The 123,194-nt window shown below is 36.9% G+C and overlaps 3 protein-coding genes across 8 annotated transcripts; all 3 read right to left on the bottom strand.

Annotated features, from left to right (window-relative positions):
• Positions 1-1,548: 1,548 nt before the first annotated feature.
• Positions 1,549-3,119, bottom strand: LOC131688829 (alpha-2A adrenergic receptor). Its single transcript, XM_058973379.1, has 3 exons — positions 2,877-3,119; positions 2,699-2,819; positions 1,549-2,641 (listed from the first exon to the last, which is right to left on the bottom strand). Exons 1-3 carry the CDS (start codon positions 3,110-3,112, stop codon positions 1,565-1,567), a joined length of 1,434 nt encoding a protein of 477 aa, XP_058829362.1. The 5' UTR covers positions 3,113-3,119; the 3' UTR covers positions 1,549-1,564.
• Positions 3,120-6,334: 3,215 nt separating this feature from the next.
• LOC131688824 (uncharacterized) lies at positions 6,335-74,514 on the bottom strand. 6 transcript variants are annotated; one of them, XM_058973367.1, is made up of 7 exons: positions 73,696-74,514; positions 60,875-61,019; positions 46,927-47,221; positions 21,942-22,051; positions 20,857-21,868; positions 7,897-8,040; positions 6,335-7,830 (listed from the first exon to the last, which is right to left on the bottom strand). In XM_058973367.1, exons 3-7 carry the CDS (start codon positions 47,196-47,198, stop codon positions 7,497-7,499), a joined length of 1,872 nt encoding a protein of 623 aa, XP_058829350.1. In that variant the 5' UTR covers positions 47,199-47,221; positions 60,875-61,019; positions 73,696-74,514; the 3' UTR covers positions 6,335-7,496. The 6 variants fall into 6 exon arrangements, with proteins under 6 accessions (XP_058829350.1, XP_058829352.1, XP_058829353.1 ...); XM_058973369.1 differs by having other exon boundaries at positions 60,875-61,320; positions 73,885-73,902; XM_058973370.1 differs by lacking the exon at positions 60,875-61,019.
• LOC131688823 (uncharacterized) lies at positions 22,416-24,745 on the bottom strand. The gene has a single exon (XM_058973366.1). The coding sequence runs from the start codon at positions 24,583-24,585 to the stop codon at positions 22,495-22,497; it is 2,091 nt and encodes a 696-aa protein (XP_058829349.1). The 5' UTR covers positions 24,586-24,745; the 3' UTR covers positions 22,416-22,494.
• Positions 74,515-123,194: the final 48,680 nt, after the last annotated feature.

Raw genomic sequence — 123,194 nt, 5'->3', positions numbered from 1 at the left:
TTTTCAAAATTTTAAAAGCTTTTAATGAATATAAACAACGCACACATTCTCGTGATTCATGATTGAGAAAGGCACAATTGCACCGCTAGGTGGATTAAAATAGGTTTGCCAATATGGAAACACTGTGCGCTGGTGGATCCTCCTGTGAATTTCAAATGTCCAAAACTATCGATTTTCAACTGCCAACAACCTGCTCTTCAACATAAAAAGTTCTCGAAAAGTTGAAAAAAAATCTATTTTGACGTACCGACGGGTCATTCAAAATGCCCAAAACTATTGATTTTCACCCATTTTGACACATTTCCATTTTGACACATCGTCGGACCCCCCATCCTGTGCATAGAAAATGTCCAAAACTATTGCCAACAACCATGTCCTTCAATAGATATTTATTTCTAAATAATAGAAAGTTAACCGCATCAACTTCAACTCCTATAAACGGGAAAGTAACGCAAAATGTATCGCGATAACCACCGATGAATTATCGACGATGACGATGAATCTGACGATACATTATCGTTAACGGAGTTTCCGATGATGTTGACGGGTGGTTAACGTTATCGACGATGACGATTAATTATCGATTAACAACCCTTGTCTGGATGCGCTGAAGGAGAAAAGGTCCTGGAAAAACCAAAATCCCGCTAGTTTCGTGCCGGCTCCAGTTTCCTATCGGTCTAATTGACGGGTTTACTGAGAAAGGGCTACTACGCCGAGCGTGTCGGTGCCGGAGCATCCCTCTAGTTCGCGGCCGTTATCGAATATCTCGCCACCGAAATATTAGATTTGGCAGGAAATGCAGCCGGTGGAAACAGAAAGACCAGGATTATCATCCGTCACCTGAACTTTTAATAGTGTCACCGCCGCGCAGTATCAAAATTGAAAATAATTCAAGTTGTCTGTAATCTGTAGCTAATTGAATGTCGGTAAAAAAGTAAAAAAGAAAATGTGACTACACATGAGCCAGAATACAAAAGGAAAAAAAAAAATTTCCATCAAAATAGTTTTTCATAATGTATTTTGCGTTGCGTGTAAGACGTCAAATTCCTACCAAAAACTAGCTTTACATTCAACAGTACGTCGAACAAAGTGGATCAGCGTAGGACATTTGTTGAACAAACTTTTCCGCGAGGGAGTACAAAATTGATGCAAAAATGTAAATTAAATGCATTTTTTCTAATCTGATGCAAATTTGTTATACATTCCTAGAGTAATCTGCCTCTTGGTGGCGCAGGTTTCCATTCTGAAATCATGATGATCAAGGTGGACGAAACTGCGAGAACAATTTAAGAACAAAATTACGAAAAAACTGTGGATTACTTAGATCTAAAACAAAACGAAATGATGATCACGTTGACGAAAAATATCCAGAGAATATTTTTTCTTTCGATCACCCCTACATAAAGCTCTCACAGTGCGTTGCCTATATGAGGGCGCGATCGTCGAGTGGTGAATTATCATTCTACACAGTAAAACACAATCGATTTGAAACACGTACACTTATTAAATGATATTTTTGAAACATTGTTGCAATAAAACCACTAATCACTATGTCTGGCAGAGATCAATCACCGAAGAAAATCCCATCCCGATGCGTCCGTTTCGTACTGACAGTACAGCTGTTCTTTTTCCCCTTCGGTTTACCATACTGCACATTGTTCAACTTTCGACAAGGTTCTACCCAGAGGCGACGGCAAATCGTTTTCAAAAATACAGTGAACTTGATCGTCTCGATTAGAAATGTGTAGATCAGCGGATTAAGCACGCAATTGATCATAGCTATAATTCCGAAGGAGTAATGCAGCAACCAGTAGACATTTGTGGCGGCAAGTCCGTGCATCTTTATCAAAAGGAAGATCCAGTGTGGCAATCGACAAACCAGGAAAACTGCCATGATAAACACGATGGCTTTGAACATGCGCAGCTGACGTTGTTTGCGAGATAGCGATGCCGGACTGCTGTTGATATTGGTTCTAGTGCTTTTGGCGTTTGTTGGTTTGACCAGAGGTGGTGGAGGTGCAGGAAATTTTGGTGGTACGTGAAGGTCGACACAGTTAGAACAGGTGCATTTAGGGGTAGAGAAAATAGCCTGTGATAAAGTGGTGATTGGTCGATCCATTGCGTTCGGTGAACTGGTGTTGGTTGTCGTAGTTTTACGATCGCTAGATGATTCCATTGATGCTCCTTTCTTTGGTTTTGCGTGCCGATCGACCGGGTGACGGCGAACCCAGATTTCCTTGGCGATAATTGAGTTTAGCCAGATGAATGACAACACAAGCGGCAGGAAGATTACGGTGAAGATTATACCAAAGTAGTACCCGTTCTTGCTTTTATCGGTCGCGCATATTTTGGCCATGAAGGTTCCCGTGATGATTTCTGGGTTTTCTGGGTCCATAATCAGAACTATTATGTCATAGATTTGGTACAGCGTCAACATGGGACTGGATACACCGGCAGAAAGACCCCAGATCAGGACCGCACAGGTTATGCAAAAAACTCTGCTCGGCTCATAGCTTCCTTTGGTAAGCTGCACCACGGCCATGTAACGATCCAATGCGATTGCCACCAGGGTTACACTATTTACCAAAATTGCCAGCGTTTGGATATAGGGCGCAAATGAACATGTCAGTTCTCCGAGAGTCTAAAATATAGAATATTTTAATTGTTCACTATGTGCTGATGCAACCTAATTACTTACCCATATAGAATTGTACTCGTTATTAAACTGAGATATGTATATAACAGAGGTTATTGTTACAAACAAAATATCACTCAAGGCCAGCGAAAGTAAACAAGCTCGAAACAGGTGACGTTGTTCCCTGATGGCAGAAAAAACAATCACTAAGCGTACATCAAGTGGGATTAGATTTCTTCACCTTTTAATATTTGTAATAATCGTTATTATGTTGCCGAAAATCGCCAATACCAACACCGTAATAACTATCACCGTGAAAGTTGTCCTTTGCTCCGTGGAGAGATTTTTCAGAGCACTTTCAACATAAGAAAGAACGGTATCATCTGGGACACTCACATTCAAATCCTTCAGTGTGATTGGCGTAAAGTTCGTGGATGTCAACCAGTTGAAGACGCTTTCACTGATGGCGAATGCCATGTCAGGGACCGTCTTTACGCGAGCACGAGTTTTGCAGAACTACGAAGGATGTGATTTAAAATACTTCATCTTGTACTGATTTTTCCAGCGTGGATAGTCTGACGTCTTTGTTGAAGTATGATGGAACGAGATTTACTACCGGATTTGGTTATTGCTTTTATGGCAATGCGTTTTCCACTGTGCATGTTTTTCATGAGCCCTTATCGTTCGATGGTGTGGAAAACTGGTGATAAGGATGAGGACACAAGTCTAATTTGTACACGGGAAAAATGAGCCTCTATGAAAACATCGTACCGGATAAATATATTCACGATTTTTTGTAAATAACTTTCTGTAACCTTTAACCATATTTTATCGTGCTTATCTACAACAAGAGATTGCTTTTCGATAGGACTGCTTGTTTTACTATCTACTAGCGATAAGCCGTGGATGATGGCTTGTTCGTTGGAGTTAGACTTATCAATAATCACTTATATACGAGCAAGAAACAAGGAAAGGTCGTGTAATCACTTCAACTTGTAACCGTCGTGACAAACACCGATTATTTTTACGTGTATTTTGGTAATTTTTAAACTCTTGCTATTCTGAATGTTTATATTGGTGGGATAGCTATTCAAATAAATGAATAAATGTAAATAGTAGGCAGGGCTGGCGGATACCGTGGGTAGCATGGGTAGTACTACCCACTCGAGAATGACAGAGAGGGGATACCCACTCGAAAGTTTGGAACAAACTAAAACCTGAAATTAACCGCATATTTGCCTTGCGCGCAAAATGAATGCGTCTGAAATTCTCGAGGCACAATAATTTCATTTTTTTTACTGAGATGCAAATTTCTATTGGCTTACAATTTTAATTTCTTGAAAATATGGTATAATATTTAGGATTTGTTGAAAATTTAAACTTATTTTTTTAGTAATATATTTTGATCTACATTTTAAAGCAAGGAATTCAGATCGATATGCAGAAAAAATATTAGTGTATTTTTATTCAAACTAAAGGATGCAGTTAGAAATATTTTCAAAGACTAGATATACAATGTTTTTTTTAGCACGAAGGAAGGCAAAAGATATACACGAGAGGAATTGATTTCAACATCAGAGTAGCAGAAACCGTATCAGGCAAAGTGAAGAGAGGGCGAATAACAAAGTTAGGGAAAAGAAGAAATTAAACTTGTAGCTTTTTGGAAAATTCCAGGTAGCTGTTAGCATATCAACCAAATGACAAGAGCACTAAATCTGTATAATTGCGACGGAGATCTAGCGCTAGGGCGCTAGGAGCACGACCAGACAACATGTTTAATGATGCGATAATCGTCACCATAAGCGCAGAGACCGCTCTCCACGACCCTACTACACCGGAGATGCTCATCTAACGTATAATGACTGGACATGACCCGAGATATCATCCGAATGAAGTCACGAGCCTTATCCATCCCCATGAACAAAGGTTTGTTTGCCTTTGGGATTCCTAAACTTCCATTTTTCCACGAAATTTGCCAATTTTCGAGCGTCCTCTGATAAGAAATACTGAAAAACTCGTTGAAGCTACGCGATCTTTAATGAACATCACCTTCTAATGGCTAACTGTTTGCCTTTTCTTATTACCAATCTAATCTAAGTGTCCGCCTTCTCATTACCCGGAATGGTGCAACGCAAAAGAATTCAAGCTAAGGTAATTTGATATGATTTTTCAGATAAAAAACTAAGGAACTCCCATGTTTTCCTCAGAAAATGCAAGGAGTGCTTCCAATTCTCTATCGAATCCTTGGAACTGTAACGATGTGGACATGGTAGTTGGTGGTTAAACATAAAACCATCAGTTTTGACGAGAGAATGTTTGGATGTAGATCTTTATGGAATGCTGTTGACGCCGATTCTTGGTTCCGTGTATTCCGATCAACGCTTTAGCAGAATACACAACGTAGAACCTATCCACCAGATGAAACATAATTTTTCTCGTTAATCCGTCAACAATCCGGTGACAATAACTGCGTTTTCAACATTCAGTAAGCTTTTTATTTGTGTTTCAAACGTTGCATATATTCGGAAAAAAATCGGGTGACCGGATATTCAATCTGACATTCATTCTGAGTGCTCTCTACCCACCACGAAGTGCGAGACCGTCCGTCCGTCTGCTGTTTGCGCCGGATCTCGCTTCATTTGACCTTTAATCGCTGTTTCGATAATCAAGCCAGTCAAAACTTTGTATGCTTCCACCGGGGGAATTTCTTGTTTTGATTCGATTGTTTCGGATATAGTAGACGCGTAGCTGTTCCAATCAATAGGTACATTAATTGAGGTCGAGTGCAATGAAAAATGCAATACGCTTGGCCGCGGTGGCGGATTTGTCATGATCATATTGAAATTGTCGCGAAAATCATGCAGTACGATAGATCGGTTATCAACGTGAAGACAACCCTATGGCATACCGTAGGAGTTGAAGTCTTCCTGAACCAGCTGAGGTGCGATGTATAGAGGAACAATGTCTACCTTTGATTCGGACTTGACAACCGACAACACTCAGGCCTTTATGAGGCAGCTTAGAAGAGGAAATGATTTTCTTTTTTTCGGTAATTTATAGGCGCATTAGAACATGTTCCTTCAATGGAATTGTCAGACTCTCGCTCTTTAGAGGAGAAGGGAGCGTAGAAATTAGTCGTTGTTTCTACGTTTCTACATTGGGTAGCTGTATGGTTCAATTGTTCGCAATAACGGCATACCCTGAGGTACAAAAAGGCGAACAGGTAGACGAGCTCCGTTCAAAAAAACAAAGTTTGGAAGAATAGATCCGGCAAAAGGGTCGTCATGGCACTGATTGAAAATAAGTTCTTATACTCATCGATTTATGCTGAACGCATTGCTTGCAAACCAGAATTTTCACTGACTGAAGCAAAGGTTTTTGGAAGGAGTCAACCCCATATTTCGCTATTAAGGCCCCTGTTGGAGACTACACCATTAATCTCTACTTCCCAGGCGGGTACGTAGACAAGATCCTTCTTCGTACACGGCCGAGTATTGTTTAGTTAGTTTACGCGATATATCAATGATGTTAAATGGGTTATATTCGCTCAGGAAATGCACAAATCCCCGACTATATACGGGGAAGTTGCCAGTTGAGCCAATATATTCTGATTCCTGATTCATGATTCCTGGATACACTGTAGTGGGCTTGTTTCTCCAAAGGAAATATAAGTATGCAAACATACAAGAACACTGCATTTATTTGTCGAAATTCTTACAATGAATCACAATATTTCCAAATATTGCTGAATAAATATTCTTCCGAAGAATAGAAGTATGGCAATGCTTATAAAACCAATATATAAGCATAATGCTGTCAAACTAAACGTCATACATTCAGGAATTTACTCCTAAATCTAAGTACACATTGCTCATGCTGTCTATCTTATACTATTTGTCATTTTAGTAAATGTGATCCTTAAGTTTACTATACAAAAAACTATACCGCTAAAGCTCTACAACAAAGAACAATTATTCGTCATCTATTATACTGCTACTTGTTGGCAAACACTTGAAAGCTACACTTATTCGTATGTGCGTTAAAGTAAGTATATGATTGAAATATCCTTTTGGCTGTAATAAATTTTATAACTTTTACGCTTCGAGCCCTCTCACTTGTCTCACTGCCCAATTTATTAAAGCAATACAATTTTATTTCACTTTTTCCGACAAACTTTGTCTCTATATGTATATGATCTACATATGTACCCTAGTACGGAACACCACACTTACAGGAGCTCCGCATGCTGTCGCATGAAAATAAATCGTTTTCTAGTAGTAACTTGACTGGTGCGTTTTTTTCTCTCGTGGATAAAACAAAAATTTAACTGCCAATAAACGCCTTTCCCCAAGTCGAGTATGTGTGGTAGGGTGGCACCGAGAGCCTGCCCGTGAATAGTTTGTTAAGGGGTTTCTAAACGAGCTTTTTATGCTAGATTGATGGTTTTGCTCGAACAAATCTTCGAAAAAGATGCCAATAGCTATACCAACAATTCTTTAAGATTCGTGCGATTTCTCTTATTCATCGACCTGGGTGGCTACTAGATAAGCGTTCAACTTGAATTTGGAACCACCATAACACGGCAAACATCAGATTCTGTGTGTGGCAATACAGGGATGAGCAAACCCTATAAATCAGAGCTCCATTTCCCATCGCTAGCGTCCCGTCTGATTTTACAGGAATTAGTCTGCCCGGCTTTGATCCTGTGCCAAATCAATTAGAGTGGATTTATCTTTGCGCACACTTGTCTTTGGTGGGGTGATTTTTTGCCTGTGAACTATTTGAACCGTTTCTGTTTTTTTTAAACCAAAAAAATATGTATATGGCTCAGAATGAAAGTAATGCGAAAATGTACCCCTTTCTATTTGTCATCCCTTCTAAGCCGGTTGTTTCTCCGGTCGTTCAACTGTTTCTGTTTGTAAGAGCCGCCCGATTTCAACATACTAACGCTGCTATTGCTTCGGAAGTGCTGCTGTTGCTGTGGCTTTTTTACCACCGGAACACCGCGAAACCTTTGCTGTTGATGACTGAGAGCGGGTTCGTTCTCGCGGCAGTACGGATGAGTCTTTATTCGCGCCGATCGGTACGGTATACTGCGCCCATTTCCCAGACTGGCCGTCACGAAGATCAGATAGTAGTGGGCCGGTGCCAGGTTACTGATGGACATCGATTTCGGCGAAATTTCGGTGTAGTTGCTGAAAGATTTATATTATATGAATTATTTGCGCGCGGTAAAATCGTCAGGATTAGTATTTTGTTACATTTGATCGGCGAAGATACAATGCATTTGCTGCAGCTGAGGGTGGTAGTAAATGTCTCGGCTCTCCAGCTCACAGTAGGATGGCATTTTGATATTGCTATAGTACTGATGTTTCGTGTGCTGCTTGAATATGTATGTGCAATATCTGGAAAAATACAATACTATTAGTCATCTCACATAGGGTTTCCAATCGTCCTTCTTTTAAAGGATATATCCTTATTTTCAAATATTTTTGAAGCGTTCTTTATTTTATTTCAAATGAGCTTCATTTTAGTCTTAAACCTACACATATTTTAAAATCGGATCTACCTAATTCCGAAAGGAAACAAAGTACGATCATCATCATCCAGTGCTTTTTGCTACAAAAGTTAAATGCATACTAGAATGACAATGATTTATATAAAAAATCTCGCAAGCTACACCCCCTAGCGTCGTTCCAAATCATGAAAAAATGACACTGTCCAAATTTGGGCGAAATTAGTTAACCCTAACCCCTCCTGTTAATTTATACTGGATTCCAGGGCATTGTGAAGTTGCAGGGAATGAAAAAGCCGATGAGCTAGCAAGAAGAGGGTCTTCCACTAATCTCATTGGCCCAGAACCATTCTGTTGTGTTTCATCGAGTGCTCTCAAAATGGAATTGAAAAAGTGGGAAATCACAGCTATAAAGTACAATTGGAGTACCACACCTGGACTACGACAATCAAAGAAATTTATCTCCCCCAATGAGAAAAAAAAGCCTTGAGTAGGTTACACTAAACAAAAAAGAGCTACGCATCATGACAGGACTACTTACTGGACACAGTCCGAGTAAATAAAACTAATATTTTAATTAATTATGCAAACATTTTCGGAAAAAATCGAAATAATTTTTTTTTTGCTCATTTTTGTATGGAAAAAGTAAAAAAACATGATAAAGTAAGCTTACCCTATTCTTAGGGTTCTGGAGTGCCACGGACCAAACCTTCGTACCTTTATTGTGCATAGTTTAGGCAGTGAAAAAAGTGCATGTTCGTGCATTTTGGTTTGCACCTTTCTTTCTTATATGTAGTTGAAGTTGGTGTTAAAAATGCAAAAATCTTTGATAACTTTGAAACGATTGAGTATTTCTACATACAGTCTTCGATAATATTATATAGTTTTGATGCCTTCAAATTTGTCATGATGATGTTTTCACGAAAAGTCACATTGAGAAAAGTTATATTAAAAATACTAGATACAAGGGGGTTGCCATAGAAAACGCCTTATAAAACGATAACCTTTAATCCTAAGCTAAAATTCTTCACTGTGAGCACTTCTAAAACTTTGTCGAAGACACCAACTTTCTACCTCGTCAGCATAAAAAGTTGATTTTTTTAGTTCGATCATAGTAAGCCATAGTAAATCTTAATTTTTATCATTTGTTGGGAATATTCAAACGAACAATTCTTCCAAAGACACAATGTTAATATATTCGATGGTTTGGCATCCAGTGAATTAAGTTCACGTTTTTGGCGTTTCCTACCACTGTGGGATGGTATCCCCAACGTGGCATTGAAGACTGCGATCCTGGCGTTTCCGGACATGTTCAGAAGCTGGTGTTGCTGCCAAAACCAGGGAAACCACCAGGAGTTCCAGCATCGTATCGGCCTATATGCCCGCTGGATACTCTTGGTAAGCTCTTGGGAAGGGTCATCCTCAACACTACGCTGAAAGTGAGAACGGACGGAGGCAGTTCGGGTTCCGGAAAGGGATATCGACGGTGGACGCCATCCGGACAGTCATCGCGAACGCGAAGAAAGAATTTAAGCAAAAGAGAAGGGGTAATCGCTACTGCGCCGTGGTAACGATAGATGTGAAGAACGCGTTCAACAGTGCTAGATGGGGGACTATCGCCGTAGCGCTGCAAAGAATGCGGATTCTGAACTATCTATGTAAGGTTTTGAAAAGTTACTTCCAGAACCGAGTACTGGTCTACGAAACGAACATGGGGCAGATTAGGGTCACGGCGGGAGTACCCCAGGGCTCCACATTCGGCCCAACGCTCTGGAATATAATGTACAACGGAGTGTTAACACTGGAACTGCCCAGGGGAGTTGAGATCGTCGGCTTTGCAGATAATATTGTCCTGACGATAATCGGCAAGACCCTTAGGATGTGGAGATGTTAACGGCAGAGACAATAGGCATCGTGGAAACCTGGATGGCTGACGTCAAGTTGCGGCTGGCTCACCACAAAACCAAGGTAGTGCTGGTCAGCAACCGTAAAAAGATCCAGTGTGTCGAGAATCGAGATCAGCGTCGGGGGACAATCCATTCAATCGATGCGTGCGCTGAAGCACCTGGGTGTGATGGTCGACGATCGGTTTAATTACAACAGCCATGTCGAGTATGTATGTGAGAAGGCTGCGAGGACAACTAACGCATTGACAAGGATCATGCCGAACATGGAAATATGGAGAGGTGAACTTCCATTTGACGCAGTTTTTGTCCGGGCACGGATGCTTCCGGAAGCACCTGCATTTGTTTGGACATGCTTCGTCACCCGTTTGCCCGGAGTGTGTGGACGTGCAAGAGACACCGGAACACGTGGCATTTGAATGCCCTAGGTTCGAAGAAGTTCATAGGAGTATGCCTGGTGTGAGAGTGGACAATATCGTCGAAGAGATGTGCCACGACGAGCATATCTGGGACGCTGTCAATAGAGTGGTTACGAGTATACTCTCCGAGCTGCAGAGGAAGTGGCGAAGGGACCAACAAAGTAGCGCCATTGGCTAGAACGCCGCCGGGAAACCACAAATCGGGACTTCGGGAGATATTCCGCCACCGGGGAACTCTACGATTGTGTAGACTAGGTCCATTGCCGGGGACCAGTTGAGTAGTACGCTACATAGTACTGGGCTTGGGTCGTAGGGCTGCCAGTGAACCGGACGTCAGGCTTTACCGGAATCGCCAGATCGACCTCGACACCCTACCGGGTAGCTCGTGAGTAAGCTAGATCCACCGCTGGGGATTTTACCGAGATCGAGATCGTGTCGAATAGCTAGCAGTGGGTCGTTGGGGCGTCAGTGAACCGGAAGCTACGCTCCACCCGGAATCGCTGCACGGACATCAGCACCTACTGGCTGGCCCGTTGAGTAGGCTAGGTCCACCGCCGGAGACTAGACTGAGTAGACGGAGCGGGGAGCTAAATGACTTATAAAAAGGTACACGACGAACTGAGTCGAATGGGATATGACACTCGGCGCTCCGGGCCGGGACTAGGTAAACGATTTTCAGAATGATTGCATAACCTTTCTTTGTGAGAAAGGCAAAAATGTGCCAAAATCCAAAAAAGTGAATTTTTGTCAAATTTTTCTTTCGAGTTTGCATCAAATCTCAACATTTTATGCACCTTAAAGGCATTTGGAACCAAAAATAAAAATTCTCTTTTTAATTTTTCCTATAGTTTATATGGGAAATTTCTGTGTGGCTGCATTCGTAAACCTGTAACTCAGGAACCGAAATCCCAATCGACACAAAATTCAATAGCAGTCTACGGGAAGGTTGTACCTTTCATTTGAGACCAATTTTGAGCGGTCCAGCCAACTCTGAGAAAAATTAGTGACATGTTTAACCCATACGCACATACATACACACACATACATACAAAGAGGGCAAAAGAAAAAAAATTTATACAAGTATTATGAAATCTCGACGATTCATGCATTTTAAAGATGTTTGGCATCAAAAAAAATTGAGTTCCGGCTTATATGGGAATTTCATATGTGGCCGTATGGTTCAGTCTATATTTCCGGAACCATCTACGAACAAAATACAAAATTTTATAGCCATATGTGGGGATATTATAGCTATCATTTGTGAAAATCGGCCCAGCCATTTTCGGGAAACTGATATGAGTTTTTTTAATTTTGAAGGATGGCCGCTTTTCCCGGGTACTTCTGGAGCCGTCTATGGTGGTCAATGTAGTAATACGAAAGTTCGATTGGCCGTTAGTGACTAATAACTGAGAATTTAAGTTGTTTGGGAGACATTTTAGCGAAATTTTTACTTTTTACATTTCTTATAAAAGAAATGTATAGAATTCGCTCAAACTTTCAAGATTTTTTCCGAGGCCCTGAGGGCAGAGTCTTATATACCAATCGACTCAGCTCGACGATTTGGGACAATGTCTGTGTGTGTCTGTGTGTGTCTGTGTGTGTGTCTGTGTGTGTGTGTGTCTGTGTGTGTGTATGTAACGGACAAATTCTCATTCGTGTTTCTCAGCAATGGCTGAACTGCCCTTTTATGCATTTCTGACGTTAGCGCCAATAGGAATATTTTTCAGGAAACCAATTTTTGTGTTTCGTGATGTTTTCAAAAGGACGAATAATGTTTCAACTATCTGTTCTGTACAAAATGTGTACAATCCATCGTAGATAATAGCCAATTGCTTAAATTTTCAATTTTTGGCAAAAACCTTGTAAATTTTAGCTAACGTCACTTTTGCAAAAAATAGCGATTTCATTTCACTGTTTTTATGCAATTCTGACGTACGTATACAAACCAAAAGTACCGGGTAAAACGTGTCGTATATTATCAACCGTTTCAATTGAATTATCTGCAAATGATTATTACTTCCTTCAAGTTTCCGAGGCTATATGTGGTGGTCTGGTCAGATGGTGGGTTTTGGATCTATACGGATGTTCCGTGGGTTATGTCCGAGGGCCATTCAGTACATTTTTATTAATTTTCCAAAGTTTAGCTGCAAGTCAGGCATTATTATAAAATGTATTGTATATTTTATCCTACATTTGAACACTGTAACTTCATTTTGGTATCATGTAGGCCTCTTTCAGGCAACGTGGAAGTAGTTCTGGGCTGGAAGTCCTAGTGAATATGAAATGCGCTACCCATGTTTGTGAAAAATTTATACTTGAAGATACCTGCCATGCGGCACATTAATGATGATCTGCAGACATGTAAAGTCATCCGGAAACACGGAGAAACTTTACAACCCATTCGATGATTCCGGATTCCTTTTCAATGGACACATTTTTAAGTGAATATTCCTGTCTCGCGGCACATCAAGGTGCACCAGCTCGGTTTTCTACGAACAGTGCTATCACATGTAAAGTCATCCGGGATGAAACGTTTTTGTTAAACATTTCTGTCATGCGACATATCAAATAATATCAACTCTATAATTTATGGACAATGCAAATTCAATGTTAAATAGGGACACTTTATTAACAATTCTGGAATATGGATGTTCCGACCAAACAATTCTAGTAATTATTTCTGTCATGCGGCACATCAAATTCTGTAATCTGTGAAAAATACAATCATATTTGAAGACATTTGGATACAGTGTTCCACTTAACGACTGATCCCGGTAATTCCGGTTTCCCGCTTCTTTGGTAATTTTTAGTGAATATTCCTGTTACACGGCACATCAAAATACATCATATAGGTTGTCTATAAATTATTCAAGCATATTTGAAGTCTTCCTAGTACACGCTTATTCTGGAGTTGATTGCATTTTTAGTGGATCAAGCGTGTCGAATAACAGGTGTATTCAGGTACAATCGTTTCACAGGTATGGGTTACTCATTTTGAATCCACAAAGTCTCTCAGATGGTTTCAAAATTAGTTTAGAGCCTTTATACAGGGTGTTTGGTTCATGGTTAAGAATCTCTCGAGGGGTGATAGACTGCCATATTTGGAGAAAAAAAATGTTCTACACATACCATCAAATCTCAACCGTTACAGAGTTATTGAACTTTTTGTGTAAAAAACTTATTTGTCTTAAAATACCTCTAACTTTAAAAGTATACTTTGTATTTTAAATATTTCAGTTCCATTCGAAAGGTGAGAAAATTTCCTATTGAATAGTGTTCTCATATCTTTTAAGTAATTAGTTTTAACTACCTTTTAGCTGTAAAGTAGTTAAAAATTAGTGGTTTTGAGGAGGTTTTTGCTAATTTTCTCGAAATAATGAAGTATGATTATAGCAATATCCATTATCCAAAAGTTGGATTTTAGGACGATTCATAATTTGTTCTTGGACGTCATATTTCTATCTCTTCTCATTTCTTTGTAATTTCATTACTATACTTTTCCTGTAACCGACTTGCAAGTGCTTAAAAGACTCTAATCTAAAAAATATGCTTTATATCGTTATTTACAAGATTTCATTGGAAAGCTGAGAAAATGTCCTATCAGAGTATGTACAAAGATCTTTTAGTTAAGTGTACTAAATGATTTTTTACTAAAGAAATAACTCAAAATTTGTGGTTTTTTGGAGAGTTTTTAATTATTCTAATTATTTATCAACAAAATTTATCGTTACTATTGTTCATTTGATGCCCCTTAATGTTCTCTATAACTTTTTATTTGACACTTTGTCTATATCTCTTTTCATTTTGTTGCTATTTAATAGTTAACACCATGACCTCGCCACAAATGTAGTGGGTTCGAAATCAATATTTTTGCATATGAAACGATGTGATAAAAACGATTTTGCGTCGAAACCAAAAGAGATAATTGAATGGAGTCAAAGAAGGAACTGTAGAACTTGCTGAGATGCATTATTTCCATGATAATAATGGTGATGTTTATTATTTACTATTTTAAGAAAATTAACGAAAATGCTGATAATAGCACTAACTTTAAACTAATTTACTTTTAAAAGAATACTAAATTCACTTAACTGAAAGGTATTAATACATTTTTCACTGTAAAATTTTCCTGGCTTTCGAATAAAAAGAACAATTTTTTTCTCCAAATATGGCAATTTATCACCCCCCGAGAGATTCTTAACCACGAACCAAACACCCTGTATATACAATTTATTAATGTTCATGTTATATTAATACCAGTTTTCAAGCTATACTTTGAAAAATTAATGAAACTGGATTAACATTACCTCTGACTCACTCCATGAAATTTTCGTATAAATTTGGAGCCGGATATGTGAACAGTTCAACTCACGGTTTATGAGACTTGAATAAATTCCATTTCATTTGCAGGTGTTTTGGTTGCAAATTGGTTTTGAAATTAATTGGTTGGGTACCAATTGCGCACTACAATGATGGAATATAGAACAACAGCGGTCAAGGTTTTGAACAAAAGTTTTCATCAAGATACATTCGTACATTATTGTGGTTTGAAAGATACAAGACAAGACAAGACTAAGCTTGTTGCTTTAAAAAAGCATTCGAACTTGCACAGGAGACTTCTTTATAAAATATAAATAGCTAAAAAAATTATCGTGTTAAAAGAACTAATTTGAATACCGCCCTAGCATAAATATAACACCACCCTAGCCATTTACATTACAAAATGGTGCTTATCTAGCTCCCAACATTACTTATGATACAATAGCTTAAGAATAAATTGTTTTCCCTTGTTAAATATACCTTCAATACTATATTGCATCTGTACGTCACTTTGGTAAAAAAATGGCGTCTACGTCACTTTGTTTTTCTCGTTTTAAAAGGCCATTTTGCATAATTTTTTAAAGATAATTACACTGAAAGACGTGGATTTTTGTGGAGAATTCAGAAATATGAAAAAATGAAATTTGACCAAAGTGGCGCTTACGTCACTTTTGCATACAAGGGCAGCATTGCACTATGGTCCCAAAGCTGTATTTAGGAAGACAAAACTGTTTGCGCCAAAACCGTTGGTTTTAGATATATAATATCTTCGGCAAACTTTGTTAGTACTTTCTTGCCAATTTTTTTATGTTAGTTGAATTAGGGTGGTCCTTGTGGTTAGGGTGTTCAAAGTATTAACTTCTTATATATGTAAAATTCAGCTACATAATGTTCTACAAAGTTATAAATCAATCAAATTGAAGCAACTTTTCTTAAGAAACTATGTGGCTATCTCTAATGGTTCATGTGCTATGATTTTTGCAATATTTAAGGTGGGGTGGCTCTTTAAAAATTGGTTTTCTATTAATATCTTTTTATGTGTTAATTTCTCGCTAATACTTTGTTCTAGAGGTTTTTAGAACTTTTGTAAATACACAGTTTTGCCGAAGCAATGAAGTTACTATCTCTTTTGTTTGCATAGTTACAGGCGATTTTCAAAGCAAAAATGGTTTTTTTCAAAGTTATATATCTTCCAACATTGCAAATGGATTTTCAATCTTTTAGTTTCATTTGAATGATTGAAACTTTTGTAGTTTTTGGTGAAAAAACTGCGAGAGCATTATTTCTGTAAAATAAATTATTAATTTTTGAAAATGGTGTATTGTTCAACAAAAATCGTTCATAACTTTTCAAATAGACGAGATAATAACTTTATTACTTCAGCAAAAATCTTCGCCATGCAAAGTTCTAAAAGTGCTGCAAACAAAGTATTTACGATAAATCAATGTATGAAGTGACAAATAAAAAATAGTGATTTTAAGAGGTCATGTTTTCATCGCTCAATCTCTTATGGTAAAATCAACTAAGAAATAGTCAATGTGTGTTATAATGAAAATCTATTGAATATGTGAAACTGTTTGAAAACACAACAATTTACCGTACAACTACATGTTAGCGTGAATTCACAATAGTGTTAATAGCGTACTATAGTAAACTCTAAATAAAAGTTATCTATTACGGGGCCAATAAAGCAAGTACGGTCATCATGCATTATATAGATGCTAGGGAATTATGCTTTATGAGTTATTTTACCAGTTCACGGTTAGCGATTTTCAGACCTCTTACTTTTATTTATTTTGAAGTAACAAAAAATTGAGAATCTTTCCTTATCTTACTCACAGCCGTCATTATAGTCGATAATTAATTTATACTTTCAAACATTGCATAAAAGTTGGAAAAGCATACAATAATTTCCGCTGCTATCAATAACAAACTCGTTTCAAGATTTTATTATAAGATAACAAGACGTGAACTAAAACATTTTCTTTCTAATACTCGTTTTGAGCACTAGTCCAAACCAAAAAGGATTTACTTAAGTGAGCATAGATAACTTTTGTTGGCCGATTTAGGATTAACGATAGTTTGCAGCTCTACTGTAAATCCACTGTACTATTTAGATGTACGGTAGATTGTTCTTTCAAAAACGTTTACAAATCCAATAGAATTGCCATGCAATTCGGTATTACCACACTAAATGACTATTTCTCAGTTGATTTTACCATAGGAGATTGAGCAATGAAAACGTGACCTCTTAAAATCACTATTTTTTATTTGAAACTTCGTACACTAATTTATCGTAAATACTTTGTTTGCAGCACTTTTAGAACTTTGCATAGCGAAGATTTTTGCTGAAGTAACAAAGTTATTACCTCGTCTCTTTGAAAAGTTATGAACGATTTGTGTTGAAAAATATACCATTTTCAAAAATTAATTATTTATTTTACAGAAATAACGCTCTCGCAGTTTTTTCACCAAAAACTACAAAAGTTTCGATCTTTCAAATGAAATTAAAAGATTGAAAATCCATTTGCAATATTGGGAGATATATAGCTTTGAAAAAAACCATTTTTGTTTTGAAAATCGCCTGTAACTATGCAAACAAAAGAGATAGAAACTTCATTGCGTCGGCAAAAATGTGTATTTACAAAAGTTCTAAAAACCTCTAGAACAAAGTATTAGCGAGAAATTAACACATAAAAAGATATTAATAGAAAACCAATTTTAAAAGAGCCACCCTACCTTAAATATTGCAAAAATCATAGCACATGAACCATTAGAGATAGCCACATAGTTTCTTAAGAAAAGTTACTTCAATTTGATTGATTTATAACTTTGTAGAACATTATGTAGCTGAATTTTACATATATAAGAAGTTAATACTTTGAACACCCTAACCACAAGGACCACCCTAATTCAACTAATATAAAAAAATCTGTAAGAAAGTTCTAAGAAAGTTTGCCGAAGATACTATATATCTAACACCAACGGTTTAGGCGCAAACAGTTTTGTCTTCCTAAATACAGCTTTGGGACCATAGTGCATTGCCAGAAATATGACCAAAAACATGTAATCTATTTTTAACGCCAAAACGGCTTATTTTAGGTCAATAGTATCTTCGGTGAACTTAATGGAGGCAATGTGCCCTTTCTTTTGGTATTGCGCTTTTGCTGATTAATCCCCCTATGAGTGAGATATTTTCACAAATTTTCTTGGAAGTGATTATATCGAAATGATGCCGTCAACAAATTTGTGGCTCTTACTTTTGCAAATAACTTTACTGAAGACTTCAAATATCTATTTTGAATACTTTAAAAGTTATGGCTTGTTGTTTGTGGATTACTCTTTGTCGCCTATTTATTGTTCAATAAAGTAATAATCCATTGAAATAAGCCAAACATTATTTCGATAAAACGAATTTTGTATTTCATTTTACTATCTACAACCGCTAGAAATAATCACCGAACACTTCCAAGTTGTCTGGAAGGAACTTGATAACTTATCAGTGCAAAAATGTTCATTTGTGCGAACCTTCTGACTGCAATTTTTCTAACTCATGCAAACGTTAAACAGCGCATCATTTGATAAAATAATTTGACGGTATATCGTCCAAGAAGTATTTATGGTGAATTTTCTCAGGTTAATATTCATGACTACAATAAAGTCTCAACACATTCGCTAAAAACACGAACTCTGTTACTATTTTCTGAAAAAATAATTCTGAATAATTTTAAAACTTCAAAAATTACGGTTTCGGAATTATGCCGTTTGGACAGTAACATCGATTTTCACCAAACCCCCACCAATTGTAAAATTGGTATTGTAAAAAAACGTAAGGGCGATACTTCAATGCTAATAGGTGGGACCGAAAAAGTAAACAATCGTCAAAGGGGCGATACTATCATTTTGTCAATTTCAATAGCAAACACAAATTTTAATTTAATGATTTCAAATACTTCATGAAGTTTTGGGTTTCGATCACTGAATCATGCAATCTAGGATGTAAAAAACACAATTGTTCTTAAGTAGGAAATAAAACCAAGTCTGGAAATATTCACTGTTGATTTTCTTTGAATGGTGTCACTGCTAGTATCGCCCTTTTCAAGAAAAATCGTTGATTTTTAGGTCTCACTCGCGTTGGAAATTTGAGTAAAGTATAAACTTCATTTCGATTCAAAAAAAATTCGAGTTTTTGGCTCAGTACAATATACATAACCCCTTTAGGAAAATTCAGTTTTCCCTCCACAATGCATTGATTGAGGAATTTAGATATTTTATTAACAGAGCATTAGCAATAATTCGTTTGTATGTCTATTTTATGGGCCATTTTTCGCTTTCCCATTGATTTGGTTTGAGGTTTCTAGCACTGATGTTGTCCTATGCTGATTTGAGCGATTCTCTGAGTCCTGCCACTATCCCATGTAGTATGTGTTATCAAAAACATCGCGAAGCATCAAGTTCTAAATGTTCTCAAACGATATAATATCCGAAGAGAGTGATAAGAGTTATAAGAAATGCCTCATCACACTGTTAGGTGGATTAAAAGCGTTTTTTGTTTTCGTCGGACTGTCGGTGTGAATCGGAATTTGCTTTGTGACCGCACACCACAACCCATAACTCCGGAACCGCAATTCGGATCGGGATGAAATTTAAAAGAAATTTACGGGGATAAGAGACCTTTCATTTGAAATTAAGTTTGGTCGAATCGGTCAAGCCATCTCTGAGAAATCGATGTGACTGTTATTCTGAATTTGGATACTTCCGCCGGTACTTCCAGAACCGATGATGGTGGCCAATGTGGCTAAGGAGACTTTGAATGGCGATTAATTAGTGTTAGTGACCTAGTACTACAAATCCAAGCAGATGTGGCCACATTTTGGAAAAAAAATTCACCTTTATGCATTTATTACAGAATTTGTTAAAATCGACATTTTCTGCGTAATCGTGCTTATCACTGTGTAATTCCGGAACCAAAAGTCGGATCTATTAGAAATTCAACAGCGAGAATATGGGAACGTTGTACCTTTCATTTGAGACTAAGTTTGTGAAACTCGGTTCAGCCACAGATAACAGACGTTTATGCTCGATTTGAATCGTGTGTAAATACCAGGTACTGAAATTCCGAATAAATAAGACTTCAGAAACACGTTTGGCAAACGTTTGTAGATGGCGCAGTGATCGATACAATGCAGTTAGAGTGCAGCTGTCAAACACGTCTAGCAAACAATTACGCAGATTGCAATAGTGAAACACGAATTTCCAACGTTTATCAATTTGAAAGTTTACACAGTTTTTTGAAGAAATTTTGTTCTAGCCTATCTGTGGTTCAGCCATCTCTGAGGAAAGTGAGTAAGATTGTGGTCACATCCATACACAGACGCACATACACACATACATTTGCCGAACTCGACAAACTGAATCGATTGGTATATTTTAAAAGTTGGTTATCAGAGCAATTGCAATACCTTTCTATTGAGAAAGGCAAAAATCAAATCAATTCGTTGATTAGTTATTGAGTTATCGTGTTCGCAAATTTGACAAAAGCCCCTGAAATTGCGGGAGACTATTCTAGAGGTTCAATACTAACAATTAAGCGGAGAAAAAGAAGTTTTTTTGCACGCTACACCAGACGCCTCCCCTTAAAACCTAACCACTTGTTGTTACATACCATTTTTGTTGAATTTGCAAAGTGCACTCCCATATCGATAACAAAGACGTAGTCGAACGTCAAGAAACCTTACCAAATCGACCAACGGGATTGACTCGAAAACATTCACCGCAAAGTATTTGAGATAGTTCGCCACTGTGTACATGAGGAGTGTTTCTAAAATACGAAATTCAATTTTCTAAATCGAGAATAAAATATATTCCACCAAGACGGTGCACCCTTTTTCCCTACACGGATCGAATCCGTATATGTTCGAGTGTCTCGTCCCAGTCAAAAACCAGTTGTTCTAAAACACCACAAAACGACATAATTTTCTGTCAGTAAATGCCCGGAGACAGTAGCGCTTTGCTCCCTCTAGAGGATATAGTTTCATTTCTGTGTTTATATGCCACTCTTACCTTATCTTCCTCTTATCCGGTGAGCTATACCAAGCGATAGTAGTTGCATGGCAGCTTCTTAGCTGCGTCAACTCAGCCACCGTTGTGTTGGCGGGCAGCTGTGGTAAGTTAGTGAACTCGTTCTTCGTTGTAACCGCAATCTGTATCCTGTTGGTGCGAAAATGTTCATCCGCTTCGGAGATCTGCATCAGATAACGTTCCCCCGGAATGGCAGGGCCTACGTTGATGACCCTAGGATAGTAGATGTCAACGATCGGTTTCAGCAATAGGCGCTTCTTGCGGTAAATTTCCAAGTTGACCGTGCCGCCGCACGGTGTTATTAAAAGCTTCAGTGTGCTGTTGACCGGTGACCGCTTTGGGACTTTGAAACTGAACAGGGTTAGTCCTCCGAGGGTGGAAAGTTTACCGATGAATAGTTTCCCTTCCAGAAGTTGAGTCGGGCGGGTTCGATTTACGTGGATCATTGTTGATCCAAGTAGGTAGGATAGATTGTTCTTCTGAGTGTGAATTGCGAACACATCTAGATAGTAGGTGGTATTGGACTTCATACCCTTGATTAGCTGCTTTGTGCGCACCCCAGTGCAAGCGATGGTAGCTTTCGCATCAAGTGGAACTTTTTTCTCTTCTTCGACGTTGATTCGTTGTAGAATTTCCATGTTTGATGCAGTACATTTCATTCCAAGTTGTGAATTTCCTAGCGCTTGGCACAGCGTTCGTTGTGGATTATCCCGACTGATTACCAAGCAGTAGTGCATTGCGTGAATATCAAATTTGCTCTTTTCCCACTTGACTAATAGCTGATGCTTTCGTGGATGTTGGTGAAATTTAATTGGAGAAAGTGCGGTGCGATTCAATAGTGGCCATAGGTCTACTAAGCTGCGAGTATTGTAGGAGATCTCCGCTGCGCAATAGTTGGTATCGGTGATATCGACCCAGACATGGTATAAACCACGTGGTGCACAGGATTGCTGGAATGTGGTTCGTTTCAATGCATTGTTACTTCTAAGGATAGCTGCGCATAAAATAGGAAAGAAATCGAATGGTATTGAATTAATAGAGTGGTTTCTAATTTCAGCATCACTTACTGGTTTCGTTGTAGACCACCGTCCACCGGATCTCCGCACCGGAGGTAGTCGTGCAGGATGGAGTGATGACGATGGAGAGAGGATGAGTTTCCGTAAGACGAATCACATATCTGCATTGTGAACGGGAAGTAAAGGGAGACAGAAAAAAAACAATCAGTACGACTGTTTATCTAATGTATACAGTTTTAATTACGGTGATTTGTCATTTTTATAGGTTGAGAAATTCTATTTCTTTCGAGCTATCCAGTTCGACTGCCAGGCATGCGGAAAAGTGCAGACGATTTATCATACGAAGCGCAATTGTCGTAAAGACGATTTTTTTTGTTTTTCTCTATCCTAACAAGAAAAATCATATACGAAAAGGAACCAAAGCTGTGGTTGATTGCTGGTCGAAAATAGGAAATTGAGCATCAGTCTGTGCACATTTCAATAAAAACCAACCTAGACCTTGAATTTCTGATAACATTATTGGCCTCGACTAAAAGGACAATGCATAAAATATTATTTATTTTCTACAACGCATAGCAAAATACAAACCGAGCTCGTGCATCTGTCAATAGAATATTTTTGTTCTTCGAACAGTTTTTGTGCGTAATCTTTTCCTAATCTTCATAGTTCTCGCCCGAGGCTCACGCAATTTAAGCCAAATCATGATATTATCAAACATATTTCCAACATAACCGGTAACTCGTTTAATTTGCTCTGTAATTGCTATCAGTTCAACCAGAAAAATAAATCCACTGATGCCGATTCCCAGTACGTAGGTGAAAAATGCACTTTGTAAATGTTCCAGTGTCAACACAATCTCACTCTCCACCTCCTCATAGTGATCCTCGTCCGGATGTAGCGTTTCCCGTATTCTATCCAAGAATGTTACATTATAAACAAAGTCCTCGAACAGCTTCCCGGTGATTCCCATATCGTTTAAATTCGATATGATCCGGTTGAACTTCGGCAGCAGTGGGAATCCCTTCTCCACGATCATCTCCACCTGGTTGGCGAACACATCCTTCGTCAGACCGTGTATATCGTTGCGATAGTGGCTATGCAGAACATACATTCGACTCATCAGAATCACCCGCTGTCCTTCGGCGACGGCCCGTAGATTGGCGGGGGACGGTTGAAACGGTTCCGAATTATCGTACCGGGCGGAAACGCGAAGATCTTCTTTGTCACCTTGCCTGAACCAGTCTTCGTACTCCATTCGACCCCCAAGCAGTACGTTACTATCCAGAATCTCCGACACGGTATCGATTTGATACGATCGGGGCGGTGAAGTAAATGCGTAAATGAGTTTTGATGTGTAGATAGTCGTAACGTTCATTCCGTAGATAGCGAGTGTGATGAAGAAAAAGCGAAGCGAATTGCGACAAGGCCGGTTGTTGGATGATATTCCCAAGAAAACGCACCAGGTATTCAGGAAACAGATAGCTAATTGCTTGTGAGCGTTAGCCTCTGGAAGGTTGTACCCGATGAAAAACCAGGCTACGGATGATACTAACAAAACAGCAGCTAACAGCTTCCAAGTAGCCAACTCGAAAATACTCAGCAATACTTTCCAATGGTTTGCGAGACCAGCTTTCCGAACGAACCACGTGTAATAATCGAGAAAATAGAGCGTCGTTCCAGCAAAATCCATGTGAACATCATAATCTGGATAGAATGATCCTGCAATGATATCACAGAAATCGTCTCGAACCATCCCCAGCAGATCAGACCAATGAATTCCGTCTTCCAGCAGTTCGCCGCGTTCCATAGTACTGCAAGAAACGTTCACTTTAAACTTCATCGATTCTTGCAACAGCTGCATAATTTCGATTTCTAGTCCTGATTGGCAACCATAATCGATAAACGGAGAGGCTACCCTTGTGCAGAACTGAAATGTGCAGTGTTCCATTTGCGGAGGAACTTTCGGCATCTGGATCATTGTTTCGGCTAGAACTTTGTTCTTATACGTTCCATTCACTATCGTTGCAACCTTCAGCGTTTTCATTTGACCGCAGTCGTTTTCCTCCCCGTGATAGGGATCTCCCGTGTACACGTTGTAGGTCATCAAATCAATGGCAAACGCCACCAATACATTAACTGAGTGATGGTTGATGAACATAAAATTCAGCACTTGCAAAGCATACTGATCATCCTGATCTCGCTCGTCCGGGTTATTGTGTAAGATCACATACTTTCCTCTCGGGTTGAATGAATACGAAGCACTCACGTATCGCATTGCTCGCTCCAGTTTGCCATACCCGTCGATCACAATCACATAAAAATCAATCAGTTTGTGATCAATAAACTGTATGTTACGAATTTTACTCAGTGGCTGTTTGTCGGACATCACCTTCAACTGAAACTGGTGATCTCCGCGGTGTCCTTTTTCGGTGTACTGGGCGTGGTGACTTTGCAGAAATCCTATCTCGATTTCCCGCGACGGTGAGCTTAGATGCTGCAGATGAAACACTACAATATTTTGAATTTGAACGGAATCCGTCGCGAAGAAGAACGTATTGGTCAGCAGTTCCAGACAGCTTAGACCGGCCTGTACTGCCGCCGGGCCTCGTTCATTTTTTATCCTCACATAAACGATCCCGGGAATCATACTGCCGAAATTGGCTAACATGAGGGTAGTCAGCGTTAGGCGATGCATTGTCCCTCCGGGTTGCAGGTGAACTGTGGGGGCTATCGGCTGGTGTAAGGCTATTTGTTTGCGAGCTAGCCTAATGTTGCGTGCTTTTTTACTGCGGGAAAATTTTCCTCTGCGTGTCCGTCGAAATTTGATGTTGTGATTGTTTACTGGAACTACGTGTTCAGATACGATACCTAAAGGAGCACAAAAGGTCAGGTCTGACATTTCCAAGACTGAACTCTAAATCTACAAACTCCGTCTTTAATAGGTTTTTTGAATGAAAGTAACAACGTATTTGCGTATTAAATTCTCCAAAAAAATTATAAGAGGTTGATTTTTTCCTGAAAGTATGAAGAATCTGCGATAGAAAGGAAATTAAACTCGTCTTTTCCGTTTGTTTGCTTTTAAGAAAGTAGATATTTTAACATGGACACGAAAAAGACGAATCCGTTTATTAAACTTTTTTTTTGTAAAGCATGTTTCCCCCTACATTATTATGGAAAAAGCGGTTTCACATACGGTATTATTGCTTTGTCAGCTAATCGTAAGTTGATCTGTTGTACCTGGACAATTTTGTTTAAATGTGCTTCAACGAATTACCGGAACATTTCCAACCGTTACTCACGGAAGAGGAAAGACCAGCAAGTAAGAAGTTTTAGAACGAAAAGCTGGCTTGCTTCGATTGATTTTCGCGGCTTTGGTGTTTCCCTACAAAGAAAAAATCCGTTTAAAAATTCATGAATAAAGAATCACGATTTCGTGAACTGAGTGATTTACGAAATTGTGACCAAGTTCCAGAAATTATGAGTAATAAACCTCATATTCATGAAACTATTTGTGTTTTGAAAAACTTAGTTCGCGCCAAAAATATACATGGTGTTACATTCCCATGTTTTGTTAGGTTACCGTGGTTGTTCCCTGGAGACGCTAAGTTTTTGTTATGATTCTTGCTTCTAATTTGGAAATACATTGATTTGTGTAAAGCATATCAACTAATAGAACTGACCTATAAACGAAGTTCATGATTGCAGGAGCTTTATCGCGATTTTCATAATTTTTTATAGCATTTGTCATTTGAGTTTATTATTGGATTTTTTGCAGAATATAGCGATTTATGTTCATGGTTTCAGAACATTAGTCAGTCACATCACATTGAGCCTTATCAAATGAATAACGATGTGCGTGGTTCCAATAGTTTTCTTATATCTGCTGCTTGCACCTAATACAAGTCGATATAATTATTTGATATTTCATGAAAACCCAAATATTGTGAAATAGTTGACGTGAAAATTTCATGACCATGTGAAGAGTTGCATGAAATTGAAAATGATTAGGAATATCTTCTAAATATCACAACATTCAAGATAGATCCTGAATCATGTACTAGGAATCATAAACCAGTTCACGAATCTATGAATAATATTTTATGATTTTGTGAACTATTTCACGAGCACAAATGGTCAGTCGTGAATAATATAATAGGAATCATGAGCCAGTTCACAAATACACGAGCTCTGAACTATTTCACGGGCACCCATGGTCAAATGTGACATGATCTGCTGCTCAGACGGCACATCACGTTTGACCAGTCGTTCGATTGAAACACAAAGTGTGTTTTAGTTTTGGGGATTTAGTCAAAAAGTTAGTGTCGGTTTCTGATGAGACGAAGTCGAAACGCACCCATGACTAATAACAGTTCATGTTTTCATGAATAAGATTGCATTATTTTGTGAACTATTTCATGAATGGTGAGTTGTGACTAATTCGCTAGAAATCATGAATAAGTTCAAGAATACATACATAATATTTTATGAGTTTGTGAATTATTTGATGAGCACGAATGGTCAGTCGTGACTAATTCGCAAGGAATCATGGATCAATTCACTTAAACATGAATAATATTTGCCTATTTTGCGAACTATTTCACGAACACGAATGGTCAGTCGTGACTATTATAATATGAGAATTATTGTCTTTTGCACGGTCAGTAGTGACTAATACACTAGGAATCATGAACCATTGACGATTTTGTGAATTATTTCACAAGCACGCATATCGTGACTAATATATTAGGAATCGCGAACTAGTTCACGATGTTAGAAAGAGTTCATGAATAATATTCCGAGTTTCGTGAATTGCTTCGCAAGAAAATATATGTTGATCTTGTGAACTATTGAACAAACACGTTCAAGGTGTAATAAATCGTGAATCAGTTCACATCGCATAGTCGAACTCTGAGTAATGTTCCTAAATATATTAATAAAATCACGAGTCCACCTTTGGTTTTATGAATAATGTTCATGATGTCGTGAACTAGTTCACGCACAGAAAATCGATTTGGTAATGACGTGGAAGAAACTGTGATTGAGTTTACCAAACAAAAACAAATACATTCCACTAATGGACGCGTTATGAAGCGTTGCTGAAGGGAAATTTTACACAATTATAAAACACATGATCTTTGTCGATGGTTCTGTTTGCAAAACGTAAAAACTGCATTGTTCTAGATATCATGAAACTATATTCACGATTTTAGGGACATTTTTTTCCGTGCATCTGCTGCTACTGCTGCTGTGTGAAGAGCAAACTGGTGTTAAGTACCACCATTATTTTACATTCCCATTTTTGTCTCTTCTATAATCCTGCACTGGGCTCAAGGCCCGCGCAAACAATGATTCGCCTTAAAGGTGAGATTGATTTCGAAATAAATCGACTCCCCGACTGAAACTACATTCGTTCTTCTTAATCAGGCCTTTGGGGTTCATTTTTCTAAACAAAGACAAAACATATTCGAATATATTATAGATTCCTGATGGAGCGATATTCAACCGTGACAGTAATATCGATAATTCGCCCTGATAATATTCGGGTGGTCGCTTGAAGAAGGCAAATGATATTGCTGGTTGCGGACCTTTTACGAAGAAGTATAAAGTATATGTACCAGCTAATCGGGTTGAATGTGACGGGGTCGTCTCCGGTTCGAGCTTGAATTGCGCGGAACTCCTGACACGTGGGTTTGGCTGTTGTAAAGATCCCATTCATCAGCCAGTGAAGATACTGGAGTGCAAACGTGCAACGTATTCAGCACTAGTCACAGCTGGCGGGAAGAGTACATATATCAACTCAAACTCTTGTCGGGTGACCTTCGTCAGATCTGCTGTACCTAACAACCTCCTCTTTGACAAGGCTGGCCAACAGGTATTTTTTGTACCGCACTAATTGCAAACAACTGGAACATACAGCCTCTCATTGTAGCAATAGGGCTCGTTGTGAGAAATGCGGCGGGAATGATGTGGATGATTCCTGTGAAAGAAAGTCGAAAAGTGTCTACTGTGGGGAAATCTCCATGACCTCCCGACATGTCCTGCTTACAAACAGCGCAAGGGTTCCCTTCAGGGACACTCTACAAATATCTATACTAACTTATCTACTGAAGAATGCGATTCTGATGAACTCCTGCGAACAACGCAAAGAAGGCCTTCGCATACAAAGAATTCCTGAACATAGAAACGCCTAAGATCTTCAGGAAGTACGCGGCGTTAGAAAAGGAAATGAAGAGCTTGAGTATCTGGTCGCGGTAAGCTGTCGAGAGATTCATCGATGAGCGCACTTTCAGGCACTACCCAACGTATGCGAACTAACTAACTAACAAACTATGCGAACTAACAGTACTAACGAAAACGTGGAATATTTAAACCGTTCTAAACTCAATTTCGTCAAGAATTGATTTGGAGAAATAGATGTGAGTTGGTATTTCATTCGTAGGATGTTTCGACTCATGTGCAATAGACCGTTTTGAAAAAGTGCTCGGACGAAGCCCAGGACCGTATTTTTTCTCTTATCCAACCTGTCGAAATTTGCAGGGCGGGCTCAGGCCAAGCGAAGTCAATCGCTGCAGCTGCCCTGGCCAATTCGTCAGCCCATTCATTTCCAGTAATACCAGAATGTCCGGGCACCCAGACAAGGTAGATAGTGTTGACGATGCTTAGTTCTTCGATTTCGGCACGAGATCACTAGCTTAGACCGTGATTTATCTGAGCTAAGGGCCTCGATTGCAGCCTGACTATTGGAGCAGAAGTTTATAACTTTGCCCGACAAACTCAGTTGAAGGGCCGATTGTACCCCGCACATAATCACAAAGTACAATATCTACCTAGCGAGTGAGATTTTTCCCAGCTCATTTCACGACAGTAGACCCCAGCCTGGTGCTCCATCAAAGAACCATCAGTGTAACAGACGACTTGTGTATGTTGTTGTCTTTCCATATAGCCAGACAACCACTCCTCTCGAGAGGGAATCTTCACATGGAATATCCTGTAACGAAAACTACATGTGAGTGTAATATCTGAGAGCAATAATATCTTCACCCCTTGTAACCATTTGTGACCACAATCGCGTATGACTGGTAGTAAGATCAACATGGTTACTGTTCTAAAGACCAATAACCTGCAGTCTGTATACACATGATACTGCTTCTTATTTAAGGTGTATGTGTAATTGCTTGTCATTTAGAAAGGCCACAAGGGCTGCAGTCGGAGTTGTGGTGAAATCACCAGTCAACGCCATGAGCGCCATTCTTTGCACATGGTTTAGTTTTATTTGGACCGTTATCACCTCTCCCCTCTGCCACCACACAAGGCATCCGTATGACAGTATTGGACGTACAACTGTCGTGTAAATCCAATAGATTATGTAGGTTTGAGACCATAGGTCTTTCTAAAATTTCGTTACTGTGAGCAAACCAATTCAGTTTGGAATCCAATATAACTCCAACGTATTTGACTTGATCTGCACACAGCAGCTCAGAATTCAAGAACTGCAAGGGACGGTCCCGGTTGTTATTCGCTTCTTCGTGAAACGAACCATTGAGGTTTTGTTTGGATTAACTGATAATTCAACTTGCCGACACCACTGTTCGACAGCTCTTAATACTTGTTGCATTAAGCCAAAGATTGTTCTGATGTAAGGTCCAGTAATTAGTATTGCGTTATCGTCCAAGCTCATTCAAGTTCATTGAGTTTCCTCAACAAACCGTCAGGAAAGTGACAGAACCTCACCCTGAGGGCAACCGCAAATACTAATTTCTTTATCTTTACCTGTCTCAGTAAGGAGCAAATAATGCGGTTCCTAAGCATTGCGTTTATCTAACCCGAGATACATGCAAATATCCCATAACCACGCGTATTAGGAGATTGCCGAGCTGAATCGAGTGTGTAGAGCGAAAAGGCTGCCCACAAAATTGTCGCACCACACTGAAACCATGGCTCGTTATCCAAATTGAACTTAAACGTTAAGTTGAATAAAGTTTAATTTCTATAAACGAATGGACTTTGCTCTCTAAATAACAATCATAAACCTTTACTCAGTAGTATATGTAACTTCTTTCCCAGTATTGTTCTATTTTCGTCACAATTTAATTTAATTTTTAGCAACATCAAATTTTTAGCTGCTGCTTCGTAATTTCGTAAGTTGGAACTAAGTGTATTGCAGTCTGTGAACACAAAATTGATCATAATGGCTCTATACCACTTGAAAATTGATTTCGCACAACGACAGGTCGTCGAAACACCGGAAAACCACTGCCTCGTCTAAAAAGATTTTGAAGGTATTCTTTGTGGTAAATTTGTTGGTTCACAAAACCGGTTGTGACCTAAATCTCACTTCATTTGCCGCAACTGCAGATTGCTTACCGGACCAAAAATTTCCTAGCCAATTGCGAATTATTGTTTGTCAGTATTTTGCATCAATTTATCTCAGTCGGTAAAATATCAGTCATTCTCGAAACTGTGGCGTGAACTTCCCGAGTCGATTCCAAGTTCGTGCTGGGATAATGTAGACGTGCGAGCTGAATCTTCTTACGTTTGCTTGACTGAACCTGGTAATGTTAGTTATTCTGCGTCGCCCGTCGTTTCCCGTATTTTCTCCGCCAAGTGACATATCGTCGCTGTTGTGCTATCTTATGACAAACGCCATTTTGGGGTGAACTGAGTTATGTATGCCATGTTACTAAGTTTTAAAATGTCCATAAAGTCGCGTTTTTAGAATTTTGAAATTCTACTGGGTTACTGAGATATAGCGAAACACGATTATGACAAGCGCCAATTTCTCGAGTGATCGAGTTGTGCTATCTTATGACAAAGAAAAAAGAGACAACATTCTTAGTTTGTTGGCTTGCTATAAGCCGAAAAGCTTATAGCAAGCCAACAGATGTCTCTGATGACATAGGTAATTCCTATGCAGATCAACCATAACCATTAGCTAGGTTCTTGTCTCGGGAGCAAAATTTTTCAACCCATAGTTTTTTTCTGGGAATGGTTGGCTTATATATTCATGATTATTGAACAAATTTCCTTTTGAGATTTCCACTTGTTTTGGAAAGTATTCCGAAATGTAGTGATGGATTATGCAAGAAGAACATTTGTTTCGTCTAGTCACCTGTCAACAATAACATTGTTTGATATACATTGTCTCTAAATTGTCAATGAAACCAATTTTTGTTCATTATTTTTCCTGAATAAAGGAGGAAAATTGAAAAAACCTGTTTCAATCCACCTAGCGGTGCAATTGTGCCTTTCTCATTTCTCTAAACTATGGCACGGAGGCTTTTTATGTTCAACATAATTGTGGAAATGTCCATTACATTCTTAGTACACTTTGCACTTATACACAATGGCATGTCAGCCATGAACTTGATGAGCTACGTGTCGACGGTGAAACACCTGAAACAAAAAAATATCATATTCCATTAGCCTAATCAGCATTAGATCAATATTATCTGCTTGCTAACTCATTTTGTCATGCGGGGGTGGGAATGTGAGGAGGGCGAAAGTCCCATGAACGAACGACTCCCCAGCTTAAATTGGTATGCTTTGTGATATAGTGGTGGTTTAAAGATGATGGGGTTGAAAGGTAGGGGTATGAGGGCTGGATGGGGTGGTGGTCTGAGGGGTGATTTAAGGAGATTTTTAAAGGAGGGGAGTGAACAGTAGAGGGGGGGGGGTGTAACCCCTCTCCGTAAACCATCAACTACGCCCCTGTTAAAATCCAGAAACCTTATGCGAGAAACCTTATGCGAGTTGGCCGGGATTAGGTTGACGTTTTTCAGAGTGATTGCATAACCTTTCTATATGAGAAAGGCAAAAATGTGCCAAAATCCAAAAAAGTGAATCGTCGTCAAATTTTTTTCGAGTTTGCATCAAATCTCAACGTTTCATGCACCTTGAACACATTTAGCATCAAAAATAAAAATTCTATTTTTAATTTTTCCTATAGTTTATATGAGAAATTTCTGTGTGGCCGCACTCTGAAACCCGTAATTCCGAAACCAGAATTCCGATCGATCCAAAATTCAATAGCAGCCGATGGGAAGGTTGCACCTTTCATTTGAGACTAAGTTTGGGCAAATCAGTCCAGCCATCTCTGAGAAAAATGAGTGACATTATTTGACACATACGCACATACATACACACACACATACACAAACACATACAAACATACACACACACACATACAGACTTTTTCCGATCTCGACGAACTGAATCGAATGGGATATGACACTCGGCCCTCCGGGCCGTGATTAGGTTGACATTTTTCAGAGTGATTGCATAACCTTTCTATATGAGAAAGGCAAAAACATTGTGTTCTAATACCATCATTTTGTAACCTGATATTGCTGCTATCGCATGGAAAAGTATGATATTGGACATAGTGATCTATAACGCATAATTTTACGAATCAGTTATAATTCATTTTATATGAAATCTTCTGTACACATTTGTGACACGTCATACATATTTTATCATCAATACACAGTTATGACACGTATGTGAGCGACTTTGGTTTACATTTTAAGCAAAAACTGTAAATATAGTCAACCGATCTTCGCACAAATCGAGAGTTTACTTCAGAAAAGATAGAAGCATCGAATGCCTTCTCCGAAAAGCTTATAACATTTATAAATTTTAAGATATTCAATCTCAAACTTTAAAAATCGTTTTTCTCGAAAAGTGCTAAATGGCGCTTGTCATAAGATAGCACAACAGCGACGATATAATAGCACATAATAGATGTTACAATATTTAAGAAGTTATAAACAGCCAAGCGCATTGTTTACGAAAACAACTTTAAAAATAATAATAATAATTTTAAATAAAAGTTTTTTTTAAATTAAAAGCATTATGTTTTTTTTTAAATCTCAATCTAAAATTAAAAATACTGATTCGAATAATTCACGAAAAAGAAGAGTTAAGCGCCGATCTTGGGAATACAAAATGATACTATTAAAATGTGGCTATTAATTATTAAAGAGAAATAGTGTTAAAAAGGTTTTTTTAGCGAAATGTAGAGAACTTTCCTTAACCTAACTTATTACGAACATCCGCAACTGATTTTGTGACATGCACACCATGTTCGCTTTGTATAAATATGTATTTGCCAAGTATGGCGTTGCAGGGCGGTATGACACGTATTTTACAGGTAGCATTCACATTAGCAAAGTACTGCACATCATTAGGAAAGCATCGCGTCACGCAAATTCAATCGCTGTATCTGCTTTTTTACGTAGAGTAGTCGAATGTTAAGGGAGGTCTATAATGCAGCTAGATATGGGATGCATGTGCTCTAAAAAATAGAAACTTTGACATTATCGTTCAAACCCAGTGTTCTAAAAACGCCGAAATTGGCTTGTGATCGATGTTTAATCAATCGTTGATTTCAGTTTTTCATTTTCATTTTCGAATTCAGCGAACGATTTTACATTAAAAATGGAGGCCAAATATTGAAGGTCAGCTGTAAATTTTTATTTTGTAATCTTTGCAAGTAGTTTATTTTGAAAAACAACGTTTTTATGTAACCTTTGTCAAGGGATCCATGATATTGGTGATAATTAGCACACACTCAAACGCTCAGGAATGATGAATTCATTTCAGTGTCGCGCTAAAAATTGGGCTTGAAAAATGGTCTTACAAACCTGTGTTACAACATTACGTTACAATTATTCTCATTTGTTAGTTTTAAGCTAGAGTTTTAGTATCAAAAGGCGCTTTATGTGAGCAACACTCGTTACTAACTCCTACTTGTGAATTCAAAATAAGGAATAACAAAAAATAAACCTTGTCATTTAGTTCGCTCTAGAAATGAAAAGGCATCATCCTACAGTAATAGGTAAACTTTGGGCGAACAAAAAAGGCAAATTGCTAAGTGGAGTCCTTGTGGCAGAAAATTCTACCGAGTTGCATCGCCCAGTCGAGCATGCATTTCTTGCTATTCGTGAGAGAACTTATGACGGGAAAATATGCACAAAACTGCAAACCACAGATAAACGGACACGGTCAGGCAGCTTTTGGATTCTGTACTGACTGTACACAGCCTGGGAAACTTTATTTTTACAACAGTTTTAATTATGTATTATAATGAAGGGTAACTTCAAGATCAGTAATACCGCGATAATGACACAGTTAAAAGAGCAACGTGCAACGTCTGTTTGTTATTCAAATAAATTTCTTCTGCAGCAACATTGTTTCCACCACTCCATTCCTAATGGCAGTAAGTGCTTTATGGAACAAGTTATTCGTTTCCCCATGCCCTCCACGATGCTTTCAAGCTGAGACTTCGATGCATTTCTGAATAAATAGAGCACTTTTACCAACGCCATTTACTTGACGATTGCAGTTCGCATTGCCATTCGAAAGCAGCATCTCGAACTCGCGTTGACGATAGACGAGGTTACTGTTTTGTGTAAGATTCTGCCTTCTAACGTATTTTCATAAAAGAAAAAGTCTAGAATTTTATTATCAATATTTCCAATGGCAAAAGTGTACGACTTGGGCTCACATTACTGATCACTAACTAGTGACGGTACATCGCAAGGCAGGCGAATGCACTTTTGCCATATCGAATTACTTTCTCGTTTAAACATTTTTGTTTGTTTATTTGGATACTTTTTCTGCTTCCCCAAGTGTAAGTACCACTAACTAGTAAATACACCAACGATTGACTGATGGCGGGGTCGGTAGAGTGCATATTTACGTACATAGAAAAAAAAAACAAAAGTTATTGTACTAGAGTCGATAGAGTTGGCTTGGCTGACGTTTGTCATTTCAGTGGTTTAAGCTTTGAACCTTTCCTTGGGAGCACTGTGGAGCGCCAGTTGGTATATTGGAGTAGTTCGCATCATTGAGGCCTTCGACGAATTCGACGCATCCGAAGAACTATTCCCACCAAAGACAATGAATATTTGGTAGAAAGTGTGCGTCCAGGTGCCAAGCAATTGTTGATGTTGGTGGTAATAGGGCTCAAAGAAGCGCCAAAGGTTTTTCTCATCTACTAAAAAAAATATTTAGTATGCCATACACGCTCATACTTAACGGAATGTATTATTGAAAATTATGGCAAATTGAAACGTTTTCTCTTTGTTAGGAGACTGCGAAAAAGTCTTACTGTAGAAACCATGAGCATTGAAATTCTATGTATATTTCTTAATATAAGATTGCGCGTTTTATATATATGGACCCATGAAACAAAACAGCGATGCCAGGATAGGTAAACAGTCGGCAGGTTCGTGGCTTGGTGAATGATCTGTGTCTGTTGATCAGTAAAAATGCCAGAATCATCCAGTGCATTCCAAAATCCTCAGATAGGGTAATGAGCCTATTTTTGCACTGTTTCTTTTATCATTCTACCCATTTAAAGCCGTTGGTTAGAGCAGCATCTGCCATCTATGTTCAACGCATTGGCTCGAATGGTACAGCGATAAATTTCGCACTAGATTCGAGTTTTTGTTGCGATCAAATACGAACATTTCACCATATTCAGACAAATTATTTCAATAAATCGGTTCTTAGGAACGAAGTAAACATGTTGCGTTTCATCAATTGTTGGCCGAGCAATTAATGGAATTGTGTGGCACCATCCCTAATGGAGCTAAAATTAGCACTTTACCCTATATAGCTTAAGCAAAAATCCAAAACGAAAAAAGCAGTTTTTTCCACACCGTGTGCTAGATCTTCATAAAAATCAATCAGCTTATGTAGAATGTTGTTACAGTACTGCTGATTGATTTTTATTAAGATCTAGCACACGGTGTGGAAAAAAACTGCTTTTTTCGTTTCGGATTTTTGCGCTTTCTCCGTTCAACCTTAAGCATTCCAATACTATTTTTATATTTTCTAAGTTGAATAATAGAGACAAAAGCTTCACCTAGCCCTCTCCATCAACAGACAAATTCCCAACAAAGCAAACTTTCCAAGTATAGGGTTACGGTTTTACTAATTTTAGAACTTTTACGACCTCAAATCTTCGAACGTGCCGATCCTCGTATTCCGCAGATTATTTTCATGCCGTGTGAGCGCCACCACTGTTGAGTAAGAGGGAGTAAGTCGTCACGAGTCACAGCAAAAGGGTAGTCAGTTCTGGCGCGAGGGTAGTAATGCGGTGAAGCAGAGTATAGAAGCTCCTTATGGATTGTAATTGTTTGTTTTGTAACGCCATCGTGGCATTACTGTTTTGCATGCATCGTTCCTACACAATGCTTACAATATGTATATGCAACAGTCGAAAGCGATATGGACGATGATGACGCAATGTTCGGTTTGAGGATACTCGTGAACCGTAAGGAGGGGTGATATTTAACTAATTATCTCAGCTTGGTTTTAGATTTTAATTCTGATATTAGAGACAGAGATATAGTTATTGTGTGGAACAAATGTTGGTCAACATATAAATAGTAATAAATGTAAAAAATGGGTGGGCAATGAGTGAAGTAGAACTTTAGGCTGTTAATACGAATGCTACAATCTTCTGATAGGTTGTATTGAAACCAGCTATTTCGTTATTTCTAGTGGAAATACGGAAATATCGGTACACGTACATCGAAACCTAAAATATTCGTACATATTTATCCTTATATAGTAACCCTGAAAAGAGCATTTAATGAGAGTGAAACAATTTATTTTGCAACAGCAGAGAACGGGATATGCTTGTACCGTTATTTCGCTATTTCCATTAGAAATATCGAAATAACTTATTTTAATAAAACCTTTCAGAAATTAGTAAAAATTGCAGCATTCGTATTAACAGCTTAAAATGTATGCTACTTCATTTCGGTAATGTCGTTGACATTACCTACCCATCTTTCTAATCTAAAACAGAAACAAAATTGAAACCAGATAATTGCATAACATAAGGCGATTTAAAGCTACACTTTTGTGAAATACCGACAAAAAACAAAATTACGTGTTTGTCCTATGATCTTTCTGTCCCGTCGTTGTAGTGAATTATGCCCCCTTGATGTGGTGAAGTTTACCCCCACAAAAGAGCGTTTTGCCCTGCCCATTTTTCAAAGTGTAATTTATAATGATTTTGAAACATTTGCATTTTTACATGTTTTTGAACATTTTGCAAAGCGTTATGATTGCGTTTACAGGGGAAAATGTTGGTTGAATGATATTTATTAAATTCTCCCGATTAATGTTCTATAGCTAAACTATGATCATATTTCCTTAGGAGGCGCGTTTTACCCCACGTTTTCATAAATAATAATATGCTCAAACCTTAACCAAGCAGGTATCTTAGTGGAATTTTCACAATAACCCTGCAATTGTCACGTATGATAATCGACAACGAATTCAGTACCAGGAAATTACTTTTAACGAAGCTTTTCACTTGTGTAGCCGCGATATTCGCAAACAAAATATGAAAATGCACATTGCGTCATTTAGCCGCACATAAAATGAGCCGGACTTAATGTGGATACAATTAATCTGGTTTTACGGATCGTTATTTAGCTGTGTCTATTGCATGATGATTAGGGTGACAATGATTTATATGAAAAAAAAAAACATCTCGCAACCTACACCCCCAGGGTCGTTCCAAATCACGAAAAAATGACACAGTCCAAATTTGAGCGAAATCGGTTAACCCTAACCCCTCCCCCAAAGAGCTTGAAGTCATTGTCATTGATGATACTCAAAACCTTTTCTCAGCATGCTCAGAGGAGCGAGTATTTAAGTTACCCCTGGTAATGTAAAAATGCTCTATAAACTCGTAAATAAACTTTCCGAAGTAACTCGTATCAAGTCATCAACAGAAAATCGTAATATCAGCATCCAATAAGCCAACACCATATCCTTTACACAACGAAACAATCAGTGCTTATCTAATCATCAATCGCACCCGCACTACCGCTTGCCAGAGGAAAACATACCAAAGAGCACACGCCAGTTATAATTTCATTGTATATACAACAGTGCACTCGTGGTGAATTTGTCTGCACATGCAGCTGACGCCAGATATAATTTAAAAAGCAAGAGAGCGCGGTTCTCTCGCACCAAACCATCACCAATTCATTTATTCGGCTCCAAAAGAAAGAGCTTTCTACTTTTTCTGTGGTGTCTCATGATTGTATCTTCCGTGTATGCATGAAATTGGTACGCCAGTGCATCATTAGAATGAATTGCTATCAGCGCCTGGCAGCAGTCTTGGGATGTATTACCTACCACCGAAGAATGAGAGCTGACATGAAACGCAGCAGCTTACAACGCTTACAACGTCAGAACACTAACGATTTTTTCTTATGTTCCCTTTTTATACCTGTCGCAGTTCATTCGATGGCAGGCAGTCCTAGCAATGCTTGCTACTTGAGCGAATTGTACCGACCAATCATGGATCAGATAATTGACGAATTTCGCGCTAAATCGTATTCAGAGTTGGCAGCACCCTCTCAGATTTTAATGTAACTTTCTATATATAAAGACTTTGTCACAAAAAGCCACTTTGCATACTTTGTTTTTTCTAAAAATGATCCAGACCGTCTTTTGAAAAGGGCCAAACTTTTTTTACCATTTTTTTTAAATGGCTATAGTTTTAATGACAAATCCTACAAAAAATCTTGTAGGAGTGATTTTTACAAATTCGAATAAAAATATCGAAAGAATTCTTCATGGACTTCTACACTGAAAAAATCGGTTTTAAAAATTTAAAGTCGATTTATAAAAAAAACCCATTTTTAATATGGATGAAATTTTGTTCCAAGATAGGTAATTATGTTCCCTACCTACCGACAAAAATTCAAGTTGGGCACTTTTAAAGAAAAAAAGTTATTTGAAAAAAACTTTTCCTTGTCCAAACTGATTTTTTTCTTCAGTGTATTTTTATCGAAAATTAACCAATGAAAGCCATAATCATCTCAGACTCCAATAAAACTTGGTTTGTGAGAAGATGTTGTCTAATTTAGCAACAAAGCATATTTTTATTAGGGGTTACGTACTTTTTCATTTTTCATAAAATAGAAATATTCGAAAACTCCTTGAGTATGTTTTCCCAAATTTTTATAGAGACCCGAGAAATAGATCGAAAGTTACAGCGCTTCCAAGCGCGCTTCGTCTACCAAGTGCAGTGGTAATTTAAAATTTTAAACTCGATTATCTCGAAATGTCGTTTTACTAAAAATGGTTTTTCCCTGATCATGATAGCCGAAAAACTCCTTAATCAATTTTCTAATTTTTTTTTCAATCGATCGTAATTAATTTTAACCCTAACGATTACTTTTTTACTAATAATTTTTTGTTTCATGGATAAGAATTTTTTAATACAATATTTAGAACTTAAAACAGCGTTTTTCACTAAGAACGTTCTCGAATGCAGAAAAAAAATATTTTTTATTCAACTAATCGTTAAGGTACGAGGAATACTCATATACTAATGGATTTTTTGAGTTTTTGGATTTTAGATGGTCTATTGGTCTTCAATCGTAATCACGGTAAACCTCATAAATAAAAAAGGGTTTCGGGGAAAAGCCATAACTCCGCCACTTATCAATTTATTTTTATAAAATTATGCTTGTTTATTTCACTGAAAAATGTACTACCAAAATATCATAAGTTTGATGTAATGAAATAATTGCTTTATTCATCTACGTAAATTCAAACTTTCTTGACATTTTTATCAATAAAAGGTATGTAACCCCTTAATCAAGAATCCCATTAAAATGAGTTCCATTAGTACTTCTTTATTTTCTTGTTTAGTGCTATGGTACAATCCAAGAAAGAAATAACCACCACAACATTATGTATTGAATTTTACACAATTATTTATTTATTTTCATATATAACATTTGTCTTAAAACTATCTTCATGCATGCTATTTTGTATTATTTTTATACAAGGAAAATATTCTTGGTTCATCTACTTCGCCACCAGGAATATGCACAAAACTGTGGATTTTTTGAGTTCCAGATATTGTTTTGGATTATACAGCTCTTCGAGTTCTTCTGACATTTTGTTGTACTGTTCAGTGAATATGTAGCAGAAAATAAATTTTGTGATATTTTTATCAGTTTGTTCAAATGCCCAGTTATGTAACTCTCGGGGAGTTGTTATGGCATTTCCATAGTCGCGAGCAAGACTGGCTCTTTCTGCCATTCGCTTGAGAGTGCCACCAATAGGTTCTTTTTCCTTGGGAAGCTGCAACAAAGTGCCATTCTGCGCGTAACTCATACTTTGACTGGAATCTACACAAGCTTGCGAAGTTTTTCTTATTTTTGTATTGTGCTGCTGCTCCATCAGACATAAAATAAATTTTAGTAATTTATCAGTTTTGAGAGGAACAAATAAACTGCAGTCTTCAAGTTTTCTAGTCATCCAGTCTTCCAGTCTTTCAGTCTTCCAGTCTTTTAGTCTTCCAGTCCTTTAGTCTTCCAATCTTCCAGTCTTCCATTCTTCCAGTCTTCCGATCTTCCAGTCTTCATTTAAGTTTGTTATGAATATATACCAAATTCGTTACTGTAACTTTTTGCATGTATCAGGCAACTAGCAGCTAAGAAAATAGATTCTGAGATGATTATGACTTTCATTGGTTTAATTTTCGATAAAAATACACTGAAAAAAGTCAGTTCAGTTTGGACAAGGAAAAGTTTTTTTCAAATAACTTTTTTTTCTTGACAGTGCCCAACTTGAATTTTTGACGGTAGGTAGGAACATATTTACCTATCTTGGAACAAAATTTCATCCAAATCAAAAATGGTTTTTTTTTGGTAAATCGACTTTAAATTTTAAAATCGATTTTTTCAGTGTAGGAGTCAATGAAGAATTTTTTCAATATTTTTGTTCAAAAATTTGAATAATTTTGTGAAAATCACTCCTACAAGATTTTTTGTAGGATCTGTCATTATAAAAAAATTGACCAAAAAGCCATTTTTAAAAAATTGGTAAAAAAAGTTTAGCCCCTTTTCAAAAGACAGTCTAGATCATTTTTGGAAAAACAAAGTATGCAAAGTGGCTTTTTGTGACAAAGTCTTCGTGTACAGAAATCATAAAATCTGAGAGAGTGCTGCCAACATTTGTTCGAGTTGACGCGAAATTCGTCAATTACTACTTTCGTAAAATCCATTATTTTCGTTATTTTTAGTAAATATACATCCTACGAAATTGGTTACAAAATTGTTGTGCATATTTCTAATCAGATAGCGGAATAATCTTATTTTTCCATTCAATACAACGGCACCTATTCACGTTTAAAAAATCGGGTCAATGCCTTCGGAAATTTACTGGGGGGTACATTGTTGTGAATTTCGTTTTAGGTTGGATTGGGTTTGCGCTACGTGTCTTGAGTAGAGCTATTATATGTTTTGTAGCCTTTAATGGCTAGACTCCCTTTTTGTAATGGGGTCTCGTCGAGTAGAGTAATGACGAAGCGCAGCTGCTCGCAATCTTTTCAGTTTACGTAGCCGGTTATTGGACTATGCTGGTTTTGTTCGGGAACGAGGTGCAGACACACGTATACTAGAGTGGGACATGGTTATATGAAAAAAATAAAATTTTGCTCCGAGTAACTTTTTGGGTTCCATTTAGCTCCCAGAACAACTCTGCAAATTTTTAGTTCGATCGGTGAAACTATATTTTTGCGCCCACGGTTTTAAGTTTACATAGGATTTCGTATGGGGAAATCTACATTTGCAAAATAATTCTTCCAAGTGTCGCCCGTTATATCCAAAAAATAAATAGATAACTGATTTTTATAGAAAATTTGTCAGGGAAACAAAGCCTAGAAGACCACGAAACGATCTGATGCTTGTGGAAAAAGCTATTAAGCAAAAACCGATTGATGCCCTGAAGAATGATGAAAATTTCACTTTTCATAGCATCACTGCTACTGACCGGAGAATTATGTACAAAATCTTTAACTTTCTTTTATTATGCACAAAAGAAGCCTCAATTTATCCCTCAAAACTCTTGCAAAGAGGTCAAACAGTATAAAGAAATGATTTAGATAAATTAAGAGAAGATCAAAACAAAATTGCGTATAATTGGATAACCAACAGCAGTGGTGCTAGAAAAAATGAATATTTTATCAATCGTCAGACCATCAATCGGTTTCTGCGTAATAACTTTTTTCTCAAGCGTCAGATCGTTTCGTGGTTTTCGAGACATTGTTTCTTTGTTAAATTAAAGCCAGATTACTATTTACTTTTAGGAAGCAATGGGCGACTCCTGGAGGAATTATTTTGAGAAAGTTAATTTTCCCATACAAAATCCCACGTAAACTTTGAACAGTGGGCGCAAAAATATAGTTTCGGGGATCCAGCTAAGCATTTGCCCTAATGTATACTGAAAAGCTGTTTTAGCACCAATGAAAGTTTTTCTACGTAAACATCTACATCGATAACGAAATTCGAGAAAGTCTCCCAGTCGATTGTTTGTAGTGAGTTATGAAGTCTAGAGAAGTCAGTCTTCGAAAAGTTGAACTCCTAGACATCCTCCATCTCGTCATAGAGAGCCAGGTGCGGACAAATCTGCTTTACTGGAGGTGGAGAATGGGCGTCTACTGCAACTAAATGCTTAAGTGACTCTGAAACGGTGTAGTACATTGAAGCTTCTTCCTGCGTTAAGCCAAACCGAGCTAAGTGCCATAATTTTTTTCGTGTATTTTTCGTACCAAAATTCATTTTTCGATAACTTACCATTTACGTAGAAAGTCAAAGAACACTTGCTTGCTTTCGTTTGCTATTTGAGCTCCCAAAACATAATAGATATTAGAGTTCCTGGTGTCACATAGAATGTTAAAGCGATTTTAGATAAAGTACCTCAAAATGGCACGGTCCTCTTTGGCTTAACACAGGCTATTTATAAACAGGAGGTCCAGGATTCGATTTCGTCTATTATTCACTGTAGATATTTATCACATGTTCAGTACAGACATTTCATCCAGTAAGATAGTACTCGCCCTCGAAAAGGTTAATTCAGAAGGATCCGTGAAGGCATACCCGGAGGGGGTGCTCTTCCAAAGAAGTCCAGGTTGGTTGTAATCATCAAATAGCAGATGTGTCGTGTTGGGTTTAATGGAAACTGCGATGTCAAGTGCGGAGTCAATGTGAATCGGGGGAATATATACAACACCCACACAGAGATTAGTATAGGGGCCACGAATATTTACACAGAGTTGTTCGAGATGGTGAGTGTCATTTTAGTGTTTGGATTAGAGTCGGTTGGAGACTGCAATGAGCACACCACCACCACGTTTCTTCCCTGCACTATTAGGATTGCGATCGTTACGATATACCGAGTACTTCGAACCAAATACTTGGAGCGAGTTGATTTGATCATCAGCCACATTTCGGTCAGAACAATAACATCATGGTCAACATCTGAAGCAGCGACGCTCATCAATATTTGTGCGTAGCCCTCTCACGTTCTGATAGTAGGTTTTAAGATGTCACTGCAAGTTTTCTCCTGATGGTTGAATGGTGGTAGGTCGAGTGGTGGTGGAAGCAAACGCCTGTAATTAGAGTGGGCTTTCAACGGGGGCAGCATCTGTATGTCCTACTTCGGAAGGACATATGGGTCATTCCACGCGAAGTGATCAAAAAAGATGGAAACTTGAAATCGACCTTCACGTATATGAACCAAATTTGGAGGAATTGTTCATCTAGGGCCAATATATAAAAACCCAAATTTTTGTGTCAAGTGAACCACCCCTCGGGTCATGGGAGCACCCCTCGTTTTGGCAAATTGCCAAAACCTTTGATTTTCTTTTGATAATATCTCCGGTTTTATTTATTCTGGAATCAAACTGCAAGTTGGCTTTTGAAGAAAATTGTTCAAGGAGGCTAGAAAAAATATTGTTTTTTTGCCGGCAGTGCTGCCAACTATGCGATTTTTTCAGTTAAATATTTAAAGGTACTTTTTCTCTCAATACATATAGTTTAATTTTGAAAATTTTAATGCTATCGCGTTCCTCAGGCCTTTTTACATAAAAAATAACTATCATCTCAATATAATATGAGCGCATCCTCAATCAAGGCATTAAACATGTAAGACTGGTCCAATAAAATCATTTTGAAGGTTGACGGTTAACAATATATGCTTGGCCTCATCACATCACAAGTGTCTTCTCCTTGAAATAGGTCCGCAAATTCCAACCCGTGATCAGCGAGGAGATACCAACTTTCCATCTGCTCTTCAAACTCGATGTCGATCTGCCGTGATTTCTACTTGCCATTTGCCAGGAACGCAGGGTTTGACATTTTGGGATCTGACCAAGCTTAAGCTGATGTTATCATACCGGTCAAATTTTGTCTTGCAGAAATTTCGCATTTGTATATAAAACACTAACTTTGGTTAGTCACTTTCAGCTTTCTTTCAATTCATATAGTCAACCACGAACATAATCTCAAACAGAAAGAGGTATTGATGAAAAACGAGCTCTCTAACGTATCGTACGGTTGTTCTAAATATCTACAATGGATTTTCAAACGTTTTTGCATAAAAAATATACTTAATGGTAAACTTTAGCCGGCGTTCCTAAAACAAGTCTCGTCATTTTCTAGTGTGCAATCCCCCAGCATGTTGATGTTTTTAGCTCTGCTATTATTTTATCACCTAGTCAGCTTATGTTAAAGTCACCAACTAATGCAGCGAAGAAATAGGTAAATGATCAAATTAACCCCCATCCACGGTACTGTCCATCGTCCATATACATGAAATCTCTCGCGAGAAAGCACACTTGGAGCACAATGATCTCTCGTCGGGTTGTTTTTATTTTTGTTGTCTTTATAGCTGGTTAGCAAGTTTGATGGACTCATGTCAATTTGGCTTCCGACACGAGGTGATGCCCGTAATTATATCCGTAATGATGTTCACAATTGTTTAGGACAGTTTGGCGACCCGTCGGGCTTTCACCCCTTCCCACGCTGCGCTTAGAATGTTTACAAACACTGCAAATATTCGTCAGAACAGTTGGAGAGGTACTTCTTCGCAGAAACATAAATGGGTTCAACGATTAATGAGTTCAAGTCCGATCCCGGCGAGACGAATTGAGAACACTTAAGGGTACGTGATATTTGAGTATTTTGTGACTTGTCCAGAAATCCCAGCATCCCAGGATTTAACCCGAACAGCGTTCCATCAGTACAATGACCGCTGGTGATACACCATCGAAAAGATGAGTCGATGATCGCCTGGTGTGGATAGGTGATGGTCGATTCCAATTAATTGAGATTCATTGGAAGTTTTTTTATCCCAGACCATATTCAGGTCAAATGAAAAAAACTGCCGCAAATTATTATGAAACCGAATAAATGAACTGCTGAGAGCCAACCGACGAGATTCATTCCCACGAGTGAGTGGTTTGTTGGCTGGCACACCAAGTGAGTGCAGTCAATTAATTGATGGAAACATCACGATTTTTGTTTGATGACCTTTGCACCTATATACGGTATGAAAGCATTACCGACGGTTTGCTGGATCCGTTTTCTGGGAATCAATCGAGCTGCTGACGGTTTTGTGTGGGCGTTCCTAGTACAGGTATACTGTAGTAAAGCACTCATATAAAAGTTTTTAATGATTGAACCGCTCGGGTGGCGCTTTATATTTTCTTCTTCCTGTTTATTTTTTGTACGCGACCTCAGATCGATTGCGTCGTTAGCAATTACGTATCTTGGCACAGAGTTTTTTCCAGTTCCTTGTCGCATGTTGCAATGGAAAGGTTCCTAGAAATCAGTGGAGCTGGAACTGTTACACGCATTAGGTTTCTAGGAAAGAACGGTGTGCCTTGAGGTTGTTTGCAAAGATGTTTACTACAGTAACTGACGACTGTAGTAATGCCAATGTAGGATTTCTTTCATTAAACTAAGGAACACAAGAATGAGATATTTCTTGCCGGCAACAAGTTATCGGACGAACATCAAAGCATGAACAAATTCGTAGGTAGACCTAATTGGAATATTCATAGGGAAAAATGTCCGGTCACCCTTTACTAAGCAATTTATTAAATATGATACACTTTTCCTTGCTCCTACTTGGTTCCAAAACCACTTTTCCTCAAAAATGTTGGGGTGAATAAACTTGAAAAACCTGTTTTGATCAAGATATGTGCATCTTTAGCAGTGCTAGAAGCTGATCAATTCATACCTTCCGATCTTCAGTACAAATCTCCTGCAAAGTTTTCAGTACTTCAATTGGGTAGTAAAGGTAGTCGAAGACAGTCTCAATTGATAAGATTTATATGTTTTCGAAAAATTCATTCAGAACAATTACAACAATAATTCTATGGTTCTTGTAACTGTTAGCGTTCCAATAAAAGGTATATAATAGTCAGAATAATCAGCCTCACTTGTTTTAGTGAGGAAATCTTGTCTCACTCCAAAGCTATAGCTGTTTGGAAACGTTGTTGTTTATAATCAACATAAAAAAACGAATAGTGAATTACATAAACAAAATCTAAACAAAAATGATCAAATGAATAAAAAGTAAAGCGTAAACAAAATAAAATGATTAAATTTAATTAAATTCAATGATATTAAAAACGATTTAAAAAATAAAATAAATTAAATTGTGTCTAATTTAAAGTTTCTTTCAATGGCTTTGTCAGTCTTTTGCGAAATAATAGAACGAATTTTAATGTTTGTCCGACGTTTCGATGCTTCTTGGCATCATCTTCAGAGGAAACTAGTTCATAATGTCGTGATTAGTCTGTAATATAGTTCGTCCTCTGTCTGAATGCTTTGATAGGCTGAATATCTGAGATATTGTTTGGCGCTCGTACATCTGTACGTATCTGGATGGGCAATTATATAAATCTTACGTTATAACTATTATTCTGGATGTATGAAATAAATAAAACAAAAATACGTACATCATCCTATTTTAATGGAACTAAAAAAATAAATGAAAACGTTTTTATTCACTTTTTGGCTTGGAATTGCTGCATTGATATTCTCAGCATATTTTTAGTAAAATATTCCTTACAATTGGCTATGGAGCAAAAGCTGCATCGTCCCTTCCCACAGATAAGGCAGCAATTTCCATTACAAAACAATAGTAGATACAACCAGATTTCGAAAGTGTGCCAAAAATCGTGCGCATCACTAACCTCATTCTGCTTTCGTTGGCCACCATCAGCACTGGTTCATCTTCCACCAGGATCGTTGCCGGCACCGTGTTGGACCATTCTTCGATCGCTGCCCGTTGCTGTGCCTCCTCCGGTGGTGTGCCCCGGGAGCGGGCACAGAGACCATTCAGTGCTTCCACTCTCCCGGCCGTCCAGTCTTTGTTGAACGTTTTCGCCGAGATTATCAGCGACGTTTGGCTACTCACCAGCAACAGCAGGGATGCCACGTGCAGCACTCCAAATCGACTATTCATCTTTTTTTGGTGCTCTCCTGAAACTGAAACCAAAGGCAACAATAATATGAATAACAGTTCGACTGACATGACAGCGAGAAATACGAGTAAAACTAGTGAAAATCATTGGATAATTGCAAAACTAGCACATTCGATGTCTGTATCACTTTCCCAATGTAGCATAAAATGGCAGCAGGGGAATTCCGCATTCAAAGCAAACGACGCATTCTACGTAATTCTGTCCGGAGTGCTGCTAAATTTTCAGTCACAAAAATATGACACCGAACCAAAACAGTTCCGTGTTTTTATTGTACGTTTCGTTGAGCGATATGTTTGGACTGTTTTGACTTCGGTTACACATAAACCATTGATGGATGGATGGATGGCGCACAGAATTCCCCCGAGTCGAGACGTGAACGTTCGAAACACAGCGTGTCAACCGTGTCAAATCAAGAAGACAAAACATTTGCTTGCTGAGCGAACGGGGCCCAGCAACTGTCATAAGGAGGCGCCTGATGGCTTAGCCGGTTTGAAATATCAAACCGAGAGAAAATGAGCAAATCTGGCGATAGTGGTGTAATAATTCATTCCCCCAGCTAATTGTTTTCCATTCAATAAGTAAACTATGGCTGGTGCCACGGGAAGGAGGTAGGCATACTGTGTTCGGCAAGGTTTTATAATTGTTACAGAATGGTGTGTATCAGTTTGCACGACACATGTGCGATCTGGGTTGCCGTGTGCTGACTGTTCAATTTAATTCTGAAGTTTTAGGTGACAATTTCCAGCTAACAGCTCTTGTCGATCGATTAGTAGTTACTTACTGTTTCATAGCGATAATTTGACAAATTATTGCAACCAGCACAAATTTTCATGCGCTCTAGGGTTGTACATCGTCTCAATCCATTTCCTATTAATCACACGCCAATTAATCACGCCGATTTAACATGGCACGATAGTTGGAATAAATAAATGGCCCATCGTCGTTCGAGTTGTACAATGTTCCAAATTTCGTTTGGGGGTTATTATTAGAATAGATAAAACGATACAATATTCCGTCACGGAACTTGGTCTTCCCTTTTACTAAAAATGCTGACGGTTCATTAAAACTGATTTGAAACCAGTTCACACATAACCGACGTTATCTCCTAGTGCAGAACTCGCTAGTTGTGATATGTGAGCTCAGTGTCGGCCAGCGAATGCCAGTTCTCATGTTTGCAAATTAGGCAAATCCCCACATCGTCATTGATCATCATCACCAGTTTATATGCGACTCTCTAGCCGTCCTAGTACCCCGCCCAATGTACATGATTTAGTGAATATCATTAACTAATTTTAGTTTGTTACTTCTTGCTCGTGGGAATTTGAGTCGCAAGTCAGCTTCCATTACGGCTACGTCACGTAAAATAATCGCCTGCATGACAAACTATTTTTTTTAAACCGGATATTCAACATGTTGGCAAACAGTTTTGTGAACTAGCAACCTCTAGGAGTAATTTTGATCGCAATAATTGATTTATGTTAATTTATTTTCTTGAAAAATGTATTGGCTAATTGATTTTATAATATGATAGTTTATATTATAGTTATTTAAATGATTACATAGTTTTAACAGTGCCCAGTTTTCGTCAAAAAAATCTTTTGATAGCAATTATGTGCGGAGTAAGCTATGCATATTTTTGCTCTAATTACTTTAATTTCATCTTTGAAATCCAGGTTCTTTGGACACATTCCACGCACTTGTATAGATTACCTCATGAAAATAAACCTGTTATTATAAGTAAAAGTTGTTCTGAAATATGTTGGTATAGTCTCCCAAACCAAAGATATATAGAAATTTTTCAAAATAATCTTATGATGGTCATCGATGAATATCAGTAATACATTCATGACTAGGTTTGCCTTTCTCCTATAGAAAGTCTATTAGTCTTTTGTACCATTCGAATCGATTCATCGATCTCGGCAAATGTCTGTGTGTGTGCGATTTTTTAACTCAAACTATATCTTAAATGAAAGGTACAACGTTTCAATAGACTGTTATTGAATTTCATTTAATTCCGACTTCCGGGTCCGGGTTACGGGTTGAAGAGTGTGGTCAGGTATTAAATTCTCATATACATCGGAATCAGCTTGTTATCTATGAGATTCAAAACTTCATAAAATGTATTCTAATTTGTTTGGATTTGTAATTTCAGCACTGATGCCCAATCAAACTCACGTTGACTTTGGACACCTTTGGCGGAACCGGGAAACACTTCGGGAAAGTGGCAAAAGTCCTGAATTGAATTCACATCTGCTCCTTAGAAATGTCTGACTCAATTTTCTCAAATTTAGTCTCAAATGAAAGCTAACTGTTATTAAATTTCATTGGAATTGGAGTTCTGATTCCTGTGTTACCGCATACTGCGGTCACTTACTAAATCTCCATATAAACCAGTTTAATGATTATATCTAAATGATGCAATTGCACTAATTGAAATGAAATCTAAATTTCATTAAATGAATTACTAATTGCAAATCAAGGTCTCTGAGACCACATTAAGAACCTTTTAGTATTATTATTGCTGACTCGATGCTCCCAATCTTAGTCTCATATGAATGGTATAGTATTCACATGGTATTGGTTCCGTGGTCATGAGCAGAAGAATCCGATCATGCGTGAATTTTACCCATATAAACTTTTTTGCCTTTATCCTTAGAAAAGTTATGCAGGGAGGGTTGAAATTCTCATACCATTCGACTCACTTCGTCTAGTTCGGCAAATGCGTTTATAGTAAGGTTTAAAAAGCTTCAAAAGCCTGGCCTGTAGTGTATTGGCACTATGTGGAACTCATGACTCACATTCGTGCCCAACCACTAAAAACACTCCTTACGCGTTTACGCCCTTCTTCCCTACTGCACTTCGTCAAGGAATTACTCCGTGGGGATCGTTGTGCTTTCGTCGCATCTACTTTCATCTACTCTATCTCAGAGACTCACTTGGTTTATGGAATGGCTCGACCTATGAGCTTTGATTTAACTCTCGACTCTTCTCTTGCTTCTTGTCTCCATCCATTACGTCGCCGTTTAGCTCTCGTCCCCGTGAGCCGTGCTGATTTCTTGAGCCATTTAGCTCATGTTTCCGTGAGTTATTCAGCTCCCGGCCATATCACGATCTACTTGGATAGTCCCCAACGGTGAACTCACCCTACTCCAATGGATAGTTCTCCGACGAAGGAATTTCCCCCAACACCGATACCCGCTTCCTTGGGCCATTTAGCTCTCAGTTTTATCGATATCTACTTGTATATTATCTGGCGGTGAACTATCCTACTTCGCCTGAGAGTTCCCCGGCAGCGGAATTTCTCTCGATATCGGAGTTTGTTTCGTGAGCCGATTACCTCCCATTTTAGTAACGATAATTCGGTAAATGGCACAGGTTGCTATTGACCAATGAATGGCACAGGTTGCTATTGACTTTAATTCTGATCCAACATCCGATTCCGGAGTTACTGGTTGAGAAGTGCGGTTATACAGTAAACCCTCATATAAACTGGTATCACCATGATGTCTGGATAAGGCAAAAGTTGGTGTTAAATAATTTCGATTTGCAGGCCTGTAGTCGCTTTGATCACATTGGCCACCTAACACGGACTTGATGCCCGGAGAACTTGCCAATGTTCAGAATTAATTTCACACCTATTTATCAGAAAATTTTTGACCGATTTCCACTCCACCATGTTCCAAATTTGAAATAATTGATGCAATGCTTCAATTGATTGCTATTGAATTTCATCCCGATCTGACTTTTGGTTCCGGAGTTACAGGTTGGTTAGTGTGGTCACATCGGAATTTCCCATATACATGAACCATCGTAATACTTATTTTTTGCCTCTCATATAGAAAGGTTCTGTCATCACTTTGAAAATCGCCAAGCTAATCCATGTCATTTTTTCACTTAAATAGGTATTCTGAGTATTTACAAGGCTGTGTGGCGGGGGTTACTCTTCCACATATCGGACTATCACCCCAAAAGACTTCCTACAGACCCATAACTCTCTCATTCTCATCGCCTTCATCTACCTAGATGTTGTTGGGACAGCTTACGACAGAAACTATGCGTGACGTCGCTTTGATTGCAGACTCGTATCATACCAACCCCCCCTTCCCGCTCCTGATAACGGTAACGGGTGGCGGAAAGAACGTGGATGGCTGCAATACAAACTAAGCGCAGATTTCCCATTCAAGATGTGGTAGAATACTCATATGAAGGTTTCGCGATCAACGGCATCTTCATGTGCTTTTGTTACGCACCTCCAAGGTGAATGGTAGAACAGTTCAGATGATGTAGCAACCGAGCAGTTGATGGGTCGAAAGCCGGTAGCCATTGGTGGTGACTTGAACGCCTGGGCAGAGAAGTGGGGCAGTAGAGTAACCCACACGATAGGGTGTAGCCTGCAGGAAGCTCTAGTGAACTTATAAGTACGATTGTGTAATGAAGGTTCCGTTAGCACATTTCAAGAAAGACGACAATTCAAGTGATTTGCTACCGTATCAGCCAACAAAACTCTGTTATAGCACGATGAGTGAAAGTGGAGACGAAAGCCTTCAACAAAGATCTCTTCGTTGATACACTTCAGGCGGACAGCGAGACCGAGAACGTTGATGCGGCTTATGTAACAATAAGGATTTTGACGGCCTGTGGTGCTACAATGCCGCGAAAACTAGAGCCACGTAGTAGACGATGTCCAGTTTACTGGTAGAACGAGACGCTCAGTATACTCCCTGTCTCAGAGCTAGAAGGCGGGCTTAGAGACCAGTTTCGGAACCTGATAGAGAGGAGCACAAGGACGTGTCTCGGGAAACTAGAACCGCTTTAAAACGAGAGATCACGCTTAGCGAGTCGGATTACCACAAGGAGCTATGTCCGATTCCTGTAAAGACGTGTACCGTGTCGTGATGCCGAAAATGAAGGGCCATCGACGCCAGTTGAATTGTGTCCGGGTAAACTGAAGAGGATCTCTTTTCGAAGCACAATCCGATTACTTGTCCACCTACACCGTACGGTGAAAAAGAAGGAGCAAACACGGACGACTAACGACGAGCTCGCAGAAGCTTCCGAGTAGTTGTTTTAGCGGGTCGGGGTGGCTCTACAACCCCGTTCCCTCAGTTGAGGGTGTTTTTGAACATTTGTTTCTGTTCCATTAAAACACACACTGACATTTTACAATCTCGACAATCTGGAATGGCTATGACACTTCGCCCTCCGCGCATGGATTAGTTTGACGATTTCCAGAGTAATGGTATATACGAGAAAGGTAGAAATGAATTATGAAAAATTAATGAGTAGGATAGACGCGCTCTTATTCATCTCATTAGTCATGATGTCACATTATTTCGCAGATAACTATGCTTACAGTGATCGGATTGCGCTTGTATAGATGTCAACAGATTTTCTTCATACTTAAGAAGCAGTACCATAAAAAATCTGGCTTGGAAAATGTGAAATGCCCGCTTCGCTTGAAGTCGAGTACAACGCACCCTTATTCATCCTACCATTTTAGCTAATGCATTGAAAATATATAGCAGACACTGTTTAAATGGGCGAGATGAATATGAAGAGGTGCAAAGATGAATTAGGGAACAGTAACCCTACATATCGTCAATTTCAGATAAAAATTAACCAAAAGCGGTAAAGTTTTCCTAGAGCCAGTTGATATGAAGTAAAGATTATTAAATGCGATAGATAGGTTATTCGTAATATCGCATAAACCGTTACATAACAAAATCGACAAAATGTTTGATTTCAGTGAGCCACTTTAGCATGGAATTCAAAAAAATGTTGAGGGGAACAGCTTATTTTTAAATTTGTTAACTAGTGTAATAAGTAAGCTAACAGTACAACAAAGACAATTATATCTCGCATAAAGCAGGAGCCGAGCCATTAACCTAAAGTTTAGTTTAATTTTGTTATTAAAATAGATTAACCATTGTTGTAAATGCAACGCATAGCTCGACGTCGCTTCCTCAATAATAAAATTGATGGCAGTGAACCATGTACATCGACACTTATTCGTAAATCGCTAAGAATAAGTTTCGTACAGACAATTATCATTAAATATACGAATTTTTTGTACATATCATGAATCATTCGTAGTTCTATTGAAACGCTTTTTTACGAGTTTTTCGTAAAAACCACAGAACGACTTTCGTTATTTTAATACGAATCGTCTTCATTGGGCAAACGAATTGTTCGCTGATATATACGAAAGTCTTTATAATATTTACGATCACCATTCGTCAAACCGTCAACTTCAAAACAGCTTCAATAGAGGTAGAATATGATGTCTCCGTTGCTGTACGTCAGATAATTGTTGATCATCGCTGTCGGCTGTCAAATAGTCAGTAACCGTATCCGAGTCCGTCGGTTTTAGGAAAGGAAGATTTCCTGAACCTCTTTCGCATCCAGTTGATCTAGAATCCGGAGCAGTACGGATTCGATCGAATTCAGTTGATCAATCATTCGTAATATGCACAAACAATTATTAAAACAAACGAAACATTCCAAATCGTTCCGGAAAAATAAGTCATTTTAAGTGGGACACACGCGTATAACTTGAAAATTTTAGTTACAACTAATATAGCTTTTGTTGAAATTTTAAGTAATATATTTTTTATACTAGCTGTAACTCTTCGCTACACCCATCAGGAATAAACGAAATAGTTTAAATATACCAAAAATAACAAATATTTTTATTACAAAGAAGAAATTTATTATAATTCTCGCGGATAGACAATGTTCTTGGTTTGACCACCTAGAGCACAACTAAATAAATTGGTCTGTATTCCTACACACAATCATTTGAAATTCCTTGGTATCATTCGAATTCGAGGTAGCAGTACATCTGCTCCTTTATTTCTAGTTACAATGGTTGCTTATATGAAATTTTTCAATAGGGTTACCAACCGTCCTTATTCTAAAGGACATGTCCTTAATTTCGATGATTTGGGAAAGCGTCCTTAATTTTACTTCAAATGTCCTTAGTTTTAATCTCAATCCATGTTATATTTGAAATCAATTAGATTAAATTCACTCAAGCGAATGAAACATTTTACTCGCCATTTTAATTGTTCACTTCCTTATAGTCTTTTGATTTGTTATGTTCAGGTTAATGATTCAAAAACTTTGAATTATTTTATTGCTTGAAGAAAAGTTACAAACTAATACTTTTCATGTTTCTCATCTTGTTGAGCGCTGACAGAAAAAAAAACGATTTGCCCTCCAATTCGAACCATCGAATTTTAAACAGCTATCACTTTCCAGCCCAGTCGGCAAATTTATTAGTTACTTCATGGACTTTAATCAATAAGTTCTATACTTAAGGAAAAACTTTGATTTTTGGAAATGAAAATGAAAAAATAGAATTTCTCGTACTAATATCCATACAAATTTCAAATGTAACACGGGATGCTACGAACTAATATTCTGCATAGTTTCTTAGGACCCCAGAGGAACAAAAAAGCGCTGTTCTAAAAAAATATTGGAAATCTTTTCTTAACATTACTAAACTGAACACATTTTTGTCAAACATGAGAAAAATTTGTTAGTCTCGGTCAAAATTCAAGATGCCCTTATTTCGCTTTCAGCCCATTTGATAACCCAAGGCACAGTTGTGGTGGGTCGTGGGTATATGCTGCACAGTAACTAATATAATAGGCACACAAAGTTTCAATTGCAACACATGCGGTGCACAGTGTTTCAAAACGACGTTTTCACGATCAAAATTCAATAACTCCTGAACCATTGGTTTTGGAGAATGGATTTTTTCGAAAAAGTTTCTATATGTAAATAGACACAACTTTTGATACAATGAATTAAGTGATTAATCCCCCAAAAAATGAGTCAGTTTTTCTAATATAACTTTTTACGATTACTTTTTATTATTAAAGGTGTCTTCTACAAAGTTGTTAAAAGCGATAAAATACACATTTTTTATAACAACGATGAATCTGTAGCTCTTGAAACAACAAAGTTATTGTCAATTTTACGAATATTTTTAGGTCAATTTACACCTTAAGAAACCTCCCTTATCGCAAAAATTCGTAGATAGCTTTGATTACAATTGAAAGTACTAACTTTTTTCTTTCGATAAAATGTAAAAACCTTTGTCTAACGGAAACTACTGGTTAATATAACCATCTCGCGCTGAAAGCCTGGTGAATCGGCTGAATTAAATAATTCAACAGGATAATCTACAGATTTATATGCGTAACTGAATTTCCATCGATTTTATTTGGGATGGAGTAGTGTATGAAATTGAAGTCAATATACGCAATCGATTAATTCTTCAACAGATTGTAGTTCTGTTTTCAAAGCATTTTTCCAATGATACGAAGACATAAAGGAGTGTTGGTGGACGTGGGTACAGTTAATTCATAAAAAATGGCACATTTGAAAAAAATTTTTTGGCGATACAGAGAGTGTTAGTATATTGATGCACTTTCCATATAATCATTGCACAATTGAACAATATTTCTTCAAATATCATAGCAAAATACTGGGAATTGCACCAGTGACAGAGAATCTCCGGAAGTATCTCGTTGAAAACTTGTTTTGTGGTGTACATCATAACTCAAAATATATTGGACCAATTGTTTTCAAGATTTGCACAGTTCTTCTACATATCCCCAGGGATAGATCGAAGCTTTGATTTTTTTCTTGATATTTAAATTTTTCGTAGCATTCTGCAGCTAAAAAAGCAATTTTTGTTAAAAAAAAAACCATAAAACTTGTTTTTGTGAACAAAGTTATGATTTTTAATGATGTAATGATATGAAGGAAAACTGTGCAAAATTTGAAACAATTTGGTTCAGTAGATTTTGAGTTATGCTGTACATCGCATTTTCGAAGTGTCTCCTGAAGATTCACTGTAACTCAACCAATTTTCAATATTTTGCCGTGAACATTTAGGAAAATATTGCTCAAATGTTGCATCTTAGTGTCGCCATTTTTTTCAGAGTGCGATATATTTTTCAACAAAAAAGAACTGATTTCATCAGTACCTACGGAGTAACGGGCAAAATTTGACGAAGATCGCCGACCACACCACCAAATATTCGATTGGTTCCTTTTATGGGTCATCGTGAATTCGTCCTTTATAACAGTGTTGCATTCCTTCAGCAATTTGCTTATACCCGAATTTTGATTGATATTTTGGGCAGCGTTTTTCGCAAGCGCAAGATTTAGTGACTATTTTAGAGCATAGCTGATCGTCCGTCATCCAGCAATGTTGATTTTACTTTAGATGAAGCGATCGCAAGTGCAATTTTCAATTTAATTTTTCAACTTAGTTTAATTTTCGACCAACTCATGCAATTCATCAGTATTATATTGTCATTCGCGTGAAAGATCTCTATCAAATAAATAAATAAACGTTTGATCAATTTAATATACCCTAAAAAACTTAATTTATAGCAAGAAAACTATTTTTCAGGATTTTCAGCGCTAAAAAAATTTCTACGCGGTCATTTTTCAACAGATTTTTAATTCTCAAAGTGTTTTAGAAATAAAAAAATTACATTTCCAACGGTATGCTATATTATGATCTACTATGTACTATGCGGTTTTGGGACAACAATATGAAAGTAACCATTATTTAGCGATTTTTTCATTAAAAATACGAAAAGTGCTTGTATTAGGAAGCTACTTTGTTTAAATAGAAATTTAGGAAGAACATTTAATTCCGGATCCAACGACCTATTTATGATAAAAATGGCAGACAGAGTTATTAATTGTTTTCCAAATTAAAAAGTAGCTTGCATGAACTTTTAAGAGGGCAGTCTCATATAAAATTTAAAAAAAATAGATTTTTTTGCTCGATTAAGTATACATTCAAAAGCATGTGTGTGTACTTTGAGCTTGAACTTGTAAAAAATAACGGAAGATATAATTATAACATCTTATAGTGCAAGACAATAGCTTACTAACCCCGTAAGAGTTCATGTGAGCAGATAATGGTTGATCATCATGACGGTCAAATAATCAGTAACCGTATCCGAGTCCGCCGGTTTCAGGACGATTTCCTGAACCTCTTTCGCATCCACTTGATCCAGAATCCGGAGAAGTACCAGCCGCTATCCAACGTAAGCAATCATTTCTGTCGATCACAGAATTCATTGCGTTTGAATCACTTTGTTTCTAATTTGGAAAAAAATGATCACTCGGCCATTTTTCAGCCGCTTTTAATCATAAATAGGTCGGATGCGAAATTGAATGCTCTCTCTAAATGTTTATGAAAACAAAGACGCTTCTTTAGAAGAATCTTGAGCAATTTTCAAGGAAAAATCGCAAAATTATGGTTGTTTTAATATTGTTGTCCCAAAACAGCAAAGTTTTTTTGACAAAAGAACATAACGGCAGCCCTAAGTTTGCGCCGCTAAAACAACAAAAATGATCCATAAAAAATTGAAAAACGATCCATAAAAAAGTTGTCCATGTTCCATAAAACAAAACTGAAAATCCATAAAACAGTGTGAATGATAAAAAGGGGTGATTTGATCCATAGATTATGTAAAATTGAACCATAAAATGGTCGTAAAAGAGCACTAAAATAGTAATAAAAGAGCAATTAAAATCAACTAATGCCCCATAAAAATATTGGAAATGTTCCATAAAATGATACATTTTGCGCCATAAATTTACTGACATTGATCCATAGAATATTAACAATGTACATTAAAACACGTCGATATGTTCCATAATATCGACCAAAATGTTCCACGATATTTCAAAATGGAGCAATAAAATGTCAGAAGAAGTTCCATAAATTTGATAAAAATGTTTGCTAAATAATTTTTCTTGCTCCATAGAAGATGTAGAAATGAACATTAGAAATGATTCATATATCGAACGTTAAATTATGGTTCATGGATATTTACAAAACGATCCATAGGAAAAGAAAATGTAAAACGATACATTAATATGTGCTTATGCACCAGAAAAATTAAATTTAATGAATTCATGCGAAATTGTTGCTATTCGAACTAATAATAAAGTTTATTACATTTGGTTGTAATGTCAAAGTACAACAAAAAATACATACATTATAGTTAAACTTCAGCTTCCGTATCCCACTATTCAGCTAACTGACCTTAGCTAACCTGAAATCATTATGGCAACTCTTTAAACGTCAGGGTATTTATGATATTAGAGCGCTGAGAGTTATTAGACCACTGATACAGGCTGGCATGAGTCGCAAATACTATCTGAATAACTATCTGAAGCGAAAACGGACACTTTATACACGAACACTGACTAATGTGGCTACGCCACATCGCTTTCTAGTGCACTGTCCGACTTCGCTGCCGCTCAGTCGGCTTTTAACTAGCTATAGCCCCTATGTTTAAGTAAACCGGGCAAACGAGAGGATCACAGGTTTGCTTGCAATTCCAGCTACGGGTTAATCAATGCCTCGTCCAACGGATCCTCAGCGGCTTTGCGCCGCTTCGGATCCTTGGCCTCGGATATGCGGCCAAGCCGCATCACACTAGCTCCCAGTATAAACTCACTTGTTAAAACACTGTCACTGTTATGAGAATTGTTAAGTACAACTTATTTTTTCAGTTTACCATACAATTTCGCATGAATTCATTAAATTTATTTTTTCTAGTTCATAAGCACAAATTAATGGATCGTTTTACATTTTCTTTTCTTATGGATCGTTTTGTAAATATCCATGAACCATAATTTAACGTTCGATATATGAATCATTTCTAATGTTCATTTGTACATCTTCTATGGACCAAGAAAAATTATTTAGCAAACATTTTCATCAAATTTATGGAACTTTTTCTGATATTTTATTGCTCCATTTTGTAATACCGTGGAACATTTTTGTCGATATTATGGAACATATCGATGTGTTTTAATGTACATTGTTAATATTCTATGGATCAATGTCAGTAAATTTATGGCGCAAAATGTATCATTTTATGGAACATTTCCAATATTTTTATGGGGCATTGGTTGATTTTAATTGCTCTTTTATTACTATTTTAGTGCTCTTTTGCGACCATTTTATGGTTCAATTTTACATAATCTATGGATCAAATCACCCTTTTTTATGGATCATTCACACCGTTTTATGGATTTTCAGTTGTGTTTTATGGAACATGGACAACTTTTTTATTGATCGTTTTACAATTCTTTATGGATTATTTTAAATATTTTATATGCAAAAGTACATTTTCCCGAACATAACAGAGCGTACCGATGGTAAGGTCATTTCTTTTTCATTCCAGAGCACTCAAACAATTTAAAATCGCTTGAAAAATTACCGCATAGAATTTTTTTTAATGCCGAATGTCCCGAAAAATTAGTTTATTTTGCCATAAATCAAGATTTTGAGGTCATGCAACATTTTTGAAACATTGTTTTGTGTTGCATTTGGCGAGATCTACAACCTATATTAGTCACTTGAAAAGTACAAAACCACTGTAGCACCGTATACTTATTGGTGATTACGTAATTACTGTAATATGTATTATAAACTCTTTGAAGATTACACTGTGTTTGAGGTTTATTAGTTAATTTACACCGATGTCATCTATCTCAGAACGTGATGAATCTTCGAAAAACTAAATAAAATATCACCCTAAATAAGAGAGTATGAGTTATGGTGAGAAATAGTGCAATGAAACTATACAAAATAAAGTGAAGATTCCATTCCTGTTTCTTAACGGTCCCCCGAAAAGACCGGCGGTTGGTGCAGGCCCAATAATTCACCCAGAAAACACAGCATTACGAGCAATTGCGAAGAAAACACGGAACGGAATAATCGGCAAAGTCTCACGTGATCAAAAAAGAACTACGGTTCGAAACATGGAACGTGGAAATGCAAGTCGCATGGCTTCTCCGAAATCGATCGAGTAATCTTTGAGCCCTGCGAGGATTGTGACAAACAGCCATGATCCGAGTGAACTGGAGATGAGTTATTGATATAGCAAAAGGCTTTAGATTGATTGGTAAGGTTAGTCTATTTCTTAGCTTAAGTATTATAAAATGGTCAGGGACTGTATATTGAGTTTATCTTTGGTAATAATTTCACAACCAGGTTTACTGCCCTTAAAAGTATAAGAGTCCCATATGGTTTTTTTTGTCGAAAATGAGTTATCTGTTGGATTTTATTCTGTATCACCACTGAATCACAATGCACAAATAAGATTACCAGGTTTGTTCAGAAAATATCGAAAAAATACCAAAACATGGTTGTCCCATCCCATAAGGCTCAATTAAAATATAAATCTAGAACAGAGTTTTTCTCGGCTTGCTGTTTTTTAATATGGGACTCTTATGCTTTTATGGGCAGTTTAACTCTGTCTAAAAATCAAGGGTAATACCAAGAGGAAGTATTAACTTGATCGCAGCTTGAGCAATTAGTCACTGTTCTGTACTCTAACAATCGGCAGCGAAGTTTATCGAAATATATAGTCCACTTCCGGAGCGAAACATTCTACCAAGACTATGCTTCGCTGCAGCAATCGCGTAAAAATAAAACTCGAGATTCAGAAGAAACATTTACAACTCAATTCAATCACACATTCAACCTGTTTCAAATGACGAGATTTAAGAAATCTCGAATTGATTATTTGAGAAACGCCGATAAACAAACCGCAAGAAATGTTATGTACGAAACAATCATCAGTATGTTTTCCACACTTACCGAACTTCTCACTCCAACAGTAACTTTAAAGTAATAGACAGGTTATTGTAGCGCCTAGACGATCAGTTTGTTCTGAGAAATGGCAATACACTCAACCGTAGCATAGTATTCATCATGTCAGCATACGTTTCCCGCACAACACTTACTAAGAAGAAAAAGACACAACCGTTATCGTTGTTATCTTCACACGTTTGTTCACGACAAACGGTAACCGTCACTTTTAGGGCAAATCTTGCACATACGTAAAAGGGCGCTAAATCACATGCTGCATGCCACGAGCGCGAATTATTCTTACACACAAATCACACAGTTTCGGGTGGAAAGTCGGTCGGTCGGTAGCAAATTGGTCGCTATCTATTTTAATTGCGTTTGAATCACTTGGTTTGCAAATTTGCACATGCAGAAGTTTCCGGCGGTTGTTGTTTTGCTTTTTTCCCTCCGCGCCACTTGTATGTAGAATAGGGTGGGGCATTGTTATATGAAAAAACGTAATCATAGCCACATCAACCGAGCACAGCACTTTTTTGGTACCTTTTGGGGTCCCAAACAACTGTGCAAAATTTAAGGTCGATTGGTGTTGACCCGGCGTGGCGCATTGCGTTTGAAATTTGTATGGAGATTAGTATGAGAAAACCTACATTTTTGCATTTTTAATTCTACAGACTACAATTGACACGCCCAGACTAAAAATGAAAGTCAAAAAATAGGTAGAGAGAAAAGATAAACAAAAAGTCGCGCCGAAAAAAGTAACTGAGAAATCTCCGAGGGAAAATGACAAGTAATTTCTTCCGAGGAAAAATGAAACTCAAAAATGTTTGGACAAAAACGATAAACAAAAAGTCGCGACGGAAATTGTTATTGAGAAAGGTTCGAAGAAAACTGTCGATCAGATTCTCCCGAGGAAAAATGTGACTCAAAAAAATTCGAAGAAAATTGGTAGTAAAAAGGTTGCGCGGAAAACAATGGCTGAGAAAGTTCTGAACAAAAATGTCGATCAGAGTTTCCCGAAATAAAATGAAACTCAAAAAAATTTGAGGAAAAATGTCAATCAGCTTTTAGCGAATAAAAATGAAACTAAAACACGGAGAAAATTTTTCTTCGGAATTAAGTAGGACGCCGAAGACGCGAAAAAGCACAAATTACTTTTTGGGCATTTTTTTCGTAGTTATGACGTTATGAACGATATTCTATGTACTTTTGAATAAAAAAAATTCAACGGTCACCGACTTTTTGGAACCTTTTTCCAGGTATTTCAAGATTATTTAGAACCTCTGTCCTATCAAAATAATAGTTCTAGTATAGTGTTACCTAAAATGAGTATAAATTCTCTCAACTTGACTCAAAGTCCTGCATGCTGTTAACAGTACGGGTAAGACTAGTATGGGTATAACTAAGCTGACCAACTCTGACAAAAATCCGTACACTATGAAAACCATTTGCCTGAGCGTGATGAACGATTTCGCTTCGTTGCGGTATGGTGTACGGATTTTTTCGTCAGAGTTGGTCAGCTTAGGTATAACGGACAACACTGATTAGTATATCGAATAAGAGAAATTAGATCGAAAACTCGGAACCTATTTTATTCTAAAGGAATAAATGTCTATTTGAACAGAAATACATCCTACTATTAATTACAATAAATTTGTAACTCTAGCAAATTCAGTTTGAGATAACCGATTTGATTCCGCTCAAATTATTGATCGATTTTTAATGGGAAATAATTGGATCACCCTGATACAGGTGTCAGAAAGTTTTTGTCGCTTTTGTTTCAATGGAAAGTGTTTAAATTTATGCAAATTAGAGTAATGAAAAAAAACTTTTATCTGAAAAAGAAAATTTGGGATTCCTTGACCATACGATATAATACGTAGATATAGCAGACGATAGCTGATGGAAACATGTGCAGTTATTTGTCTCAGAGACTCAAGTCTTGTCAAAATTTGAGAAAAAAGCGTGATCAAAAAGTCTTTAAAGTAAGGGTTACAAAAATTTGAGAAAATTTTAAATTTAATGTTATATACATGTTAAGCAAACTGGATCGGAGCATTAATGCATAAATATTGATTGGCACGGCTCGTAATGTATAATGAACAGACAACTACAATGTCTGTGTTCTAAACAAGAAGCAGTTCATCAATGAAGAGCAAAGAATTGATATTTAACCCTTAAATGCGCAATGTTGTTTTTAAAACAACATTGTGAAAATCATCTCAAATTTATCACAGTAACGTATTGAAGCTATGGGGCAATATTTGCGGCTTCAAGGGGTTATTTACTAAACGACATTGGAACATTCCATCGGAATATTGGAAAGATTGTAATTTTTGTCGACTAGTCCAACTACAAAATGTGGTAAGCCAAGAACATTTTCATGATGAGAAAGGTGAGCTCTGCGGACCCGCTATAATAGATTATCTAGTAAGGTACTACAATTGAGTTATACACCGTATTTTATTTTTAAACGCGTTTTCCCGAAAGTAGAGTTTTTTAAGTGGTCAAGTAAGACTTTTCATAGAAGTACTGGTCCGATTTCAATAATTTTTTCTCCAATTGTTCAGAAAATATACCGCTATGTTTGGTCGAGAGGGATTTGTAAAATGTCAATTTGTTCCATTTTTATGGTCCTTAATAGGCGTAGGGTAAGGTGGGGCAAATCCGACCGTTGGGTAAACCCGACCCCCTCTGTTATCGAAAATCAGGAGCACTACGCGAACTAATATCAATGTTGTCGTGTAGAGCATCGACAATAATCATAACGGTGGTATGACAGCATTTTATTAGTCTACATTGGGATGCTCATAAGACAAAAAGTGTGTTTTTACAACTTTTGGTTTGACTTTTGTGCATCATTGACTACAGGATATTCCTGATTGTTAAAGTGATTGCATAATAAATGTAAGTGGATTTAAATTCTTTGGTCGGGTTTATCCCACCATTTTTGAAAACAGCAAAAATGAACATTTTTGTAAAACGCTTGTAACTCAAGATATTCCCAAAATCCTAAAAACAAAATGCTATATACAGAAAGTTGCTCAGGAGTCTAACCTTTAATTTGGTATATAAAACGACTTGATCCGATGTAAAATGAGCATTTTACAGCTAATACCATTTACTAGGTCGGATTTGCCCCACCTTACCCTAAATATTGGAAATTTTGACAAATCGTTACATAACTTTTACAAATTATAAAATAAAAGAAATCCCTCTCGTCTAAACATAGCCAACGTGACTATGATAATAAAAAATATGAGTTTTCTGATTACAGATTACCCAATTTGCCAAAACTTTACTTAAGCGGGACTCATGCAGTTTCAACATCAATGTCATCAATGAATTTTCAAGCTCGCTAGAGATTTTTCTTTTCATCTTGAAATGTAAAATTGAAAAATCAGAACATGTATCTTCAAAATAAAAAAAAAATTAAAATTCATTAAGGAGATGCTTTACAATTTATTCCCAAAAAAGTGCTCAATTTTAGGCCTCGCGAGTAGAGGACCCCTTTAACTCTTAAGAATTAATTTTCGTATAACCATGCCTTAAGCAGTATAACTGCGCCAAATATTTGAAAAAGAAAAAGAACAATTTCACTTCAAACCAATGTGAAACTGCACACGATCGTACGCTGTGCATTGGGTAGCCTTTTCACATCATCCTCCTCCTGCAGCCAAACCCAGCACGCATTCCACCTTATACAAAAAATTCTCATAGAGAGACCTTCTCCAGATTCAGTGAGCGTGGCATTCGAAAGAGTTTACTTCATCCGTCCGTCGAACACAATGCTGTGTGATATTCTAAGCCAGATTGTGCCAGCCTTTACTCGACTACGCCACTCATCAGGCTTTGTATTCATCGCAGAACAGATAGCTGGGGATGAACAAACCATTATGAGATTCGCATCACAGCACAAAGCGGAACTGGAAAAATCGACATTCACTCAGCAATCTGCCAGCTCAGAATCAAGTTTGTAGCAGGTACCTACAAATGTTGGTATAGACTTTCCTCGGTTTTGTTTTATGCCAAAGCTGATTTCGTTTTGCTTTGTTAGTTTGATACTGTGCACCACGCTTTGTATTCACCGCGTTTTGGTTCATGTGTATGCTTCAATATTTAACTTTTGAAATGACTGAAATTCGAGCCGAAAGAGGAGGGGCAACAAATCTTTACGGGATGACACATTTTAGCGGCTTGTTACTAAAAACCTGTTTTAATTCACCTAGTGGTGCAATTGTGCCTTTCTCATTTGTCAAAACTACGATTTTATGGCTAGTTATGTTCAATACAATGATGGAAATGTATATTATATATTCAATACGATTTGCACATACATACAACGGATCGACAGCCAAGATCTTGAGATACTATGTGTCGACACCGAAACATCACTCAAAACCAGCGGCGGATCAAGGAGAAAGATCCGGAGGGTCCGGACCCTGCCGAAAATTTCCAACTTGTTAAGAAATTTTAAACTACAGTAAGATTCCGTTTTTGGCACGTTCCGTTTTTGGCATGCAGCATTTTGGCAACAAAAAAGTTCCGTTTTTGGCAACAAATGGTTTCCGTTTTTGGCAACATTGTTTTTGTTCATAGTAAATCTTTTGAAAAATGCTCAATAATCATTTTGTTGTAATAATGGATATCGCTTTTGACTTTATTTCCATACATAGGAGTCATATTTGCTATATTTTATGGGGGCGGGCATAGCAAATAAAGTTAAATTTGTTGATTTTTTCTATTATTTCATTCCATTTCACATATTCTTTTATAATTAATATTCTTGTAACATTTATGATGTCACAAATTGAAAATAAAAGCTTTTAAGGTAAGGTTCCATTTTTGGCACGGTTCCAGTTTTGGCAACTGAAAAAAAATCCAAAAGCGGAATCCTACTGTAGTTTTTAATTTTAAAGTAACAACCCCTCATTGCATACTCCTATCTAATCCTTTATAGGTAAAACAACTAGGAGGCCGGGATTAGGTTGACGATTTTTAGAGTGATTGCATAACCTTTCTATATGAGAAAGGCAAAAATGTGTCAAAGTCCAAAAATGTCAATCTTTGTCAAAAAAATTTCTTCGAGATTTCATCAAATCTCAACGTTTCATGCATTTTAAAGTCATTTGGCATCAAAAATACAAATTCGATTTTGAAATTTTCCCTTACTACCCCCTTTGAAAATTTTTCATTTTACTTTATATGAGAATTTGCTGTGTGGTCGCACTCTTCAACTCGTAACTCTGCAACCGGAAGTCCAATCAATAAATTCAACCTTCTGTCTACAAATTTTCTAACTAATGACCCTCGGATCGATCTGAAACATATCTCGGAAAATGAAAAGCGAAATAAATAACTCCAAGCAGCGACTACTGATTCTGACGTTATTTACGGGTTTATTGAACTGTTTCTTAATTTGAAATATGAGCAATTGGTCAATATTTTGGGCAAGATGAAGCAATCCTAAGAATTATAGTTTTATGGATCTATTAAATCCTGCTAATAACCAAAAAAATAAACACTTATTAGTTTAAATCGGACGGAAATTGTGAAAGTTATTCAACTTTTAGCAGAATGGGAATTTTTGAGTTTCTATGGGTCAACTTATTGAACCGTCTCGATTTCAATTTTTTAGGGCTTGTTTTATAATATATGACGGATTCTCTGTCAGAATTCTGTTAAACAAGTAAATTGAAGAATTTTGAAAAAAAAAAAATAATGTGCGGTAATATTCGAACTCGTTTATTCAAATGTTTTAAACCTTCTGATAACAATAATTTCAGGCTAAGTGCAGTAATGTCATCAAAACATTGGCATTAAACTGCACGTTCCACAACGCCTTGATACACATATTTAATGACTCATCCACTTATTGGATCACGTTTTGTTCTACTAACAATTTATTTTACGTTAATGAAACGTCTAGAAGTTTCTAATTTGAAATTATATTGGATTCACATTGGCATCTACGACCGATTTTACTGTACTGATTCACAAAACTTCAATATACTACAATACATTGTGTAAAATATCTAGGTGCGTATTCTACGTTCTTCAAATCATTCTGAAGTTCACATTTTGAGATTTTCAACCTAAAATAAAAAAATAAGTCTTGTTCGATGTTCTACATAATTTAAAAATACAGTAGTTTAATAACTACCTGCCTGAAAACATTCCAATAGACACTCATTCCAGAGTTCTGATATCAATAATAATCCTAAGCTTTCCTAGCATATTTAGCTCTCTCTCTCTCTCTCTCTCTCTCTCTCTCTCTCTCTCTCTCTCTTTCTCTCTCTCAGACACACACACACACTGCTCCACCGGAATCGCCGAACAGATTTCGACACCTGGCTGGTTGGCTCGGCCTGAACCTTAAACCAGGTTTAAACATACTGGTGAACCTGGTTTAAAAGTTAAGCAAGGGTGAAGAAATCGGCCCTCAATCTGTTAATTGGTGCAGTTGTGGAAACAAAACCAATATACAGTAAATGCTCTATATTGTATTCTAACATTTGACTATTTGATATTTCGAGGAATCTTTGAAATAGTAATTTTAGATAACCGATTAACTTAAAGTTTTCCCCAGTCTAGTATTTTATAACAACTCTGACAAGCTTCTTAATCCTCCCGGTTCAAACGTGTCCTATCATCTTCGATTTTGATAATACTTTCAACATTTCATCAGTATAGGGGACTAAGGCATTTTACACAGGCAATCAAATCATTTTGAATCAAAATGTTTTTTAAAGGGTGTGGAACAAAATCTATCCCAAAATAAGTTGCAGGGAATTAATCCTTCTTTACGTAAAAATATAAACTGCTTAAAATATTCTTTGCCAGCGAATGCCTAAATTGTAAGGAAACATTGTAATTGTAATAGTATCTTGGAGAAGCTACCAGTAAAAAAACTAACAACAATTTTCGGTCTATTATTCGGAAAGATGAGTATGAAAAAAATGCGCTGACCAACTTTCTAAATGGAAGAAAGTTGAAACGTTAACTTTCTATGTTCCATTATAGTCCTAGCATGACTGCAAATTTTAAGCTCGATCGGTGAAACTATATTTTTGCGCCCATGGCTTAAAGTTTACACGGGATTTCGTGTGGGAAAATCGACTTTTACAAAATAATTTTTCCAAGAGTCGCCCATTGCATTCTAAAAATAAATCGATGCAAAAGCAAAGAAAGTCCTGAAGATCGCGAAACGATATAACGCTTGTGGAAAAGTTTTTAAGCGAAAACCAAGTGATGTTCTGAAGGTTTATGAAAATTTCAATTTTCATATGTGCTTATGTGCATTTTACAAGTTTAAGTTTACGAGATATTTGATTTAGAAAAATTTTACTAGACAGCATATAAGGATGATATAAACATCAGTTTTGTAATACAAATGCTCATTGTATCATGAACAATCATAATTCTAAAGATAGATCTTTCAAAATCATATTCGTACGGTACACATTTTCTTCAAAATCAATTAAAGTTTCCATAATAGATCATCAGATAAGATTAGCTTTTCTAGGCAATACTCCCACGGTCGGCTGTGTGGAGTTCAAATTGCTTTTGTTTAGGGAACATAGTATACTCTCGGTAGCCGGCTGCCCAGAGTTTAAAAAAAAACAAAAACTAAACAAGATCTTCTCTTTTTCGAGTGATCGTGCACTCGAAGACTAACTAAACAACTACCTAATAAAATATGCTTTACAGGTCGCATTGCTTGCTTGGAGCGAATCCTAGACCTGATACCCTTCCAAACTACCAACTCCGCGACACCTATGGAAGAGTCTGATAAATCGTCGTCCTTTTGTTAAGTAGGTGGAGCATCAACACTTCCTGTCTACCTTATCCTTTATCCTTCCCCGTGAACGATGAAGATGAGCGGCCGGCAATGATGGCTATCATGCTGTTGAGGTTTTAATATGGGTCGGATTGGTATGAATTCCTACTTACCATTTCCTAAGCAACTCTTATTAGATAATCAGCAGTCAAACATGATGAAGTTAGTGTGCAACCCGCCAAAATCATCGTCACAACGCAACGCAACGTAGAAACAACGAGACCTTTTAAATCAAAGGTGTTGAATTTGGACTCGTCAACAAAGATCGCAATTTTTTAAATATTCCGATAGATTATTTCAATGTAAACTAAAAACTAATTGTTTGTTGTTCGCATTGATGAACGCAATCCAGATCACAGGCGCTATAATTGTCCATTCTCTATACATTACGAACCGTACCGTAAACTCTAGGTAAACCAGGAGCTCTCAAGTTTTATGACCCGATCGAACGATGGTTCAAGACGGACTATTGTGTATTTAGATTCTGTAATGTGGGTAGGGATTAAGTATCACCAATGATTAAGTGTCGTCCCTCTTCCTTGTTTTTATATACAGTTTAGGGTTGATTATCCGTGATTCGATTAGTTATCCGCGAAAAAATATTCGATTATCTGGGTGTGACGGTAAGGCTTAACGGAAAGTTAATTTTTTACTTGAACAATGCTGGACTTGTTCTTATTTTTCAGTTAGTCTTTCCGGTTCAATGCTGTATACGGGTAGAAGCAATTTTGGTTTTTTCGTTTTGTGCTCATGCTTAGGTACATTAACGCGGGTACACGAGCGCAGTTTACTAAACTGAATCAAGTATGTGATAGGTACAATAATTGGTATAGATTTTCAGTTTTCGGTGTTGCTTTATGCCAAAGCTGTTTTGCTTTGCTAGGTAGATACCGTGCACCACACTTTGTAGTTGGACAAGTCGACAAAAATTACAATCTTTACAATATTCCGATGGAATGTTCCAATGTCGTTTAGTAAATAACCCCTTGAAGCCGCAAATATTGCCCCATAGCTTCAATACGTTACTGTGATAAATTTGAGATGATTTTCACAATGTTGTTTAAAAAACAACATTGCGCATTTAAGGGTTAAATATCAATTCTTTGCTCTTCATTGATGAACGGCTTCTTGTTCAGAACACAGGCATTGTAGTTTTCTGTTCATTATACATTACGAGCCGTGCCAATCTATATTTATGCATTAATGCTCTGATCCAGTTTGCTTAACATGTATATAACATTAAATTTAAAATTTTCTCAAATTTTTGTAACCCTTTCTTTAAAGACTTTTTGATCACGCTTTTTTCTCAAATTTTGACAAGACTTGAGTCTCTGAGACAAATAACTGCACATGTTTCCATCAGCTATCGTCTGCTATATCTACGTATTATATCGTATGGTCAAGGAATCCCAAATTTTCTTTTTCAGATAAAAGTTTTTTTCATTACTCTAATTTGCATAAATTTAAACACTTTCCATTGAAACAAAAGCGACAAAAACTTTCTGACACCTGTATCAGGGTGATCCAATTATTTCCCATTAAAAATCGATCAATAATTTGAGCGGAATAAAATCGGTTATCTCAAACTGAATTTGCTAGAGTTACAAATTTATTGTAATTAATAGTAGGATGTATCTCTGTTCAAATAGACATTTATTCTTTTAGAATAAAATAGGTTCCGAGTTTTCGATCTAATTTCTCTTATTCGATATACTAATCAGTGTTATCCGTTATACCCGAGGGGCGACTCACTCTAGTATTTTCGATTCAGGATAACGTATTCAGAGATGTATTTGTGTATTTTTCACGAAATGACATGTATTTTGTGTATTGAAGAGTATTGGTTATTTCTTTCATAATTCTTACGTATTAGCGCATTAAAACGTATTTGTGTATTGTTCACGAAATGCAATGTATTATGCGTATTGGTGAATTATTTCATAATTCTAATGGATTAGTGTACTAAAACGTACAATTGTATGCACGCATTGTATTTTTGTTGAATAATCAATTGAAACCGAATGTTACTGAATTTTGACGTTTAAATGTTGTTGTAGAATGCAAGTAGAATAATTTCATAAACGCAAATAATAAAATTAGTACAAATGGAATTACTAGTGATTTTTCAAGATTAACGAACAATTAAGCATTATGCCAAATTTTATTATTTAGAAAATTAGAATTTCTAATTAGGCTTACCCAATGGTAATTTTTGAGCAACGCGGTATTATATTTAATCACTGCATTATTATCTAAATTTATTTCAAAAATAGAGATGCATCTCAGTAAAATTGAGATGCTCCTAAGTAAAATCAGCCGAAATTCCTACTGGTTGTACTAGACTCGGTTGCGTCACTAGAGCCTGAATTCTGGCAGAATCCAGCCGGAATTCCAACTGGACTTAGAGTTATGGCTGAACTCATTCCTGCAAGTTGATCGGAAGCGACTCGTAATTCGGATTCTTGTGTTTTGTATTATTTTTTATTATTTTAATTATAGAGGTTTTAACCTTAGGGTCTTTTCTGGTTAGAGTAATCTCTTGTGGAAAAATCTCTAACCCTATGTGCGGGGTTAGGAATGGAACCCAGGTGAGCTGCGTACAATCTTGTGTTTTGCATTCTCAATCCATCGAGCGTTGGTTTCGATTCTATTCCCCCAACGAGTGTTGATTTATAATGCAACCTATATATCTAAACAAAATGATCCGTCGCAATGCAAACTTCGAACTTGCAAGATTTTAGAGATTTACTATTTAGGGTAAACATTGTCGATAAAACGACGGAATTCTTGATCCAAAATGTCCTACTGATGCTGGTAGGAAGTTCGGATTTATTTATGTTCACGTCCCCTGAAGCATTTCTCGTGTATTTTTTCAATTGGGTATTTTCAATTCACTTTGAATGGGGAGTGAATTGCCCCTCGGTTATACCTAAGCTGACCAACTCTGACAAAAAAATCCGTACACCATACCGCAACGAAGCGAAATCGTTCATCACGCTCAGGCAAATGGTTTTCATAGTGTACGGATTTTTTCGTCAGAGTTGGTCAGCTTAGTTATACCCATACTAGTCTTACCAGTACTGTTAACAGCATGCAGGACTTTGAGTCAAGTTGAGAGAATTTATACTCATTTTAGGTAACACTATACTAGAACTATTATTTTGATAGGACAGAGGTTCTAAATAATCTTGAAATACCTGGAAAAAGGTTCCAAAAAGTCGGTGATCGTTGAATTTTTTTATTCAAAAGTACATAGAATATCGTTCATAACGTCATAACTGCGAAAAAACGCCCAAAAAGTAATTTGTGCTTTTTCGCGTCTTCGGCGTCCTACTTAATTCCGAAGAAAAATTTTCTCCGTGTTTTAGTTTCATTTTTATTCGCTAAAAACTGATTGACATTTTTCCTCAAATTTTTTTGAGTTTCATTTTATTTCGGGAAACTCTGATCGACATTTTTGTTCAGAACTTTTTCAGCCATTGTTTTCCGCGCAACCTTTTTACTACCAATTTTCTTCGAATTTTTTTGAGTCACATTTTTCCTCGGGAGAATCTGATCGACAGTTTTCTTCGAACCTTTCTCAATAACAATTTCCGTCGCGACTTTTTTTTTATCGTTTTTGTCCAAACATTTTTGAGTTTCATTTTTCCTCGGAAGAAATTACTTGTCATTTTTCCTCGGAGATTTCTCAGTTACTTCTTTCGGCGCGACTTTTTGTTTATCGTTTCTCTCTACCTATTTTTTGACTTTCATTTTTAGTCTGAGCGTGTCAATTCTTCTTGTAGTATCGTCGCTGTTGTGCTATCTTATGACAAACGCCATTTTGGGGTAAACTGAGTTAGATATGCCACATCACTTGTCTAAAAAATCTCTACAAAGTGGCATTTTCAGAATTTTGGCATTCTGCTTGATTACTGAGCTATAGCGAAAAACGTACTACGAAATTTTATAATTTTTGCTTCGAATGACCGTGTCTGGGTATTGGCTCAAGTTATCTTGATGTATAAGATGTTTTTATGTGTAAAACTATCTGAGGAACACAATGGCATAATCATTTTTAAAACAAAAATACACTAATTGTGAGAAAAATGCAATTTAATTTTTAAACTGGAAATATAGCATTTATGGCAACACTGTAACCAAAAATAACTATTTTTTATAAATTCCCTGACTCATTTCCTTCAAAATGCATGTCACCGATTGTCTATAGATCAAATGAAACCAAAGATATGAATAAAAGTTAATAATTGATGATTTTTTTCTATGGAAAATTTTCCATGCACGATTATGACACGCCATACAAATTTTGTCATCAATACACACCTATGACACGTGTGAGTGCGACTTTTGTTTACATTAATAGTCAAAACTCGCAACTTAGTCAACGGATCTTCGTAATATTTGAGAGATTAATACAGAATAAATAGAAGCATCGATTGTCTTCTTTGAATTGTTTATACCATTTATAAGTTTCAAGATATTCAGTCTCAAACTTTAAAAATCGTTTTTCTCGAAATGTGCAAAATGGCGCTTGTCATAAGATAGCACAACAGCGACGGTATGTCAACAAATAGATAGAAGTATAGTCCAAGATATGCTAAACAACTTTGCGGAAGGATGTATGGTGTTAGAATGTCTCTAAGCTAAGTTATAGCTGTTCAAAGTTCGATACATCGAATTAAATGCCAAAAATCATTTTTATTGCCAACACTGCAGGTGTACCAATGGTATTTCATATAGCATTCCAAAATAACATGATATATTTTAGATTTACCACATTGGTATGTTTGGATGAATTATTCAAAAGCCTTAGCTCAATTTCATGAGCGTAGGTAGTTGAGCAATAGGGCGTAGTGAGGGGTGAGGAGGGGTGGGGACTTTAATATGTAGAAATTCGAACTGAAATGTTGTCGAGTTGGAATGGACAGACGAATTATTTCAAAACATTTACACAATATCCTACGCATAATAGTAACGTTGAAATAAAACATACTGTATCCATTTGCCTTGACTTTTATCAATAGAAGTTACGTTACAGACTGAATCAACTGATGTCGAGTTGATATGCCAGAGGAGGGTTATTGTAGCGCCTAGACGATCAGTTTGGTCTGAGAAATGGCAATACACTCAACCGTAGCATAGTATTCATCATATCAGCATACGTTTCCCGCACAACACTTACTAAGAAGAAAAAGACACAACCGTTATCGTTGTTATCTTCACACGTCTGTTCACGACAAACGGTAACCGTCACTTTTAGGACAAATCTTGCACATACGTAAAAGGTCGCTAAATCACATGCTGCATGCCACGAGCGCGAATTATTCTTACACACAAATCACACAGTTTCGGGTGGAAAGTCGGCCGGTCGGTAGCAAATTGGTCGCTATCTATTTTAATTGCGTTTGAATCACTTGGTTTGCAAATCTGCACATGCAGAATTTTCCGGCGGTTGTTGTTTTGCTTTTTTCCCTCCGCGCCACTTGTATGTAGAACGCACCGTCGTCTAGCACTTGGCGTCGCGACGTCAAAGGTCAACCTGTCACAGCTGATTCACCGGCACGAAAACGCGAACCCACTAAACACACGCCGCACTCAGGCAGTGAGTGTGAGTGATTCCATGCTGCACCACATGCACTCGACTCGGCACTTGCACTTGCTTGAAGTACTGATATCGGGATATCCTTGCCAATATAAACTAACTGGCTGCCGATGTCTGCGGCAAGATATAACTCAGTCGCGAACGGTCTACGAGCGAGTGAGAAAGAGAGAGTGGCACGCGAGTACTGCAGAAGAATTCGCGTCTTGCCGGCGCGGCGTCCGAAGATAAACTAAATCGAACTGAAGCATAAATTTGCCTCGAATAGTAGCGGCAATAGCACAGCACAGCCAACCGCATAAACCAGTAGCAGAAGAAGAACAGTGTGGAATCGCGGTAGCAGCACCCTGGCACACGGCATCGGCTGTCCGCTGCGATATGTTTTGCGTTGCAGTCGGTAGTTCGCCAACGGATTGCGCCTTCCTAGGTGTGACATCGCGTGGCACGAAGCGCTTCTGTTGTACAACCGAGTTGATGCGCTGCACTGCATGGCGCGTCTATGTCCTGCACACGTGCTAGGAAGATGGAATTGCAAGCTTATGCTGTTTCTGTATCTGTCCTACGCGCACACACACACTCACACATGCAAACATCCGCGCGCTCTGCCATGCACGATAGAGATTATTCGATTTGTTTCGACTTTCGAGTTCTGCGGGTGATGGAGGATCAAATGGTTTTCGGAGCTTGATTTCGGTGTATGTATATCGTTTAACGAATCAATCAACTCAATAGTATTTGAGGACGATTGAATCTAGAATCAATTAATGCTTTGATTGCTGTCTCAAGCACAACCGATTGGCTCACAGCCATACACCTTACTGAATCATAGATCTTCGTTTTTGGATTCAAGGTTAACTATTTTTGATGTAGAATATTATATGTATCTGCTTGGAATGATTAATTGGAAAACGCCGCATTGAATGGTATTTGATTTTATCATGTTTCATTTCATAGTTTATTGTTTTGTATACATATTTTAGATATTCTCGAAAAATATTTTTTTTAATTACGAACTTTATAAAACAAAAATTTGAGAAGATATTTTGGACGTTCAAGCATCTATGCTCTTTGGTCTAGTGGAAAAGGGGTGTACTATACCTGTACTATACCTGTACTACACCAATATCAACCATACCCCAAACATAATATCAATTGACCCAACCTACGACGCAACATCGCTTCTCAAACCAATAGTTTCCCACGACTCGAAAATCTTACATCGAACATGACGAAAACCATAGCACACGAAAATTACTGACAGCGCTTAAATAAATCAAACACTCAGACCATGAATTCCAAGCATAACACTTAGCCCCATTGACACAAAAACCCACTTCGTACAAAAGACAACATGTACAGTACCAAACAACTATGTTTTTCACTGCTAGTAATAATCAACCAAACACATTTCTAAAACAGACCTGCATCTTTAGCACCTCGTAAACAGACCTACATTCAAACCGGAAAACCGATCTACATACAAGCCACAGAACCAAACTCACGCCCAAATCTCAAAACATATGCATGTTTCTAGCAGGCAATAAAAAAAATACAACACAAACTTAAACCCAAAACCAAGAACGAAAACTTGACCTAATAAATCATGCCTTCCGAACAGTAAAGTCATACCACAGCAATTTCAACAAACAAAAACATTAAGGCAGGTAGCACCGGCTAAGCTATGAAGGTCAGCTCAAAATACCGATGCGAAGCGAACAAGAGAGTAGAGCAGTGCTGTTGTAAAATTTTCGCTGGTTAGTCGCAAAGTTATAAGTGGGGCGCAACGACTTGCAGGGCGTAAACAAATTTCAATGTGTTATTGAGATATCTGACGTTTAAAATACTCACACTGATATCTCACATTTTTATACTACCGCCCTCCCCTCAACCCCAGAAGCGGTTTGTTTTCCTCCCAATTCGCCGTGCAATCGATTTGTTTTCCTCCCAATTCAAACGTCAAAACGGCATAATACCAACGCAGCTGGATAAGTCTATGCAGGGCGCTACAGCTGATTATTGCACATTAGCAGTGACTGCCGAGTTTTGGCTTAAGACGGTGAATTTTCTGATATAGGCGCGTGTTGCGGTATGTTCCAATGGGCGTTCTTTGTCATAATCGCTTTAATGTATTTTCTCGAGAATAGATGGTTTGAGGTGGGCGCTACAGATGCTTCGTTTTACCTTGCGGTCTTGTTTTATTATATTCAGTTCGTATTTGATAAAGCAAGTACTCGTTACCTTGAATGTGCTGTTTTACATTTAAAATTTATTAAAACTAAGGGATTGCACATTGCAATATTTTTTATAATGAAACTAAGGGAATTTTACAGCTATCTTGAAGATAGGAATACAGTTCGATATTCAAGAGGGATAATATAATTTTATTAAGATTAGGTCAGTTAATTAAAGCTTTTTTTGTGAGGAGTAGGACAGTTGGGCATTTCAGGTTTCAATTGATTGCGGTTGGAGCGAGGGAGCCTTTGTGTCTTCCATAGCTGCTTTGCACTTTCTTTGCGGTGGGCGCCGAAGATATTTGTCGAACATTTACGGGAGCAGGCTTGTTTCGGTGTGCTACAACCCAGTTAAGTTCAACCGGAAAATGAGAACCAGCCAGAATTCCGGGTGAACTTTACTGGGAATGGGTGTTCCATCGTTGCCATTGTGTTATACCTTAGCGGGGGAAACGAACGGTGGTGGATGCCATGATTTTGTAGTACCTTTGCGGGTTGCGATGCGTGCTTTGTTTTAGCCGTTTGCAGTTTTTCTTCGGCAACAGATGATTTTTGGAGGGCATCATATCTACTTTTTTAATATTTGTGAGATCACAGGGGTTTCAGTGTTGCAGTGGGTGCTATGTAACAGCAGCTTTAGCGATTTTCCGCAGATTTGTGAATAGCACTTCGCCAAAACCAATTTCCCGTAGTGTGGCAAGATAAGATGGGTTACACTATATGGGTTAAAGTTCGTGTATAATTTTTTATATTAGAACTGCCCTACATTCTTATTTTACATGCTCGGTAGATCCTTCTTTTCGAGGCGGCCACAAAAAATTTGGATCTCGTTAACAAACAAATAAACAAATTCCCCAAGCAAACTAAATTTTATCGTAATCCTACTGTACTGGCCGCTATGAAAGCAAAAGGGCGCTTGGCTTGTTCAAGCTCCCGCCGTGTGTGGCGAATTATCGTAAGATCAACTCGTTCCTAGCAAGGCATCCCAGAAGTCACCGCAGTGTACTTTCCTGGGGCACCTTTGAGCACCCTGCTTCGTTTGCCTTTGCGACTACCTTCACAGCGTTACCGCAGTTAGATACTATTGACTGAACATCATATGAACATTTGAACTCTTTTCTTGTAGATCCGACCACTAGAGGCAGTGCAATTAAATAAACAAGGTGTTTGGTTTCTAAGTTTATTCCACTTTATTTCGGCACATTTCGAAAACGCGTTCAAATGATAATGCATTGTAAGTCCTCTCTACAATGTATACTACCCATAGTTGCCTGTTTGTTCTATAAAATGACTGACTAGCGATTATTCGCAGTATATGGTTAGATAGGTCAACAGATTAGTAGATTATATGCGGTTTCAATGGAACATAGAGAAGATAGTAAACCAACCGTTGTACTTACGTACTGATTTCTTGAAATCAAAACAAATAGTAAAATGATTCTTCATTTTTGATTTATGTGGATGCGTTAAATTAGTTAAAAACTAGATACTACGCCGTAGTGGTTGATAAGATTCGTTACAAGAAGCTAGGGAACAATATGCATCGCAATCAATTTAGGCACAGAGAACAGACGTCCATCTCTAGCATTTAAGTTGTGTAAAGTTAGCTGGGACATCTCTATCAGGACCAATGTCGTATATACAGGTCTGCCAAAGATGGCACTTTGGAATTCGTAAGATGAATTTTACATGAGTGGTGTGAGTGATCACAGTATAAATCGACTTGCTTTCGTCATAGCGGTCGTTCCGCTCCCATTGAATCGTGTGACCGCTATGACGCCGATCCGTTGTGCTTCTGGATTGTTTACATATTTTTGGTTGCCAACACTAGCAAACCGTGTGTTCTGCCACACCTATATATACCTCATTGTATCAGGACCGCTACTGTCATTTATTTTAATGCCAGACAGCCAACTGAATTGACAGCGGATCATATAGATTAAAAATGGTTCGGAATCCTTGACGGATTCCAGCTCAAATAAAAAATTGAGTCGATTGAGTTGGAATCGGTTGTTACATTTGAGCTTGAATCCATTCAAGATTCTGAACCGGTTTCAAAATGGGTTTCACTGGGTAGTTGGGATAGGCTGGTGTGGTGGCGCTAGTGTTTTAACATATATTTGTTGCAATATTTGCACAAGATTTATTAATAAATTAGTCGATTGTGGATGTCTGTTCTCAGTGATTTAGGGCTACTAGCTCAAAGGCACAATTGAACAGATTAATATTTACTAGTTCTACATTTTGAATTTTTATTTATTAAATTCACTTTTAGTATCCACTATTCCAACATGTATAAGTTAGGTGTAATAGATAATTTCATTTCAAAATTTTATCTATGGAAACAATTGTTTTAATTGTTCATTCATCATATTTGTATTACTTCATTCATTTCATTTATTTAATTACAAACCTGATCTATTCTCTACAACTATCTAACATGATTTTCGCTTAAGCAAAACTAAAACCATCATCGTCGCATAAATGTCATCGCCTATGCGCAGCGTAACCAGTACATATTTCACGACAAGAGGTGAGCGGTGGCCTAATTGGGCCCTATGTTACTTACATAGCATTATTTCACAAAAAAACATCTATCTTAACTAAACCTACAACGCACGGTCCAAGCTAGTGATCGCATGCCGAACTCAAATTGAAGAACTCGACATTGTCAATACTGTCAATCTCGTCTCGTGTCGTGTTACTTGGAAAAAATGCACTAACGGATGGACGAGAATCGGCGTTCTGTGGTAGGCCTTCTACCATAGCCGCTGGTTTATGTTTGCGAGGATGAACGGGAATCGGTGGTCTGCGATGGGGCTTCTGTACATCGTCTTTGCTCATTTGAGCGCCTTTACTGTGTGATCATTCAATTTTGAATAAGTGGTATAAAAAATTGGATTTAATTATGTGGACTTTGCTAGATTGTAAATTCTCACTCGTATTGATGAAACCGTTGATGCGTGTAGATCCTTTTTGGATTTTCGGGGAATCGAAAATTAAGTCGCTTCCCATAACATCAGGTGTGGATACTGGAAGTTACGAGAAACGTGCTCCTTCTAATACCTTAAAATGGGAAAAAAATGATCATAATCAAAGAAAACAATGCTTCGGTTCATTGTATAGTCCTCGAGTCTCAATACTGATCGAGTGCAAGCAAGGTTGGAGAAAGGTCACTTTTCGATTGCACTGAAGGATGATCGTCACAGGTGTCTCCTTACAATCCCTCCTAACTCATTCATCCCCAGTTTCAGTGAGTTTGGCTGGGTATGGTATTGTTTGGTTCTCTCCGGATAACGAACAAAGCTGTACCTGGCTGAAAGAGAAATTGAAGGAGATAAGTGAGAAGGTAAATGACTTCCATTTTATTGTCGAACCTTATAGCGTTCACTAGAATAAGGTATTCCTTTACATTCCGTTGAATCCCAAGGAATGTTTGAAGAGTACTGATGTTTTGATGAGGCTAGAGTTCTATAACCCTGGTTCGTGGGCAGTTTGCTGGGAAGTTCGGGGGCGTTGTCGTTCTGTTATCTGAATATCCTCTCGGGTCGTTGATATATCCGGTCATCGAGAAGTATATTTTTTTTCCTTGGGAGTGAATAATATTACCGTATTGTCTATGTTCTCTGTGTTGATATTTTCCTTACCCCTAACCTTATAAATCATGGCAAGGCACAAATCTCCGATCAACATGGGGAAGGTGCCAATTGCGTTACTCGCTACTGATTACTGATTCTGCCATAGCCGCTGGTTATCATTTGCGAAAATGGACGGGAATCGGAGGTCTACGGTGAGTCTTCTGCCATAGCCGCTGGTTTTCGCTTGTGGACATGGATGGTAATCGGTGGTTTGCGGTGGGCCTTCTGCCATAGCCACTGGTTACCATTTTCGGACATGAACGAGAATGATTCGGTGGTTTCCGGTGGGCCATCTGCCATAGCCGCTAGTTTTCGTTTGCAGACATGGATGGGAATCGGTGGTTTGCGGTGGGCCTTCTGCCATAGCCGCTGGATATCATTTGAAAGGATGAACGGGAATCGGTGGTTTGCGGTGGGCCTTCTGCCACAGCCGCTGGTTATCATTTGAGAGGATGACCGGGAATCGGAGGTCTGCGCTGGGTCTTCTGCCATGGCCGCTTGTTTTCGTTTGCAGACATGGACGGGAATCGGTGGCTTGCGGTGGGCCTTCTGTCATAGCCGCTGGTTTTCGTTAGCGGACAAGGATGAGAATCGGTGGTTTGCGATGGGCCTTCTGCCATAGCCACTGGTTATCATTTGAGAAGATGAACGGGAATCGGTGGGCCTTCTGCCATAGCCGCTGGTTTTCGTTTGCGGACATGGACGGGAATCGGTGGTTTGCGGTGGGCCTTCTGCCATAGCCGCTGGTTGTCATTTGCGAACATAAACGAGAATCGGTGGTTTGCGGTGGGCCTTCTGCCATAGCCGCTGGTATTTGTTTGCGGACATGGACGGAAATCGGTGGTTTGCGGTGGGCCTTCTGCCATAGCCACTGGTTATCATTTGAGAAGATGAACGGGAATCGGTGGGCCTTCTGCCATAGCCGCTGGTTTTCGTTTGCGGACATGGACGGAAATCGGTGGTTTGCGGTGGGCCTTCTGCCATAGCCGCTGGTATTTGTTTGCGGACATGGACGGAAATCGGTGGTTTGCGATGGGCCTTCTGCCATAGCCACTGGTTATCATTTGAGAAGATGAACGGGAATCGGTGGGCCTTCTGCCATAGCCGCTGGTTTTCGTTTGCGGACATGGACGGGAATCGGTGGTTTGCGGTGGGCCTTCTGCCATAGCCGCTGGTTGTCATTTGCGAACATAAACGAGAATCGGTGGTTTGCGGTGGGCCTTCTGCCATAGCCGCTGGTATTTGTTTGCGGACATGGACGGAAATCGGTGGTTTGCGGTGGGCCTTCTGCCATAGCCGATAGTTATCATTTGAGAGGATGAACGGGAATCGGTGGTTTGCGGTGGGCCTTCTGCCATAGCCGCTGGTTGTCATTTGCGAACATAAACGAGAATCGGTGGTTTGCGGTGGGCCTTCTGCCATAGCCGCTGCCCGATCAGAACACCATAACAAAAAGCTATCAAATTTATATCTCATGTTGATATAAATTACTCTCTGTGTTAACTTTATGATATACCGATCAGGAATGCAAGAAAGCTTATATCAAGATTATATTTTCTGGTGCTATCATTGGATTAATAATATGATATTAATGTACGCATACAACGATGATGTTACAGTAAGTTATATATTCTTTCACAATTATCTTTGAACGCTACCGGTTACATAAATGACAGAATATTTGCTTATACACTGAGGTCTCTTTTTATGCGTCGTAATTCAACTTTTTAAAGTAAATTTTCTAAGTTTTTGATTTTTTTGATTTGGATTTTAAAAATTTCGCGTTTTGAGTATGGACAAGTTTTAGATGCAATTGGTCGGAGACAGTGGCGGATCCAGGGGGAGGGTCTTGGGGGTCCGGACCCCCCCCTGCAAATTTTTAACATCTTGATAATTTTCAAAAAAGTTTCTTTTTTAAATTCATTCTAAGTTCAAAATCTTTGCAAACCATATTCGATTACCAAAACTGATTTTAATTAAATGAGGATATTACATATTACGTATTGCACAATGAACATTTTAAAGTCGAAATTTTGGACCCCCTCCGAAATTTTTTTCTGGATCCGCTCCTGGTCGGAGAACTTGTCAGTGAGGTGTTTGATTGACTTACTTGGTTACAGTTGGATTAAGAGATGACATTGCCTATTTTCTGAGACACTCGTCTGACACATAACTTCGAGTAGGAGGCGTATGATTTAAATATTAAAGCCATTATCATAACAAGCTTTGGAATCGTGAAGTTATCAAAGAACTTTTCTAAAGATTATAATTTTCCTATAAAACTTATTTCGAAGAATATGCAGGAAGTATCAAGCAGTCCAGATGAAATAAAGATACGCGAATTGAAATAAAAAAGCATTTTAAAACTAGTTTTCATGGCTTAGTCTATAATATAATTAATTTTCCTCTAATCTATTCTGCATATTGGAAAAACGAATTTTCGGGTCACAAAAAACTATCTGATATATTATACTGATCTCCAAAATTTTCGTAGTGTATTTTGAGGATCTTGGTAAAACTTTCAGTGCAATTTCTCCAATTAATGCAGGTTTTTATGAACACTTAAACCTTATCCAGTTTGTGGCTTTCTAGTTTGTGCGTTTTTTTAAATTTCTAAACTATCGCGACTTTTTTATTTTATCCTCCGCATAAAAAGTGTTTGAGTTTACTTGAGTATATTTAATGGTTGAACTGACAAGTGATTTGAATGCGTTTTAGATAATCCTTGAAATATCTAAAAGCTTTAATGCAAAAATATTGTTAATTTCCTCCTTAAAATTTAATCATATTTGGAAAAAATGTGTAACAGAGAAAACATGAAATATTCAAGAATCCGTCCCATCGAACAAACATCAACAATTTCTCGAATTTTCTCATAAATCTGTTATATTCGCAGTTGATAGATATAACTTCTGTGAAAGATTTGCACTTCTAGCAATTTATTGGGTGCGAGATAATTGTACTGGTTTGTTTAGTCTTCCCCATATCAAAAATGCCAATAACAAATCCCCAAAAGAGACTTATTTTGAAACCTGAAAACACATTTGTTGCTTTGAATCCATGCGGAATCCTAAATAAGATTTCTCGTATTCTCCGTCAAATAATGTACGTAAAATATCCGCTCAATGTTACCATGTCGCATCGACATTATTTCTAAAACCACGTAAAACACGTTAACGTACAAGAGAAGCGCCAAAGCGCACTATTTAGAATCTAAAAATAGCCCCTCTTTCCTAATCTGAAAAGATATTATAAAGCTATTCAGTCTATCGTCATATAGACAGCTGTATTGGTGAGTAAAACTTAATAAAAACAAAGCGTATGGCACCAGGAAAACAAAGAGCACTTAGGCTTGGGCAAAGTTCAATGTGTGCGTTCTGGAAACGTCTTCTGCATCTATAATCGTTTTGCCCTTGACGGAAGCGTGGAATATTATGCTAACTTTATACATCAGTCGAAAACAACGTCGTTGGTTCATGCAGGAAACTTCCCCATCAAACTCAGAATACCCAGGTTCAAAGCGGCAATACCGACAAGTAATAATCTGCATGTCCATATATTCACAATTAACAATCAGCCAGCAGGTATGCAATCATTTGGCAATCCTATAAAAGCTTTTGATGCATAAAGCTTTTTGCTCCCAAAGCAAAAAGCGCCTTTAATGGATGCTTTATTTTTCTCGTATTCTATTTTTAGACGTGCACGCTAAAATCGTTGATATTATACAATAAGTAATACAAGCTATGTTGTAGCCAATTATGCTATCTCATGTTGTTATGATCGTGTTATATTGCTATCAACGTTTGTTATAAATGTGATATTCGTAGAGAATTTTTTGTAAGAATTTTTGTTATTTTAACACCTAACGGTTTCTGCTTTATAAGAAAATTTGATAGGAAATTTTTCGTAACAAAATATCAGCATGAGTTATAATTGTGTTATTTCCTCCTGAGCGGGTAGAAACCATGGACACTGCATTTCTATATTTCTAAGATTGCGCGTTTTATATAAATGGACCCATGAAACAAAACAGCGATGCCAGGATAGGTAAACAGTCGGCAGGTTCGTGGCTTTGTGAATGATCTGTATCTGTTGTTCAGTAAAAATGCCAGAATCATCCTGTGCATTCCAAAATCCTCAAATAGGGTAATTGGCCTATTCTCGCGCTATTTCTATTATCATTTTACCCAGTTGAAGCCGTTGGTTAGAGTAGCGTCTGCCATCTTTGTTCAACACATTGGCTCAAATGGTAGAGCGACAATTTTCGCACTCGATTCGAGTTTTTGTTGCGTTCAAATAAGAAAATCTCGCCATATTCAGACAAATTATTTCAATAAATCGGTTCTTCGGAACGAAGCAAACATGTTGCGTTTCTTCAACAATTAATGGAATAGTGTGGGACCTTCCCTAATGGAGCTAAAATTAACACTTTACCCTATATAGCTTAAGTTGTAAGCGTCAACTTTGCCGAAGACTACAAATTGATCCAATGCTGTTATGTGATCCCTCCGCCTTCTCTTGTGTGTCTCTCTTTCTATGACCCATGCTTTGAATAGAATAGTTTTAAGAATTCGTTTGGGGTTCAAAGTTAAACTTTGTCTGATAACCTCCAATCAATATGCAACCTGCAACATAGTCGGAAAAAGCTCATATGTGGCAAGTAAAATGTGTCACTTAAAAATTAACACTAATGCGAACATCCTGTAAAACTATTTCTTTATTTCAGGACTGTTAAGCATTCCAATACTAATAATATTTTCTAAGTTGAATAATAGAGACAAACAAGCTTCACCTAGCCCTCTCCATCAACAGACAAATTCCCAACAAAGCAAACTTTCCAAGTATAGGGTTACGGTTTTACTAATTTTAGAACTTTTACGACCTCAAATCTTCGAACGTGCCGATCCTCGCATTCCGCAGATTATTTTCATGCCGTTGTGAGCGCCACCACTGTTGAGGAAGAGGGCGTTAGTCGTCACCAGTCACAGCAAAAGGGTAGTCAGTTCTGGCGCGAGGGTAGTAATGCGGTGAAGCAGAGTATAGAAGCTCCTTATGGATTGTAATTGTTTGTTTTGTGACGCCATCGTGGCATTACTGTTTTACATGCATCGTTCCTACACAATGCTTACAATATGTATATGCAACAGTCGAAAGCGACATGGACGATGATGACGCAATGTTCGGTTTGAGGATACTCGTGAAGCGTAAGGAGGGGTGATATTGAACTAATTATCTCAGCTTAGTTTGAATTCTGATATTAGAGACAAAGGTATAGTTATTGTGTGGAACAAACTGTTAGTCAGCACATAAATATTAATAAATGTAAAAAATGAGTGGGTAATGTCAAAGACATAACCGGAGTGAAGTAGAATACACTTTAGGTGGTTAATACGAATGCTACAATTTTGACTATCTTCTGATAGGTTGTATTAAAACCAGCTATTTCGTTTTTTCTAGTTGAAATACTAAAATTTCAGTACACATACATCGAAACCTAAAATATAGTTAAACAACCAGCAGCAGTGCTAGCAAAAATGAATATTATCGGAACATCAATCGGTTTCTGCTAAATATATTTTTTCTCAAGCCTCAGATCGTTTCGTGGTCTTCGAGACTTTGTTTCTTTGTTAAATTTCCTATAAAAGTAACATAAAGGTTTATTTTTAGGAAACAATGGGAATTATTTTATGAAATTTAATTTTCCCATACAAAAACCCAAGTAAACTTTAAACAGTGGGCGCAAAAATATAGTTTCAGGGATCGTGCTCAAATTTTGCACAGTTCTTCTAGGACCCAAATGGTACCTAAAAAGTTGGCCGGAGCAGGAATCAAATTTTTGTCCCACCCTACTACCCATCTTTCTAATCTAAAACAGAAAAAAATATTTTGAGAACCTAATAATTGCATAATTTCGATTTAAAGCTACACTTTTGTGAAATCCCGACCAAAATCAAAATTACGTGTTTGTCCAACGAGCTTTCTGTCCCGTTGTTGTAGTGAATTATGCCCACTTGATGTGGTGAAGTTTACCCCCACAAAAGTGCGTTTTGCCCTGCCCATTTTACAAAGTGTTTTTGAACATTTTGCAAAGCGTTATGATTGCGATTATAGGGGAAAATGTTGGTTGAATGATATTAATGAAACTCCCTCAATTAATGTTCTGTAGCTAAAATAAATAATTAATAATATGCTCAAACCTAAACCAAGCAGGTATCTTAGTGGAATTTTCACAAAAACCCTGCAATTGTCACGTATGATAATCGACAACGAATTCAGTACCAGGAAATGACTTTTAATGGAGAGTTTCACTTGTGTAGCAGCGATATTCGCAAACAAAATATGTAAAATGCACATTGCGTCATTTAACCGCACATAAAATAACCCGGGCTTAATGTGGATACAATTAATCTGGTTTTACGGATCGTTATTTAGCTGTGTCTATAGCATTATGATACTTAAAACCTTTTCTCAGTTTGCACCGAGGACCGAGTATTTTAAGTTACCCCTGGTAGTGTAAAAATGCTCTATAAACTCGTAAATAATCTTCATAATATCAGCATCCAATACATCAACATTATCTCCTTTACACAACGAAACAACCAGTCCTTATCTAATCGTCAGTCGCACCCACACTACCGCTTGCCAGAGGAAAACATACCAAAATCCATTTTGTCTTGAGTAGAGATAGCTATTATATGTTTTGTAGCCTTTAATGGCTAGACTCCCTTTTTGTAATGGGGTTTCGTCGAGTAGTGTAATGTCGAAGCACAGCTGATCGTAATCTTTTCAGTTTACGTAGCCGATTATTGGACTATGCTGGTTTTGTTCGGAGACGAGGAGCAGGCACATGTATACTGAAAAGCTGTTTTAGCACCAATGAAAGTTTTTCTACGGAAACATCTACATCGATAACGAAATTGGAGAAAGTCTCCCAGTCGATTGTTTGTAGTGAGTTATGAAGTCTAGAGAAGTCAGTCTTCGAAAAGTTGAACTCCTAGACATCCTCCATCTCGTCATAGAGAGCCAGGTGCGGACAAATCTGCTTTACTGGAAGTGGAGGATGGGCGTCTACAGCAACTAAATGCTTAAGTGCCTCTGAAACGGTGTAGTACATTGAAGCTTCTTCAATTATAAACAGGAGGTCCAGGATTCGATTTCCTCTATTATTCACTGTAGATATTTGTCACATGTTCAGTACAGATATTTCATCCAGTAAGATAGTACTCGCCCTCGAAAAGGTTAATTCAGAAGGATCTGTGAAGGCATACCCGGAGGGGGTGCTCTTCCAAAGAAGTCCAGGTTGGTTGTAATCATCAAATAGCAGATGTGACGTGTTGGGTTCAATGGAAGTTGCGATGTCAAGTGCGAAGTTTATGTGCTTCTGATTAATTTCCACATCACTTGCAGAATCGAGGGGAATATATACAACACCCACACAGAGATTAGTATCGGGCCACGAATATTTACCCAGAGTTGTTCGAGATTGTGAGTGTCATGTTTGTGTTTGGATGAGAGTCGGTTAGAGACTGCAATGAGCACACCACCACCATGTTTCTTTCCTGCACTATTAGGATTGCGATCGTTACGATATACCGAGTACTTCGAGCCAAATACTTGGAGCGAGTTGATTTGATCATTCAGCCACATCAATTTTTGTGCGTAGCCCTCTCACGTTCTGATAGTAGGTTTTAAGATGTCAGTGCAAGTTTTCTGCTGACAGTTGAACGGTGGTATATCGAGTGGTGGTGGAAGCAAACGCCTGTAATTGGAGTGGGCTTTCAACGGGGGCAGCATCTGTATGTCCTACTTCGGAAGGACATATACATTCATTGTATTTACCTGATAAAATGGATATAGGAATTTCATGTCCTTCGAGTTGGTCTGACAAGTTCTGTAGTAGGGTTATCTGGAAAAATTACTAGCCCCCTCATTTCTTCTACGGTTTTGGAGGCCAATTTAATATTTTCATCTCATTATTTCTCATCAGCTTAAAATGAACTCCTTTCTTTGCTGGACATCACGCTTAACTAGGGGTTTGCTCAGGAACACAAACACTGAGAAGTAGTTAATTCCAAATGCATCCCAAACCGCGAAACAGAAAGTGCGTATTGAAAAACAGTTCCCTTTTAAAGTAAAGTTTCAAAGCAACTGATACTTTAAACTTGCTTTGTTCAGCAGAATAGGCATTAAACATGTAAGACTGGTACAATAAAATCATTTTGAAGGTTGAGGGTTCACAATATATGCTTGGCCTCATCACTTCACCAGTATCTTCTCCTTGAAATAGGTCCGCAAATTCCAACTCGTGATCAGCGAGGAGATACCAACTTTCCATCTGCCCTTCAAACTCGACGTCGATCTGCCGTGATTTCTACTTGCCATTTGCCAGGAACGCAGGGTTTGACATTTTGGGATCTGACCCAGCTAGAGGTGATGTTATCATACCGGTCAGGCTCTGCAGAAATTTCGCATATGTATATAAAACACTAACTTTGGTTAGTCACATTCAGCTTTTTTTCAATCCATAACTAACCACGAACATAATCTAAAACAAAAAGAGGTATTGGGGAGAAAGGAGCTCGCTAACGTATCGTGCGGTTGTTCTAAATATCTACAATGGATTTTCATACCTTTTTGCATAAAAAATATACTTAATGGTAAACTTTAGCCGGCGTTCTTAAAACAAGTCTCGTCATTTTCTACTGTGCAATCCCCCAGCATGTTGATGTTTTTAGCTCTGCTATTGTTTTATCACCTAGTCAGCTTATGTTAAAGTCACCAACTAATGCAGCGAAAAAATAGGTAAATGATCAAATTAACCCCCATCCACGGTACTGTCCATCGTCCATATACATGAAATGTCTCGCGAGAAAGCACACTTGGAGCACAATGATCTCTCGCCGGGTTGTTTTTATTTTTGTTGTCTTTATAACTGGTTAGCAAGATTAATGGATTCATGTCAATCTGGCTTCCGACACGAGGTGATGACCGTAATTATATCCGCAATGATGTTCACAATTGTTTAGGACAGTTTAGCGACCCGGCGGGCTTTCACCCCTTCCCACGATGCGCTTAGAATGTTTACAAACACTGCAAATATTCATCAGAACAGTTGGAGAGGTTCTGCTTCGCAGAAACATAAATGGGTTAACGATTAATGAGTTCAAGTCCGATCCGGGCGAGACGAATTGAGAACACTTAAGGGTACGTGATATTTGAGTATTTTGTGATTTGTCCAGAAATCCCAGCATCCCAGGATTTAACCCGAACAGCTTTCCATCAGCACAATGACCGCTGGTGATACACCATCGAAAAGATGAGTCGATGATCGCCTGGTGTGGATAGGTGATGGTCGATTCAAATCAATTGAGATTCATTGGAAGTTCTTTTATCCCAGACCATATTCAGGTCAAATAAAAAAAACTGCCGCAAATTATTATGAAACCGAATAAATGAACTGCTGAGAGCCAACCGACGAGATTCATTCCCACGAGTGAGTGGTTTGTTGGCTGGCACACCAAGTGAGTGCAGTCAATTAATTGATGGAAACATCACGATTTTTGTTTGATGACCTTTGCACCTATATACGGTATGAAAGCATTACCGACGGTTTGCTGGATCCGTTTTCTGGGAATCAATCGAGCTGCTGACGGTTTTGTGTGGGCGTTCCTAGTACAGGTATACTGTAGTAAAGCACTCATATAAAAGTTTTTAATGATTGAACCGCTCGGGTGGCGCTTTATATTTTCTTCTTCCTGTTTATTTTTTGTACGTGACCTCAGATCGATTGCGTCGTTAGCAATTACATATCTTGGCACAGAGTTTTTTTTCCAGTTCCTTGTCGCATGTTGCAACGGAAAGGTTCCTAGAAATCAGTGGAGGTGGAACTGTTACACGCATTAGGTTTCTAGGAAAGAACGGTGTGCCTTGCGGTTGTTTGCAAAGATGTTTACTACAGTAACTGACGACTGTAGTAATGATAATGGGGGATTTCCTTCATTAAACTAAGGAACACAATGAAGATTTCAAGAATGAGATATTTCTAGCCGGCAACAAGTTATCGGACGAACATCAAAGCATGAACAAATTCGTAGGTAGACCTGATTGGGATATTCATAAGGAAAAATGTCCGGTCACCCTTTACTTAGCAATTTATTAAATATGATACACTTTTCCTTGCTCATACTTGGTTCCAAAACCGCTTTTCCTCAAAAATGTTGGAGTGAACAAACTCGAAAAACCTGTTTTGATCAAGATATGTGCATCTTTAGCAGTACTAGAAGCTGATCAATTCATACTAGGGTTCGCAGTACCGACGCTTTTTGGCGAGAACCGGTACTACGGTACTGAAGCCCTCAGTACCGGTAGTACCGGTAAAATACCGGTACCCGAATATTTTTTAAAAAAATTCGAAAAAAAGCTTCAAAGTGAAATTGAATGCTCAAACTGATGACCTCATTCTCAGATGATTGATTTGTGCTGATCAAAAAACATTTTTATTGTTTTTAATTGATTCGGAATGGCATGACTCATTTCTGCAGAAAATATTTTTCGTGCGCGGCACCTTCTTTTATTTCGAAATCTAGGCCACTTTGAAATCAATAATTGCTAAGCGGTGCGACTTTTGTCGACTTCAACAGATGGTAAATATAAGAAACACTATTAACAACAGTAAATCAAAGCGAGAATGGCAGTAAATCCGAGCAGGTTGCTCGCATTTCCTCTCTTGATTTTCTGCAAACTGATTTCGACCTGCATACCAAGGCTCCTTGCTTTATTGTTTTATTTGTGAGCAGGGAAAAGCCCGGTGGAGCTGAAATCCTTTCAATCTCGCTCTCCAGCAGGCATAAAACCTCCTCACCTTTTGTACCAACAGATTATAAACATCCAAATGATACACTATAACTAATACTACGAGTACAATATTTACGCTTACAAACTAACACTGAGATTATTATTGATATGACAGGGTATTATGGAACAATCGCTTTACATTATCTCGAGACAAGTGGAAATCAAAGACATTAGATCAACGGTTGAATAGACGACACATACTAGCAAATGGCTCATTATGCCCGTAATTGGTGCTGGCATAAGGTAATCTTAAAAGGGGATGAAATCGAAGACTACGAGGTTGAATATTGAAGTCCACATATTGTAGGAGATTTGTGCAATCAATTCGTGATTGTAGCAGATCAGCAATGAAAACAACTTTAGAGACATCTCGTCGAACGGACAGCAGGTCGAGATTAATAAGTTGACAGCGGTCCTGGTAACTCGGGAGGTTTAGTGGATCTCTCCAAGTTAGTCCTGTAAACTATGGAGTTTTGCTGAATTTTCCGATCACCGATAATTACAAATCGCTAGATTTGGAGTAGTTCGCCAAGTCTAAAATTGTTAGCTACTAAATCGCTGTTCGTTCTTCTATAAATAAAGGTTTAAGAGCAAACCAAAGACATGATTTAGACCATAGTCTTATTACGCGCCACGCAGTGAATAATGGAAACCAATCAGAATGTCGCTAATAAAAAAAATCATAGCAAATTTTTACGTCTCTTACGCTAGATGTGAATATTTTGAAATTTAGTACAAGATAGTTAAAATTTAATTTCGACAAAATAAAGCAGGAATTTACACATACCGTTCAGTACAACGGAGCTAGTAATGTTTAACTTATAGAAGGTAATTAATATAATGAAAAGTCATCTTGCAGACCGATATTTTGAGACAGGTCCCCCTAGAAAGTCCACATATTTTTCATAAAAAAATTGCATGGTACCGAAAATACCGGTGCTGGCTTTTGTTCAGTACCGGTATTACGGTACCAAAAATGGGTCGGTATTCCCGGGATTTTCGGTACCGGTATTACCGGTACCACAACCCTAATTCATACCTTCCGATCTTCAGTACAAATCTCCTGCAAAGTTTTCAGTACTTAAATCGAGTGGTAAAGGTAGTCGAAGACAGTCTCAATTGATAAGATTTATCTGTTTTCGAAAATATTTGAAGACCGAGGATATATCAAAATAAATTTTAACCCGATAATTGAAAATGTCTCTGGGAGCAGTATTCCAGTGGAATTCATTCAGAACAATTACAATAACATCAGTTCTACGGATGGTTCTTGTAACTGTTAGCGTTCATATAAAAGGTAGGTAATAGTCAGAATAACAAGCCTCACTTGTTTTTGTGAGGAAATCTTGTCTCACCCCAAAGCTATAGCTATTCGGAAACGTTGTTGTTTATAATCAGCATGAAAACGAATAGAGAATTACAAAAACAAAATGAAAACAAAAATGATCAAATGAATAAAAAGTAAAGAGTAAACAAAATAAAATGATTAAATTGAATTAAATTAAATGATATTATAAACGATATGAAAAATAAAATAAATTAAATTGTGTCTAATTTAAAATTTTGCGAAACAATAGAACGAATTTTAATGTTTGTCCGACGTTTGGATGCTTTTTGGCATCATCTTCAGGGGAAATTAGTTCATAATGTCGTGATTAGCCTGGTTTTGGGTTGATACATATTGTTCATCCTTTGTCTGAATACTTTGATAAGCTGAATGTCTGAGAAATTGATTGTCGCTCGTACATCCGTAAGTATCTGGATGGATAATTATATAAATCTTACGATATAATTAATATTCTGGATGAATGAAATGAATGGCCGAAAAAAATCGTGAGATTATTAAAATGAAGAAAGTGAATTATTTTATTGAATTGAAAACATATGAAAACATGAATAAAATGCAAAACATGAAAAATTGTGAATAAAATAAGTTAAATGAACGATACGGATAAAATGCATGAAATGAATAAACTGATTAAAATGAATCCAATGGATGAAATGAATAAAATAGATAAAATGAACTTAAATTAACAAAATGAAAAAAATGAATGGTAAATAGAAAAATAATTAAAATAGAATGGTCATATATTTAAAATTAGTCAAATATTTAAAATGAATAAAATAAATAAAACGAACGAGATCCATAAAACGTACGAACTCTACAAAATGAGTATATTGAATGCAATTTCTAAAAATAATTTATTTAGATCAAACTGATAAGGTCACATATGCTTTCAACCCCCTAAACAGAGAGGACAGAGAGAATACGATACATGTATAGTAATACCTGTAAATAGTAGGGTAGACGGGTTCCTATAAATCTCATTAGTAAGGATGTCACACTATTTCGACTGTAACTCGGCTTACAGTGATAAGATTGCGCTAGAATGGGTATCAGCATCCTTTCTTCGTTCATAAGAAGCAGTAACATAAAAATCTGGTTTGGAACAGGTAAAATACTCGCGTTTGAGCGAAATAAAAGGCCTAGTACAACGCACCCTTACTCATCCTACCACTTGACCCAATGCGTTCAATTGAGATAGCAGACACTGCTCTAACTAATGTAGTCAAATGGGCAGGATGAATACAGGAGCAAAGATGAATTAGGGCATGAATTCAGTCAATTACAATGCAGTATATTTTCAGTCATCCTTATAGCTTGCAAATAGTTTCATTCGGAATTCTCGTTATGGAGATATGGATTAATGAGTTCTATACAAACGAGTAGCATGGAAAGGAAAAGGTTCAACCTATCAGAATAAGTATTTAAATTCCTGGAAAAGCAAGTGGCCATTGAAAGTGTCTCATGACACATAAACTGCTTTTAAAACATGAACATTCATGATATTACAAGTCTTAATTTTTTGCAAATAGATATTTTTAGTCCCATTGATCATGAAAAGGTACCTTGGGGTTATTAGTTGGAACCAGTGCCATTTGTTGCTACACAATGATGTTGAATGTCAAAAATGTAGTCAGATCAACTATCTGTCCAAAGCATAAGCTCCGATTGTAATCCTCGCTAATTTACGGGCACAATACGGAGCACTCAAAGAAACGTGTACTGAATTATCTCACGCCTCATTACTAATTTTGGTAATGAAACTTCAATTGAAACGCATAAGGCAAATATGGGTAACTGAAATCTTCGCTATAAGTTAGAATAATTATTATACTTGCATCTCCCATAGAGAATTCAGAGAATCTTCGGGCGGTTTTTTCCAAGATCGTATTCGTGGATATTTTTGGATTTTGATCCGTTATTTTTCATAAAAGTTAATTCCAATACAATGCATTCACGCAGAAAAAAGATTTGTAGGTTCAATAAAATTATGCATTAAATTCAATAAATTAAATTATTGGTCGGGAGACAGTAAAATTATTTAATGAATTCAATAAAATTTATTTATTGTTTCAATAAAACAAAATTATCGTTTTTCAATAATTATTTTATTGAAATTAAAAGAAAATTATTGATACTAAAAATGTATTTATTGAAAGCAAAAATTTGTTGTTGTTCTAATAAAAAATATTTTCAAACCAATAAGTTTGTTTGTTAAAGTGATAAACAATAAATGATTGGATTCAATAACACATATTTTTGGTTTAAATATGCTAATTTTTTCTGCGTGTATGCTTTTCACATAATATCTTTTCCAAAACAGGTATTATTAGTTTTTAAATGGAATATTTGAACATATGTGTCATTCAAAATTCAATAGAGATACGAATACTTTTAAACAGTCTTCCCAAATGAACAACGTACACAATGTTCGCTCAGGTTCTGTGCTCACATTAAACCCACACTTCGTGTACGAACTCAAACACGCTATTTTCTACCAAAACACGTGAACATGTTCGCCTGCAAAACCGAGCCCTACGAACGTACACGGTGTGCGTACACATAAGTTCATGGCACCAGTTTTCTCTTTCTCGCTCGCATCATCAATAGTGTTGATTCTTTTTATCTTGTGCGAATCGTTCTCGTATACGCACTCGGTGTACGTACATGGATGTTTGAACTAGAGTTTGTACATCGTTCACTTGGGTTAGATGTTCGAATTTATTTTCCAAATTTTCAAACATTTACAGAATTGATAAAATCACCCACTACATGCTATACTTTACATACAGCGTTCCAGGAGCATATGAACACGTCATGATTGAGCTGATTTTTTTGTTCAACCATAGTTTTACTAAAGTTTATTGAAAACTGCTATGGGTTCACTTGATCCCACAATTTCGTTGAGATTCGATCCCCTTCGCCATGACTCAAACACTTCACTGAATATAGCAAAATACACACTATAACAATTGGGTCATTAAATGAAGAACAAAATTTTCCTTTTATTTCGATAAAATCGATAGAGCTCATCTTTCTAAATATAACAATGTATAATTAAACAATTTGTCATAAACTATCGCTTCATCGTACAGATACTTAGCTGTAATTGTTTACTACAGTATAAGTAGCAACTATGCATCCCACATTTGACGTTCCTTGACCATAACAACATACAGCTTTCGAAAAATTGATCGGTCATCGGTCAGATGTAATATTTAGTCATAATAAAATAATATCAAATCACAACAATCTAATACCGCAATCCATTTATAATATTGAATAGGGTGAAGTGCCTATTTCGATCCTATCAAGGACTATTTCATTAATTATAAATTTTATTAATTCAGCGTTTTTGCTTTGTTCTTAAGAACAAATATAATAACAAAAATGGCTTAAGATGGTGAACTTCTTCTGTTTGAGCGCAGAAAAAACTCGAATCGAGTGCCCCAATTGTCGCACTACCCATTGAGCCAATGCGTTGAGCAAAATTGGCAGCCGCTGCTCTAACCAAAGGCTGCTCAACCGAAGGGTGACAATAGAAAAAGCAAAAATAGGCTCATTACCCTATATGCTCTTTTAAACATGTTTTCAAAGAGAAATTCAATCGAGTCTCCACTAATTGAAGCATTTTTTATTTGTTTGTTGATTTCCAGAAATGCTCATAGTTCTTGTCCAGTGTAGTGTTTCCATATATTTTTTATGATTATTAGTTATTATTACTTCAAACTTTGAAAAATACTTCAATTTTATTATTTCACATTGGAGTTGGATTGATAAATAGAAAAGCGGATCAAGTCTTCTCAGTCTCCTCAATGTATAAACGCTTAGCATAAAAGGGAACTAAATTGGAGTTGATGTAGTTTCAGATTTTTGGTCACACGATTCTCCATTGTGCAACGTTTCGAAGAAATAGCCCTTTATCTTCTGGGGAAGGCAGGGTTCGAAAATAAATTAGTTTTCTCATTGTACAAATATTTTCAAATTTTGTCAGGACTATAGTTTCTTTTTCAAGTGGAAAGTAATATTAAGTTTGTTTCCGCGAGTGGTTCTGCCCTACTTTATTTTGATTTTTTACATCCTTATTAATAATAATGCAACTAGTAATTTTTACGCCATAACCTGTAGACAGTAAATCTTGCAAAAAAAGTTATATTTTCAATAGAATTTTGAGATTCAAAAATACAGATGCTCTCGCTGATGCTACAAGTATAATATGAATATGAATTATATTAGAAATGTTATTACTACTAGGTGGATCATGTAATTAACTGTGCATTCATATACCACCTCATCTATCTCACGACTGAATGCATTACTTAAACCATCCATCCATGAACTTACAGATTGTTTTGTCTTTGAACAGAATTTACATATTAATTTTTGTGAAATAGTTAATTTATTATTAAGTTAATTCACAACATGTTTTCGGAATTGTATTCCATTAAACCATGTAGATGTGTCTTCATACACAAATATTCAATTCGGTTTAGCTTTGTATCTAAAACACTAGTAAAGCAATACAGTTTATATAATGATCTCATTTTTAGTTATTGGAAATTATCGAAAAACAAAATATAAAATGTTTAATATCTCCGTCGTTCGCGAACGAATTTAGACGATAAGCTATCTAGTTGTATGCATTTGCTTTGTTCGAAAGTTATTTGCTTAAAACATGTTGTGTTTTGACATTTCACCCATATGTCAGAAAATAAACAACACATTCAAACACAAAAATAATTGTGTCAAATGGTCATATTAGGCCTTTCATTTGCAACTAGTTTTGTTAAGATCGGTTCAGCCGGTGTTGAGATAATTAATCATGTCAGATTCAATTGAGAACGTCTCAGTAAGGGCCATCTTGTTAAACCAATAAAGCAGTTTTTTCTGACACCGTTGGAAAAATCTTCATGAAAATGGATCAGTGTATTCGAGGCATTGGTAGAGTATTACTGATTGATTTTCGTGAAGATTTTTCCATTCATGTAAAAAAAACACTTTTTTAGTTTTCCAAGATGGCTGCTTTTCCAAGCATTCTCAGTTGAAGGTTAAGAACAGAGTTAAAAATAATCGAAGCTCTTTTTTTCGACGGCTGAAAATGAACCTGATGCGACTCGTGGAGAATATTCTATTCTATTTTATTCTATTCTAACCCTTACACAGCCAGTATTGAAAAGCATCCTGGAAAACACTACAGTTATTCTGTGGTGTTTTTCTTGTCAACATTAATATTTGAAGCATATTTTCATATGTTGCAAATATTAAAACGGCCAGGCCTACTGTGCAGAGTTTGGTTTAAAGATGTTTCAAAATTAAACGGCAACCAAATTATTCAACTAATAAACAATTTGATTGGCGAATAGTTTTGAATCTTAAAGGAAGAAGAAACGAGGACAACCGTACCAACCGTTTCCGTTTGAAGGGGATATGATAAATCGTTGGGAGTGACTTTGCTAAGAAGGTTAATGTCACTCCTTTGGTCCTTTGAGATGGGACAGAGGTATTTACACCTTGCCCTGGCTGTTAAGCCTAGGATAAAGCGCCTTTACTCGCTATGGGCTACGCCATTGGTTGCAGTTGTTTTTAACAGCAGAGTCAAAAGTTGCTAGCAACTTTCAATTTATCGATGTATGAAGAGTCACAAAGTGTTGAATCCATAAGTAAAAGTTCTTATGCGCACACCACATGGACAAAGAATCTCCTTCCATCAATAAAATCCAGACGATTAAATAACATTTACAATACTCGTTAAAGCACTGCCTGATGGTTTGTATGAGAAGAGTGCGTCAAACAAAGATGTATATTTAGTGTAACTAAAGTTCAATGCAAATAAGATCAAATTAATAAATTCAAACGATCTCACCAAAAACCAGCGGTTCTTCAAACTTTGACCATTCTCGTGGTTGGCCCCGGGGGTCCTTGATCAGATTCTCTGATGCTCAATATAAACTGCAACTGAAGTACACCAAAGACTGTTGATAATTTCAGTGTGAAGACCAAACCTGTTCCTGCGTCCCAGCAGAGAGCACAACATAACTAACTTCTATAACTTCATCAATAAAATCCTAATTCCAGCACTGACTGTTGCAATTATTGTATCATATTTACTGGAAAAAAAATTCTGGAGCAAAAAAGCGACAGATAAAAAAAGTCCACTTCTAACCAAAGCCTACTTCTGTCTAAACGGAACCTTTTTGCCTTTCTCCCTGATGCGACTCGTGGAGAATAGAAAAAATATTCATTCAAAAATCCATGTTATTCATTCAGTTGAATATCGCACAATAATATTCATTTCACTAATTACCTAGGCAAATGTTTTCAAATAACAATCATCATCGCTTACATTGTGTCAGGGTCTACTTTGAAGCGTTTGATTCGTTACTGCACGTTCGTTTCGTGTAATAATCGGAGATGAATGAAAATCTGCGTGGATGAATGGGTGATTTGTTCGTTTGACGTTTTCAGCTGCGTCACTGAATATTGAAAATGAATGCGGCTGAATATTATGAAATGTTCATTCAATCAGTTGTAAATAAACCACTGTTGATCGATTATTGCTATTTTATACACAAAACGACAACCATTTTCTTAGGACAATTTTTAAGTTAAAATCGGTGCGAAGCAATATAAATTTAGAGAACCATTCGAAAACCAGTTTTGTTGAAAACTCGTTTTCATCTTAAGGGGACCTTCTCCTGGATTCAGCGCTAAATGCAATATTTGAGAATTTTTGTGGAAAATAAAAAAATATACGAAATCTGCTTTTGATCTTTTATTCGTCAATTATCGATAATTGGGATTTTTTTGAAAATTCAGAATGGCGGCTTCAAAATGGCGTTTTTCTCGAAACCATGCTTTTCCTTCTAAAGTCAACAATAGGTCTTGTTCTATTGATACTATACTTTGTTGTCTGACTTATACCTATCATTGGCATGAAAAATTATTTATTTATAATTTTAAAACAAAATTACAGTAAAGACGGAAAAATTTCGCTTGTTTCTTTAACGTCTATAAAACTGTTTTTTTTTTTCATTAAATTCTATTTTAATAAATTTAACCCATTTCACATTTCAGTTAACTACGAGAGGCCCTGTACTTGACAAAGTAGGACGATGTTTCGCGCGTAGTGGCCAACGAGATCCGCCATTTTGAATATTCATAAAAATCATATAAAAATAACTAATAAAGGATCAAAAGCAGATGTTCGTATGTCTTTTCATTTTTCCACTAAAAAATTCTCAAATATTGCTTAATTTTCCGCCGAATCCAGAAGAAGATAATGAAGAAATAGACCGTAAGTAAAAGTTAACGAAATAGTGTAACATACTCTCTAATGGAACAAAAATACGTACATCATCCTATTTTAATGGAACTAAAAAAATAAATAAAAACGTTTTTATTCACTTTTTGGATTGGAATTGCTGCGTAGATATTCTCAGCATATTTTTAGTAAAATATTCCTTACAATTGGCAATGAGGCAATTGCTGCATCGTCCCTTCCCACAGATAAGGCAGCAATTTCCGTTACAAAACAATAGTAGATACAACCAGATTTCGAAAGTGTGCCAAAAATCGTGCGCATCACTAATCTCATTCTGCTTTCGTTGGCCACCATCAGCACTGGTTCATCTTCCACCAGGATCGTTGCCGGCGTGTTGGACCACTCTTCGATCGCTGCCCGTTGCTGTGCCTCCTCCGGTGGTGTGCCCCGGGAGCGGGAACAGAGACCATTCAGTGCTTCCACTCCCCCGGCCGTCCAGTCTTTGTTGAACGTTTTCGCCGAGATTATCAGCGACGTTTGGCTACTCACCAGCAACAGCAGGGAAGTGGTGCAGCCAACCCTCCCGCAACTTGACGTTTAGCCAGTGGCGTAGCCAGGGAGGGGGGGGGGGTTTGGGGGTAAACCCGCCCCCCCCCCCAAACCAAAATTAATTGGATTGAAAAAAAAATTGATGCTGACGAATTTAATTTAATATTCCACTAAATATTTTTGGAAAAATATTCTTTGATCACTACATTGAGAACTGTGTTTAAACCGTCATGAGAACTTTTGTAAAATTATGGGACGGGGATCTTGTAACTTATCTCTTAGCCAAAATCCCATAGTTGCCAAATTACTTCAATGTAAAATAAAATAACTGTCTGAATTATTATGAGCTCATTTTTGGAAAGATGCTTCAAAATATGGATTTGAGACAATTTTTCGAATGGGAATATAAATTTGAATAGGTTGATTGCATATAAAACATAAGCTTGTTTACCGAAAACTTACACACATTTCAACATTTGCTGAAAATGTATTTTTTAGATTGTGTAGAGTTTAGACAACAATTCAATATGGTTAACAACAAGAATAACATTTCAGAAACTAGTTGAAAGCTGATGTAATTTTGTCTTTAGCAGGTCAGGATCGGTTTTATGAGAATTGGATTTTTGTTGTATTATCAACTATATGAATAGCCTCTTAGCAGGATGCAATGAATGGCGTACTAAAATTTTGTGTGCTACGTACTAGTACTGCAAGTTGTGAGGTTGACAAATAAAGAAAAGTAAAATTAATGCTCGATAAATTTTTAACGGTCACGATCACATTCATTCGAAACTGCCAAATTTCGATGTTAAGTAACATTGAAGAATTTCAAAACGTAAAACTGTTCATCTGCTGATAGAATAATGTTGACGGTTAATTCTCCTAGAAGTAATTATAGACAAGAATTACTCTTCAACCAAATTTGGGTCGAGACTTAATGTCTCCAGCAAAGTTTTCGAAAGTGCTATTTCAAACAACTTTGTCAAAGACATAAATATCCCACATATTCAGAGTATCGAAATATAGTAGTAGAAAACCTTTACAACAAGCTATTCTGAAATTACTGTATTTGATAAATCTCTTCTGCGGTAATTAAATAATAAATTCACATTGCGTTCAAGGTGCCTTTGTAGCTTACAAAAAAATAAGGGAACTGGATTTAAAACAAATAATTCCCAGATATTAAAAGGACTCAAAAACACAAAGAGTGATTCCATTTTCAGGAGCTACCATCAATTCGGCGCTAGCTTAGTCCGCCCACCAAGTTAGTGTCGGATTCTGATGAGATGAAGTCGAAACGCAAGTTTCAGCTCCATCCATCCATAATTTAGTTATAGGTTTTGTGTTCTCAACTCGCAATGATTGTTTCAAACAATTTTATCCGTAGCGCATAAAAAAATAGTTTTCACCTAAATTTTTCTTCACTAAGAAGAAATATAGCAGGCCCAGTCCATTTAAATCCCTATATGTTGAATTCATGTAGCCTTCATATTTTCAACAAAATTGTTTGAAATGACATTATCAAAAACTTTGCTGAAGGCACCATGTCTCTTAATATTTTTGAAAAATTAATTCACCATAATTACCTCTATGAGAGTTAATCACTAAAATTTCTATATCAAAGCAGGCGCTGTTTTATGTTGATAACTTCCCGAAGTTGTCAAACCTTCAAAGTCAAGGATTATTATATTAGGTGATCTTGAACGTTGAAAATTTTTTAGATCATTTATACCACTTTAAAAGATCGCAATTTTTGACTTCATTGACATATTATACAAGAAAATAATCTATAGAGGTTTGAAAACTGTTCCATGTTGATCCTTCTTGTTTGTAGACTGGAATGACATATGTTAGACTACTTATGTTTTTGAGTTTTCAATAATTTATCAAACTCATATTAAATTTTAGAATTTTTTCAAAAAATTTGCGATTTTCATCAAAACCCCCTCCAAACCAAATTTCTGGCTACGCCACTGCGTTTAGCCTAAGTTGCATGAAACCACCGTGTTTCGAATGATGTCGCCACCATAGAACGCCGTCCACAAATTGCGATACTGTAAATTTCTATGCGAGAAAATAATTCCGTGACGTCTTTTACGAACTTGTTTTCTTTATTTACATTCGGAAGCGGTAATCAAGATGATCATTTAAAAACAGCGTAATAATTTAATATAACTACAAACAAGTTAATTCGTCATTTTGGAGTTTCATAAAAGGATTACAAATTGTGCCGAATGTAAAATGTAAAATGCATGATTTGATTTGAGTGCGCTTCTAGTGTGAACTTTTTCTTCTCCCGTCGCCCTTGAAATATCTTTCGCATATGACAATTCTCGAAAGTTTGTCGTTAATCTTAAATACATTTAGTTTTGTGATTATCATTTTTCACTTCGGATTTAACAAAGGTGGGATTGACTTCGATTGTTTATTTCTGACCGCATTTACGACATTTACGGTGCAAAGGTTTCCACAAAATTCAGAAGTGATGACAGCTCATTTTCTATCTGAGAGGGAGAAAAACAGTCTAGTATCATTGTGTGTGTGTTGTTTACATTGCAATGCAAATATTACTACCTAATGTCTTAAAACTAAAAGAAAGATGGTCACTAACTAGCATAGGCGCCGCTTGTTTGTATGCTGATGTTTCCAAAAATTCATGAATCATTTAAAAATAATGCATCGGAATAAAGATGCATTATTTTTATAATAAAACAACACCAAACACAAAAGGTCTTCAAAAATGAATTATCGAAAGTAAAAATATCTGAACAAGAAAATTTTCACTGTGAACAAGTTTACGCTTTTTTTTGAAATTGCTCTTGAATAAAGATTGATCCGCCATTTTAGACCCACAGACCCAAAAAAAGTGGTTTCAACGATTTGTATAGGAGCTGTCAAGTTGTTCCCCCTCTGGGGTGCAGCACTCCAAATCGACTATTCATCTTTTTTTGGTGTTCTCCTGAAACTGAAACCAAAGGCAACAATAATATGCATAGCAGTTCGACTGACATGACAGCGAGAAATACGAGTAAAACTAGTGAAAATCATTTGATAATTGCAAAACTAGCACATTCGACGTCTGTATCACTTTCCCAATGTAGCATAAAATTGCAGCAGGGGAATTCCACATTCAAAGCAAACGACGCATTCTACGTAATTCTGTCCGGAGTGCTGCTAAATTTTCAGTCACAAAAATATGACACCGAACCAAAACAGTTCCGTGTTTTTATTGTACGTTTCGTTGAGCGATATGTTTGAACTGTTTTGACTTTGGTTACACATAAACCATTGATGGATGGATGGATGGATGGCGCACAGAATTCCCCCGAGTCGAGACGTGAACGTTCGAAACACAGCGTGTCAACCGTGTCAACCGTGTCAAATCAAGAAGACAAAACATTTGCTTTCTGAGCGAACGAGGCCCAGCAACTGTCATATGGAGGCGCCTGATGGCTTAGCCGGTTTGAAATATCAAACCGAGAGAAAATGAGCAAATCTGGCGATAGTGGTGTAATAATTCATTCCCCCAGCTAATTGTTTTCCATTCAATAAGTAAATTATGGCTGGTGCCACGGTAAGGAGGTAGGCATACTGTGTTCGGCAAGGTTTTATAATTGTTACAGAATGGTGTGTATCAGTTTGCACGACACATGTGCGATCTGGGTTGCCGTGTGCTGACTGTTTAATTTAATTCTGAAGTTTTAGGTGACAATTTCCAGCTAACAGCTCTTGTCGATCGATTAGTGGATACTTACGGTTTCATAGCGATAATTTGACAAATTATTGCAACCAGCACAAATTTTCATGCGCTCTAGGGTTGTACATCGTCTCAATCCATTTCCTATTAATCACACGCCAATTAATCACGCCGATTTAACATGGCACGATAGTTGGAATAAATAAATGGCCCATCGTCGTTCGAGTCGTGCAATGTTCCAAATTTCGTTTGTGGGTTATTATTAGAATAGATAAAACGGTACAATATTCCGTCACGGAACTTGGTCTTCCCTTTTACTAAAAATGCTGACGATTCATTAAAACTGATTTGAAACCAGCTCACACATAAAAGAAACAGTTAAACTTCTACGAGTGATATTGGTCGCACTACGAAGTCATCATTACAGTTACGTTATAGATGTAACACAAGAATTATGTAATACGGTCGTTCAATTGTTGATTTATGTTTAATTATGTTCATTGAAAAGTATCATGGCTAATTAATTTTATAGGTTTATAATTTACATTATAATTTTATTTCCCCCTTTTCCTCAAAAAATCTTTCGAAATTGTGCCAAAATTGATGTGCTTTCACTTGCAGTAGCTGATACCTGTCCAGCCGGTTGAGTGAAATGTCCCGCAGATTGGGGTCCGGTATTGAGTGGAGGGAGCAGCCGATCAAAAATGGGTTGATGTTCGTACAGAAAGGTCACTTGTATCTTCCGATAAAGGTGCCAGAGGCCTCGAGTTCATGCATGCATCCACTTGCGCTAATAACGTCACCATTTACTCGAAGTTTAGCTAGGAATTCCGTACCTGCAGTTGTAGATGATGTTTTGCAATCTTCACCGCCGACTTCCAGAGTCCACCGAAATTGGGTGCTTTCGGAGGAATCAAATGCCAACGGATGCCTTCCGCGGCGCAGGTGTCAGTAATGTGATTCAGCTCCGATTGGTTTTGTAAACACCTGTTCGATCTGATGCAGCTCATTCCTTGCACCGATACAATTCCTCCCATTGTCGGAATGTATGTGCGATGGTTTTCCCCGACGTGCGATAAATCTTCGTAGTGCCGACATAAACGCTCCTGCGAAAGGTCTCCCACAAGCTCGAGATGTGTGGCTTTAGTACTAACACGAAAACACAAATATATGCCTTTGTGGGTGCTGCTTTCCAATGAGGAGCTCGCAAGTACTCTGGACCACAGTAATCAACTCCAGTATTGATAAAGGCTCTGCTTGAAGTTACTTGTGTGTAGGGAAGCTGGTCCATAGGCTATTTAACTGATATAGGATTGGTTCGTGTGCAGTTGTAGCAACTTCTGATGATTCCATGCAACAGTCGTTTTCAGTTTACTGGCCAATATTGTTCCCGAATAACTACTGGAATTAGTCGCGGTCCCCCGTGAAGAAGTTTGTGATGGTAGTGTCGAGCCAATAGTTTGGTGAAGGGATTATTTCCAAATATTAATATTGGATGTTTGGTTTCATGCGGCTCATTAGAATGTTGCAAACTATCACCTACTCAGAGCAGTCCTTTTTCGTCTTGTAATGTATTTAAAGCGCGTACAGTAGATCTTGGCGAAACGAGTGCTCCAGTGTGAAGATCCTTGATTTCCTGTACATATGACTCCGACTAAACCAACCGCAGGAGTAGATTTTTTTATTTTTCCAGCTACTCTACCGTCAAAGTAGCGTTCAGGCATGAAGCTTGACCGAGACGACGCGATTGGCAATTGTGTCGGATGCGAGAAATACATGCAACTAGAAAGTGCGAGTATCGAGTGAATATTGTGTTATATTTTCCTGAACAGGTTGCCCCGGCCGCCACCGTTTTCCTCTCCATCAGCTCTTCTGGTACTGGCTCCAAAGGACTTTCACATGGCCAGTTCTCCTCCGACTTGCCCAACCGTTCCGAACCATTACTCCATAGCTTGCATTCCAAAAATGCGTTTACATGCATTCCTCTAGAGACAAGATCCGCAGGATTTTGTAAACCACTGACCGTGTTGGCGACGAATATTTTCCAGTGGTTTTTTATTCAACTTGTTTTTTTTATGAACAATAGTGCTACCAACGAACTGTCCTTCGCCTAAAAAAACTGCATAAAACACTTTAAAAAATCACGAAGTTAGTTCACTTTTTCGCCACAACTTTGTATATAATCCCTTAAATAAAATGAAAAATATGGATACAAATAATAAAATGAATGAAAGGAATAGTATGAATACAATAAGTAAAGAGAAAAAAGAATAAAATGAATTAAATGATTAAAAAAAATGATTTTGAAAAAGTAAAATCGATCGAATAAATTAAGTAGTGCCAAATCAATAATTGGGATGAAAAAAAGTAACGAAATGGCAGAAAAAAAGGATTTTTAAAATGAAGAAACTGAATAAAAGTATGAACTGGAAGAAATGAATAAAACGCATAACATGTACACAGTGAAAAAATATGCTAAATGGAAACATGAATAAAATGCATGAAATTAAAAAAACAACTGAATCCAAAGAACGAGACGAATAAAACAAATAAAATGATCCCAATGGATAATATGAATGAAAATAAGGCTGAATGAAATAATTGATTAAAATGAAATGATAATATATTTAAAAGGAATCATTCATTCAACATGAATAGAATAAGCAAAGTGAATAAAACTCATGAAATGAAAAAAATTAGTGTAGAGAATAACATTAAAAAAATGATTTAAATAAAGCATATTTCTGAAGGGAAATGAAGTGGTGAATTGTCTCGTGTATTTTGTCCACAGTCGGACCAGCGTTTAACCGTACTTTTACTTGCTAAACTAATGGTGCTGCCTTAAATCGTTCAGTGAATCAGTAGTGCTAACCAATCGATTCGAGTATCTTCAAATAGTACACGTAAGCGTGAAAAAATTAGTAGTAAAGGAAAAAAACGATAGGTAATGAAACTCATTTTAAAACTTTGCGAAACAGAAAAATTATTAAAAATGCAAAAATCAATTACAACAAAAATAAAACTAACATATATGTGTCATGCGGTCAACTTTCGAGAAATATCCAAAACCTTGGTGTATCAAGCCGGGAAACGTCTTCAGAAAGTTGTGAATATTCTTCAAACGAAATTAATGAATAGTTTTCTGCGGATTATACTACTGATGAAGGGCTCATCCACCGTGCAGGCATCGATGGTTTTCATTTTCGCACTTTTGCAGAATATGTAATTGTGAAAGCAATTCATTCAATCAAATCTAATGCAGTGGGACTAGATAACATACCTATTAAATTTATTTAATTAATTATTCTCCTAGTCCTACCTTTATTGACTCATTTGTTTAATAGTATTGTGTTGACGTCTAAATTTCCTCGATGTTGGAAACACGTAAAAGTTTTACCAATAAAGAAAAATTGTCGTTTGATCGACATTACAAATTTTCGACCAATTAGTATACTCAGTGCCTTATCAAAGGCATTTGAGAAGCTAGTTAAATCACAAATATCGATGTTTATAAATGAGATGAATTATCTCACCAAATTTCTGCTCTACTCAAAGTACATAATGACATCGCATTGGCTATTGGTAAGAAGGGATTGGTAATTTTACTGCTTATGGATTTTGCTAAGGCTTTTGACCGAGTCTCACACCGACTGTTATTGAATAAATTAGTAACACAGTTTGGATTTTCGCAAAGCGCAATCTCCTTATAACGATCCTATCTGTCCGAACGCAGTAAATCTGTTTCGTACAACGGTGATATGGTCTTCTTTTCGCAGAATAGATTGTGGAGTACCTCAGGGTTCTGTTCTAGGACCATTGCTGTTTTCATTGTTCATTAATGAAAACAGCAACCCTCTGTTCTACAGTTTTGGTCGGTTCATCTTTTCGCTGATGACGCTGAAATTTATTTTTGTTCGAGTGGAAATATTAATACATTCAGAGTTTCTAGATTGATAAACCATGATCTTCAAAAAATCCTTCAATGGTCGCAGCATAATTTGTTACCTATAAACCCTTCAAAAACAAAAGTAATGATGATAAAAAAATTAAAACACCTCCTACTCCTCCATAATTATTCTCAGGCCAGTACATCATTTAGTATGTTGAACGTGCCAATATCTTGGGTGTAATTTTTACAACGAACCTAGACTGGAGTCCCTTTATTAATGCTCAAGTCGGAAAAAATCATTGAAACAGCTAAATATACTAACAAGATACCTGGATATTCCAACAAAAAGGAAAATATTCAAAGGTTTGCTATTTCCACACTTTATGTGGAGATTTTCTTTTCACGAATGCATCTGTTAGCTCATTGAACAAATTGAGTGTAGCTGCTAATGCCTGTTCTAGATACGTGCACAATGTTTCAGATTTGATAGAATTTCACATTTGCAAAAATATCTTTTTGGTTGTTCTTTTCATAATTTGTACAAGTATCGATCATGCGTTACCATTTTTAGGCTTATTAGAATTAAAAAATCAGAATATTTATTCGAGAAACTGACACCATTAAAAATACAAGAACCAGAAATTTTCAGATACCTAATCATCGATCAGCATACTATGGTCAACCACTGTTTGTGAGAGGCATCGCATATTGGAATAACTTACAACCCAATATTGAATCAAGTTTGTACGATTCGAATTTCAAACGATTGCTTTTGTCAGAGCTCAACAACGCAGATTAGGTGCATAGTAATTGAGAATTGGGGTAGGGATTAAACTTTAGAAGTATTGATGAATATTAATTGATATGCTTGAATACTTTCACCAAATTGTAACAATAAACAAGACAAAATGTTTTACGTTACATGAATAAAATAAATCAAATCAAACGAATAAAACGAAATGTTCGAAATTAAAAACGCTTTTAATCCACCTAACAGTGTGATGAGACATTTCTTATAACTCTTATCACTCTCTTCCTTTAGAACTTGATGCTTCGCGATGTTTTTGATAACATATACTACATGGGATAGTGGCAGGACTCAGAGAATCACTCAAATCAGCATAGGACAACATCAGTGCTAGAAATCTCAAACCAAATCAATGGGAAGGCAAAAAAATGGCCCATAAAATAGACATACCAACGAATTATTGCTAATGCTCTGTTAATAAAATATCTAAATTCCTCAATCAATGCATTGTGGTGGGAAAACTGATTTTTCTAATGGGGTTATGTATATTGCACTGAGCCAAAAAAAAATCGATTTTTTTTAATCGATTTGAAGTTTATACTTTACTCAAATTTCCAACGCGACTGAGAATTAAGAAATCAACGGTTTTTCTTGAAAAAACCCACCATTCAAAGAAAATCAACAGTGTATATTTCCAGACTTGGTTTTATTTCCTATTTAAGAACTATTGTATCTTTTACATCCTAGATTGCATGATTCAGTGATCGAAACCCAAAACTTCATGAAGTATTTGAAATTATTAAATTAAAATTTGTTTTTGCTATTGAAATTGACAAAATGATTGTATATATATATATATATATATATATATATATATATATATATATATATATATATATATATATATATATATATATATATATATATATATATATATATATATATATATATATATATATATATATATATATATATATATATATATATATATATATATATATATATATATATATATATATATATATATATATATATATATATATATATATATACATATATACATTTATATTTATATATATACATTTATATATATATATATATATATATATATATATATATATATATATATATATATATATATATATATATATATATATATATATATATATATATATATATATATATATATATATATATATATATATATATATATATATATATATATATATATATATATATATATATAGTATATAGTCCCTTTGCCGATTGTTTGCTTTTTCGGTCCCACCTATTAGCACTGAAGTATCGCCCTTACGTTTTTTTACAATACCAATTTTACAATTAGTGGGGGTTTGGTGAAAAGCGATCTGAATGTCTAAACGGCATAATTCCGAAACCGTAATTTTTGAAGTTTTAAAATTATGCAGAATTAATTTTTCAGAAAATAGTAACAGGGCAAAAAAGTACCAAAGTCCAAACAAACCAATTTTTGTCAAACGTTACTTTTTCGAGTTTACATCAAATCTCAATGTTTCATGCATTATAATGTCATTTGGCATCAAAAATACAAATTTGATTTTGAAAATTTTTCATTTCAGTTTATATGGGAATTTGCTGTGTGATTGCACTCTTCAACTCGTTACTCCGGAAGTCCAATCAATAAAAAATTCAAAAGCAGCCGATGGGAAGATTGTACCTTTCATTTGAGACTAACTTTGTGCAAAACGATCCAGCCATCTCTGATTAACAGAGGTCACATTTTTTCCACATACACACACATACATACAGACATACATACACACACAGACATTTTCCGATCTCGACGAACTGAGTCGATTAGCATATGACACTCGGCCCTTCCGGTCGGGATTAGATCGACGAATTTTAGAGTGAATGAGAAAGGCAAAAACATTTTTAGCAAATGTTGAAATTTATGCATTTTTTGGTGAGCAGTTCTATGTTTCATAGACATTAAATCAATTTTAACTTCGCTTCCTATTAAATAAAGACCCTTATTACAGTACATCTCTACAAAAACGAGATCAATTTGAAAATAAATCTGAGGATTATGATTGACTACAGAACTCTGGAATTTTCTATTGGAATGTTTTCAGGCAGAAATTTGATATTGATGCTATTAGACAACTGTGAAATCAAGACCAAAAGATCAGTTACATATCAGGACCCCATTCCGACAATTTATCAAAAGTCCTCATGATGTTTACAACAACAGGTTATCAATCTACGGATCATATAATTGTTATTGTAATATTGAATTAAATCAGTCTGCATCAATAAATTTTTAACTTCAATCCAATTTTTTTGTGTGGTGGGGGGGAGTTGTATGGTGTTAAACCCGAAAACCTTCTCTTGGCTACGCCGTTGCTTGGAGTTATTTATTTCGCTTTTCATTTTCCGATATGTTTCAGATCGATCCGATGGTTATAAGTTAGAAAAATTGCAGTCAGAAGGTTCGCACAAATGAACATTTTTGTACTGATAAGCTATCAAGTTCCTTCCAGACAACTTGGAAGTGTTCGGTGATTATTTCTAGCGGTTGTAGATAGTAAAATGAAATACAAAATTCGTTTTATCGAAATAATGTTTGGCTTATTTCAATGGATTATTACTATATTGAACAATAAATAGGCGACAAAGAGTAATCAACAAACAACAAGCCATAACTTTTAAAGTATTCAAAATAGATATTTGAAGTCTTCAGTAAAGTTATTTTCAAAAGTAAGAGCTGCAAATTTGCTGAAGGCATCATTTCGATATAAGCACTTGTAAAAAAAATTGTGAAAATATCTCACTCATAGGGGGATTAATCAGCAAAAGCACAATACCAAAAGAAAGGGCATATTGCCTCCATTAAATTCTCTGAAGATACTATTGACCTAAAATAAGCCGTTTTGGCGTTAATAATAGATTACATGTTTTTGGTCATATTTCTGGCTATGGGAAATGATAAAAATCTTTCGTCCGCATTTAATGTTAAATGTCTCTTTTGATAATAGTTCGATTTCAACAATCTATAGCCTGTACGAAAGGTATTCGTTAAAGCTGTCTAAAAACATATAAATTTTTAATCTATATTGGCAATTTCGGCAGATACGTTAAAAAAACTGCAAAAAACGCCATTTTTGCGCATTCAAACATTCATATCTTGGAAACTAAACATCAGAATCAAAAACAAATTCATAGCGTTCATACTGTTTTTTAGTTCTTTCATTTAAATTTGGTTTGGATAAGATCGGTTCAGCCATTGCTGAGAAACACGAATGAGAATTTGTCCGTTACATACACACACACACAGACACACACACACAGACATTGTCCCAAATCGTCGAGCTGAGTCGATTGGTATATAAGACTCGGCCCTCCGGGCCTCGGAAAAAATCTTAAAAGTTTGAGCGAATTCTATGCATTACTTTTATAAGAAATGTAAAACCATTATTTCAGAAAGTTCTGAAATATCTGTGAAAAATATTTCAAAATATTCATTTGCATTGAAGGGAGTGTGAAGAATCTAAGCTATGTTGGCGATTATAGTATTGTCATTTGCGCTTTTGTGCGATTGCAGTGCAGTCTCTTTTCAGTCATCCGTATAGTTTACGAATTGTTTCATTCGAAATTCTCGTCCCGGAAATATGGAGTAATGAGTCCTATACAAACCAACAACATTAAAAAGAAATGGTTCAAACTATTAGAATAGGAACTACAATTTTCTAACCAAAACATAACTCGTATTATGTACTACAATTCTTCCGAACATACTATTCAGCTAAATCTAACCATTATTCCATAACAATGTTTAGTTTGTTAGAACCTAGTACTGATACACTATCATGCACTGCTAGGCCCCATGCAAAACTGACTCAGACATCACTTCGTTAAAAGTTTAATAACTTTTGCTATTGGAGTCGGATCGCTTTGCAGTCTTCAACAAAGTTGTAGATAATAAAATTATCTTGTTAAGTTTCACTTTTGGTGATAATCTGATGTATACAGTGCCACCTAGCGACGAAAATGTGAGAAAGTGGGTTTTCTCCATGTAAATTGTCGAAAAATCCCATACAAACTTCAAGCACGTTGGTGCGGTAGCTAGACTTGTTCGATTTGGCTCAAATTTGGAGCAGACACTCCTAGTGGGACTAGAAATCGACTCAGGGGTGGGCCGATGGGTGTCATTTTTTTCTGTCATTCTAATAGTCACGTTTGTTAGCGTTACTTGTGTTAGTGAGAAATTCTTGCCTCAATCAAAAGTTATAACTGTTTAAAAACGTTGTTGTTCACAAACAACATGGGCATGGATGGGTTAAAGTTAGATTTGATGTAGTTTTCGGATTTTGGTCACTTGTCTCCCTACAGTGCAACGTTTCGGAGGGAGCATCATGGGAAAGCAAGGTTTGAACATAAATTAGTTATAGGTTTCTCGTAATACAAACATTTTGCAAATTTTCGCAGGACTACAAATATTTGTCAAGTAGGATGTAATATTAAACTGGCTTCCGCGAGTGGCTGTGCTCTACATTAAAATGCAAAAACTAGTGAAACAGCACAAAAAATAGGTTTGTCTTCCCAAACTTACATAATTACGCGCTCATATCAAATTAGCTTGGAAATTAATAAATATTCCAGATTAGTAGAGCATATTATGGAACACATTTGAAATGGATAAAGAAACAACAAGATTTATGTACGTCGTGACAGTCGCCGCAAACACGAAGGGAGAGAGAGAGAGAGAGAGAGAGAGAGAGAGATAGAGAGAGAAAGATAAAGAGTGGGAATACGTATAAGGAATGGTAAATGATGGTGACATTATTTTTGTGTAATATGCGATGTTTGGATTCCTTCGTACATCCTTATTATAAAATACAATACAATGATACAATGAGTATAATATAAATATGAATTATATGAGAAATCTATCATCGCACTACTTGGTGGTCGGTGTATTCATATATTATCCAACATCTACATCAAGGCTGAACGCAACGCTTAATCCAAACGGTAAATTTATCAACTCTGTAAAAAAAATTTCACTTTGAAGTATACTTACGCATTACTTTGCCATTGAAGTAAATTTACGAATTGGTTTTTGAGAAATTGATCATTCATTATTGAGGTAATTCACAAAATGTATCCGGATTACTTGCACCACATAGATGTGTTTTCATACACCGATATCCAAATTCGGTTTAGTTTTGCCCCTAAAACACCAACTGCCCTATATTCAGATCTAAATAGATACAAGGCTACGCCATGATGCTTATTAGTTACTTGGGCTATCTCTTCGTACAGGTTAGCTACATACAAACTGGCAGCCCCAACCAGACGTATTGCCGTTTTGGTACATAGAAACAAATATTTTGCAATTTTACATTTATTTTCAAACACATAATTGAAGCGTGAGAATAGATGTGAAATTAAATGATTTTTTAAATAGAGTTTGATATAATTTAATTATATAATTAAAATTATATAATTTAATACCTCGATTGAAAATTATGGTTACATTAATTGAAAATTAATTTCTCTATATTTGGGAAATATTTGACGTGTAGTATTTACAGAATATAAGTGCAAAGTCACACGTTTCTGTGTACATTTATTTTAATTTATTTCCTTCCAATTCTCGTTTACAGCAATATGTGTTTACAACTGAACTGGTTTACACGTCGTAGAACATAGAGTTTTATCGAAAATAAAACGATGACGTGAACGAAAATCGTGACTAAGATCTTGAGATCATGGACATAAATCTCTAGTCGTAACCAAAATATCACGACAACGTGAATAGAAATTATGAAAATCATGACAAGGTCCTGAAATCGAAAACAAAAATCACGCTAAGATTGATCCTGAAATCATGAACATGAATCATTGTACTCATGACTAAAATATCACGATAACGTGAATAAAAATTACATACATTGTGACTAAGATCCTGAAATCATGAACATAAATCGCGAATCATGAATGAAATCTCTCGGCAACCTGACGAAAAAATCACAAAAATCGCGAATGAGCTCCTGAAATCATGAACATCGTTTGACTGTCGGCTGTGTATTCCCAAATCATGAACAAGAGTCATAGCAAAACTAAACATGTCCAGAAAACAAAAACAGTAGCGCAACTAAACATTCGAATGTGACGCTATGTACATATTCGGAGCGAACTAGTTTTTTGAAAACACAAATAGTTTCATAAATACGAGGTTTATTATTAATAATTTGGAATAATAATGGAACTTGTTCACGGTTTTTCGTAAATCGCTCAGTTCATGAAATCGTGATCTTTTGTTCATGAATTTATGAACGGATTTTTCCGTAAGGGTAATACCAGGAGGAAGTATCAACTGTTCTGTACTCGAATAATCGGTACCGAAATCTTACGAAATAGATAGTCAAGTAGCGGAGCGAAATGTGCTACCAAAACTTAAATAATAAAATCCGAGATTTAGAAGAAACATTTACAACTTAATTCAATCACACTTTCAACCTGTTTCAAGCGACAATATTTAAGAAATCAATTGATTATTTGAGAAACGCCGATAAACAAACAAGAAATGTTATGTACGAAACACACATCAGTTTGTTTTCCACACTTACCGAACTTCTCACTCCAACAGTAACTTTAAAGTAATATACAGGTTATTGTAGCGCCTAGACGATCAGTTTGTTCTGAGAAATGGCAATACACTCAACCGTAGCATAGTATTCATCATGTCAGCATACGTTTCCCGCACAACACTAACTAAGAAGAAAAAGACACAACCGTTATCGTTGTTATCTTCACACGTTTGTTCACGACAAACGGTAACCGTCACTTTTAGGGCAAATCTTGCACATACGTAAAAGGTCGCTAAATCACATGCTGCATGCCACGAGCGCGAATTATTCTTACACACAAATCACACAGTTTCGGGTGGAAAGTCGGCCGGTCGGTAGCAAATTGGTCGCTATCTATTTTAATTGCGTTTGAATCACTTGGTTTGCAAATTTGCACATGCAGAAGTTTCCGGCGGTTGTTGTTTTGCTTTTTTCCCTCCGCGCCACTTGTATGTAGAACGCACCGTCGTCTAGCACTTGGCGTCGCGACGTCAAAGGTCAACCTGTCACAGCTGATTCACCGGCATGAAAACCCGAACCCACTAAACACACGCCGCACTCAGGCAGTGAGTAATTCCATGATGCACCACATGCACTCGACTCGGCACTTGCACTTGCTTGAAGTACTGATATCGGGATATCCTTGCCAATATAAACTAACTGGCTGTCGATGTCTGCGGCAAGATATAACTCAGTCGCGAACGGTCTACAAGCGAGTGAGAAAGAGAGAGTGGCTCGCGAGTAGTGCAGAAGAATTCGCGTCTTGCCGGCGCGGCGTCCGAAGATAAACTAAATCGAACTGAAGCATAAATATGCCTCGAATAGTAGCGGCAATAACACAGCACAGCCAACCGCATAAACCAGTAGCAGAAGAAGCACAGTGCGGAATCGCGGTAGCAGCACCCTGACACACGGCATCGGCTGTCCGCTGCGATATGTTTTGCGTTGCAGTCGCTAGTTCGCCAACGGGTTGCGCCTTCCTAGGTGTGACATCGCGTGGCACGAAGCGCTTCTGTTGCACAACCGAGTTGATGCGCTGCACTTCATGGCGCGTCTATGTCCTGCACACGTGCTAGGAAGATGGAATTGCAAGCTTATGCTGTTTCTGTATCTGTCCTACGCGCACACACACTCACACATGCAAACATCCGCGCGCTCTGCCATGCACGATAGAGATTATTCGATTTGTTTCGACTTTTCGAGTTCTGCGGGTGATGGAGGATCAAATGGTTTTCGGAGCTTGATTTCGGTGTATGTATATCGTTTAACGAATCAATCAACTCAATAGTATTTGAGGACGATTGAATCTAGAATCAATTAAAGCTTTGGTTGCTGTCTCCAGCACAACCGATTGGCTCACAGCCATACACCTTACTGAATCATAGATCTTTGTTTTTGGATTCAAGGTTAACTATTTTTGATGTAGAATATTATATGTATCTGCTTGGAATGATTAATTGGAAAACGCCGCATTGACAGGTATTTGATTTTATCATGCTTCATTTCATAGTTTAATGTTTTGAATACATATTTTAGATATTCTCGATAACTATTTTTTTTAAATTACGAACTGCGCAAAAAAAAATTTGAGAAGATATTTTGAAAGTTCAAGCAACCTATGCTCTTTGGTCTAGTGGAAAAGGGGGATTGCCGAATTTCTGTACCTCGATTGGAAACGATTCTATTGTCAATCGTATAATCTTCGTTAAGGTAAAGTGTCGACTGAGCAATCTTGATGGCCATTTATCGCAGAATGCTTGCGGCTTTACTTTGCTGCGCTAAACGTCTTGGCATCGGTGATACAAGATCGTTTAAAGTAATTAGCATACGCAATAAAGCAATTGTTTTCTTTAGTTTTCACAGCCGTATAATTTCATGCAAAACGGAAACAATTGGAGACTATAATTGAATCATTGGCGCCAGATTCTCCTTCAATCAACCCTCAGCGGTGGTATAGCCACATAGTGAGCGATTCCATCCTTTCGTTTTAATGAACTAAAAAAAGACGCACACATGCATAAAACATCAACTACTATGCACCGACCAGTCGTCTCGTTTTTAGACTAGACTAAGTTTGGTATAACTTACGACGCGAATCAAAACATAAACACCCCAACACAAGCCGCGCAGGTAACGGGCAGTGCCGTGCGGCTGTTTGGTTTGTTGATGCGTTTGGTAGGCAGTTGCTTATGAAAACAACTTTTTTTTATGTCAACCAAGTAATTGGCTCAATCCGTTCGCATTAACTTGACCAAGATTTGGGCTAAAATGCTCAATCGGCTGTATTTGGAATATTAAGGTTTTGTTATTCCACCAACACGGCTATGTAGTAAACAATCTTCAACCTTGCGCGATAATTAATTGCCACATTACCAAATTGAGCGATCACCACGTATCGATGTGGAAGTGATTGATTGGTTCCGTGGTAAGTATCGATGATGTCGATGTTCATAGAGGTCCCGTCGCATCGAACTCCTCAAGCGGGGATTTCTTACTTGGTACAGGAATTTCAAATATTTTACAATTTGATTAGCACGGGGTTATATATTAATACAACACATGACCAACTATTAACGTTTATATAAGTTTGGTTCTTCTATCAGTAAACGTATTATCGAGGAAAAATACTTAATAGAATACGTGAATACGTTTTCTAAATGTGTTTCAATGACGAAACTGTTTGGTTATTTATGAAAATTATTTTTAGTATTTTATGTTAGGTGGAACTTTCCGAATTAATAATATTACTGCACTTTTATATTTTGTACTTTTATAGCCGTACCAGCAGTTTTAAACCGGATTAACTTTTAAACCGGCCTAAACTATTCGTTGCGTTCTGATTTGCGTTACACGTCAATGTTAAAAAAAACTACAAAATCAAGTTAAAGAAAATGAGTAAATTAGACAACATGGTGAATTGTTTTTCATTCCGATATTTTCTTGCAGTAAAATAGCCTTTCTCAGGAGCGGATCCAGAAAAAATTTCGAGGGGGGGCGGGTCCAAAATTTTGACTTTAAAATGTTCATTGTACAATACGTAATATGTAATACCCTCATTTAATTAAACTCAGTTTTGGTAATCGAATCTGGTTTGCAAAGATTTTGAACTTTTGAAATGAATTTAAAAAAGAAACTTTTTTAAAAATTCTCATGACGCTAAAAATTTTCGGAGGGGGGGGGGGGGGTCCGGACCCCCAAGACCCGCCCCTGGATCCGCCACTGGCCTTTCTTCGTCAAATGTCTCGTTCCATAGCGTTTGAGAACAATTTTGTCAACTTGTAGCCGATATGTTTCTGAACTTAGAACTTTAACGTGTTGGATAGTTGCAAGTTGGCCGATGATGTACAGCACTTTGTAGTGACATAATATTAAATGCACAAAAGAAAATAAATTGGTATAAATATGCATGTTTTTATTTAGTTTGAATAGGCGCTAGGGCATTGCAAAAAAAAATTTTTTTTTTGATTCTCAAAGGACCCCCTCTCATATTGTGACAAATGTCAAAGTAAGCTCAGATGCCAAATTTCACATCATTTGGACAATTCTAGACCCCCGCCCACTTCGCTTGAATTTTTTGAAATTGGTGCTATGGGAAAATGTGGAGGAAAAATTATTAAATGCTATAACTTTTGAAGTAGCAATCAGAAAATTACAATTTATATCTCTTTTTAAAGAAAACAACCTTAGTATTGGAATGAAGATATTCCTGTTCCTAAAAAAATACGGGATTGTGAGGCACTGGGTAATTTTGGCCCCAAAATCCCCTATTATTAAAATTTTTCTGCTCCGTAGTGCAAACCATACATATTTTGCAGTTTTTCTAATGTGAAAAAATCTCAGAAATCGAACGGAACCTTTTAGACCTTTGCCGAATACGAGAAGTTGGGGTTATAGGGCCTTTTGTCATATGTATTAAATTTTATCATTTTCTCGTGCATATATCTCTATTATTCTTCATTCAATTTTAATAAATTGTACCTTGTTCAACGTGGAAAATTCTTAGAAATACAACAAAAATAGATTCGTTTGCGTTAAAATTCAAAAACATCAAATTTTTTGACATTAACTCTATAAACCACATTTTTTTCACTAAATGTCCTAATACCTCAACTTCACCTATTTTTCCAGGTATGAAACTTTTCCCATGTGATAAGCGCATTTTTCACTATAAACAGTAAATTAAATAAGAATTTTGTTGTTAAATGGAGTTAATATGTGCGATTTCACAATAAAAATGTGAAATCGAGACTATATGTCAAATAATTTGATGTTTCTGAATTTTACCGGTAACGAATCTATTTTTATTTTATTCCTAATGATTTTCCACGTTGAACAAGGTATAATTTATGAAAATTGAATGAAGAATAATAGAGATATATGCACGAGAAAATGATAAAATTTAATATAAATGACAAAAGGCCCTATAACCCCAACTTCTCGTATTCGGACAAAAGTCTAATAGGTTCCGTTCGATTTTTGAGATTTTTTCACATTAGAAAAACTGCAAAATATGTATGGTTTTTACAACAGAGCAGAAAAATTCAAAAAAAAAATGGATTTTGGGGTCAAAATGACCCAGTACCCCACTTTCCCGTATTTTTATAGAAGCATGAATATCTCCATTCCAATACTAAGGTTATTTCTTTTAAAAAAAGATATAAATTGTAATTTTCTGATTGCTACTTCAAAAATTATAGCATTTAATATATATTTTCCTCCATATTTTCCCATAGCACCAATTTCAAAAATTTCAATCGAGGGGGGCGGGGGTCTAGAATTGCCCAAATGATGTGAAATTTGGCATCTGAGTTTACTTTGACATTTGTCACAATATAAGAGGGGGGTGGGGGGGGGGCTTTGAGAATTAAAAAAAAATATTTTGCAATGCTCTAATAGGCGCTCGTCGAGTTGGAGGTGGCTGAGCTATCGGTTGTAATTGGTGCCATGATAGTTATTTCTCGACAAACATATGATTACGGGTTAAAAGCCAACTGTCAAAATTCTCTTTGAAATGAAACTCCGCACAAATCGTTACTGGATAAACACAGTTCATAGCAGTTGATGGAAGAGAAAACTTTGCTCTTTTGTTTACTGCCAACATCTGTGATTGGCGAGTAACGGTGCCATAGGTAAACTAACAAACGAAAACAATTTTCATCTCTGAATCCAATTATAAAATTTCGTTCGACAGTTTGTTTCAATATGATTCGACTTCTGCTAACCTGCAATATAACTCTTCGATGTGGCGTTTTGAAATGAGCGTGTAGCACCTTCGAGATATAGGACGACAAATAAAAAAAATTGCATTTATAATTCAATTACACCTGTTTTTCGTACGGGATAAAACTTGCTGACTTGCCCTCATATGGTTTGTGTGCAACATGGGCCATAATATTGCACATGAAGTTCAAAAAGTTGATTCAAATTATTGAGATGTATGCAAGAGGAACATTTACACTGTTTTCGTTTGGCTTCAGGATGCAGCCATTTCTGCAATGACAGGTACTAACGCATTAGGCCGGACTAAACCCAGGCCTAAAATCAAAGATAGTACCGTGTGGCGGTACCAAAATAGTTTCAAGCTTACCGCTATAGAGAAATGCTTGATAATCAAGCTTTGGTCTAACAATACAGCAGGTAAGATACTACAAATTTGTTAGCGAAACCCGTACACCCTTCGTTATTATACACAGAAATAATCTGTTGATAAATTCATGAAAAAAGTCACCATTTTGTATAGTGAAGCGTAACGAAAATCGAATACAAGCTCCTGAAATTATATATAATCAACCTCCTTCTCAGGGCACTATTTATGTATTCACAAGACAAGTTCACACCAAAAATACACGATGTTACTCTTGAATGCTTGCTTGGGTTACTGTTGTTGTCGTTGTTGATAAAGGTACCTGGAAGACTTGACCAAGGGCAAAATTTCACATTTCATGAAAACGTGTAAGGGATTGTCGTATAGGTTGGGACGCTGTATAGGTTGGGACAGCTCGATATTTTGGATTTTTTTGGATTGGGACACCATACAATTACGCATGCGTACAAGATTGCGTACAAGTTTTACATGTAAAAACTCGTAATCAGATTAACTTTGTCAAATGGAAGTAAATAAGTCTTTCAGTTACTTATTCTTATTCTAAAATACCAATTAACAAATAAATATTAACCAAAAAATAAATATAATGCATTAAAGTTTAAATTGCCTTTAATTATTTAAATTGTTTGAAGTGTCCCAACCTATACGACACTGTTTTTGGCCATTTTGCCGTCATGTAGAAAATTGATCCTGAGTCTTATTTAAAATTGCAAGTAAACATCTTCCATTCGCAGACATTAAACCACATGATATATCTACAAAATAGTGTACTACAAGCTAAAAAATATTGTTATGGAAACAAGATATCAGCCTCTAAACAAACCCGTCCCAACCTAGACTACATTCCCTTAGTATTCGGTCCTTAATTTTTTATCAAAAATTGTGTATGTGATTTGCTTCCTTAATGTAATTTTAAAAGTTTTGAAAGAAAAATCCTTCTATCATAGAAAATATTGAATAATTAACGATTTTGCTTTAAATTATATATTTTTTTATCAAATTTAGTAAGGTAGATTTGGTAGATATATCTCAAATAAATTAATATTTGTAAAGTACTTATGTATAATGTTAATTCTTATAAAATAGTGAAATGATTTTATATAAATCAAAATAATGGAAGCTTACAATTACGTGTAAGCTATCGCACGATATTGGACGTTTAAACTAGTGTTGAGGAGAGTTGGCCAAGTTATCGCTTGGCGATTGAAGGTACTATACATATTTTACTACACGAAAAGATACGTTAATAAATTAATGGAAAAATCACGATTTTGTGACCTGAATCAATTTTTTCATCATTTTCATTATAGTGGAATTAAGCAGAAGAAATCTGTTTTAAGAGGATTAAAGTGACCTGAATGATTTACAAAATCGCAACTAATCTCGTGAAATTATGAATAATAAACCTCTTATTGATGAAAATATTAGTTTTCCCAATAAACAGCTCACGCCACAAATATACATTCGAATGTTTGGTTGGATACTATGGTTGTTTTCAGGACATGTTTAGTTTTTGTTATGATTCTTGTTCATAATTTGGGGATACAGTGGTTTGTATAAACTACATCATTCGTGATTTCAGGAGCTTAGTCGGAGATTTTCGGAATTTCTCATCACGCTTCCATGATACATATTCATTTCATGAATTTACTATCGGGGTTTTGCTGGCAGAGTAGCCCGATATATGTTCATGATTTCAGGATGATTCAGGATTTTCGTAATTTCTATTCACGTTATCGTTATATTTTAGTCACAAGTTGAGTGATTTACGGTATGTAACATAGTAAAGTCAAAATTTAACTCTGTAAATACACATTTTTCAGAAAACCTCCAATAAAAGTTACGATTTCACGATTTCAAAAAGCTGGGCATTTTCTTTCATTTCCAAAGAAATTTTGAGAAAACAGTTTATTTGCCTCCTAAAGCAAGCCATCCCCAGAATCATTTAAATCATCATCGTTATAAAGATCTGAAACGGTTGTACAATCGTCAGAGGTTGAACTGGGAGGGAAATATCCACTCTCTTTAGAAATTAGAAATAGTTGGCTAATTGTTTGATGGCCTTTGCTGGGTCGGGGTCGCTTCATTATCTATTAGACCTATTTTCATATTATTAACGACACCATTCAATTTTGCACACTCAAATCATTTGAAAAGATCTTACCTAATCCTTAGAAACAAAGTTAATATTTTTGAGCCACCCTAGTGAACAGTCAATTTTATTTGTATATTTTAAAATGTCCAAAAACAGTCAGTGGTCTAAAATTACTTAAAAAAATCTTAATTGCTCTGTAAATAAAATACTTTTGAGACACCCTAAAGAGCAGTTAATTTCATTTCATATAATTCTCGATATCAATAATGAATTCAGCGTACTAAAATACTTGCAACCATTTTAAATGTTGACTGTAGTTCACAATTTCTTCTATACTGGGCCACTGTGGTATGCAGTGTGGTCCCAT

The sequence above is a fragment of the Topomyia yanbarensis genome, chromosome 3 (genome assembly GCF_030247195.1).
Source record: "Topomyia yanbarensis strain Yona2022 chromosome 3, ASM3024719v1, whole genome shotgun sequence".
Lineage (NCBI taxonomy): Eukaryota > Metazoa > Arthropoda > Insecta > Diptera > Culicidae > Topomyia > Topomyia yanbarensis.
Note: the sequence above shows the minus strand (reverse complement) of the source record. Positions and strands in the feature narration are given on the sequence as shown.

Excerpts from the sequence above, each read along its gene's own strand:
- LOC131688829 (XM_058973379.1), bottom strand. The coding sequence starts at position 3,112 with ATGGCATTCGCCATCAGTGAAAGCGTCTTCAACTGGTTGACATCCACG. Across the intron at positions 2,820-2,876 it reads ATTATTACAAATATTAAAAG|GGAACAACGTCACCTGTTTC; the intron begins GTGAAGAAATCT and ends TTCTGCCATCAG. Across the intron at positions 2,642-2,698 it reads ACGAGTACAATTCTATATGG|ACTCTCGGAGAACTGACATG; the intron begins GTAAGTAATTAG and ends TCTATATTTTAG.
- LOC131688823 (XM_058973366.1), bottom strand. The coding sequence starts at position 24,585 with ATGCATCGCCTAACGCTGACTACCCTCATGTTAGCCAATTTCGGCAGT.
- LOC131688824 (XM_058973367.1), bottom strand. The coding sequence starts at position 47,198 with ATGAATAGTCGATTTGGAGTGCTGCACGTGGCATCCCTGCTGTTGCTG. Across the intron at positions 21,869-21,941 it reads GGTGGTCTACAACGAAACCA|CTATCCTTAGAAGTAACAAT; the intron begins GTAAGTGATGCT and ends TTTTATGCGCAG. Across the intron at positions 8,041-20,856 it reads CCGGATAAGAGGAAGATAAG|ATATTGCACATACATATTCA; the intron begins GTAAGAGTGGCA and ends GTATTTTTCCAG.